The following is a 144,179-nucleotide window of genomic DNA, read 5'->3' as shown; positions in this document are numbered from 1 at the left end:
CAAGTCCTTATAAGCACTCAGACACCAGGGTGAAAAGCAGTGTCTGAATTTGGAGTATTCAATCTAGAGGAGCTTTTATACCTGTGCAAGGAAAAAAGATGCCAACAAACATAATACTATCTCAGAATATTTTTTTATGTAAAGTCCCATTTTTCTTTGACTCTTCTGGAAGAAAATGAAATCTGACTGATTTGTCTTCAGAATAAGACTACACATTTTACATTCCAAATGGATACCACTAAAGAGAGTTACAATTACAATCAAATAACTTAAATACACAGAAATTGCTCCCCTACATCAGACCCATCAGCTTCTGAAGTGAAACAAGAAAAACTTCAATAATGAGTTATGAAGTAACTTCACTGGATTTTTTTAATGCTAATTAACATTTGGCTCATGTCCCATCCAAATCACTCTCATGGCTTTCAAATGCTTTGTAAAACCCAAAAGGAGAAAGAAAATGTTTCTTTTTTCTTTTAAACTCATTAGAAGTGAAAGAGTAGCCTATGGCACAGGAAGCAAGCCTGTTAAATCTTACTTCAAGATACAAAACGTAATGTATTTAGCTCTGTGGTTCTGTTATTCAGTCCCCGTGGGTAATAGATGATGGTCATCAGATGAACACACATGGTAAAATGAATTCCACCAGGATACCAAAAAGCAATTGACCTAATTTTACAATGCAAGCCAACATTGACTTCAAAAAGGAAAAAAAATAAGAGCAACCATGCAGAAAAATAAAGTCCAAATTGTACTGTAGTTTCATAAGCTGTATTCTCACATAAATAAGCACACAGCTTTTCTGATACTAGTGAATAACCCACAGATCCGACTTTGCACCTCTTACAAGATAGTTTGGGTTTTATGTCACTTCATACAGTCTCTTTTTACTGTATCCTTGTAAATCATTGGCACTTTCTTGCCTTCAAAGACACAGCTGCTCTCATTCTCCTACCTAAAATCCCAGCCAGATCTGATATCTGGACACACACAGTGCTACGATACTGAACTTACCAGTCAGCCCTGAAATGCAATGAGAGTGGATACTCCAGACTGTTTTGATTTAGACCATTTTCATAGAAGTGGAGGAACCTTAAGCTATAGCTAGACACAATTTTATCAATCTTCTTTCAATAATACTTGCAATTACAAAAGCATCTAAGAATATTTACTGTGTGTTTGGGTTATTTGCAGTTAAAGAGAGACATGAGGCAGAGATATACTGAATTCAGCCTACCTACCTATTGAAATGCTTATCATTGTGCAGACATTGACTGATTTATCATTAATCAATAAACTGTGAGAATTCCCTCCTACATAACCCAGTATGATCAAATTTTGCCTGAAAACAACTACTGACCTATTGCAATCCTGCTTGGAAACCTCGGTCATACATCAGGTGCCCATCAGCTAGATGCCCTTCAAACACAGTGCAGAAGCCTGAAAACAGTTTACTGGAAAGTCTACACACTGATGTTGATAGTCTATGTAAAGAATATCCAGCTCCTATTGCTATGACAGATAACCCACCAAAACCAGCTGAAAGTCAATTGCAGGCCAAAACTACAAACAGACAGCTCAAACTGCATATCAGTTTAGTATAACAGCACCTGGTTCCTCACACTTTAACATGGCTATGGACTCAATGGGCATTGCTATTATAACACAGTCTTAATTATTTCATCAACAGTGAACACAGTAGAAGCATTAGGCTGAAGTGCCTGTTCTAACCAAGTGATTGATAGATGAATGCCGTGACAAGATGGCTAACAACCATGACTGCTGGGACACAATTGGAAACTGCAAAGCTCAATGCCACATGGGTTGCATTTGGTCCCAGCCAAAAGAGTGAAAGAGGAGCTCTTCTCTTACTGCTGTGGAAAGTTTCAGCAGCTGACTTACCAAACCTATAGCTTGTGATTTCCTGGCAAAAGCCTGAAACACTTTCCTACTGTTATCAAATCTGTACAGTTTTTCCAGTGCTAACTCAGTGGCACAAAACCCCTGCATATAACCCACTGAAATCACACTGCTAAATAGTAATGTAGCTCATTTTAGTACAATCACAGACTGCAACACTTATTGCAGGGGTAATAGAACCTCAACTGTCCAACTTCTTTAAGTGTTGCATTAAGTGTAGGATTTGCCTGTAAAGATTCCTAGAACAACAAAGATTTTTTTTTGTCTCAGCTATTGAGAATTATCAAACTAAAACATCTCTTTGAACTTATAAATCCAATATGTCACTAGAGACAGGACCACTCCAGTGCATTCAGGTATTGTTCTGTGAGGGTACTTTGAAACACTATGTTTATAGTTTGTTCCTATTCTTTTTTCCTAGGTATCAGATGTTGGTTAGTTAGATCTAGCTCTGACTCATTGCCTCTTTGTAGTACACCCTAAAAGCTGTGTGCCTACTCACAAATGGTTAATTTAATTCAGGGAATCAACTGTGAAGCTACTCTCTGAAAAAATGACACAGAAAATACATATAGAGAGTAGTAAGGGACCTTATGGAATGCACCCACAAGTGCTGAGGGAGCTAGCTAATGTTATTGCTAAGCTGCTCTCCATCATTTTCAATTGATCCTGGATGACTGGTGAGGTGTCCGAGGACTGGAGAAAGACCAATGTCACTCCAGTCTTCAAAAAGGACAAGGACAACCTGGGAAACTACAGGCTGGTCAGCCTCACCTCCATTCCTGGAATGGTGATGGAAAAACTCATCCTGGATATCATCTCTAAACACATTAAGGAAAATATGGTTATCAAGGGGAGTCAACACAGATTCACCAAGGAGAAAACCGACTTTACCAATCTCATAGCCTTCTGTGAGAGTATAACTGTCTGGCTAGATAAGGGGAGAGCACTAGATATCATCTACCTTGACTGCAGCAAGGCTTTTGACACTGTCTCCCATTACAACCTCATTAAAAAAAACCCTCAGACAGTGTGGGTTGGAGGAATCCAACCCCCTTGTTCAAACCAGGGTCAGCTATAGCATATTGCTCAGGACTGGTTTGGGATGTTTCTAAAGAGGAAAATTGTACAACCTCTATGTGCAACTGTTCCACTGCTTGACCACACTCACTATAAAGAAGGTTGTTTAGTTTAAATGAATACTTTGTATTTTCAGTTTGGGTCCATTGCCCTCTGACAGATAAGTAAATTCAGTAAGTCAAAGCTTGCATCTATTTTTTTCTTTCTGTGGGCCTCAGCACTCAAGAGGTAAGTGTCAGAAGAGCATTTGAAGCTATGCACAGCAACACTGCAGAAAACAGATTATCCCTTGAGAAATGTGAAACTTCTCTCCCAGAGCAGTGCTGCGGAATTGTCATGACCTGTACACAACAGCTAACTCCAGCCCCACCTCTGAAAAATCTCACATTTCTAAGTTAAAGCTTTCTACGTGTCAACAGATAAGCCAAGCTTTCCACAGCCCCTCTTTAGTTTAGTGGCTGTGTAGAAGTGCCTCCTTCTGAACAGGACAGATCCCTTCACTGAGTGACAGTAGGACTTTGATTTCCCAGATTCCTGGGATCTGGAGAATCTGCACATAAATAGGTATCAAAATTGTAAGCCAGACTGTGCGAAACATTAGTGCTACTTTCATTTTTCTTTAACTCTGAAAACTCTAAGTTACAGTAAAAACTTCCTTAGGTGAGGGTTCAGCAGCAGGGAGAGCTTCAACAGCATTTTATAACTAGATGAAAAACTGTTCTGCTGATGTTCATCAACAAAATCTCCTGCTTGCTGATGAAACTTCTACTAGATTTCCTTTGGCGATGCAGTTATTGTCTCTGAAGCATATTCCAACATTTTTGTCATCTGATCAGCCCTGCATAGTTTACTTGATAGCAGCTGTGTGCACTTTCTTCATACTTTTCCCCCTAGTGCATTAATACTTTATTTTTTTGAAAGCTTTCCAAGGACTGTGAAAAATGTCTTTTGTTTCTTCCTTCGCTTACACTCCTCCCACACTGTAACACCAGCTTATGCTTTTGCCTAATGGAAACCATCCAAGATGCAATGTTAAAAGACAAGAAACAATTCTGCAACTTTGTTAAAAATGTAGGGATAAAAGAAGGGTGTTTGCTTCTACTATGAGAGATCTGAGTTTAATTTATACTCTGGCACAAGCCTCCAATTTAACCCCAGCTAGACTCACCTAGCCTATTCTCATCCAGCTTTTCTGGGTAGGTACTGGGAGAATAAAATATCTCAAAAAAGGATATACTGGGTTATATCACAAGCATTTTCCTACTATAACTTAACACATTTTTGAGAATCAACTTCCAAGCTTTTTACAAAAAGGTAATAGAAGATGGCAATAAAACAGACTTCTCTCAATAAAGTAGATTTAGGCTTAAAATGGCAACTGACATTATGTAGATCTGTATTTTATTGATGCTCATACTGGGGACAAAAAAAAAAAAACAGGGAAGAACAGCAATGGAAATGAACACATCACCTGAGGAGTTATGTTCTGTAAGAATCTCTTTCTCACAGGGGTTACACAGCTGGTGACTGAGATAAAGCAGAAAGAATATAGCAAACAGCATGCGTCTTGCATGGAAGAGTCAGCAGACTGTAATATGGGCTATTCCTGCAATTGTTGTACATGATGAGTTCTCCAAATCACGCTACAGTTTATTAACCAGAGAGGAAGGAGAACAATGGAAAAATTGTTAATTTGTGACCCAAATTCCTTACACTTTTTAAACCCCTTTCCCCTTGAACAGAGTATCTGAAAGCAATATCCTGGCATGAATTTAATCAAATTTAAAGTAACACAGGCTAATCTTCTGAGGCCTGTTAAGTCTGTGAAAAGTTACTTCTTTCCTGAAACCCAGATTCCCTTCTCAAAAGCTGTCACGAAGTGAGTGTGCAGCGGTGTCTGAGGCAGTAAATACATCAATTGCCACCAATCCCATCCCTCATCCAATCTCTGCTTGCTTCCTCCCCAGAGAATACAACATCAAATTCTACTAATGAAACAGCCTTTCCAGTCCTCCGATATAAAAGGCAGTGAACAAGAGAATAGTTAATAGTGGTAGCAACCATCATAATGGACAGGCATTACAAGGTTTTGGCAGTCATTTTTGAAGGCTGGAACCAGAAGTTGAACTTTTAATATTATTTGAGGAGCCCAATTTGGAGCACCATTCTCCCTCCTGGTTTTTTAAGAAAGATTTTCCTTAGCATGTGGATCCAGTGCTGATACGCATCTGGATTTCTGATTGTTAACCAAAAACCCCTGGAAAGTCGTTGAAAACCCTCTTATGTTTTGGGGGGTTTTTTTAAGTCTCTTACCCACAGAGCAGGATCTGGTTTCTTTCTTTAAGCTCTTTTCTGTCTTTAAACAATCAGTATTACCAGCAGAACTTGTCTTTAGTTTCTTTGCTTTTCCTTCCAGGAAGGAAGGCTGAGTCTCATTAAGCCTCTTCAGTGCTGGAGCAATCAGGTGTCCTGTTGGACACCCACTGCTTTAACGTTAAATCTCTTCACGCTCCAAGTGAGTAAGACACAATAGCCAACTGCCAAATGCTGCTGGTTTGCAATTTTCAAACTTAATAACCAATTTGTATCCTACATCTAAGAATGCATCCCAGTACTACCAAGTTCTCCCCTTTGGTTTTAATGTGATTACTGAAAAATGATTACTGAAAAATGGACCTCAAAACATAAAAGCAGCCTAATTAAGAAGCACAGAGATGTATCTATGCACACTAAAGAAGACATGACTGTCTTCTACCATATGTTAGCTTAGAGGACTCTTCATGTTCCATATTAATCCAAGCATTAAAAAAGTAGCCAAGACTGTAATGAGTCTGCCACAACTCTGAGGGCAATTTAAAACACAAAGTCAAACAAACTTGCAACTGGGACCCATTGTGGCTCCAGGCTCAGAGCCATTATCGGTCCAGAGAGCTCTCTATTGCTTTCTATGAGAGATCCCTGCACAGAAGAGATTACAAAAATCGGTCCCCTGGAAAGCAAGGAAGGTTGTTTCCAGTTCCTTCTCTTAAGCTGCTATCAGTGCAATGGAATTTTCTGCAAGCATTGTTCCCCCCCCTCACCCCCATCCTGAAGTTTCCTTTATTCTTTGAGCTCCAATTTCTGGGCTTTCTGTCTTATTTTCCCCCTAGGCATGATACTATTCAAGCTTCTCTTTTCCTCTCTCATTCCCTTGCATCCTGCTGAGAACATTGCAGGAAGAATTATAGCCAATTCATTTGCCTGCCTGCCAATTAGAAGTATACCATGTCAGAGTCAAGTGAGTAAATACCAATAAACAATATGACAGCTATCCAACCCATTTGACCCTCTGGCAGTTTTCAGTGCTTTCCACTTTATTAAAATGAGGTATTAATAGCACAGATATGTTTCACAAGACACAACACTGTAGTCCTTTAAATCACAGAGCTGATTTTTATAGCCAGAAAAACAGATTCTTTAACACACTTCTTCATGCCAGACACTGTTAAATTACGAAGTTTTGAGGGCATTTATTCTAGCATTCCTGTAAGAAAATGATCACATCAGTCAGTGATCCTAACTTGCTTTTGTTTTTTAAAGTTTGATTTTGAATACTGGGGACAGGAATCAGCTCATATTATTTGCACAACGTCACAGGGTCCCAGGTTTAGATTTGGGTAGCTAGTCCTCTTGTAAAACATAATAGTTTAGCAGAAACTTTATGTCAACAGGTGCCTTAGACATAAATACAAGAAATAAGTCTCTTCTCCAAAGAGTTAGCAACTGAAGACCCCAGCTACAAATTGTACTTGGCCCCAGGGAAATTTTGCATATTCAAAAACACTGTTATTTGAAGAAGACTCAAAATGGACACAGAGGGCAACTGCACACTTCTGAGGAGCTGGTGCATAAACAGACTACAACTTGGAAGAGGCAAGCAATCATACTTTTGGTCTGATGAAAATGTATCTATCTCCTGACATGGGTATTTTTAACACAAGGCAACAATTTAGTATAATTCTTACTGAAGCAAGTTAAAACTATTCAGTATGCTCATATTTAATATATATATATATATTAGGAATTGTTATGTTTAGAAACAGTCCCCTTGAATGCTGTGATTTTCTTTTGCAGGGAAATAACCTTATGCTGCATTCATTTCTTCTTCATTGAAAAAAATATTTCAACAATTATTTCCAGCTTGCACACATTTAAACATCCACCCTTAAAATACGGATAGCTGGATTCCTGGAGAAAGGCCAGTCACAGCTCTAAGCTCTGCAACTGAGCGTGAAGTGAGAGAGATATCAGCACCCCAAAGCACAATCACTCAAGCCAGGGCTGTGTAACAGAAGAGTCTCTTTACAGCAGTAAAAGCAGGCAAGTTTTAATATGTGATGACATGAGTAAATAACAAGTGCAAAGCCTATAATGTGAACAAGGCACAGTACTAAAGTATGCTTTGCAAGTTTGCAGCAAATGACAGACCACTCTTCTGCCAAAATGAAACAACAGCAAGTAACCAAGCAGGGCACCTCGCCACTCCTCAGCCGCAGCTTCTACATAAAAGACAGTTTTCCCCTACCCCCTTTCTTCTGGAAAACACATGCAGCTACTCTCATTAATGTTTCTGTCCAAGTAGAATGCTATTACTGACTTACTACCAAAAGATCAAAGTTTATCTACAGAAACCTTGTGCCTGTCTCTTCAAGTCTTTCCTTTGAAGACTCTTGGCTTTTTTCCTAAGTAGCTTGTCTTGTGCTGTTGGATACAGAAAACCACACAGTATTTCTATGTCAGCTATTCTTCAGTGATTGCATCAAGAGTACGCATTGTTGGAGTTGTACCTTCAAACAGCTACTTCGAAGCAGCCTGTTCTATAGCCATACAACCCCCAGAAAGCAGAGCTTGTCACTGTCCAACAGCGAAGTGTTGCTTTATGCCCCAGCTCAGACATCCTTTCAAATGAAACTCTAGTGTAAGTAATAATTCCATAACAAGACACACATAATTAACATTGCCCCACAATTAATAGAGGAAAAACATGTGGTTACCAGATTTCCCTAATAAAGTGGACAAAAAGCTATATTCAGTACTACTGAATAGATTTAACTTACAGTTGTTAAAAACATTCCAAACGACAGCTCTCCCTGGAATAGTGATTAATATATGTTGAAAACTATCATTTCATCCCTGTCTACATGTTAAAGAGATTAAAATAAGTCACACACTAGGTAAACCATGACTGCCTCACTGTGGATTAAAGCAATGCTTGCTTCAAGTAGATTGCTATTACTATCAAAATACTAGTTTTCTCTTCACCTCTCAGGAAAATAATTAATGTTTTCTTCAGGTGAACAGTCCAAGGTATTTCTGAACATACTGTCCCAGTATTTAGACTGGTCAACAAACAGTTTGCAATAGGTGAATAATCAGTTGACCTTGACTGAAATTAGTCATGCATCTCAAGAAAATCTTGAAGTGTGCATTTCTGATACATGTGGATTTATTCTCAGATTTTTTTTTAAACTCTCAATAGGTTTACACAAAAATTTAGTTTAACACCCATTTAATACTGGGCGTTACGTAACCAGTTACTTTCAGACATGTTTAAAATCTACCTAACAACTTTATTCCTATAGCTAGGTTCACGTTTCCTTGCTTGAATTTTTTTTTAATGAACTTCTCTTCCTTGGAAACACAGGTTGGATGAACTCCTACCTGAAGCTCAGCCAACAGCCGGATCAGATGGACAACAAGAATACAGATTTTATTTACACGAGAGAATGACATTCTAGCTATCAGAGCATAACACTTGTGTATCTTGGGACCTAATACTTATTACCTAGAGGTCCTTTGAGATCGGTTCAATTAAAAAGAAGTTATACTGGATTGCTACTTTAGAGTCTTTTATTTCCAGATATTTCACTGCAGCATCCCAGGCTTCATACAGTAAAATAAATGTTTCTGCAAAGCAACGTCATCATCTTACACAGAGGACGCTGGGGCCTTGTGATGTAATGAGCACTATTTTATGACGAACCTTAGTACTGTAGTTGGGTGTTGTTTAACTACTTTAGTGACCTCATGCACTATTCCAAAAATAGTAATTGACAGAGTCATCTGAATTTTGCAGGCTATAGTATTGTTAAACATATCCTTGGCAATTCATGTACATGGTTTCTACATGGAGACAGAAACTGGTTACTGGGTACAATACATACACAGCTAGATCAGCTGTCAGAGTAATGTATGTGGCTGCTGACAGATTATGTGTCTTGATATTTAGGCAATGTTGCTCAGAAAATTTTCCTCATTTTTTCCATCATATCTGTATTAAAAATTCATAAGAAGGAGGTGTCTTATTTCTTCTGATGTTATCACATATTTTTAGCACTTGCTTCACATGTAAGCCCCACTGCATTAAGCAGATAGGATTTGTACTCTTTTTCGGGAAACTGTACTTATGAATGTACATTTTTGTTTATTTTGGAAATGTAAGAGTTCCCTATGAAAGGAAAAATCCAAACCAAGCAAAACTGCTGCAGAAACTATCCATAAAATTTTATTTTAAGCATTTCTGTTTGAAATTTAGCAGCTATATCTAAACCAGGAGCCTCAGAATAGGGCTTGGCTGCACTGTGGTCAGAAGCCACGGCACTCCCAGCATGAGGGCAGCCTTCCAGGCAGTTATCTCCAGCGACACCTAGGAACAGCCCCCTTCCCAGGGCATTACCTGCCATTCATCCACACATCTCCATTTTGACGAAACATCACTCCTCACACAAGCAAACAAAAGCTGTTTTATCGGTGAATTCCTACCCAGCCCTATTGTTGACACCAGTTTCCTTCCCCCAAGTCTGGCCCTCATAGACAACTATTTAGCTCAAGTTTTAAACCATTACTATATTTCAAGTTAAATTGCTGCATAACTTTCAAATGCTCAAGGTCTTGTCTCATCAAGAAAAAAAAAAAAGTATATTAATAACAGCCTTTTTCCAAAGGCTTTTCCACCCCAGAATGAGGCACTTGAAGGGCCTAGGAAAAAGTCACAGACAGAAGGTCCAGAGTGACACAGAAAACAGGGGAGAGCAGCACTGGGAATGTTCCACAAGTGCTTAAGCTGAAGTTGTTTGTCCAGAAACAGTTTCTCTCCCTCAAGCTCTTTCCTGGTTTCTATTGAATAATATTAATGCCACAGAAAGACTCAAAGAGTAGATTGCATTTGCTTCACATGGGACAAGTCTGAATTTTAACTTCATAGCAATGGGATAATTTCAAGAGCTGTAGTAGCCCCTGAAACTCATGGACAAGCTGACGATTAGCATTCTCCTCAACTGTATGAGACAATTACAGCTTTATTGTGAAAGACTAAGTGTCAAGGTGACATCTTTGTAGAGGGGAAAAAAAAAGGCATAACCTTGCCTTAGTAACACTCATGCAAGAAAAAAAAAAAGAACAACAACATATAGTGTCATGGAATCATACTGGTTGGAAAAGACCTTTAAAATCACCAATTCCAACCACTAATGTAACTTGAGTTTTAGCTCTGTAACCTTTGACTTTCCTTCTGTTTACTTTAATAAAATCTATACTTTTTTTGCCAACAGGTAGAACCACATGTTCTCTCTATTTATAATCTCCTTGACTTCAGAAGTGGAGGTAGAAAGAAGTGTTTCCCACACAGAACAAGTAATTTGTTCCCTGCACAACAGGACTAATACAGTTGCGGAGAGATTCCTGAAACTGTGCACCTACATCCTCCCATCACACCAGATGCTCCCTTTTAGGTGCTCCAGCATACCCTAAGGCATCTGGCCAGTATTCACAAGGTCAAAGGGAAGTCTGTTGCAAGTGTGCAGCAGCTGCATGTTGAGAAGACCTACTCCAGGTCTTCTCCCCAGTGAGAACATACATCAAATCTCATTTTCTTCCTCACATCTGAGACATCTGTCTTCCTGCTCACATGCAATGAGCTGAGCAATAGAGATTTATTGACAGACAGCCAGTAAAGCCCACCAGAGCTATTTCCTTAACAAATGAGAGTGAACATTTGGGAAAAGTTGTGCTGGATAGCTGGAACCTCAAAGCTGGATGAGGAGGAGAAGGAGGAAGGAATGTGCTTGAGGGATGTTTTTTGTTCTTTGATCTTGCTTCTAAATATGAATGTTTTTTGTATTAACCCCTTTACTTATTTTGAAAATTCACTTTTTCCAGGTTTTATACTCCCTCTTTCATATGAAAAAAACCAATAAATTCATAAGCAGCACTGCCAATGGAAAGCCAGTTGAAGTTTTTGAAGGCCAAGGTGCTCCATTCCTGAACAAATGTGTGCTTTTTGCACATGTGCAAAGCATCTGTGGCTGAAACTGTTCATGGAAGAAGCTCAGGGAGTAAAGTCAAACATTGTGAGTCAAAGGTGCCAGAGAAAAAAAACCCCAAAACACAGAGGACTAGAACAATATGTGCTCCCTCACTGTGAATGTAAGTAGATCCCTCTCCAGAGACATTTTGCTCTGATGTGTCTTTCTCTGGTCTGTCCCTTGGTCTTCCACTACTCCTAAAGGCAAAGCCTGCCCTGGGAATTTTGGTAAAAAATTATTGCTCAATAAACTGGTTTTTTTTGCAAAATCTTAGCTTGGTTTTCCAGGTTTAGCTGTCCATGAACAGTCCTCCCTGGAATAGAGGTTAAGGGCTCACCGTCCAGGGAGCAGCATATGGAGCCCGTGCAGACGAAAAGCATTGAGAGAATATTGGGGCAAAGCAGGGGTAAGAGAAAGTCATGGTAGCCATTACACTGAGAATGCAGCATCTTTTGTGAATTAAAACATGTCTTTAACAGCTTATGAAGAGCAAGACAATACACAGTTTCAAAGTTGTCGATCATAGACTTGATTTTGCTTTTCTCCCCACAGAGGATGAAAACAGCATCTCCTTGGGAAGATTACCACTAATGCAGCCTGAGCTGTCCAGGTTGCATCAGAATGAAGCTGTACTCACACCATGTGCCTCAGGTACTCTTAAGTAGTGTCATTTATTCACCTGTTTAAACATCAGGCTATTCTTACCTTAGGAGGGAAGAGATACTTCATGCAGGTGGATGTGAGGCTGGAACAGTCACATAGTGCTATGGACTATCTACTCAGCCCAGAGAATCACTAAGTGCCCCAAAACAGGTAAGTGCCAGTTTGACCTGCTGCTGGCATCTATCCAACCACCTAGACAACTATCAGCAGTTTACTCTCCAATCAGAAGGTCAACGTGACAGCATGCTGTCAAGAACTTGGTCCTAAGCCTGAGCTCACAGTACGTCTTGCACAGCACCAGTCTACCTTCCAGTCTCCATCCATTTATAAAACAGGACTAAGGGTTTAAGATTTGTCCCCAAGAAGCTTTGAGAGCTGGCAGCAGTCTAATACTCAGGGGGAGAAACAGTACAAGCATGACAGCCAAAGAACAAACTGTAGTGAAAGTTACAGCATCTGCTTTAGTTTTAATGGATATTTCGCAAAAGAAAGGAACAATATTGATACAGATTTGGGGAGTGCATTCATTATCTGACCAATAGATGCTGCTAGGACCATTTATTTCATAAAATTGCTCTTCTATCCTAAATCACAAAGCTGTATCTAGGAGAGTTTCTTCAGCTAAAACAGCTATCTCTTCTTTGAAGAGTTAAAAAAAAAGAAACAATAAAATTAATATTAGGTTACATAACCAGATTCTAGACTTCCCAAATGATTTGCACCTTTGCCAAAATGTTCTTTTGAAAAACCTAAACCAGTTTTGAGAAAACCAGCTTTTAATCTAACTAAACACAAAGCTATGCAAATTATTAGACAAACATTTTAATCAACATGTCTCATCTTACTTAGTTGATTAGTTATCTATACTATTATATAACTTTTTGCAACAAGTTAGGTTTCCTGATGTATTTTCCCCTACTAAAATAGAGATTTAAAACTGCATAAATACACAGCGAGTCACAGAACAGTAGGGGCTGGAAGGGACCTCTAGAGATCATCCAAGTCCACGTCTCCTGCTAAAACAGGTTCACCTCTATCAGGTCACACAGGAATGTGTCCAAGTGGGTTTGGAAAACCTCCAGGGAAGGAGATTCCACAATCTCTCTGGGCAGCCTGGGCCAGGGCTCCCTTACAGGAAAGCAGATTCTTCTCAGATTCAAGCGGAACTTCCTATGTTCCAGCTTGTACCCGTTACCTCTTGTCCTGTCACTGGGCAGAAAAAACCTCACTCCATACTCTTGTACTCTTTAGGTACTTATAAGTGTTGATGAGGTCCTCTTTGTCTTCTCCAGGCTAAACAGCCCCAGATTCCACAGTCTTCCTCATAAGAAAGATGCTCCAGTCCCCTGATCGTCTTGGTAGCCTGTTGGACTCTCTCCAGAAGTTCCTCATGTCTCTTGGACTAGAGAGTCCAGAACGGGACACAGTACTCCAGATGTGGACTTACAAGGGCAGAGAAGAGGAGAACGAGAACCTCCCTTGACCTGCTGGTCACATTCTTCTTCATACACCTCAAGATGACATTGTTGTTCTTGGCATCAATGCTGGTTTGTGTTTAATTTGCTATTCACCAGAATTCTGAGGTCACTCTCCTGAACAATGCAATGACAATGTCTTAAATGATCAAGTCTTGTATGAAGAGAGTATTTGCTAGCAGCAAACATCAGTTCCACTATTCCTGAATTGATCACAAACATCATTGACAGAGCTAGCAGGAAATCTCATACACTCAGCGTCAGGTATTGAGTTAGCAAACCACTACAACATGGAAATTGTAGCTGCAATTTCTGCCTCCTAGCTTTGTGTCTCAATATCCTCAGTAAGATTGTGCATTTGCCTTTTGCAAGAGGATTCCTATGTCTTGTAAGGCAATGAGAATGAGACAGGGTAGTGCTAAGAGCTGAGCAGGCTGAGGACCACTCACTTATCCATCACACTGTCCTCACTCAGTCTACAGGATTTTAAAATACTTTATTTTTAATTATCGGGGTTTTTTATTATTATTATTTTTAATTTCAAGATGTTTCTTTCCAAACCAGAGAAGCCTCTTACATAGCACTGAGGTGCCCCAGAGGGAACCACTTGCACCAGACTGTGGCCCTGACAGACCCAGCCTAAAGAAATGTTTCACAGTCTCTTGTCCCATAGGTTTTCGCAGTCCAGGCAAGCCAAGAGACAGAAAAAGAAATGAGGTATTTTAAGTGCACTCCATTTAAAGTAAATAACCTAAAGCAGGAAAGCCTTTATGATCCAGAAAGATGAGACTAAATCTGCAGTTAACTGGTGCAAGAGTTGCCATGTTTTGCTGTGTTTATGAAATCCTGTCCAGCAAAATGCTATCATTTGTCCTTGGTTCAGCTCATTTCTTCAAAGCTTAAATCAAAACAGATTTAAATGGCCAAGAAAAATAAACATAGATGCCATTAAAGCAAAGGTAGAAAGGACAAGACTTTTCTGTAGTGTCTCATAGACAGAGGAGCTGTACAAGTAACCAAGGAACATATTTATTGCTGTTTACCACATGTAAAGCAGCAAAGGTAGAAAACAGAATGACTATGACACAGGCAAGTCTGAATTTACTGCTCTTGTAGATTTCATAGATGATTTTTTAAACAGCTTAAGTTTTTTTCTCCTCCTGAAAATTTCCAGCAGCACTGTAGGAATCAGTAGTACTTCAGTTGCTAAAATGCAACATCTTAGTTACCAAGAAAAATAGTGACAGTCAAACATGAAAGATAGCTTCTAAAAATTTTAGTTCAGCTTTGACTGGTTTCTTCCACAGCAGTAGGTGTTCACTGGGCCAGTTCGAGGTCGGTTCACACAATGGAGTTACATCCCAGAGAACGCAAACCCACTGTGCTTTAATAATTAGTACATAAAAAATAATTGCTAGACAAGCGTGTTCTATCAGTTGCGAGCTGTGTCAAATAACACATACCACTGTAACCTGCGACATGCATCGGAAGGAAAGGGAAGGTTGTCCACAAGAGGGAGATAGCAGACCAGCAATGGCAAAGTCTGCTGTTAAACTAACCTTAAATTAGGTGCTCTGTTACAGGTGTACACTATCAGGCTGGTACAGCTCCAGACTCAGAGAGGTGCTCCTTCCACCTCTACACTGCAACCTAGAAAAAAGCCTCCAGGCGGGGAGGGGAAGAGCAGAAGGGGGCTAAGGAGAGAAATAAGCATTTTAGAATAGGCAAGTACCCTGTGGACTTGCTCGTTTCAAACTGAAACTGGGCAAAAAAGGAGCAGATAGAAAATCAGCTCAAAACACTTGGATATTTGTTGGATTTTTCTGGTATTCGGTGTAGCAAAGGCAATTTTTATTATGCTGAAAGAAGGCAAAAAGGAGGTGTTTGAACTATGGCTAGTGAAATTCATCTGTAGTAGTAGCCCAAAGAGGAGGCCTGATACTGCAGCAAGGCTGCTTATCAGTCAAGAGTGTTTGATATCAAATGAAAGATGCTAAAGAATGAGCATTTATTTATGAGTATTTCATTAATAAAGTGATCTCAATGCTTTGTAAGAGACTTGAGTACAGAAACTATACATACTCCACGAGTGAGACCAGGGGCACTTGCTTGCTATCTGACAGGAGGTGCTGTCACAACAGTTTATCTCTTTAGATAAATAATGGTGACATTTTGGTGGTTTCTTGAGGACATTGACACACCCTGGCAGCCAGCAAAACTCAGGTTCCAATACCTCAGGAGGCACCTGAGTCACATCTGCAGCACAGACTTGAGGACAGCCAGTGTCAGAGGCTGCATCCCTACCACCCACTCAGATATGACAGCTGCAGGGCTCATTCCCAAGGCCTAATCACACAGATGATCAGAAACCTCACTACATTTCCCACACAGGCTGGCAGGCCCACTAGCAAATGCTGGTTTGAGTTCTCCCACACCTGCACAGCACTCTTCAGAGGAACCCTGACTGCTCCTGCCCACTTTACCATTGCAGCCACACTTGTGCATCCAAGCCCAATATTTGCTTCTAGCAGTACCTGAAGATCTGTTGGCACATCTCATATGGGATTCTCTCCCCAGCCCTGGGACATGGACAGAATCTGTTCTTCCTCCTGGTGCAGGTCACATTCCCAAAGCAGGAGCCTCCAGCTGAGCCTCAGCTCACACATACTAGCATGTGCATGGAGACTATGGCACAGCAGGACAAGCACACACTCCGCCAGGAGAAAACAAAACAAACAAAGATAAAGTCCAGCCATGTGACTTTTCATTTGGAAGATGAAGTCCAGGTAGTGCTAGTACACAGAAGAGGTCATGTTCACCTCCAAAAAGTAAGGATACCTAAGGCTAGGCACAGCCCAGACTGAGTCTCATGCTACACACATCAGGAAGGTCTCCAACTCTCACAAAGGTATTCTGCAGCTGCCTGAAGCCCAACTGTCCAATACATGGGCATTACCAAAATTAGTGTTCCCAAGTGGAAAGATGGGATTTTAGGCTAGAGAATCCTCATCTAGGGCTAGTTATCCTCCAGCTTTTTTATCTCAGAATCAGCTTTTCAGATGATAGTACCACTTGCATAATAATTGCCTTAGTTTTTCCAACTCTAAGTGCTTGGTAATTGCCAGCAGTGACACCTTAAACCCTACAGAAAATTCTCCACAACAAAAAAGCAAAGTGTTTCCAGAAACATTTCAGACTGACAGTCTGTGAAATGAGGCCTCTGCATAAAGTCTGTTCTCCAAATCCTGATTTTAATTCAGGTGACTTCCTTGCAGCAATGCACCAGGAAGTAGCATGGATACTGTTGCAGGCAGGGAGAATGGGGCGAGTCTGGCAACACAAATCTGTACACTGAGGGGAACCACTTCATCAGCAACAATACAATGTAACCCATCACAGAGGAACAGAGCAAGAGCTAAGGCAGAGAAGAAAGCATCTGTGAGTGTATTTGTCTTAAAATCAAAAAAACCAAAACACAACAAATAACAAAATCATAATTGTGTGCACTTTTTTTCTGCACTAATTGAAGAAAATCAAAGTTGAGGGGGGGAATGCACATTTCAGGGACAAATTTCAAGAGCTGTAACAACCATTTGATATCAACTCTGTCAAAGCAAATTGGACTCTACTGGCAGCCTTTCTGAGCATGGATACTGCTCATGTCATCAGCTAAGCTTCCCTAGTGCAAATTCATACAAGGAATTGGAGATCTTATTAACATTTATAAATATCTAAAGGGTGGGTGTCAGGAGGTTGGGACATCTCTTTTTTCTATAGTAGCTAGTAACAGGACAAGGGGTAACGGGATGAAGCTGGAACACAAAAAGTTCCACTTAAATATAAGAAAAAACTATTTCACTGTTCAGGTGAGGGAGCCCTGGCACAGGCTGCCCAGAGGGGTTGTGGAGTCTCCTTCTTTGGAGGTCTTCAAGACCCACCTGGACATGTTCCTATGCGACCTGATCTAGGTGAACCTGCTTCTGCAGGAGGGGTTGGACTAGATGATCTCTGAAGTTCCCTTCCAACCCCTACTATTCTATGATTTCATGAATAAGAGAAGGGTGCACCTGACATCTTGGTTATCTGCTGAACCTAACTTCTGAAGCTCTCAGTGAACTGCTGATGAAGTCTGCCCTGTTTAGTGACCTAACAGAAGCGGAAAGAAAACTGCAAAAGAGGCATTCCTTAAACTGATGAATGAGCAGGCTGAGGGAATTCTGTCATCTATTCACTAGCAAAGAATAAATAAAAAAAAAAGAGGCATGTCAACATTGAAAGTTAGTTTTGTTTGTTGTCACTGGTCAATTTAAACCCCACAAATTTAGTCTTCTGGCAGGCAATTTTTCAAGGACTGTTTAATTGCTACTATTTTTTTAGCAGTCAGTGTACTTGCAGAATTCTCCAGCATTCCCTGACAACAGCTCTGCAGTTTTCAGAAGCAAGTGCTTTCGAGATGAGCACCATTCCTCACCTACATAGAAAAATGTGCTTGTAAGTAGAAAAAAAAAAACAAAACAACAAAAAAACCACCATTGAGGACAGACTGCTGCATGTCCAGCTGCCAAAATTAATCTCTTTTTATTCATCCTGGAATGGAAGGGGGCACTGGCCCTCTATTCAAATTAACATCCAGTGACTGGACATTTCTAGTGTGCTAAAAATTAACCCTTAGCTTAGGGTAGTCACATTTATTCTCACTTATTTTATGTTAATATCTGCTCCATGAAAACCCTATCAACATTGTCAATGTTCTTTATGCACTATAGAAGTTACTGCATTTACTACAAACAATCTACTCAGAGATTAAAAAAATTCTCTGTATAAATTATGTCCAAAAGTTACAGGATGCATTTTCTTAAGTTTCCTGAGTGCTCCCCTTCCACCTACATGTCTCACTGAAACTGGATTTCCCCGCTCCTCTGTGCATATCTCTGAGCTCCAATCCTGCAAGCATTCTGGCAACAGCTGCACAGCAGCTAAAACACTACCAAAAGGTGACAAATTCTCTGGCTGCCAAGAGCATAAAAAAAATGTGCATCCAGCCCATGACTATTTTGTGTGGGTTTTTTAGTTGGGTTTGGTTTTTTTTTTTTGAAAAGTTTGCCTGTGTCTGAACCAAAGGAACAAGCCAGAAGTTTCCACTAGCCCTGATGAGGAAAGTGGAAATTTCTGCCTTTTCCCTCCCACCCACCACAGTCAACAGATATCTGGGCAAAAGGTGGCAGATAATGGAAACTCATGTGAGCCATCCATATATTAGTAATAAAGGTACAACCAGAACACACAGCTATCCCAGGTTACAAATATTTTAGTTGCATCTCACACAGACAATATGCCTTTGAGCACAAATTCAGACAGAAAATGCAGCAAGGGACGCCACTTCTAATGTATTAAAACAGAATTTTTATGTGGGAAGTTCTCAGAATGATTGAAGTTTCACTATTACTAACATTGCATTGAAGTGGAGGATGGCAAAACACATCACAAATTAAGTTGCACATGTTCAGTTCAATGCCTAGAACCCAACTCAACATGCCTTTGCAAAACTGTGCCAATGATCATGCAGGGTAACCAATTTTAATATAAAATAAAACAAAATTCAGAGTCAAGTCAAAGCTAAGACAAGCTACCAGACAATCTCAGCTTCTCTCAGAGGAGAAAACACCTCTTCTGTGAGGCACAACAGAACCTTCTGATATCAAGACAAATTTGGGTTTCTGAAGACAGGCAAAGCTTCAAGGTCCTAACTACCATCCAGTTCCCCTTCACTGAGGATGCCTTTTCATCCCCAGCACTGGCAGGGCAAGCAACAACCACCCTCATCTCTACCTCTCTTTTATTGGGAAAGGCAGAAGGACAAGCATTTTCTGCATCCCAGAGGCTAGTGCCCTTCCAAAGCTTTCCAAGGCTTGACAAAGGCTAGTGCCTTTGTCAAGCTTCTTGACAGAAACAATCACTAGTTCAGGACAGTAGCAAGCACCAAAACCACACTACAACAAGCTGCCCCTCTGAAGGCTAAGCCAGATAGCAGACCCCAGGACCAAGCTGCAGGTTCTCCTGGCCATCTCACAGGAGTACAGCCCAGCAGCAACTCTAATCCAGTAGAACATAACAAAAAAAAAAAACCTCACCAACCCACAGCAGCTCATTCCTTCCCGCATCATCTGTCCCACAGCAAAGCCACAGCCCAGGAGTCTCTCAACACAAATCCTACCCGCAAGCTCCAGGCTGGCTACTCCTGAAATGAAGAACAGAATTGCCATGATCCTCCACATCTCAGCCAGATCTTCAGTTCCCTCTCTTCCCCACTAGCGCATCAGCCTCTTTCATGTCCAACTAGCTCCACCTGCTTCTGAAGCTTCACCTGTGAACACACAAAGTAGCTTCACCTGCCTGCTCTCTTCACTCCTCACAGAGGCAGGCCAGCCAGGAGGTGTTTCTTTCCCATTTGTGTGCCTAATGTAGACTAGATTCTGCAGAGCCAATAAGACCTTTCATAATGGACCATGAGTTATCCAGCTCACACAACAGTCCCTGCATAAATAGTAAGGGATCCTTGAACACAAATATGAACAAACAGGCAGATCTTTTTAATGAGATGATAACTGATCTGGTTTCTTTTCTGACTGCTCTGATGGCTTCTCCAGGATTTTCCTCATTCAGTGAGTGGGTTTTTTTCCACACTGCCTGTGTAAACCACATAAATCTCTCCATATCAACTTACACTGGGCCTTGAATGACACTTCAAGGAGAAGCCACCTCACAATATTCAGAGCTCAAGTGCTACAAACTGGACATACTCCATTTCACTTTAGCCTCCACCAAGGGTAAGGAACAGAGAAGGCCATAGTCCATGTGCATGGAGGGAAGCGAGAGAGAGAGAAGTACGGTTGCCATTTCATTAGTGTGTTAGAAATTAAGGCTAATACAGGGCTTCTTTTCGTAAGTGTTCATTAGCCTGCTTCTGTTATCACTGAGAAGGAGCAAATAGAATTCAGAGACAAAAGCAGAATAGCTAATGGGAGCTAAGGCTTGGGAATGTTCACATCTAAAATATAAACAAGACTTAAGCAGGTGTGTTTATGTCATGGTTTAACCCCAGTCAGCAACTAAGTACCATGCAGCCACTCACTCAATCCTCACTACCCCTATGATGGGATGGGAAGGAGAACTGAAAACAAGTAAAACTCATAGGTTGAGATAAGAGCAGTGTAATAATAATTTTTTAAAGTAATGAAAAAGAAGATAACAAGAAAATGAAATAAAACCCAAGATAGACAAGTAGCACACAATGCAAGTGCTCACCACCTGTTGACTAATGCTCAGCCAGTCCATCTCAGCCAGCACAGCAGTGATCTGCCTCTCTCAGCTACAGTTATATACTGGGCATAATGTCATATGGTATGCAATATTCCTCTGCTCAGTTTTAGCCAGCTGTCCTGGCTATGTCTCCTTCCAGCTTCTCAAGCATTTCTTGTTGACAGGGCACAAGAAGCTGAAAAATCCTTAATATAAAAACTAATTAGCAACAACTAAAAATGTGTATTATCAACATCATTCTCATACTAAATCAAAAGCACAACATAATGCCACCTACTAGGACAAAAACTAACTGTCCTGGGTAAAACCTGGGTAAGTCCAGGACAGTGTACTTGAGCTCAGGAAATAAACACATCACTTCTCTGCAGAATTTGAAGACCTGAAATCATGACCCAGCAGCAAATACTTATTCCTCAGGCCAGGCCTAGTGTAGCAAGCAACAGGTGTTGGAAATGTGTTTTACAAGGTGGAGGATAGAAGCTGCTTGGCCAAGGTCAAACTCACAGAGGTGCAATCACATGTGACAGACTTTGGAAGACTTGAGAGGTTCATCTTCCAGATGAACTTCACTACAAAGTTTAAAAGAAAGGATAACAAAGTATAGGCCTGTGGGTTTATTGTTATCTGGCTTCAATTGAAGAACTAAGCACATTGTGGCTTCTCTCCAACCCTCTGAACCTTCTGTGCCCCTGACAAGGCCAAGGACAATTTGTGGAGCTTTACAGAAGGGTCTTATAGAAATGTGCTTCTTCCCCCAGCACCGTTTATCCCTGCTAGCTCTGGCCTTTGCAGATGACTGCCAGTTAGGAGGCTGCTGTCCCATTCACAGAGGGTTGAGGTCATCCTCTAAAACAATAAATGGAGATGCTCAAGTGAATTGCAAGTCTATAAACAAGATAAGGACATAGCTATTGGGGAGGGGCCAGGTTAGAGAAAGGCTGCCAGTAAAGGACTTGGACCAGTCTTTGTTTAGCACTTTCATCAATGTCTTAGTCCAAAAATGAACACACCCCTAACAAAACCTGCTGGAGATGTAAGACTGAGAGATATTATATTAATAGAGAGCAAAATGGAGATATCTCACAGGACAAACTAGACAGTTGGGGAGCAATGGAAGTGGAATAAAGCTGATTGGGATAAGGGCAAAGTGATAGTCAAGAGACTAATAATACTTTCTGCCAAAACTCTACTGAGTTCACCAGCAAAAGTAGCTAAAAAACAACTCAGGTGACCATGAGCAGTGAATCACCAATGTAATTCTATATCATGAAAATGTGGTTTTCAAAGTTATCAAAATGGTTCATTTCAGTGCAGACAGGGAAGCAGCACACCGTTGCATAGGCTTTTCTGCAAGCCTATGCATTATGCCATGTGCACTCATGCTTCCCCTTTCATCAAGCCATACAGGCACAATAGGAGAGGGAAAGCTACCCAAGAAGAAGATAATAACCTATCAAAAAAGAGGCAGAGAAGTCACTGCCTAACAACACATATCAGCTTGAATGTTGCCAAGGGAGAACTGTTTGAGTTGGAAATAGGTTTTGGTTCCAGAATAGAATGTCATAAGACAATTATAAATAAATTTCATCTGGCAATTAAAAGATAGCTCCTAAGCACTGAGAAGCAAGGGGACTGCAACAGTGTCCCCACAAAAGAAGCAGCACCACTTACCATAGACACACAGGCATGCACAAGAACCTCCCCAAAATCTCACCAATTGGCTTTGAGACAAACCATGGTACCTTCCTAAAAAGAACTGGTGAAGGGATTTTCTATAATTAAGGAACTGGATTCAGGAGGCCTCTTCCGGCTCTTGTGATACATGTTTGGCAATTGCATATCACAGGGGAATTACAGGCATTGATGGACTGACTGAAGCAGTTAATTAGTTTACTAGCATCAACAAACAGTAACCTACTTTTGTTGTGCAGCAAGACTGGAAGAGAAGAGTGAAGGGCAAGAAAAAAGCTGCAAGAAGCTTACCCAGCAAGTACATACAGCCATCTATAGGAAGATATTCACTCCACTAGTCACATACCCGTGACACCACCCTAGATAGTGCCTTGGGAGACAGGGCTCAGAAACAGGTCAGGAGTGCAGCATCAAGTATATTTTAAGATTGTTAGAACTGTGCCATCCATAAAAAGAAGGGGGGAAAAGAGCCTTGGTTGGCTTGAAATTGGAACTGCAGTGAGCTATGTGATCATTTGGGGGATACACAATATACATAAGCCTAAATGCACTACTCTTAGCTCCCCACTGTCTCAAGGCTGCAGCCAGTCAATGTCCACCTCTGGAAAACTATCATGGAAATGCTCTTTGGCTCCCACCCTGCTCCAATCAGGAGTGTATACACACTTGAGACATGATAAACACGATAAACACTGCCAACATTTCAGCTATGACTGTCTGCAAATGAATGCTTTGCTGTGGTTCACAGGAATAAAACTAGCAGTGTCACCTTGGGAGACCAAGGGGTACAGATGAATACAAAGGATAGAAGGACGAATTTTGTCAGTGGAAAAGCACTGATGGCTCCAGGAGTGGATCCTGAGGAGCACTGTGGCTTCTCTGTCTACAAAAGCAACTGCTCTACCTAGTCATATAACCTTGGACTTTAAAGTCCGCAGCATCCAGGTCCTTGAGATCACCACTGTGTGCAGTGAGAGAACTGGGGTTTGGGTTTATTCTTATCTTCTCAAGGAATGTCAGAAGTAAAGGCATTTGTAAGATGCTACTAGACACTGAGAAATACTGGAACTCCACCATGCACCACTCAGACTGACTCCCTGATTTCCTTTATCTCAGTTTTCTACAGCACAAATTTCCAAGAGCATCTAAGCCAGACTTTCTGAAGAGGAAATTATTTTCTCCACAGATCTAAGCCCCTGAAATAGGTCTGTGTGTGACTTTAAAAACATGTATGTTTCTGATGATTATTTTCCTTATACTTACCTAAGAGTACATGTGGGTTTCATTTTTTTCTTTTACTTTTTAGTTTAGTTACTTTTAGTTTTAATTACTTCTCTTTTTTTAATTCTATTTACTTCTTGGATAGCTGACATCAGTGATGCAGTACCTTAATATGTATTATCCCAACTCACAAATCTAATTGATGTCTATAGAGAAGAGTTGGGCTAGAGACAAGTGTGGGAATACTCAGTCTAATGTTTGGCTCTTGGATGGGATTGAGTATTCACATGGGTTTTGCAGATAGGGAAAGATATCTCTGTGCAACAGAGCTGAGGGAAATAAAGAAAGGGGAAAGGCATTAGCATGCTGAGATGGTAAACAGTATCTGTTTCTTAAAAGTCCTGAGCATTTGCTGATGGCTTAGTCCCTGGGCTTTAGGACATCTCTCAGCCTCACAGTCATCCCTAGCCTTTGCGTTTTCCTGGTGTGTGACACACACACACACACACACACACACACGTAGGAAAACACACACACACGTAGGAAAACACACACACACACACACACTCGTAGGAACACACACACTCGTAGGAACACACACACTCTCATAGGAACACACACACACACACTCATAGGAACGAACACACACACACACACACACACACACACACACACACACTCTCATAGGAACACACACACACACACTCTCATAGGAACAGAAGAGAGCTGGTACAGTGGAACTGCAGTCTTGCTTGACAGAGGGCTGGCTGAAAAGATCTGTCTCACACAAGCCTCCCTCAGTGTTTGGAAATGTCAGATCTGTTTGTGCCTCTGCCTTGCCTCTGTCACCAGCCCAGCGGTGCACCAGCAGGCAGCCAGGGCAGGAGAGCAGCACAGCACTGCTTGCATGAGCCCAAGGGTGATAAAAGTCTCTCCAGATGAGTCACACAAAGTCCAAAGTGGTTTTCATGCTGGCTTGAGTATTCATAGAGTCATCTGGATCCAACTGCCCAGCTTCTCCAGCAACTACAACCCTGACAGTATTTGTACCTCTGAGGTGCCTTTGATGGCTGCTTGGCCACATGAATCCCGCAAAAGAATGCACAGTTCAGGAAGAAGATTGTGGCAGAGCAGGTGTGAAAAGATAGATGTTGAAATGCTCAGTCTGCTTTACAGTGGTGTGCAACTAGCATTGAATGGCATTAAAGGTTTTGGTTTCTTTAATTTGAAAGTATGAGATGGAAAAAAAACAGCCCACATCAAAAAGGCTGATTAGGTAAATTACACGTAATACCAGCATTGAGCTGCCTGGAGAGGCACAATGCTGCATCTAATGAAGGCCTCGTGTGTGTGCTTATTCTTCAGGCTCAAATATCTTTTCATAGTAATTAATTGATTTTAATGGTAATTTGCTTTTGACTCAAGACTTAAAAATCCCCTCTCTGAGGGGAGACTTGATCCCTCTCTACAACTGGTGGCTGGAACAGGCTGCCCAGGGTGGTTGTGGAGTCTCCTTCCTTGGAGGTCTTCAAGATCCACCTGAACATACTCCTATGCAACTCAATCTAGGTGAACCTGCTTCTGCAGGGGGGTTGGACTAGATGATCTATAAAGGTCCCTTCCAGCCCCTACCATTCTATGATTCTATGATCTGCCTGAAAGGAGGTTGTAGTGAGGTGGGGGTCAATCTCTTGTCCCAAGTAACAAGTGATAGCCAAGATGAAATGGACTCAGTTAGGCCAGGGGAGGTTTAGATTGGAGATTAGAAAGATCTTTTTCACCGAGAGGGTTGATAGACAGTGTCACAGGCTGCCCAGAGAGGTGATGGAGTCCTCCTCCCCAAAGATATTCAAAAGACATGTAGATGAGATGCCGAGGGACATGGTTTAGTGGTGGGTGTGGCAGTGTTGGGTTAGTGATTGGACTTGATCTTAAAGGTCTTTTCCAAGCAAAACAATTCTATGATTCTATGCACAGCCATTGTATTACTGAATTAACCTACAATGTAGACTCCTTTGGTAGGTGAGTATAACCAGGCAGCAGTTAGGCATTTATTACTGGGGAGGCAGGGGTATTCAGAAACACACCTGAAAATCTGGTTAAGAAGGTAGAACACAGCAGCTGCCAGGCTTGCACCCAGATCCAGCATTTATCCTATAAATTGGTCACCATGGAAAAAGAGCTATCACCCAACAGTAGCTGCAGCTACCACGTCTGACTATCAGTCAGTCAAGGATTTACCAAAAGGAGGAAGAAATGGAGGAGTGAAAAGGTGGGGAGAAACAGATGAGAATGTAGAATCTCAAGAAATGTCGTTAGGTTCTCCATGACTAGGTAATCATTAATTTGGTTATGAAGAACTCTCTGACCCATCACCCACGACCGGAAGCCACTGTGCAGCAGGAACCATTTGTGAAACTGCTCCATGGAAGGTCAACATACTGTAGGTTTAATATGTCTATGTGGTTCACCTTTCCCACCGCCCCCCACAAACTGAAAATTAAGCATGGAGTTTATTTAAGAATCTTTACTCTTTTTTTTTTCTCCTCAATTTAAATTATACTTCCAAAGTACAAGTAAAAAAAATCCTCACAATGAAGTATGTTGCTAATTTCTAAAAAACAATCTAAATAATAATGCACTTAGATCATTTACACAATTTACCTCCACAATAAAATAGGAGCACTTAGATCAATATTTACATATTAACAGAGAACACAGTGGGTGCAGCCATCTGCTTCTGGTGCTGTCTTCTGCTGGAGTACCTCTGGCAGACCACAGCCTGAACTTGCAAGCAAAGCTTTCTGCAGAGACAGAGCCCTGCCAAAGTCTTCCCAGGTGCAAGGATCTGCCCATAAGGTGCCAAAGGAGACCAAAATGGTGGCAAATATTTGCTTTTTCATCCTAAAGCTACCACTGTAGCACATGAGCACACATCGATGAGTTACTCAAGGAATTCCACAATACAGAATTTTGCTTCACTGTGTTAGGCACTTCATTATAAAAGTTACTTACTATGGCTTATGCAAAACAATTCACTTTCTTCAGGATATGTACTTGCCAGAGTTAGTGGGAGAAAGAGACATGTCTAAGGGCACAGTTTGAGCCAATGTTTTTGGTTTGCCCATAGGAGAAATGTAAATCATACTGACTTAATATCAGGCCTGAAGGAAGTATTTTATCAAGACATGATCCTTCCAGCAAGCCAAGTACTCAAGGTATTTTAAAGCTTAGTATAACTGCACTTCTCCCCCAAATTATTGGTAACTAGAGCTTTTCCTCTTAAATAAGTTAACTACTTACATCCACACTGTTCAATGTGCCATTGGTTGCCACATCCCATGTATGATTGTCTTAAAAGAATACACTGTACGTTGAGGGATTATTTACATATCTTAACACGTGAAAAATAAAGTTGTAACTTACCAAATAATAAATATCAAGCAACAGAGTACAACATTGAAATAAAATAAATTAGAAAGATTCTCCAGGTGTTGAATTCCCTCCAGTAAGGCCTGAGCCAGAGACTGTAAAAAAAACCAAAAAAAAACCAAACAACCAACCAGTGATGTTTTTTAAAGGGCTCAAAAAGGTTTTGGATAAGGCTCCTTATTGGGTATTGGCTGTTTGAAATTAGATATTTAGCTAGGCTGAAATAGGTATTCAAATCTATATGATCAAACAGCAAAGCTTACCTCTAAAAGGAGTCTTTTGGCTGAAACAATTTGGACTAAATATTAATACTGTGTTTATCAGGAAGAATATAGTTCTTGCAGATTGTCTTGACATTAATTCAGCAGCAAAGAAATTAACATACAGTTAAGAACACAACGTATTTGTGAGACAAACACGTGTTAGTGCACATGATTTTCCAAAAACTTCACCCCTCAGCTACATTTGTGCATATTTTGGAATGCTTCTAACTATACGGTTAATAAAAGTCTTCTCATGTCTATAACTAAGTTTGCCATTAAAAAAGTCAACTGAAAAACAGTTAGGAGTAACTTACTTGAGAGTGATGCCAAACTTCATGTCCAAATACATCAGAATATTGAGAAATTTGGAATCGAAGTAAAAAATCTTAAAACTTAGGTTTACCAAACTTAAAAGAAAAACAAAAGACTAAAAGCAGTGAATCTGCTCTCATAATTGCACGTTCACCAGGTTTGTAAACTCTTCACAAAGTCAATGATGCACTGTTCACTACAAGAGGTATAAAGTCGATGCTCTCCGCAAAGCAGTGCAGGTGCTTTGTCTGGAATTTACTTCATGTCTCCTTTTTCTCTCCCTTGAGGATTAAGCATTTAAACTTGGTAGCTAAAAAGTCTGTCTTGTAGGAAAAGGTCTGGGTTTACATGGAAGGGGGAGTGACAGGCGTCCACGTGGATGCCAGCCTGGCGTGCCCAGCGGCATCGTACTGGCCGTCAGGCAGGTCCGTCGGTGCCCCGGCATCGTAGAGCGGGGAGGCGGAGGCAGAGGCAGCGGTGACTGGGTGTGGAAGGGTGGTGTAGTGCGCTGGAGAGCTGCGTAAGAACTGGGGGCTCAGCCCATTGGACATCCCACTCGACTGAGAAACCGGTGTGATGGTGCTATTACTCATGGACCATAAGTTGGGATACTGACTGAAAGAGGGAAAGCAATAAATAAAGCAGGTTATTAGTGACTCTCATGACTTCTGACAGTTTCTCAGGTCACAACACAGGTCCCAAGGTGGGTCCATTTTGCTGGAGACAGTGAATGTCTTTAGGAAGCTCACAGCCACTGCAAGGTGGGAAGGTGAGACAGCATCTCAAATACCAAATTCAGTTTTGGGGCCCTCATTACATGAAAGACATGGAGGTGCTGGAGCATGTCCAGAGATGGGCAATGAAGCTGGTGAAGGGTTTGGAGAATAAGTGTTATGAGGAGCTGTTGAGGGAGCTGAGGATGCTTAGTCTGGAGAAGAGAAGGCTGAAGGGAGACCTGATCACTCTCTACAACCACTTGAAAGGAGGTTTTAGTGAGGTGGGGGTCAGCCTGTTCTCTGAAGTAACAAGGGATAGGATAAAAGGAAATGGCCTCAAGTTGTACAAGGGGAGAGCTAGACTGGATATTAGAAAGACTTTTTTCCCCTGAGAGGGTTGTTAGACACTGGAAACAGCTGCCCAGGGAGATGGTGGAGTCACTATTCCTGAAGATATTCAAAACACATGTAGATGAGGTGCTTAGAGACACAGTTTAGTGGTGGGCCTGGTAGTGTTAGGTTAGTGGTTGGACTCGATGATTTTAAAGGTCTTTTCCAAATCAAAATGATTCTATGGTTCTACTAACTCCCAGGCAGAAGAGTCTGGCAAATTCATGGCATCCCATCAATAAATCAAACCTTCCTGTTTTCCTAAAAGTAGACTCAGCACTTGGCACACTAGCAAATTTTAAGCCAAGATGAAAAATGAACACACTGGTTGAAAAATGCAGAGTTTTAAGAGCTGATTACTGAGCCATGCCATACCCCTTGCCTCAGGGGAAAGGCACAAAGTAGAGGTGGTGGGACACAGCAGCTGTTGGACCCAGGCATATTTGAAACCATTGCCACAAGTCTTTCAGAGCCCTAATCCCCCTTGGGTGCCTCTGTAGTCAGAGAGGGACAGATGCCTCCAGATAGCAATTCAACCTTCCTTGTTCATCATCTCATGTTAGAAGGGGAAGAGACAGATTGATTGCTGTAGATTGCACAGATAGTACAGAAAGGGTTGCTTGAAAGGGAAAAAAGAAAAAGCCTTGTCAGGACATTACAATCTCCACTGTAGTGGAGCCTTGCTCCTTTGAGTATGTACACAATGTAAAAACACCTATGAATTCAAAGAAACAAGGTGAATCAAGAAAAACACGGTGAAAAAAAGTTCAGTCCTGCTGTATAACACTACACAGTACTTTCTATCTGTTGATCCCAAGCAGTTTAACAAGAAACATAAATATTATTCTTACTTTACAGGTAGGGGTTTAGATAAAAGGGGCACCAGAATTACTTCCTTGAGGTCCCACAGTTCCAGTTCCACTGGTTTTATCTACTAGACAATTCAGTGCAGCAATTGAAACTCAGTGGACTTAGTAACTTTCTAAATATCTATCCTGGGGGTCAGATATAGAAAGAAATTCCAGGATACTTGATTAACATAAGTTCAGGACTAAAACTTATGTTCAGTAATACAGTTCTCTTATACTGGGTAGTAATATTATGATTAACAGCTGACAATATATGCATGGTTTAAATAAAAATGTTTTCCACAAACCAAATGGTACATCTGAATTGCTGAGAAAGATGCCCAAACCTCAGCCCTTTGTGACTAATTGCAAAGACTTCATCCCTTATCTATATCTATGAATTTTCAAGTTTATTTCCTTTAACAAAGACAGGAAATACAAAGAAAAGTTTTCACCTTTGTCTATAATGCCATGTAATTCTAGTTTACATCGTGATGCTCAAGTAAAGAATCAGTGCCCTGACTGCTTGCTCCTCCTCCATGCTATAGTTCACTGTCCCTTTGTAGCAGAACAAGGGTTTGTGGAGATGGCTGGGAAAACAATGACTGGCTAAGATGATGCAGATCAAAATTAAAAGTTTAACTTCATTTGTTTACAAGAGATGAAACTTACAAGAGCATAGACAAACACCTATTGAATTTGAGTATGTGCTTCGCAATATATGTGATATTGATATCACAAGTATCTACATTTCCAAAACCAAAATATTTTGTATAAATCATCTGTTTCTCCAATCTGTTTTTTTCTTGTGAATAGTACTTTTCAGTGCTCCCCACCTAACAGACAGCTCACGATTCAAACGTGGCCATAAGGATTTCCACTTTGTTGGTGATTTCTTTTTCAGCCTTCTCTTCCTAGAAAGTATCAACAGACTGATTTGAGGGCTGCTGAGGGATGGATTCCTACCTGGAGCTGGTAGCTGTGCCAGTGCTGTGACTCATAGGCAGCATTGGTGTGTGTGGGGGAACTCCTAGAGAAGGCCAGTTGTCATGGGACTGTAGCATGGAAAGGCAGGCAGAGGAGTTATCGGCATAGGCTGCTGAGAAAACAAGCAAATACTCAAACACAATAGAATCAGACCAAATAACAACCTTGCTTTCAAGTGCAATGTATAAAGCACCCTCCCCCATTACCACCTTGCAAACAAAATAACAAAGTTGCACACACAGATTAAAATAAAGTCAGCAACCAGTTGTGTCAAACAATGCTTCTGCTGGCATCGCCGCTGCTCATATGTCATTTTTCTCAACTTATAACTGCGAAGTTTTATCTCTATGAAATAAGGATCTATGCCCAAAAAGCTGTTTCCAAACCACTTGCTAATTCAACCTATGCTTCCTTATTCAGTGGGAAGAGGTGAGCCCTTTGTTTACACTATCCGAATCACTCTTCCAGGGCACTTTACCTCCAACCCCTACATTGGCAGTAACAGTCTGGCAGCTCAGGATAAGAAGCGTGTCACTAGATCCTACATCCCAGTTTTGTGCTGAGTATGCCACTATGGGCTCTGAAGTCTGCCTTAGGCATTGTCAGAAGTCAGTGGACTGTGGCTTAAACTACTCAGTTTGTAGCCAAAACTGGCTGGCCAACATGGCAGAGGCACTAGGAAGCTATAAAGGGAATCCTACAGCCATCAGTTGTGAGAAAGATGTTGCTACAGGAGCTAGCTAAGGAAAGGAGAAAAGGTTTCTTACTCAGGACCAGAGAGTAATAAGGAACATCACAGGTGTTTTGTTCTTTTACTCTGTTTCAAGTCAGAAAACTGGCATCCTGGGATGCATCAAGAAGAATGTGGCCAGCAGGTCAAGGGAGGTTCTGCTCCCCCTCTACTCTGCCATGGTGAGGATTCATCTGGAGTATTGTGTCCAGTTCCGGGCTCCTCAGCTCAAGAGGGACAGGGAATTGCTGGAGAGAGTCCAGTGCAGGGCCACCAAGATGATCAGGGGAATGGAACATCTTTCATATGGGGAAAGGCTGCAGGAACTGGGGCTGTTTAGTCTGGAGAAGAGGAAACTGAGGGGAGATCTTATTAACACGTACAAATACCTAAAGGGTGGGTGTCAGGAGGTTGGGACATCCCTTTTTTCTATTGTGTTAGCAACAGGACAGGGGGTAATGGGATGAAGCTGGAACACAAAAAGTTCCACTTAAACATAAGAAAAAACTATTTAATTGGGAGGGTGAGAGAGCCCTGGCACAGGCTGCCCAGAGGGATTGTGGAGTCTCCTTCCTTGGAGGTCTTCAAGACCCGCCTGAACATATTCCTATGCAACTTGATCTAGGTGAACCTGCTTCTGCGGGGGGGTGGACTAGATGATCTCTAAAGGTCCCTTCCAACCCTACCATTCTATGATTCTATGATAAAATTTCCAAGTCCACAGAAAGCTAATTTTCCACTTTGAAATTAACTACAAAGCTACACAGAACATTGGTCAGGCTGCATCTTCAATACCCACACAGGTTGAAGAGAAAAAAGAAATGAACAGGCCAGAAGAAAGAAAATTTTTTTAAGAGTCACTGTTAAAATGCTGCTCTCTTGTCTCCCTGAAGTACCTATGGCATAAGAATTTAAGCCTTAAGCTATTTGGCTATTTCTGAGCACAGCTTTTATATAGCTCTGCAGTTTACTCAGGTCCATGTTATTTCTGTGGATCCAGTTGTGATCCACTCATTGGGAACAACCTTAACGCACTGATGAAAACTACAGCAACAGGCAAGTAAACTGTCACAATCAAGCCCTCTATTATGGTTAATAACAACTGCCACTAACAGAAGCAGACCTATATATCTTCCTTTCATTGTATTACCTATAACTAATGGTTAAAATCTTCACTTTCACAAAAAACAAAGTCAAAGGAAGTTTAAGCTCATGGATTACAAGAATTCAAGAGCAAAGCCAGTCAAAGCCAGTACAATATAATGTAATCATTTAGCAGGATAGAGCTCTACACATGCTCAGTTTTTCTATCATAAAGAGACTGGGGGCACACTTTCTTTGTCCCTATTTCTTGCCCCAAGCCCCCTGTGCAAACTGAGTTAGGCAGCCACCTCCATTTCTGTGGCATCCCGCAGGACACTTGCTGCTCAAAGCTTCTGTCCCTCTGCTCATTTCCCATCTTTTAACAGAGCTGTGATGTCAGACTTACTTGGCGAGTTGTTTCTATGGGTGTAGGGGTTGGGGTAGGGGGCAGGACGGTGGTTCCTCAGCGATGAGTACCTTTCACAGCTGTGAGCAGGGGAGAGCGACAGAGGGGCTCCAAACTGAGGGTGAGGATTGGCAGGTGGGCACAGAGTCCCAGTCCCGGGAATAAGCCAGCTGCCTACTGTGGGACAGGAAGAAAGAGGTTTGTAAAATGAGTATATAACGCAGACAGGCAGAGAAATAATCACAGCAGCAAGATAAATAATCAATTAGCAGGGAAATTCATGCTCAGGAAAGGAAAGAGAATTTCAAGGTGGCTGAAGAATATGAATCTTTACAATTTTCTTGAATGACTGCATGAAGGAAAGTTAGAGCACTGCTTAGAAAAAGCCCCATGTCAAGATAACACTATTTTATAAACTGTCACTCAATTGCAATCACAGTAAGGAAACACCAAAATGGCTACACTCTCCCTTAGGGAGGCGGTGTGTATGCAGTTGTAAGTTGTTTTTTGGGGATCTCAGTCTATAGCATTATGTTCCGAGGATTATCAGGTTGCTAAGAAGAACTCTTCAAGAGCACGTATTTTCACGGAAACAAACCAATTCCTACTGGACTCAATTTCCACCCTTTTTAGGCTGCAGACATTTTTTGGCAATAATCTATTAGAACAAAAATACCAAAAGCATTAATTTTTGTAAATCTGCAAAAAAAATTAAGAAAACGCCTCCAATTTTCTTAAAGAATGCAATAGATCAGTACCATTTCAATATTTTTCTACTGTGTTTTGAAATAAACTTTTGTCTCCATATCCATATGAATATTCATGCCTGAGTATACAAAAGCATCCATCCTTTTGGACACGAAGGTAATCGCAAGATTCTCTTCAAGGTTTCTGAGTGTAATTCAGCAGCCTTGGCCACACACACAAAGATCATAACGTTTATACAATCGTAAATCTGCATTAATCACAATCAAAACACTGTAATATTATTCTCCCTATGAACTAACAAGCCAGTCAACAAACAGTGTTCTCAAAGTTTTGCTCAACAGATGACATGGAAGAAAGAAGTTATGTTCATGATGCAGAATGAAAGGAAACGTACACTGTGAATACCCAGACTGCTGGTTGTCTCCCACTTCCTCCATCATGTCTTTGTGATCACTTCTATAAAAGAATCCGTGTTGTATTAGTAAAGAGTGTGGTTTTATAGATCTATGTAAAAAAATCCATACTTATAATTAAGAGCTCTCACCTTTCTTTTGCATCAAGAAATGCCTTTGCAAATGGATTGTATTTAATTTTTAAAGCTGTGATCTAAAAACAACAACAAATATATTTATTTGCAAGTATCACCATTCATTATCATGCAGATATTCGGATGCAAATTAGGACTGCCCATTGAAGTTAGTCATATCCCAAATTTTTTAAGAAAGATTAGGCCCATTATACCAACCTATAGCCATCAATTAAACAGTCCATAGCATTAGCAGAGGGCTAGGAGGTAGTCCCTCTGCCATTGAATTGCCTGAGTTTATGGAAACAGACAAGAAAGGTAGTACTCTAAAGAGTTATAAAAACCTTTGCATTTCAAGCCAGAGCAGAATGGATATTAAAAAAACTCAAACTAACCAAACACTCAAAAATATGGGTAACTTATAGATTCATTAAAACAGACACGTATTTTGGCTAACAGAGAAAGGTCACCTTTGAAAATGGCACATCCAGTTATTCACTGTGTAGCTGAAAATGACAACTGTATTTTTTACTACACTTGTTTGTCTCACAGACTCTCTTAAGAATTATTCTTCTGCAATGAATTTGCTGTAGGTATTGAGACCCACAGCAATCAGAACTTTGCGCTATTATACATTCATAGGGCTATAACACAGATTGATTTCAGTTTTTATATTTAGCTTTGAACAAAGCACAGAAATAACTGAAAAATGTGAAACAAGATCCATTTTTTTGCCCTGTAACATGCACTTTGCCACTCGAAACCTCCTGATACTACTCAAGTCCTTTCTTCCCTGCTGTGCCTACCTCCTCGTTCTGGTAGGCCGTCACGGCTATAAACTGGGTCTCTGGGAAGGAATGGCTGGTGATCATCCGCTGTGGGCCACCCACTCGCACTATGTGAATCCTCGGCTCATACTTGTGCAGAGAGTTCAACATGATCTGTGAGCAAAGGGATAGACTAGGTAAGCAGTGACAGAGCAGTGGTAGGTGCTGGCAGGCACAGACAGTGCTCAGGGTTCAAAGCATCTAATGACCCATCTTTGCAGCAGAGATGGGACGACAGGTACAAACAAACCCTAAAACCGAATCTGTTAAGAAACAGAAAGGAATAGTGTGGTCAGAAAGCCCAATTTTTTGCCTAGGTATCATGTGTGTTACATGACAGGGCAGCTTACATGGCTGCAAACATGCTGGTGACAAACAGTCAGAAAGATGCAGAAAAACATTTAAGGAAAGGAAGAACATGAAGGCACCTCTCGGCAGCAGGGCCCGCTCTGCTGAAAGAACGCAGTTCAGAGCCGGAGGGAAGAAGCGAGGAGTGTGACCCACCCCAGCACGATTGATAACAGCAGCATTTTTATGAGCATTAAAGAGGATGTGAGCGGCTGCTCGGCAGGACCTCGCCGACTCCCGGGGACGGGACGGGTCGGGTCAGTCCATTCCCGCTGAGCGCGGCGAGGGCAGCGCGAGGGAGGCGCGATGCCAGTGTCTGTCGGTGCCGCTGCCGGTGCCGTCGCTTACCTGCCCGCCGCCGTTGAGCTTGTTGGTGAGTTTGACTTTGCTGAAGGAGACAGGCGCCTTCATCCAGTGCGCGCCGAAGTTGGGCGAGTCGGGGTGGATGTACACACAGCTGGGAGCCTGCGGCTCGGGCTTCCCGCCCGGCACCCACTCCCCGTTCACGTACTTCCAGCGGTGACCGTCGGCCGCCACGAAGTCCAGCAGGAAGGAGTACATGGCGTTGGGGTCCAGCCCCGACACGCTCACCTTCAGCACTGGGAACATCCTCCTGCGGGGCGACACGGAGGCGCGAGGCAGAGCGGGAGGCAGCCCCCCACACACATTCCCCGGGCTCAGCCAGGCGGCAGCCCTCCCTTCACCGGCACCCCCTCACCCCCCGCCCCCGCGGGAGGGGTGCGTGAGCCGGGGCTAGAGGCGGCGGTCGGGCGCGGGGGCCCGCGGCACCCCTACCTGCCGTTCTTGGTGACGATCATCTCATTGGTGAGCTCCTTGAAGCGCAGCCACAGGTCGTTGTCTTCCAGCGCGACCCGCAGCTCCCGCTCCGTGGGATCCCCCTTCTCGCTGCCCGCCTGCAGCTCGCTCTCCACGGCGCTCAGCAGGTGATCCACCCGGTACTGGGGGGGCTTGCCCGCGCTTTCCGCGCCGGGGGAGCTCATCCTGGCCCCGGGGGAGCTCATCCTGGCCCCGGGCGAGCTCATCCTGGCCCAGGGCCCGCCCGGCGGGGCAGGCGGCCCTGGAAGAGCCCCGGCGCCGGCAGAGACAGCAGCAGAGGGAGGCGACGGGGCTGGCGCTGACTCCACTTGACCTCCGCGGCCCCAGCGAGCGGGAGTGGGGAAGGGGCTGCTGTTATACCCCCCCATAAACACCCCCCCCGGTGACATCACAATGCCGGCGGGGGGGGGGCCGCTGATTGGCGGAGGGCCACTTTGATCTGGCCGGTTGGCCTTTCGGATTGGCTGCCCGCGGCCATATCACAACGGTGCCTGGGGAAGCCTGTGATGTTAATTGCAGCCCGCGGGATTAAACGCGGGCTATTTTATGTAAATCTGCCCCCAAATGTTTGCACCTCTATCAAAGCCGCCGGGGCCGGGGCTCCGGCAGCCGCAGAGGAAATGGCCCATCTCGGCAACAGGCTCATAACCCGCGGACGGCACCTCCCGCCGCCCCACGGTGAACCCCTTGGTCTGGTTTTCGGCAGCCAGTCCTGGACGGGAGACACCCCTGCCGCGGATTCGTATTTAGGAGGCGAAAACAAAAACAAAAACAAACCTGCAGCCCTTCTGTCCTTGTCCTCGGGCCGCCGCAGGCAGCCCTCAGTCTCCGCGCCCGCCCCGCCGCTTCCCACGCTCCCTTGTCACGGCTCGTATCTCTGCTGCCAAAGTGAAGATTGCAGCGAGCAACGGCAAACCCTTGCTGGAAAATTTACCCGAAAAGCTGAAATTGCCCCGTACAGTAGCAGACCAGAAACTTGGCTCAGTAAGGGCATGCATCTCCCGCCCCCGTCTCCTCAACTTTTAGCAAGCACAAGAGCCCACCAGTGAGGAAAGGGCGCGAGGTTTGCCTCCTACCTCCACTGCGTGACAGCATTTTAGCAGCCGGGATGCTCGGCCGCGGTGGCTTGGAGCCACCCCACCTAAATAAAACATACTTCTGAAAACCATACCGACAGTTAAAGGCTTCTTTTAGTGTAACAAGGAGAAACATTCCCCCCACCTCCAACCCCCCGTGAGTTTTTGAGGGCAAGAATAAAGCCTGAGCCTCACGGGTGAAACTTTGCCACAAGACGAACTTTTTTAAGTTGTTTGGCGCAAAAGATGTGGTGAGGGAGAGGAAGGCTCTTTGGAAACACCCACGGCCCGCCGATGTTTTAATAGTTTGCATTCTCCGGGGCTGTGGCGATCTGTGGTGTGAGGGAAACAGTTTATTACCTTTCCGTGAGAATCCCTGGATAGAGGGCGAGGGGGAGAGAGGTGACAATGAGCAGGAAATAGTTCAATGAGGTCTCCTTAAACAATAACAAGTTCCTTAAACGGGAGTAAAGGAAAAGAGGGCCGGTGTAAAAACAAGGCTTTTTCTTAAGTATCTCCCCTCTTTCCAAACAGCGCGCATCGTCGCTGCAGGGATTTTTAAGATTTTTGGGGTACACGGGCTGCCTGGGAGCAGCAAGAGCTGGAATTCATGGCTACCCGGGGAGGCACGCTGAAAGGCTCTGTTTTGCGGAATGCAGATGGCGGGTTCAGCCCGGGCACCAGCTATTTCTGTGGGTAGGCACCCCTGCCTGCATCTCCCTGCCTTCACCCCCGCCTGCTGTCTGCACCCCTGCCTGCACCCCATCCGCAGCTCTGCCCGCATCACTCCTGCACCCCTGCCCGCACCTTGCCTACACCCCTGCCTGCATCCCTTTCCACACTCTGCACACAGCGGAGCACACAGCAGCACGTCGTCCAACTTCAAATAAACCCAAGTGGTTCCGCTAATATTTTCGGTTTCTTTTTTTGATTAGGAGCTAGGACTGGCGGCTGTGTTGTCATTACGCAGCACTATCGGTCTCATATATAATGAACTTACCTATCTTCTCAGAGCCTTTTTTCCCCTTCAACCCGACCTGTTCAACGCCACACCCAGATCCCTCCAACCACTGCCCAGAAACACGCGAAAAACAGTTATCCCTTCAGATCAGTTCCTGTGCCAAAGTCTCTTTCTGCCTGGGCAGCTGCCGCTTTTGGCAGTCTTGGGAAGAGGAAAGCAGCATTTGCATATAAGTGATGGGTTAAGTTTACTAAATTGATATGTAGTCGCTGCAATAGATAGTTTGAAATGGTCTTTTCCCTATCAGATATTTATTTCAATTCAAAACCACTCAAAACCAGCAAACACATCCTAGCAAAATTCAAGAGCATTCAAATCGCGAAAGTGCAGGGCTCAGTCTGGCGGCACCATCGTCCTTTGGGTTTGCACTTTGAAGGCGACATTTCAAGCATCTTAACCCAGAAACTGCCGAGCGACGGGAGAAGTTCACCCCTGAGCACGAGCACCCATCCGCTCCCTGGGTGGAGGGGAGAGAAGGGGCTTTTTTCCCCCCTTGCAAATGTCTCGTCCCTTTTTGGGTACGGCCCATGGGGAAGGGGGCTGAAGTGTGTTTGCAGGGGGTGGGAGAGTAGGGGGTGATGGGTCCCGTGTATGATGAATTCCAGCCTCGGTTCTTCTCAACTCTCCCCCGCCTGACACGTTTAAGAGCCGAAAGCGGAGGGTCGGGCCGGAACAGAAAGCGACGGGGCTCCTTAGGTGGAAAATGAATGGTTTCGAAAATGAATAAATAGAGCCCATTTACATATGTTTTTAGGCGATACGACATTTTAAAACGCTACTCTGATTCTTATGAATGGATGCTTCAAGGAAGGACTAATTCTTTATACACACACAAGGAATGGGAAGCAACCTCAGCCCCTTCGGCAGTAGATCTATACGACCACTACTTTTTCCATGGATCACTCTCTTCAGGCAAAGGGAGGAGAACTGAATTTAGTTTTATCTGTTTCACGTTTTACTTAATACTTAGCAAATGACGGCGCCGCTTATCCCAGACAAATAAGTTAGGCACTTAAACTTAGTTGGTCTTTCAAAAAAGAAAGCTGTCCAGCCTTAAAGTTTTAAATGACCATTAAAAGAAATTTTTAAAAAGTTTCCAGAAGCTATACGGAATCTTTGGAAAGGGGAAAAAACAACAAAACACCACAAACAAGACAAAACAAAAAACCCTAAACCAAAACCCACAAAAATCCAGACCGCGAAGTTTTAACTTGACTTGGATTCCTGCCGTCTTTATTTTATTTCCTTCTCCCTCTTTCTGATCTTAATTGCACTCCTCGGGCGAGAGAACTCCCCACTCTCGTTGCCTTTTCACTGGGCGCTGCAGCGCGTGACAGTTTACAGCCAAAAAACTTCCTCCGGTCGAACAGCTACAAGATTCCCCATGTATAGCAATAGTCTCCTTGCACGAGGCGAGCAGCAGCCTCCAGCTGTTACCTCGGCTTCATAAGACCCGTCCATCATCCCCCACAGTATTCCCCGGGACAGCGCAAACCTTCGGACACCTTCCCAAGGGGCACCGGTCCGCATCCGCTCCCGCAGCCTTCGGGGCCCGTGCTGGCCCCTGGGCAGCTTTAGTCGCCGTGTGAAGGGATTGGAGATATTTGTGTAATTATCTTTCAACTTGCAGTTCGGGGAGAGGGGGACACATGCAATTAGCACGGCCCTTGGTGCTGGATTGGTGTCCCTGCAGCACCCTCCCGCCCCGCAGCGCCAAGCTGGGCCGGCACTCACTGCACACGGGGATCAAACCCACCTCTCAAAGGCCAAAACGTCCCAGTCCTGAAGAATAAACACTCAACTGTCTTCCCTCCCCTCCTCCTTTTTTTTTTTCCCTTTAGAAAAATGAATACATTGACTACAATACATGTGTAACATGTATTTCTCCACCCCTACTTGTCTTCTGCTTTTTACCACTGTTGAGGCATTGATTGAGGATGTAAACATGGTTTTCATAAGAAGTTTCTGAATTTCATTTTATATATATATATAAGCATATGCCTTATATATAAGGCTTAAACAAGAAAACAAAAAGAGTAAAGATCGCTCTGGGAGAGCTCTTTTGGGGTTATTTTGTAACTCCAAAGTACTGACAGACAAAAAAAAAAATAAAGATTTGAAAAGATTTGGTGGCTTTATCCATTTTAAGTTCATATATGGTGAGTGTTATGTCTCTGGGAAAAAAAATATGTTCAGGTTCTGCTCTTCCAGTATTTAGAAATAAGACTGGGTTTCTCCAAAGGTTTTGATACAGATATATTTTTGAAAAACATTCCCAAGTAGTCTGAATGGAAAACAACATGCTGATTTTGATTTGTTTTGCTTTTAGCATTTGGGAAGGCAAGGCAAAGGCAGAGTGCCATCCTGCATTTTTGAAGGTGGCAAAACTCCCGTTGACTTAGTCAGATCTTTGCTTGAGTACTGCTAAGTACCCTTTCCATCTCAAATGCACAGATCCTGAGGTTTCCCTCATGAAAGTCAATGATCAAGCTTCCAATGTCTTCAGCTCCTGCTGCACTAGACAGCATCAACTGGGGAAAAACAACAAAATAAACTGAAGCTCCCATGAAAGCCCTTAAGGGAAAGTCTGGCTCAAAGATGGGTGAAATCAGCAAACTTCAGGGCAGAGTACTTTGCATCCAAACCCAAAGTTTTGAGCTAGAATATGGTTTGCAATACTTTAATGATATCTCTCAGAAGACTAGAGCTGTTTAAACCCAAGTGAGGTAGTGGGAACAAATAGATGACACAAACAAGAGCCATCCACCCCTCTTGACAGGACATTTCTTTAAAATCTGCAGAGGGACAGGCACAATGGAGCACTGGGGCTGCAAAGAGAAGTTACAACAGACACCGTTTACTGCTTTATCCTGGACTAAAGGATAATGTTAAAAAAACAACCAAACATGAAACAAAACAGTGACAAAACACCTCCCACTTCCATACACCCCAAAGACTTATTCTGCTTCAAACAGGGACCATAGGAGCCTGATGACAGAAAGTACTTGCCTGATCATAAACATCCTAGCAGGAGATCCTACCATAAATAGCATCTTTTCTTATACTTCAACTCAAACACTTCCCAAATGACACTAACATAAATGTGACTTTTCTTGATGAGATATGTCAGAGCAAGCTTAAAAGTTAATGTTGATGTCTCAAATACAGAAGTTCTCAGATTTTCTGACATTATCATTAACAACCAAAATGATGTACTTTTGCTGGGAATATTCATCTTTGCCCTGAGCATTACCTCTTTATAAAAGTTTGCAGTGCTAAGAATCAAACTGCCACTTTTGCAGTTCTTTTAATATCAGTAAAAGATTTAAGGCTGTCAGGAATCCATCATTTCTTCTCCTTCTCTCCTTTGAACATTTCATGGAGATTACTATAAGGCTTAAGACAAATGGGGTGCTTCACAGCTATATAATATTAACACCTCTGGTAAAAAAAGGGATATAAATACTAATTTGTAATTTCAGAATATTTTAAAAAAATCAGCTTATTTTCCATTTTTTTTTTTCCCAGCCTTTATTGTTTTAAAACTTTTCCTCTGCCTTCTCACTGCTCCACAGGAAGTGTAATTACATAGTGTTACTCAGTACTATGCTATATTTTCTAAGTAACACTTTTAGTATGCCCTAGGAAATTTATCTAGATTGTCTCATATTTCAGAATTAGTAATTGCCTTGAATGCAATGTCTCACAGTTTACCACCTCTTCTGATTTCTTTATTGCCAAGATTATTTCCTGATTTCTTGATCTAGTTAATTCCCTTATCCATATGAAATAAAGCACTTGAATAGTTTAACAATAAGGGGGTACTGAAAACAAATTCTCTGCCTCTCATCAGCAAGGAAACTATCTGATAGAAAGCTGTTTTCTTTTTTACTTCATTTGAGTTAATATCTACTGACTGGCAGGAACAGTTTTGCAAAACTGATACTGGTGTCCGTCCTCCTGATGCAACTGTCTCATAAGAAAGAAATGACACTTCACTCAATCTAGGTATTATTTGAACTCATAGGAAGTGTACCTTTACATCAACTGAGCTACCTTTTAGCTCTCTCCACCGTCTCCTCTCTCACACTTCTTTGAACTCAACGGTTCTTTCTTTCAAGCTGTATGTGATCTACCTCTACTCTATATACCCACTCCTTCACCTTATCGATGCTTCAGCAACAAGAACTTCCTGGTATCTGATATATATATTTTATATTGCTAGTTTTAAGAAAGTGAAAAAAACTCTTGAACTGATCAAGTCACCACTGTATTTTCCTGTAAAACTTTTTTTTTTCCTTTATGTACAGAAAATTTGTGCTGTGTGCACATCTGGACACATCTGCTCAGAGGACAATAGGTAGTAGAAGGACCACTCAGACCAGAAGAACTGGACTATGTTGTCAACAACTTTAAAACTAGACAAGAACTAAATAATCAGGGCAACATTTGGAAAGCAGCAATTGCAGAGAAAAGAGAAACTATTGACACAACTGTTCCTTAAAGAAGCTTCTATTGGTCTTCTCAGGGAGACATTGGGCAAACTAATGCCAGCTTCTTCCTATCACAAAGGGCTCAGAGAGCAGCTCTGGAACATACAGACATGGTTTTGGTCCTCTGCTTCATGACCAGGAGTGTAAAATGTTTTGCAAACTTCAGCCTTTCTGTGTTAAATGAACCCACCAAGTCCTGACAAACAGAAATGTTTCCTACAGTTTCCTATTTTGAATTCAGCAAAGGTTAATTGGATTTTGGATGCTGTCTCCTGTTCTATGCCACCTAATGAGTTTAACCATGGGAAGATGGTTGACATAACATACAGATCAAAAGACTGGAAACCAGGAGGGCTGCTTCTGAGCACTGACTCACTGCCTGACTTTGGACAAGTCTTCAGGATGTCCACTTTTGTGAGCTGCTCTATTTCATAGTGAAAATATTACACAGAAATTTTCATTGGTAATATCCCATCCTTATTTTCTCTGGAATCATTTGTAATTAAATTAAGTATCCAATAAGCTACTAAAGCATGATGAAAAGTAATTACATATCAAAACAAAAATCGTCAATCTTTGTTCTCCAGTACTGCAAGTCTTGTCTGACCCTCTAACAAGGGTACATTTTTCCTGCTGAATGCTTTTTGAAGACTTAGATTTTTCCAAAATGCTCATTTTAGTCTGGCTTAATTGCAGACATTGCAGATTTTGCACTTCCAATTTGCTTTTTTTTTTTTCTTTAAAAAAAGGGTCCAAATAATAAAAAGGGAATATTTAAGGCTTATCTCTTTGTCTAGCAATCTGTGCTGTCAGTCCTACATAAAGATACAGCAGAGACGATGAATGAGCAGCAAATGCTGAATGTGTGGGGACCACATAACATAATAACCATCAGTGCATGTGACACAGATGGCAGTACCAGGAATGCCTAAAAAGACACTGCAGATGTCCAAGCTTCTCTTTGAATTCTCTGCACATTAGATGCTTTCCTAGGACTAGAAAATATTTTTTGTGCTTCCTAAGAAAATGTCAGCTGTGACTTGGGACTAGTGGGCCATGTGGTCTGACGTCCCATCTAATAGTGGTTACTTGTTACACAGGAAGATGTGATCATTCACCCTTGATTGTGCAGATTATTTGGTAATGTTTCCAGTCAGAGAGGCATTGCCTTTTTGGTTCTAATGACTCATTCATTCCTCAAAGCATGAAGACTTAAAGCTGTGTTTTTTATAAGCTGATTTAACTTTAAATGCTTTTCTTATCTACCTTGTGGCTGACCTTCTTGCTAATTAAATTTCTCACTCCTATGAAACTACTTTTTATGTCTAGCTCACATCAGTAGATGTTCACTACATTCCTGAGTTATCGTAAATATTGTAGGTTGCTAGAAAAATCTATAGTTCCCTTACCTAGAAAATCTGGACTGTCTTTTCATGTGAAATGCCAGTAGGCTTAATTAGTGACTAGTTCAAAACACTATAGAGGAACAATTTTGATAATGCTGTACTCTGAGTTTCTTTAATGCTGATTCCAATAGCCTAACACCAAAATCTCAGATGAGACCAACTAAACAGCAGTAGATATAACTGGACAGCTATTTCTTTTCACTTCCTTGAACCTGAGAAATCTTTCCCAAGCCTCCTCTCATCATCTCCTAAGAGCTCTTACATTCCCCTACATATGAGATAACTGAAGAAGGTGAATATTTTCTTTTAAAAGTTCACAATAGAATCATAGGCTAATTCACACTGATCTCTAAAAGACAGAATAAGAACTCAGTTACTACTGTTAGCAATTTAGTTGTATTAAATCCCTCAACGATAACATCTTTGTCCCTTCCTCAGTAAGTAAAAACTTACAATCTGTGATAGCTAGCTAGTCAGTGTTGTGCTATGCACACCCCAAGATAACTCTGTAGCATGCTCATGTCAATATTCTTGCTGTACACAGTGCTGAACCTTTAAGTCTTGTCCTGACCTTTTCTTTACAAATTTGCATGTCTAATGCCCGTGTGGGAATAGAAAAAGACAGGGTTCCTGATCATATCTACTTGCATTAGCACTTTTGATAGCTCCTAATTCAAGAGGTATTTGGTCATTTGTCCTTAATGTTGTTCCACTCTATCCTATGCGAATTTTCTCCTAGTGAGGGCTGGAAAATTTTGACCTGATTGCAGTGGTATTCCAGAGTATCACATTGAGTATTCCAGATATATGAGGGAAAAAACAATAACCATCATACGAGAGCTACCAAGCATTTTAAATCTGAATTACACTTCTATTCTTTCAGAGTACTGAGAACTTCTCAAACCTCAAATCTGCTGATGATGCCAATTGTCCTCATTCAGGCTGGTAGGTTACTTTCAATTGTGGACTTTCCACTTGCATCCTTGTTAATATAACACATTAATAATCTTGCAGGGACATTGCATACATTTAATTGCCTTCTTCCACTTTTTTAAACAAGTTAATAATTCTTCAGTCAAATTAAAACAAATCTCAACCATGTTATATTTGTTTCTGTTTTATATTATTAAAAAACCCATAAATTATCATTATCATTGAAACCTTCTCCAATTCTGTCCTTTAGACAGTTTATTGTTTTGCCAAAATTTTCCTTAAGAAACCAGAGGGAACTTTTCAGTAATGTCCAAATTTGTACTTTAAAGTACATTTCACTTTCAGAATCTCATGAAAAATGCCACGTATACCCAGGGATCCACTCCTGATTCTGCCTGTTCATATATCAAGCGGACAGTCAATCTGAGAAGTAGAAAAATAACTGCTTTACCGTCAGGACAGCTTCCTTTAAGAAAAAAACCTTCAAGTTCCAATGCACTGACATCTTTGATGAAGACAGACGAATTCAAGATTTCGTCTATATCAGATGCCTTGTCTCATAAGTTAAGTTGTGTACAATTAAATATATTTCTGCTCAAATGGTAACTGCTGCGATGCACTTAACATAACCTTCAAGATGAACTGAGATTTGCCCTCTGAAAAGTTTTCTCCTTATTTTGTGTCTAAAAATACAAGATTACAGTGTGCAAAACTGAAACAATATTCCATTAATGAGTAAAGTATACATTTCTGATCAAGAAATTGGAAAATCCACAAGCTTATTTTATTAATGAACTCTTATGCTAAGAAAGTTCTTCAACATCAGATGGATTCTGTAGATTTTACCTGGGAAAAAATTCTTTTGAAAGTATGGGAAGTTTTTCATTGAGTAATCCATATAAGAACAAAACCAAATGGAGTATGAATGCCTCCATAATTCATGTAACTTTCATTCTCAGAGCAACAACAGGAAGCTGAAAATTCTTGTTTATACAAAATTGAGTACTGACTTGTGCCTGTTTTCTTTTCATTTATATTTTGACTTTTTTTTGGACTTACCCCACTGAATAACAATGAAGAAGAGGTGTAACATCACAGAGTGTACATATTACAAGTCTTCCTTCCAAAAAGGAAAGGACTAGAATTAACCAATGCTTTCTTTTGGTTCTGACTTTTCTTTCAAAACCCTTGTGTTGCTGCAAGGAGGTTTTGGCAAAGAATTTCTTTTGGCAAGGGGGAGGAAAACGAAAAGCAAGGGGAACTAACCTAAAAATCTCCACCTTTTGGCTGTCTCAAGTATTTGTCTGCCTGCAAGCTCAATATGATGCAATTAATGAGCAGCAATCCTGCACCTTCAGTGCTTCCTTCCCAGACAGATGTGCTGGCAGCATGGCACCTTCTTTGACGGAATGCTGTTTTACGGAAGCTGATCTCTCAGCAAGGCACGAGTGGCTACAAGCTTTTGCCTGCTCTATGTATTTTGAAGTCAAATCACCGTGTTTCATGCCAAAAATCCAGAGACAATATTAGAGACGAAAATAATTTCTTTGCAGGGTCCAGAAAATGCCTCCCTTTGTCCATACACCTTTCAAATGTCCATGCATGCTAAAATTTCCTTTACTTGTGTTGGAAAACAGTCCTACAGACAAGTGTACCTCACTTGCCTTTTTTTTCCTTCATATGCTGCACACATTGAACTGCTTAGCTTTCATTCTATTTCTCCTAGACATGTCTTCATATACAACCTTGAACCAGCAGTCTCTCTCTATGCTTTTACTCCTTACAAGATATACCACGCCACCCTCTACTCACTTATATCTGAACTCAAGAAATAAACCAACTCTAACCTGTACCTATCTAGATGTCTAAAGTTAAACCCCTAAACAAGTTACCTGGTAATCAATAGTGTTCAATATCTACAATTCCAAACAATGTCAAGAACTTTTGACAGCTAGGATAATTCAGCCCCCACAACCTTCATTTCCCACCTGCCCTCAGACACAGAAAGGCATGCTTATTCTCAGCTATAATCATCAAATTAATTGCAGAATAAAACAATTGCAGAAATAAAGTTATTGAACTGGATTCACACACCTAAATATAGCCATAGTTTGATGCATTTTTTGTCTTAAAAAAGGAAAACGAGAAGAGAGAAGATAACATCTAGATAGATACATAGAATCCCAGTCTTCCAAGAGGAAGATACTAACCAACTGTCATGAGAGGTAGAGGTATGGCATAACTGACTTCTCCAGACTTCATGCTTCACAGTGCCTTGCAAAACTCATCTGAAGGACGTAAACAGAAAAGAAGAGAAAAAAATAAAAGAAATCCCTTTAGTCTTTCCCAAAGACTTTAGCAAAATCTTACTTTTCTAATACTGCCAATGTACTGACTTAGAGAAAGATCAGAGGAAAACGATCCCCAGCCTATTTGAAGCATTTGTGGGGATAACTTTTTGTCCTTGGAAAAATTTGGATTAAGCATAATCACAATTAAAAACAAGATCCACATTTAAAAATGTTTCAAAGAAAGACAAAAAAATTCTATAAATTGCCCCAGATTTGGCAAAGTAATATGAACTGCTACACAAAACAAATTCTTTATAAAAAATACATGTTGTCTTACATTAGTATTGAACTACGAAACATGAAGTTTCAACAGCTTTCAACCTACAAATACATTATTTGAACAGAAATACTGAACAGTAACAGTATGGGATAGAAGGATGTTTTCAATGGATATATTTGAGATGACTCAAATGAAAAGCTTTGTCATTAAATGCCAAGTGTTTCTCATTATTACTATGTCAATATTTTGTTACTAGATTTCCAAGTAGAAATCCTGAAGTGGATGCAACGGCATTATATTCCCTTCCACTTGGAGCTAAAGGGGTTTACGCATAGCCCCAGAGGAACTCCTGTTGTTGAAAGTGCTGATGAGAATCTCCTTCAAGAGGACAAGTCCATGGAAATCTCAGGAAGGGAAAGGCAGTTGCCCATATAATCTTATTTTTTAAAAATTATACATTCGACATGAATTAACACCTCCAGAAGAGTTTGTAAAAGGAGGTTCATTTTACAGATTGCTGGAAGCTGAACTTTTCACAGAGAACTGGCTAAATGTCTCTCATAAAAAGGCAGGCAGCAGAAATATCCTGTTCTAGAAAGAGATGCTGACTTAGCAATACACTTTAAAATATACTAATAATCCTTAACATTTCATCTGCCTTTTCCCAGCAACTAATTATAGAATGCTTTCCCTCTAAAGGAATATGAAAGTAGATGGTTTAAGGAGCCTTGCCTCAAAACCAGCTGGTGTCATTTAAAAGTATATCTCCTGTTGGAAGAGAATAATAAAACCAAAATGGGTTTTTTTTTTCTTTTTTTCCTGAGCTGTCTTTATCTAAGACTAAACTCCAGGTTTATACCACCATCATTTGCAGTGGACTTCCAGCTAAAACTTGGAGACTGAATCAACTCCCATCACCATTCACCACTAGCCAGTCAACCAGATGACTGCAGTACAGTAGAACACAACTAGTTCTCCTCAGGCTTCCTTTGCCTGGCTTTGCACATACACTGTTAGTCTAAGGAAAGAGGCACATGAATGTTAAGATCTGTTCCTCTGCTTAGGCTTCATTTTCACTGAAGAAAGATGTCCCATTCTGAGCCTCAAGTGATTTTCAGATTTAAATTACAGACTCCTCTTAATTTTCCACTTGACTGCAGATTCATGAATAAACTATGTGTTAGCTTTTAGGTAAATCTTTCTCCTCCTTGAAAATTCACTGTGCATGGTTACTATGGTGCTTACCACTTCTAAATCATTTCCATTGGAGCATAACAGTGATGTGTGTGACAAACCTAGATACATCAGTGTCTCTGTTTGCAATATGGCATTATGTTTTTACGTTCCATCTTTGACTTCTAATCATTGGCTTGTAGTTGGCACATATTTTCATACATTTCAGAATAGTGAAATAATCTGTGACAGAGTTTTACATTTTGTACCTTATTTTTTTACCTGTTGGTTCTTGTAAGTCATGTTTTTATTTTCAGTAACATTTTGGACAAAGTCGAAATTGGAGCAGCAAGGTTTTCTGCCTGGAAGGGTTTCTTGAGGACAAGGATGATGATACATAGAAGCTGAATATATGCTTGCATGAGTTCAGAAATTAGTCTTATTTGTGAGGAGAGTAGGGTTTTTGATTCAATAACATTATTAATGAAGTACAACAATTGCTTTCCTAACAGCAGCTGGTAACCTGGTTTAGAAATCCTTCTGCACAAAATCAAATCATATATATCTGCCAGGTAAATATTTTATGTGTACACGTTAAAAAAACATATCTGGGATGATATCTCACATACAGTGAACTACAACTCCTTACCTAATACAGTGGCTCTGGTTTACATTAATTGCAGCACAGAAAATCTACTCGTCCTTTTCCGAGTAGACTGATATCAACTATTTACTCAGATTTTCCCAGTCTTTAAGCATGCAAGCACACAGCATCATCTTACAAACTATGTTCTCAATCAACATATTCAACACCTTAGGAGTGTAACACATTATGATGATTAGGTGACACAACAAATCCTCTCACAGAAAGATTCTCAACCTGTGGTCACAAATTTAAGTAAGTGGACTGTTATACTTGCCTCTTTAGGAAAGATCCATCAAGAAAGGAGAATAAGGAGGGTATTCCCCAGAAGTTTAGCTAATAGAGTTTACTGTTGTCCTTGGTTTCTTAATTATACTTTTTAAAAATTTCAGCAGCAGGCATTAGTGAAATCTGTCAAGTAGTCCTCTCCAAAAGCTCTCTATGAAACTGTTGCATCTAGTAGTGAACTAAATTGAGTGTATATACACTTTTATGTTCAGAAGTGGTGGGACAATAAGTGAACTGCTTGCTCAATGACTGCAGAAAGGATTTTTCTAGTCATAAGCACTGTTAGATAATTAGTGTACAAAAAAAAAGTCTCACAGAATTTCCAGTTATTTAAGCATGTCTGAAGAAGAATGTGAAGGTTTAAATATTCAGTGTTTGAAGACTGCAGTGATAATGACAAGACACACATTGCTTTGAGAGATATGTACAAGTAGGTATAGTTTGTTTTCTTTGTGGTACTTAACAGAGTTGGCAACTCTGTTTTGGAAAATGATTTGAAACAAAAATTTGAGTTTGGCAATTACTGATATACTAGCAAATAATAAGTTGTCAAAAACATCACAATCTCTCAGAAAACGAGATTGATCCTTGAGGTATTTATTTTCTTGGTCTTTACACTACCTGCCTTCTCCTTACATTTTAAATTACCTTTCGTTACATGCAGATAATGAAAATATGCCTTTGTTAGACTCTCTTTAACCTACTATTGACAGTCCAACATATTTTTACATTTGAGCAACTGCTTAACAAGAAATGAGCCCTACAATGACTCAAAAGAAAAAAAACTCTAACCTTTTCTTCAGATTTTCTTTGCCATGGGAAGTTCACTCCAAAGTCCCTCAGTGCTCTCCCAAGCTCCTAATCACGTATTTCTTTTTTTATAGACTAAAACAATTGCTAGGTTTGAGACTGAGGAGTTCTGAGGAAGGTGGTTCCCCTATCTCCCAGGGAAAAGTTGCCTAGCAATTTAATTTCTGACTTAAATGTGAGAAGGAAGTCCCTTTTGGGTTACAGTCCAAACCTCAGTTCAAGCAGGGTGAGTAATTTTACATTGTCCCTATCATAAAATCTCTTAAGCTCCTATTGCAGCCTAATGGGGCCGCTGGTGTGCATTCACACAGTCCTACTGAAATGCCTTCCTCATTAAACAGACTATTCAGAAACCAAAGTCTTCACTGACTTTGGTTTCTGAATAACTTTAGCATCAATGTCAGGGTCGAAATCTAGCTCCCGAATAGCTTCAGGACAGCAGAGTAACTGGTGATCACTAGCATTTGTGTAATATTGCAAGGGCACAGGATCAGAAGATGAAGATCTAGTAATCTAGGCAGGTTTCTTCACAATGCAGGGTCTCCTCCTGTTACACTGCTGTACTGTAAATTGCTAGGGAATTGCTGGCAAGGATGATGGTGTTTTGTCACAGTTGTGATTAAGAGATTGAATCCTTAGGGCCCCTTTATACTGCCTCTCCTGTTGTCCTAATTCACCTAGAATTTCATTGTTTTCAGTGCGTGGGAGGAGGATTCAGGTGGAAATACTAGCAAATTTCTCCTCTGTCCCAGAGAGGTAAGCAAACAAACAGCAGAAGTGAACTTCTAGAGAAATTATTTTACTGCCTATTAGTGTCTGTCCGTTTTCATGGGTTCATCAGGATGCATGAGAATTCCCCTATAAAGCAATTCATGTGCTGTGCTGCAGAGCAAGACTTGGCTCTTTTGATCTTTGATATTAGAGATAATGAATTTGTAGGTACTTTCAGCTTCCTCAGTATTGCCATGCAACCTGAGCTGATTATTGGACTGGTCTGACTGCTGCTTGTTCCATTTACATGGTAGTAAGGAACACATTACCATTACCTCAAGCATAAAGTGCAAGCAGGTAGGATTTTAAAAAGTTAGAGCAACCTGATTAGAAAGCAAAGGTGCTTCATTTGCCATCATACCAGGTCACCTTGTAAACATTTTTTCTTGGTTGCTTAAACTTCTTTCAGTGACTATGCCATCATAATATGGTGGTGATGAGAGCTAGTTTTTACGTTTTTAATGAGAAATTTGGGAAGCACCCTTCCAAGCTGAGGAAATGATAGCTGTGCTTTCTCTCTCTTTAAAGAGACTGAATTTCTGTTACCCAGGTCACCAGCACACTATGATGGCATATGATGGTTCCTTCTTTGATCATAGAACACACCTGAGGCCTTTCTGTATGCTACTATAGAAACTTAGTTCCTTGCTGAACAACCCTACACGGATTTGAAGATATACTTATTAGTTCTATGCATAAAAGCTTCCTGAAAACCTTATGAAGCAACTTGAGCTCAGACTGACTGTTTAGCTTAATTTCTCCCCAGTTTCCTTTACAGATATAATTGTGCTTCCAAAAATCTTGTTAAATGCGTTATGAAGAAAAGTCCTTAATTCTGTACAAATTACTTAAGCAGCAGTCTGTCATAGTTGAATGCAAGTTGCATGCAGTGTTTCTTGGTACTTGTATGTCTCCTTCTGGTGGAAAACATGGCTGTTCTATGATTTTCTTGAGGCATATGATGTTTTCCTCTTCTCTCTCCCACCTTCTCTGCTATCAACAGAACTTCTGATGTTCCAGGTTTCTTCCTGAGAAAAAGAAAAGCAAAGAGACAGATCTAAGCTCCTGCTGCACATTTCCAGAGAGCTGTGGGGAAAAAAAAGAGACAGAAGTGCTGGGAGGGAGGACGCAAAACCAATCAGAAGGGGCAGGAAACAGGCAAGGTGGTGGGGGAAGGGGCCATGGGATGGTGAGGGGAATGGGAGCAGAAAGTAGACGGATCTAGCAGCCGAGGAGAATCTCAGTAGGAGAAACTTATTTGCTTGGAAGAGAGAACAAAGGGTAGGGAAAGATGAAGGAAGAAGTACAGCTTTTGGGTTAGAAGAAATTTGTCACTTCTATCCACCCTCAGTCTGTCCTGAAGAGAAAAACCTAACTACACAGAGGAAATTGATTAGCATGTGCAAAGAAACATGCTTCTTTTGCTCTCCTTGTGACAATTAACCATTTTTTTTTTCCTCTGCTGCCTTTTGGCACTTAATTCACTTTGGACAAGAACAATTAGATATGAAAATGTAAAGCTGAAAGTCTAATATGCAAGGCTATGGGTATTGACTTCATTGATCTTGACACGCTGATCTAAATGCATATATTTTTAGCAGCTCAGAAGTACAGGTTTCTCTCAGAAAAGGGCTGATTGCTGCTAAGAAAATGACCCATGGTGATTTCAGTTTCCTCTAAAAGCAAAAAAAAAAAAAGTGGTGTATCCTGATCCACTTCTTCTGGGCTACAATAAATTTAGCAAGAAGGAGTTGACCTTAGTGTTAGTGCTTTTCTACCAGTTATATATGTAACTGCTTTGGTTTAGATTAAAAACTCCTGGTGGGAAACCATTTATTTGTACAAAGCAAAAATGCCACATGGTCATGGGAAATTAATACATCTCTTCAGTTATCAAGCAGATCATCTGAAATGTCAAAACTAGAGCAATACTTACCTTTTCTAAGTTAACTAATACCAGTTCTTTACTGTAGGACTGAATGGTTTCCTCCTAGCAATACTACAGCAGAGTAGTAAGCATTTCAATGCAATCTGCACTACAATGCCCTATGTTAATGTAGACAGATACTTCAAAACCAGAACAACATGTTAATGGTCCCTTCCCATATAACTCTTGGGCCTAACAATTAGTAGCCACTTTTATTAGTAGTTAAGTGCAGAAATATACCATTTAAAAATCTTACAACCTTTGTTCTGTATTTTAGGTGACTTCAGCAAAATGTGTCTTTACTAATCCCTTTTGTCAGCTTGCATGTCTGTTGTAAATAGCATTTTATCTCCTAACTTGCTGCCTGCAGTGTAAGGTAAAGAAACAGGACAACTTGTTTTGCTGAAACTGTAGATTCCTTTTCAAAATTTATTTTAAGATATGAATAAAGGCTGGTAAACTTTCTTTATGGATCATGGATGATCTTTTTTTTCTCCCCAGTTCTTTATCTGCTGTACTTGTAACTCTGAAAGTGGTATTTGGAAGTGAAGCTGTTTATTTTTGTGTAAACGGGGTTAAACTCAGTTAAAAAATTTGGATTAAATATAAATTTATCGATCAGACCTTAAAAAAGGCTCAAAAGAGCACTGACTGTGAACTTCAGGAAGACTCCATGAACACAAATTGCTTATCAGAACGTACATGCTCTTGCAAAGCAGGCTGGCCAGTTCTGTTTTAGTTGTTTTGTAAATTTGTCATCTCTGGCTTCACCTTTCACACATTTCTCATTTCATTTGCTTGTGTTTTAAGACATGTTGGTTACATTCTAGGCAAAATATACAAAACCAGCAGCCATTTCTGGAACAAACGAACTTATTCTCTAGATTCCCTTTTCTGTAATTCAGTTACATTGCCTTTACATCCCTGGCCCTGCTAGTAACTAGAGTACCCAAGCCTTGAAACCAGTCTCTTCTGCATGGTTGTAATATGACCGATATCCTTAAAAGACTTGCTTACTTAGCAGTGACCACTAAGACATGATCTTGCCATACCTGCTGTAGGGCTTTTCTTCCAACAATAGACAGGGTTGCTGGTGGACTTCTTCCATGTTTACATGAATTGAGAGTCAGTTCTCAGGGACCAGGAGGGCAGTGTACCTGGCTAAGTTTGCCTTTTCATGTTCTAAAGAGGGAGGGAAAAGATTTTTACATATATAAAAATGTGCATGTTTTATCTACATACAATTTTCTGCTGTTTACATATTTCCTTCTCTGTCATAAATGACTTTTTTGTTTTGTTGAAACTCCTATCTCTCAGCAAATATTTCTAGTTTAAAATAGCAATCCATCTTTGAGAGGTTTTTCTTCTCCACTGACCTTTTTTGAGCCTTTGAAGTGTTCCCATCTCTCCAGTTTTGTGTTCTCTCATACAGCTATCTTGTCTCTGCTACATGAATCTATGGTCTGTTTACTTTTACAAGCAATTGCTGAGAGAGTATAAAACAGCTCACTCATATGTGAAGTACAAAGTCTTTCATAAAATCAAACTGAAAACCTTTTTCTTTCACATACCAAAAATACAAAGGGGTTTCTGAATATGCTTATTCTATTTCCTGGGAACCTCAATTCATATTTAGTTTTGTTGTTGGTACATACTGGTACATGGAAGGTCTTTCACTGGAAAACATCTTCTTCCAACTTACTTGTAGAATTTTTTGTTTTAATTGCTGGTTTTGTGATTTTAATACTATAGGTGTATTAGATCAAATGGAGAAATTCATGTTTTATGATACCAGTTTAAGCTTTCAGTTGCAGTAATACCAACCATTCTGAAAAAATACTTTGCATATTTGTTACAGAAGAGGAAGATAAAACAGAGGTAAATATTCTTTTCTTCATGCTGGGTCAGGATGATCTTTAATACCAAGACTTCCAGATATTTATATGTAATCTGTACTTGATGTAGCTTTTTGAGAAATTATTAAAAGGCAATTTCTAGCTTCTACATTTTAGTCATTCTTTTCCAGTGTAGGAAATTTCTTCTTTATCTGTGTAATTAGTATAACAAGTCTTGATTCAGCTTAATAAAGTTAAAAAATAAACAAAAGTTCACCATTGTAATGAAGAATTAAACTCTGTATAATAACAGTATCAGTCCTGAACAAGAGATTTATTGTTATTGTAGTTTTATTTGCTTCTTTAAAAATGCTTTAGCATTTTGTTATTTACTTAAGGAGGGAGAAAAACACAGTATTTGCAAAAGTAATAATTTTCACTGAACCTGTATGATTTGAACTGGAAAAATCGATGAAAAAAGATAATCTGGTTTTAAGTCAAACCTGAGCCCTAGTACTACTGGTTGTTAAACCAGTGTAAATGTTTAGAGTCAAGTACAACATCTGGCTACCTTTGAGACAAATTCCACATAAAGATGGTGTCTTTTTTCCACTGGGGCAAACTTGGCTTGCCTGATTATCCTAGATTTATGCATGGTGCAAGGAGATCTCCTCTCTAGTAACACACTGGAGGTTTCATGAGTGAGTGTAGCAAAGTAGATTTGTTTGATGTGGGAATCTGGTAGAAGTAGTCTTTGCTGCTCTTTTCATGTGAGTTGCAGTCCTTGTGAGTCAGAAGGACACAGTAAGAATACAGGTCAACACCTAGTTGATCTAGAACAATTGGTATCTTTGCAACAAACCAAAATAACCCAATCAGAGCCAAGGATATCAGTGTTTTAATTGAGAGAGTTGTTTGGGTTTTCAAGTCAAAACATAGCTTTCCTATTGCCAGACTGAGCCTTGAGGTTTCTTCTTTGTGGGGGACCAACATATTTTAGGTTTTTTTTGTCTCAGGAAGGAGAAAATGTTTCAAAATTCATGCATTCTTATTTTTCATCAGATCTAATTCTAACCACATCTTTAAAACTATAGTGTAACCACATCTCTAGAATCTGTATCTTTTAGGGAAAATAGTATTTTTTAGGGAAAATAGATTAATACCACTATGGGACACCTATACACAGACAGTAGAGCTGGAGTCTCTGTGTGTTGCTGTGTTTGGACTTGAGTGCAAAGTCAAACCCAAATTTCTCTCCAATTGATCAGAAATGAAACAAAGCCTCCAAAGTTGGAACAACAGACTTTTGAAACTGAATTTGATTATGTAGAATAAATGATTACCAAGATACCAGCAGTGGGTGCTTTAGAGACACCTTTTGAAGAGTCAGAGGCACAGCGTTTGTTTCTTGTGGGGTTAAAGTGCTGGCACTGGATTTCTGATCCTCTGGAATGCAATAAACATCAAAAACTCCCCTTAAAAGGCTTATTATACACAATCTCTTAGATGTAATTTAAATGTCTAAAGCATAGTGCTCTGTTTGCAAAATACTTATAAAAGTTTCTAATACAATACATTCATTTGTCTCTCATTTATTTAGAACATCTCTTCTTCAATAGTACAATATCAAACCTTCTCTGCCTCAACTGAAAATAAATGATGAGTAAAATGTTACTCCAGAACACCTAAGCAAATTTATCTAAAAATGAGCTGTTAAAACTGTATTTAAGTGTATTTTTGCATTCAAGGAAAATCCAAATCAGTTTCTTCTAAGGATATTGAAATCAGCACAAATGGCACAAAGTCCTGGAAGGTAAATATGTGCCTTGCTCTGTTTGAAGAAATCTGGCTTCAAAATAACAGTTATAGACTTTTGAAAACATGCATCCTGGTTTGCACAGCAGGTTTTTCTTAACATCAGAAGCAAACACCAGGATGTGATGTTCTGAATATTCACTTTCAGTATATTTGAAAGCTCACACCTACTTGTATTTGAATGTGTGATTACTTTAAGAACTGCATTGTTCTAAATCACAGTTACAAAAGGAAAAAGGATTTGAAGACCTTATTGTTTATTATAAATCAGGTTTCTGCCTTTAGTCAAGGAATTAGATAACAGGTATTTTACTCACAGGAACCACTATTATTCTTGTAGACATAAGCTTTAGACAGGGCTTCAGGCAAGAACAGCTGTGATCTAGGAAATATACTGATTCAAAATCATTATGTGGAGAAAATATACTCACATTTCTGTGACCTCACTGTCTTAATTCCTCAATTCATCAAAGATCTCTTGCAGGAAAGTCCTTGTTGCTTCTTTCTCGCCAAAACTGGAAAGGTGTTTTCCTCCACCGCTTTCTCAGTGGCACCTGGTGATTCATGTTCTTTCATAAAAAAATAATTCACCTTGGGATAGGAAAAATACAAACTGGTTTGGATAATGAAAGTAACTCTGCACCTTCACAGCAGAATACTGCACACAGCTATAAGGCATCAAATACAGTAACAATAGCTTTTACGGAACTGGATGCACCTTCACCTCAAGCTTTGGATAATATTTACTAGTTACTAGAACTATTCACTGCCTTCAAACCCCGACAATGGTTTTAGACTGAATTTTTGAATGAATAAGAAGATATATTTCTCACAATTAGCATGGTGGGTAAGATTCATGACTAACTCAATTCTGATTCATTATGAAGGACAGAGGGTCCATGGGTGAGAGACAGAAAGTTAGATGTTTAAAGTAGGTGCTTAAAAATAGGTAAGATAAATGCTGGCAAAATTAACTACTCTTTCACATGGGTTTGCTTTGCCAGAGTAACACTTACTGTAATACCCTACACACTCTGCTTGTTAAGCAGACAGTACAAAAAAATAATTGGAAGAATTGTGCAAGAGGAGCCTGTGAAAGAACAGTGTTTAAAAGTTTTCTTTCCTAAGAAGAGCTATTCATCACTGAATTCAGTAAGAATGTCCCACAATACAAGACTACCGTAGCTCATTTATAGCTTTCAGTAAAATATTAGTTAGATGAGGGAAATATTTCTTCATTTATTATTTGCAATAAAGTTTTTTATTTTAATCAAACGTCTGCTTGTATATTAAAAATATCAGAAACTAAATACAAACAAAAATGGGTCTTTACTCTCAGTTTTTCCCTTAGCCTTTCATATATCTTATTGGCAATAAACATCCAGCTCTCTCTTATGGTATACTGTAAAAATAAGAGCTTACTCCTGGTCTTACTACAGTTCTGGACTGATACTTGTAGATTAATGTTCTGTTAGGAGTCTAAACTATTTAGGTCATTTTCTTCCAAAGGCACACAGCACTGAGAGCTCATTTTCTGCTACCTAGGATCCTGTTATAATTTGCTCAAAAGCCTTATCTGTAGATATTTGATATAAGTAGATATTAAAATCCAGTTTTAAAGCCTTGAAAATCTCAAAAAACTCAAATAGTCGGATTTCTTTTTTTCTGGTTAAAACTTGAAAATACAACATTTCTAACCAATAAGGTAAGAAAACCATGAAATCTACAATGAAGAACTATTTAAAATGTATTACTTTATGCTTGCAGGCAATTTCTTTTAATTTCTTTTAATTAAAATTTATGCAGAATAGCGATAGGTTGAAAGCAGTAGAGGTGAACTCCTGCCCCTCTAGTCTTCTGGCTAGATTTAACATACCAGAAGGGCATTTAAAAAAAACCCACAAAAACAATAACAACAAAAAAAAAATCCCCAACTTTAATATAATAATTTTGGTTAGTTTTAGCACTTGTGTGATCAAGAAGTTACAAGTGCTAGAAGGTATTCAGCCTACAGTCCTTGTCAGCTCACAAGTTAGCATTTGGTATTCCCAGATTTCAGTTCTGAACTCAACCTTATGCCGGTTTTACCAAATCTCACAGTGGTTTCAAAGGTTTCCACATGCAAACTCCTTGCCTCTAGTTCCTCCCACTCATTTCCCTGTGACATGTTTTCACTATGAAGCAACTAATTTTAGTTTAGACTCACAAACACTCCTCTTAGCAGTATTCTAGAAAAGTGCTTTAGTTACAGAATCTGAATCACAGTATCTTAAGTGTTGGAAGGGATCCAGAGCAGGACCACCTAGAGCAGTTCACATAGGAACTCATCCAGGTGGGTTTTGAATGTCTCCAGAGAAGGAGACTCCATAATCCATCTGGGCAGTCCATTCTAGTGCTCCATCACCCTCACAATGACGTAGTTTTTCCTTGTGTTTCTTTGGAATCTCTTATGTTTCAGCTTGTACCCATTGCCCCCTGTCATGTCATTGGCCATCATTGAGAACAGCCTGGCTCCATCCTCCTGACACTCGCCCTTTACATATTTGTAAACATTAATGAGATCACCGTTGCTTAAGGAATACAGCACGCCTGGGATCTAACTATGGAGTTACCCTGAAAAACTGCACCTCTGCACACCTCGTCTGTAATGGCTCTCCCTCAATATTACAAACCATCTGCTGATTTTCTGGAGGACTGAGTGTCTTTGGTTATAAAACCAAGTGCTTCATCAGATCACAAGTATGGAAACAGGCTCTCTTGCACAGAGAAGAATACATGGATCAGGTGTGAATTTTAAGTAACTTATCTAAGATGGAGCATCACTGCTACTTTGCCCTTAAGAAAAACATTAACATCCATGAGGGACCATCAAAACACTACGGCTGCTCATCATCTTAAGGAGAAAATATTACAGTCAGGAAAGCCATTTCTATTCTTAAGTGTTTCTGAGAAGCTTGAGCAAGATACTTGCAAGGAGATCCATCAGTTTACTTAACAAGATTGGGGTTCCACAAAGAGAGGACTTTTTAAACAAAATAAATGCACATTGTCACTATGATCCTCTGGTTCACATTCCTAGATCAAGACACATTGCATTTCTTTTTCATTACTCTGGTACTTGAAAAGGACTTTAAAATGAGAATACAGTAGAATGAGAATGCAACTGTATTAATGCAACTGTGATTAAGTTTTGATCTGGTTCTCTATCTCAAAGCCCTTTTGGTCCAATTTAAATATATTAATTAATGTAACACCAAGCAAGAAATACAGTAAGTTTTATAACTTTGTCTTGCCAAAATTTGGTGTTATATGGGGAAATAAATCTGAAGTTTAATCAGCTTCTTTTTTTGAGGACATCGTTAACATTAAAACAGCAAAGTCTTCTTATTTTAGTGATTTTTAACATCTATGACCTCTTTTTGCTACATAATTTTGGTACTCTTTGATTAACAATTGTGAATCAAATCTTGCCATCATTTTTACAAATGGGAAACAAAAAGAAATGCTTGTGAAGCAAATGTTAGTATGATAGCTTCTTCTGAACTTCAACAGAACTGTTAAACAGTGGAGCTATTTGCTAATGAATAAAATTCAGAAGACCTGAAAATGTCTTCATACAAGATAAAACGAAATATCTTTATAAGTAATGACAGTAACTGACCTCCTGGATGGTCCCCTTCTACTGTGCCCTGGTGAGGCTTCATCTGAAGTCCTGTGTCCAGTTCTGGGCTCCCCAGCTCTAGAAAGAGTCCAGCAAAGGGCACCAACATTATCAGGGGACTGGAACATCTGTCCTATGAGCAAAGGCTGTGGGACCTGGGGGTGTTCAGCCTAAAGAAGAGAAGACTAAGGGGGGATCTCATTAACACTGACAAGTATTTAAAAGGTGTATGTCAAGAGGATTGGGTAACACTTTTTTTCTGTTGTCTCCAGTGACAGGACAAGGGACGATGGACAAAAGCTGGAACACTTGAACTTAAGGAAAAACTTCTTTCCTGTGAGGGTGAGGGAGCCCTGGCACAGGCTGCCCAGGGAGAGTGTGGAGTCTCCCTCTCTGGCTGTTTTCAAACCTGCCTAGATATGTTCCTGTATGACCTGATTCAGATGAACCTTCTTTAGCAGAAGAGTTGGACTAGATGATCTCTAAAGGTCCCTTCTAACTCCCACCATTTTATGATTCTAATGCTGGATCCACTTATAATTCTTAGTGCAGGATTCACTTTTAACACATAAATTACTGATGTGGGTGACTCATTACACACCACCTTCAGGATTCTGTCTTCTACTAGTGTGAGGTTAACACAATTGTACAGAAACAAGAGCAGAGCCATATGTTTGGTGGGCTGCTGAGCTACTCACTGAAAGCAACTGATTACAGTACTGTGTGGGCTGGCTTTTCTGTCCCATATGTAACACTGGGTAAGAAGTTATATGGAATAATACTATTGAAATAGCACATGAAATTAGATACAGTATTGTAGCCTGATGTCATCTTTGGAAAAAAAATCTGTGAAATCAATTGGCTGGTATATTGAAAATAATGTTTAAGACCAGATGTGGCAACCTAAGGTCCTCATCCTCTGGTATGTGGAGTCTTTGGGACTTCAGTGACTTGTTTGTGCAGAACTCCTTGCAGAGCCTGGTAAAAGTAAATCCCTGCTATGAAGAACAAATGAGAGGCAAAGTGCAGCTTAACTTTCACCTGAAACTTCTGTCCTTGACATATAAAGTTGCTTTGGTAAGTGACACGTCATAACTGCTTGTAGCATCTACAGATTTAAATACATACAGCACTAGTTCTGTGACTAGTTGTGAGACTGCTCATATGCACTGTGTCTTTAGATGACTGGGATTTAAAGAGCAAATGATCTCATCTCTGCTTCCAGAAATATTTGTCCCTTAACCTTTGAATTCAATTTTTTTTAACAGAATCACCAAAATCCTCCCATGCTTAGTTGAACTATTTCGCTTTCTGCAGTAACAGAGTATGGCCAGTGTTACTACTCTGCTTTTTCTTAATTTTGTCCTTCAAATATCTGAAAAAACACTAAGGTGGGAAGGATCAGGGCTCCTGGGAAATGTGGAGTTAACTTAACCCAGGCTTCTTGCCATGAATAGGAAATAGCTTAGCCCTGCAGTCAATTTGCCTAATTGATTAGAAGCCTGATTGAATCCCTGAAGGGCTAGATGCCCTGAGGGGATATGCATGCACAAAGGCAGAGAGCTTATATGGCTGCCTCCTTGAGTCTCCTGTGCTGAGAAATCGTTTTTCACTGATTGCTTCTGGATCAGAATTCAGTCCCTTCTCCAACATGCTCCCAGGCACAAAACCAGCTCTAGACTTGGAGAGAGGGGGCCAGCAAGAGAAATCTGAGTGCTACCTCTGATATGTCCCTGACAGTCTCAGCTGGCACAGAAGCCAGTCAGTATGTGAGGACACTCAGCCTCCCGCTGAGCAGCACTTCAGCTGAAGAAATGTTGTTTTGCCCACACAAAACCGCTTCCCACCCATAAACAGTAAGTGCTTTGCTTCTTCAGTCTTTCCTGCTCTTTCACTTCTTAGCAATGAGAACCAGAAATGCCCAAATGATAGAAGTGCCACAGCTTGGCAAGCTTTCCCAATGGTCAGGGTGGCTCGGTGGTTCCCTAATCAACTCAGGAAAGTTTCCTTGTGAAGCCCAGTGGCAGGAAGCAGTTTATAGTACAGTAACTCAGCCCGTTGTCTGGGCTTTTTCAGCTTGGCTTCATTACTATTACCATGATAAAGACCAGCATTTTTTTTCTACTTCCCTTTTACCCCTTGAAGTCTCTACTGGCTCTTGACTTTTCTGAATTTCACTTTGATACTTTGACACTTTGGTTGTTCTCCCAGACAGATATAATTACGAGAGTTCAAATAAACCTTGTTTTTGTTGGGGTAGGGGGGGAAGGAGTGAAGAGAAAGCATGGGTAACAGAGAGATGCTGTGAAGATGTGCTGGGATAAGTCACCTCACTCCCAAGGTTCTTTAGGTTTTCTCTGCAATTCAAAGGGACTAGAAAGCTGTGACTGTGGAAAGTACCCCAAACAGGATAGACAGGAAATGCAGACAACCAACTGTGTTTCGGTGTGTGATACTTCACCTTCCTCTAATAAGACCTCACTATCGTACCTTGAGAAAGAAATTGCTGACTGTTCAAATGTTTAAAATAATAAAAACCTGTGTGCAGACTCATTCAAAGCATCATACTGTGAAACAGCATGGTGGTTTACAGTCTGCTGCAGTGCCTATGTGAAGGAAAATGCATTTTACACCCCATCCTCCCCCATGTCCACACTCACTGGAATTTCCACAAAACTCTATGCAGCCTTCTCTCCTTAACATGTGGGACTTAGTGACTCCCATGTTGCTAGGGCTGCAAGATACTTAAAGGACAAGTAATGCATTTCTGTTGCCCTTTATGAAAAGTAATGTCTCTGATACGTGTATCACAGAACTCAGTTATGCTTTTGTGAGAGTAGAAAATAAATCATAACTTCAACTATGGTTCACTTGAAGTGGCTTACAGAGATTGTCCTCTATGTTCGGTGCAAAAAAAGGAGGCAGGCAGTCAGCTGGTGAGGGCAACAGTGCCATTGCCCAATATTTAATGTAGTGTAAAAACAACTATGGCAGGGGTTAGACTTTTACTCTGGAGGTGTTTATAAACCACCTGGAACATAGACATATGGGAAAAGTCTGCCTAGCCTCAACAGAAGAATTATTTCTGTATCTTCAGCATTAGTTCTGTCACTAGGCATACTGCTACATTATTAGGAGGTGGGGCTGTGTTTCTAGTAGGAAGATAGATGTTGCTTTCTATCCTGTTATTTCCCAACTCCTTTTTTCCTAGGCCATAAGTCCTTGTATAACCATACACTTCACTGTTATGGCTCCTGATTTAGTATTCTGAGGTTCACTATTAGAATCACTAGACACAGCCTTAATCTTCCTGACAAAGTATGTTTCTACTATATTGATCTGAGAGTCCGTAATACATCATTCAGTGATCTGGATAACAGAGTAGTGAAGATACCAAGTAGGAAGAGACTACCAGGAAGTTGGGCTTAGAATACAATGTAACTTTGACAACTCCAAGTGTGGTATAAAGAAGCAGCAGGCTATCCAGCACTGACAAATGCAAGACAGTGCACACAGGCAGGAAAAAGCCATCACACGTAGACAGACTGCAAACTAGCTGGTTTGAGAGTGAGCTCTACAGAGATGATAGCCAAGGGGCTACTGAGAATTGCAAGCTTAGGAAATCCAAACACTGTAAGAGGAACTATAAGTCCAGCCTGGAAATCATGATATATAGTAATTCAATTATATGCTGCGTGACAGCATCAAGGAGAGTCCTGAATCCAGTTGCATGGTGCTTCAGGAGGGACACAGAACAGTTGAAGAGAACAATGAAGACAAGTAGAAGTTCTAGAAAATGTAATTAATGAAAAGACTGTTAGCTTAAAAACAAAGACTAAAGGCAAACCTGGAGAAAGGAGGTTATTTTTTTTTCTAGTTATTTAGTTATTCCACAGGGAAGAATGCATAAAAGAATGGGCTCATGTTGCAGAAAGAAGTTTAATGTCAGGATGAGAAACTCTGGTGGTTTAGTCCTGGCTGAGTGTCAGATGCCCACCAAGTTGTAAAGTCACTCCCCCTCCTAAACTGGACAAGGGAGAGAGAAATATAACAAGAAGTTCACGAGTTGAGTTAAGGACAGGGAGATCCCCTCAGCAACTAGTATCACAGGGAAAACAAACTCAACATGGGGAGAAAAGGTTTGATTTATTAATGAACAATCAAACAGACATGTTTTTGGCTCAGACAAAACTATTACAGAAATACATTTTAATGGTAAGGAGAGTGGGGTTCTGGACTAAGTTTGACAGGGAGAACAGGTCCCTGAGAAAAAGTTAGATATCTATCTGTCAATTATGAGTGGGTATTATCTGAGCCTGTGCTAGGCAGGGGTTGGATTAGATTATCTTTTCTTCTGAAGAAAAGAACTTTCCAGTTCTACAGTTCCAACAGCCTAATAAACTATTAAAAAAATGCAGTTAATATAGTTTTCCAAGATCCTCCTCCCTTCAGAAAATGCACAGGTTTTGACAAGGGTTTCATGAAAATAAAACAAAAACCTTAAGAGATAAAGCTATTAATTCACCTGTTTTGTACCACCTCTAGAAAAAGCTGTTATGTCTTCATAACATTTGATTGTAATATATTGGGAAACAGTTTTTGTCTTATGCTTCACCTAGAGAGAGCCATCTATCTGCATACTCTTTTGTATGCTTTTCTGTTAATGCTTATGTCCAGAGACAGAAAGACAAACATCAAGGAAAGACAGACAGATTTATTATACTATAGTATATACTAGAGTATTAAAAATAGATTGCAAAAAAATAAAACCATAGCTTGAACTAATCTACATAAATGTAGTGAATTACGTATTTCAACTACAGTTTAAAAACATTTATGAAAAGCATCATAAGAACAATTCCAAAGTATTTCTAAAATGATAGCAACCAGCTGTATATAACACAATACATGGTTTGGTGCCCTCTTTTGAAGCTTTTAAAATACACTGGCACACTGAACCAGATTCATCTCCTGTACACAGCTGAAACATTTCTACCCGGAATCAATGGATTTATACTACTATCCAAAGTTACTTTTTCTTTCAAGCAGAGAACAGACTGAGGTCTAATGCAGTAACAAATCACAATGAAGTTGCATGTCATTGATATTGCACCCTTGGACTTTACAGTGAGCTCACTCTGCACTTTACAGAGAGACAGCAGATCATTTTGTTGACTTTTTTCCCCACTTAGGTCTGAACGGCTTCTTGAAACACTAATAAATTCTCAAATGAATTTTCCCAGGCTTGAGTAATACTCTCTGAATGTATTCAGGGTTTGATGGTGTTATTCCTTTGTAATCTCATAGAAATTCTCAGCCTGGTACATAGCTCAATCAGTTCTGAATTATTAGAGTGTTATATTTATTATCAAAATTATGTTAGGCCATATTTTGCATCTGCTTTCTTAGAGGATCTGTAGCATTTAAAAACATATTTGGTTTCCTTTTTTTTCTTTCCAGTTGCAGCCTTCTGTGTGGAAAATGCTTCTGACAAATTTGCAGCAGGAGAAATGGAAAAAATGTTTTGAGTTTTTAGGTCTCTTAACACCCACTGAGAAGTACCACTATCATTGCATAGGCAAGAACATGCAAATTATTTGAATCTCCCATATAAGAAATATTTGTTTTAATGTCATCAATTACACACTCCTTTTCGGGCATAAATAAATTCTCTTATACTTAAAGCACGATAAAGCATGAGCCTTTTCAGTCACAAAAGTACATCTTAGAAAAAATGCTCCCATGTATAAGGATCTGACCCTAACGTAGACTATTAACATCAATGTACTTACTCTTGATTTAGAGTCTTGTAAGTGAAATGCGTGTAGTTCCTACATGAATGACAACTACAGTTTGTATTTGGTCCCTGAACACAATTTCATGTGGATAGAGAACACAAGGAGTATGCTAGTCCAAGCGAACTTTTGGCCTCTTGGCACAAGAAAGTTTGGTGCCTGTAGCAACTGCAATTCCACTACAGAATCTCTACAATTTGAACTTCAGCTAAAATAAATCAAAAGGAATCTCCTGATGCTAGTGTGGACATTGACCAAAAGTGAACATGATGATATATATACATGTATAAAAAATTCTACTCGTGTACCCTGGTTGCTACTGGAATGGTAACCATGAACTTCCTGGCTAGAGTGTGATCAAAATCCTAACTTTCAACACTGCATAAAGATTGCTTTTCACACTTGCAAGACACAGATTTTAGCTGTAGCTCAGTTTTTCCCAAATGGAAAATCCTCTTTCCCCTGGCATGGTGCTAGGATGTATAACTTAACAAAAACAAGCAAACAAAACACTAAAAAACAAAGCAAAAGCAAAGTTTAAAAAAAATTAGTCACATACAGATGTACCTCTTACAGTATTACCTTCAGCATTTCCAAGAAATCCCTACCAGTTTCCAAACTGGTGACTCAACGTACCTGAGACAGCTAATTAAAAAAGGAAGTGGTCAAAGTCATGCTTTTTTTTTGTAAACTTCAAAGGTTATGCCTCTCCTTCCTCCTCTTTACATTTTACTGTCTGGCTTTCTCCCCATCCTGCAGCTGTTAGCTGAGCCTGTGTTTCATGGCGTCAAACCTGCCTCCTCACGGTCCATAAAGTTACAGCAGGGATCGTGATACGCAGGTGTGGAAAAGCCAGAAGTGCAAGATGGGCTCGTTAATGATTTTTCTGGCACCCCATGCTGAGCTGCTGAAAAAAGAGAGCAACTTGCAGAAGGCAAGGGGCTCTTTGTTTGCAAAGGTATTTGAGATTGTATTACTTCTCCCACAGCAAAGGTGTTGGGTTTTCACTTTAAGGGCTGTTTACAGAAATTATTCACCTTTTATACAGCTTTTAAAAAATGCTTTGAGGCTTTAATTGGACACAAGATTTGCATCACACCAGTATGAAAACTCTTACTTTTCATTTAACTCCCATTAAATCATTCAACGATCTTACTCGATGATAAGAAACCGGCTCCCATTATGTGGCCTTGAGAGGAAAAACGAAAATCAAATCATTAGGGGTTCACTTGTGTCATAAGCTTTAATCCGGAATTTCTGCACCCATTTACATTCGGTCAATGAAGGCAGAGAGGACAAATTGCTGAAAAAAAACAAAACCAAAACAATAAACCAGGAAAAAGCACAACAATTTGCTGTTCCTGAAATAACTGAATGATGCAATAACTAATATTGAAAACTTGTAGCTTACAAAAAACACTCAAAATTCTGCTTATTTTATACATTGCCCAAGCCATGGGCTGAACTGTGGCCAAACAACAACTTTGAACTACTCCAGCTCAAGATTTTTAAACTGGGTGCCTGAAACTAATGGCCTATGGGAGCAATTTTCCACAACACACAAGTGACTCATGATATCCTCCACCACACATGATCAGGAAGACTTACATTTGCACATCATCCAAACACTGGGGCATGGACTCAATTTTGCAAAATATTTAGTGCCCAATTTCAACTAGTGTCCCTATCTCCACCAGGAGATAGAGGCTGAACAGTTGTGTTTAGGCTTTAAACTCCACCTTCAAGACACTGTTTAGCTGTGGGACATTAACACTTCTGCAGTCTCTAGGTCCTTGATCCCCTAGCACCTCAATCTTTAGGCATCTATATTTTAACCGTGGCCCTTTTAAACCTTGGCGGTATTTTAATGCTAGCAACAGGTGAGCAGATAAAGACAGAGAGAAGCAGCTATTAAGGAACAAATTGTGAATGAGAGGTTTAAGAGGAGTTTGAGGCAGAAAAGTGCCATTTGCAGTCATCTCTGTGGTTCATCCATACATCATCTACTTATATCAAAAGTTTAGCAAAATAGGTATTTACACATAATTCTCTAAGAGAGTTAAAATTTCTTTTGCTACAGCTCCTACAGATACAATGCTGCTGGGCACTGCCCAAAGCTCAAAGACACAAGTTCAGTTCTGGAACTGCATATCCATCTAGACCTTTGTGACAGATATGCCCCCTCTAGTAAGCAGCAGTAAATTAATTTCAGGCTTCTCACCTGCTCACTTTTTTTTTTAATTATTATTTCCCTGAACAATCATTTCTGATGCGGCAGTTCCTAGAAACTCAAATCAGGCCTGGGAGCAACTGCAAACCTGAAGAAAACCAGTGCCAACTAGGAACCAGGGGTAGTATGCTTCAGCTGCTGCTTCAGCATTTGGGAGTGTTTCTGAGCAGCACCTGAAGTTGTAAGACAAAAGGACATATCTCTTTAAGAAAGGCCAGCAGGAAAATGAATGGACATTATTGACTGCAATAGTGAAGAATGTAGTGTGGTTTTCTCCATGTCTGCAGTTACAACTTGCCTAGAACTGGCATAACATGGCTTTCCTGACAAACAAATAGATCAAGTGCCCTTTCTAAGGACATTAGGGAATTGTATGTGTTTCATGGTGCTTCTAAGTCCAGTTCTGACAAAAGAATTTCAAGGGAACTTGGTATACAGAAAGTGTTGTGTCTTTCCCCTCTTCCACCAAGTGCTGTAGAAACTGTGCCAGTGTCTTCAGCATAGAACTAGAACACAAACTGCTCATCCCAGGACTTCACAAAGATAGTCTGTATCTGAAAAAAATCAACCAAAGCTCAAAAACCCAACTCAGGAACAGAACTGCCAGGGTATCTACATACAGCGGGGAAATAGAGAGAGAGGTATGGTAAGGGTAACAGGTCCCTCTATTTTTGCAGGAAACTTATTTCACAGCTGTCAGAAGGAAGACTAAGGTGAGCTCATGAATAATTGCTTCTGCTTGACCACCAGACTAATCCTTAGCTATCCATCCTGTAGCAGTCTGCAATAACCTCCCCACCTGTGTCAGCAAAGTGCAAGAAACAAAATCTTCTTTTAAACTCAAGAAACCCCAATAGCCTTTGTGCTGCACCCACAATCCCCCTAAATTACATAAACTGTCCTGTCTCACTATGCCCAAAAATCTGTTCCCAACTGTATGTTTTATAGCCCATGAAAAACTACTCTGCCACCAGCTTTAGGAAAACATTTTTTTCAATACGTGTATTAGAAACTGAAAAGCTGAGTGAGACTGAGCATGAGAGGGGGGAGCTGTGCTGCAGAACACTACAATAAACTCTTGGCTCTGCCACAGGACTTTTCAGTGACCACATGCACACTATACAGTCATTTTGCACCACAACTCCTTTCTCCAATGGTGAAGGCAGCATAACTCTCATTCAACAACAACGAGGTGTAGCAATGAAGTAAGCAAAATGAGCAATCTTAAGACTTGTGAAGTACTCAAGTATCAAAATAACTGAGACAATAGACTTATCTCAGACTGTTTATGTTCTACCTTTCTGCAGGATTCTTTCTTCTGAGATTCTCTTTTTATGGATACTGCCAGCAACAGTGAGTGCCACAAGTATCACCCTCATTTTTGCTGCATTATGTCCCTTTTGAGATGCCTGAAATGCAATTTGGCAAGGCCAGCTATAAGCCTCAAGGAGGAAGCATCTCCCCTCCAGGCATAGTCACCCATTCCCATGGACAACTAAGGACTCTGTCTGTGTTCAGTTGTGTCTCATCCTCCAGAGACAGCACTGTAGGGTTTTCTCTGACAGTCTTAGCTCAGCTGCAGCTCCCAGCCACACGCTACACTGAGATGACTTGTATGTGTCAAGTGACACGTACCACTCTTGCCATCTCTGCTCTTTATCAGTGTACTTGTGAGATGTATTTAAACAAGCACTTTTGTAATAACAAATTCTAATTTCTACCATCTAATTTGTCCACCATTTAGTCAGTTATGTTACTACGACGTTGTCCTCCTTAGTTTGAAGTCAAATGCTTTAATTCTAAGGCTGAATGAGGCACAGAACAATGCAGTTAAATTTCCTATTTGGCCCTGGGTTGAATACCAGGCTAGCAGATCTATCCTGCTTCTTATAACCCTGGTAGCTTACTCATACAATAAGAATTTTCTAGTACACTTTGGTTTTTCCCTAACTTGTTTGCACATTTTAAAAATTAAAAATATTTGAAGTTTGCAATTTTTTCTTGAATTATCATTGAACAGTTCATAACAACTGAAAGAAGTATAAGCTATAGCCAAGTCTATGTGGTTTTATTTTTAAATTGAGACATTGTTTTCAAACTGTAACAATTTCAAAACTACCAAAATGCTGAAAGTGTGTGAAGCTTAAACCCATTAAAACACATTGTGAAAACCAACAGAGCTCAACAATATAAAAATTTCCCATTTCTTCATTTCTCTCTAAAGAGCAGCAATACTTCATAAATCCATGATAATACAACAAGGGCTAAACCTTGCCTGATCTGGCAAGCAATGGAAAGGTGGGAGGAATTCTGAGGGAAGAGACAGGTGAGAAGCGAAACTGCAAGACCATGAGATGGTGATCAAAGAGAGCAAGGACTCCCAGGCACAGTGAGAAAAAGCATTATCATCTTGGAGAGATGAATGAAGAAAATCTGTAAAAAACAGGATCCTCTTTGCTGTAATTACTCCAATGCTGTTCAGAAGAGTTGTTTTTTATCTGTTTCTTTAGCTTGATTTGGATAATTTCATTAGTTTCCTTAAATTCACCCTGTTATCTCAAATAACATCCCAAGCTCTAGAGTGCATTTCACTATGAACTGGTGTAAAAACAACACCATATGACCACGTTTCAGGGACTACTCACCCAACTGAATGTCCAAAAGCTTAACAAGCTGATGATTGAAAAACATGTCATCAAAAAATCTTGAAAGTCGAATAATACAGCACCACACTAGTAACAAAATCAGCTGAGTTTTTATTTTTATTGCTGTTGTCAACAACACCAGCCTCCATACATCAAGCAAACAACTTTCAGACTCAGAAGTTCATTGGATTTTAAAGCAATGATTAATGCTGCTCATTTTTCTCATAGATTAGAAAAAGAAAAAAGAACTCTATTGCAATGGTAAAGATTTTTTTTTGAGCAATTTTCTACTATAAGTTGGAGCACAACATTTCTTCAGGTATGGCACAGACAGATATCAAAGTGAAAGGAAAGAAACCATGTAAATTACCAACCAACCAACCAACAGACATCAAAAATCAACAATGCCAAAATCCCCCAAATAGCAGAACAGTCAGTCTGATCCTTAACTCTGATACTGACCCTATTTTCCAAACTAGCACACCTCAATGCTGCCCCATAGCTCTCATTCATATGATTTATTTTCTGGTGCTGAATTGAGTACAGATAAAATTTCTGAGCACATAGAGCATTTTAGGTGATAGAACAGGATCACAGTGGGAAAGGGAGGAAGCAGTGTTTTTAGTAAGAGTCAGAAGGCATTTTGGAAGACTTCATCACTTCCAGCTAGAGATGAAATTTAAAATATTGTCTTAAGATTCTATTTGTTTTTTCTGCTTCTGACTAAAGTCAGGACTTCTCTGCTCCTGACTAAAGTTTCTGCTCCTGACTAAAGTTAGCCACCTGTTTCTATGAGTATCATCTGTGGTTTATGTATAGTGGTTTCTACATAGCAGTAATTGATTTTAATGTTCAAGAAGTAGCTGTAACTTTCAAGTTGGTCAAGAGACAAAGAAAATAATCTGTGAAGGGAAAGAACTTATACAGCACTTTGAGACCTGCTCCAATCAGGGCAGTGGAGTGGGCTATTAGGATGATTGTGGTCTGGGCACTCTGGATGAGCTCAGAGAACTTGTGCAATGCTTAGGCAGCAACATGTGGGCAACAGTGGATAAGAAGAAAATAGCTCAGGATATTAAGAAAGGAAGGCAATATGAGGTACTGCAATGGAGAAGAAAAGTTTTAAGGAGCTTTGAAGATAAGGAAAGATGGGGATTCAGTGGAAGATCTTTCCATGGGAGCAGCACAACTTAAGCAATAGGCCAAGAAATTATTTCAACTCTTATGCTGTGAAGAATGGAAGTATCTATCCTAGAGGAGAGGTAGGGATAAATATCATTGTATTATCAAGGTGGGACTAAATGTAGGCCCAAACAATTGACCAGTGTAACAAAGAGATGACATTCAAAGTTCTCCCAGTGTCTACTAACCGGAGGGAAAAAAACCCAGTTTAAGAAGATATTGTTTCAGCCTCAGTAGCAAGGAAGAAGGAGGACAGTCATGCTTGTTTCAAACCAGTACATGCATCACATTCAGAACTAGTGATATATATTCTTCATTGAGAGCATTAGATTTCATTGGGGAGCCTGGAGGAGCAGGAACAGTATAGTCATTTATTGAAATCACTCCCTGTGTGTAAAGCACAGGCAAGATCTTTAAAACTGAAGTGGCACATTGTGGCCTCACATTGTGCAAGGCTGGACTGCTCCTTGTGTACCTTAGGGACACAAAGTATAAATCAAGCAAAAAAAAAGCACCTTGAATGTTTTGGAAAGATTATTTTTAAAAGACACATCAGAAGGTACTAAAATTTTAAAAAGGATAGTTGTAACTGCCTCTTTCACAGGTGAGGATTGCTGAGTTACAAATATTTTCCTTTTTAGTTTAAAAATTTTTTTTACAGCAATGAACTCAGCTCTCGGGTGCATAATCAAACCACCCACTGACTTATGAGTAACTGTAGAAATGGCTACCAAGTGCAACTCTGGTAAGGCCACTGGAAAAATCTGCCGACAAACGTGGCCTTGATTTCCAACACTCAGTAACTGTAGAATAAAATTTGGCTGAAAGGACCAAGCAAGGGCTGGGATTTTCACACTTACCTTAGGAAATATTTGCTCAGTTTTTTCTGGGGGCTTTGAGTGTTACTGGCAATGATGCAGACGTCAGCAGCACACTGATCCCCACACTCTGGGTGCTGTGGGCAGAAGAAAGAAAACAAAGTCGAAAGGATATGTTTTCTAAACAGGATATTCAGCTCATGATGGTGTATTGGCCCCTTGATGTGCCATCCTAAAGTGCATCTTCACCTGGATAAAAGTAACTAACACAGCAAAAGCAGGACTGTTTCTGAAGTTATATTTTCCTTATTCAAGCCAATCTCCATTTCTTGGGAAGAAAAAAATCCAAACAAACAGGATCACATTGTATTTTCCTCACACTTCAGTCTTTTTATAGTACATATTTTATTTCCATTGAGCTATATTCTGCTCTTATTTGCCTTCAGTAGAACTAGAGAGTAAATGCTCTAATGTAGCAAAATAGGTCCAGTTTTATGTGAGCATAGCTGAAGTAGTCCTTCCAAACTAATTCTCAGCCAAAACAAGTGGAAGTTATTGGCTAAAGGGGTTTCTCTCCCCTCCTTCTTGTAATTGTGCAGCTAACGCGGTAAGCCACATCAGGAAACCAGCTCAAAGCAAACTTGAAGAAAAATTAGGGAGTGGAATGAGGACATGATTTTCCTCCAAATCAGCAGCAAGATCGGCCTCCCAACACGAGTGGTGTGAGTTCCAGTGGGAACACAAGCAGGGAAGAGCTGAGGGGTGACACCTTTGCTTTACACAGCACACACATCAGTCCAAAATTGCTGTGAAACTACTGTGTTGGTCTAGTTCACAATTAAGGGAGGTAAATCAGTAGAAAGAACAAAGAAAAAGTCAAAGAGAGAAAAAAATAATGTATTTTTTTTTTGAGCTCTGTGAACCAGCTCACTTTGGTGTCAGACAAGCACTAGCAAGAGACCAAGGACAGGAAGGGGAGGGGAGCAAGACTTGGCAGCAATAACAATTATGTCAGCTTCGCTATAGCACCAACTCATCATGTAGAGCATCTGCGGTGAGCTGATTGTTAACAACAGCAAAACCTCAGAACTCTTGAAATGATTTCTTTTTTTTCTCTACTGGCTAGGAAATGACAGTGGTTTTTTTTGAAATCTTTCATAAAAGTTAGGCATACGTGAAAATACAAGATCTGTCTCAGAGACCAAGAACTGAAACACTAGAGCTTGGAAACATTCAAAGCTTTGCTCAGGCCACCTTACCTTTCTTTCAACAGAAAGAGGGCAGGACAGAGAGGACCCTATTAATCTTTGCGCAAAGGCTGTTCTGATGAAACCTTAAACATAGTGATTTTACTCCAGGTGGTTATTTCACTTCCATGAGATCTATAGCAGTGCAATTGCATTGGCTCTTTATTTGCTCCCACAGCTTCCTCTATCTGCCTCTAATCACTGTTGATCAAGCGGCTGTTATCTGCAGCTCTCAAGAGCAGCCTGTGGGCAGCACTGCGCTAGCGTTTCAGAAATGCCTGGATTTGGCTCTGCTGGAAGCAATGTAAGGTATTTGCACATTTTCATTTCCAGGCATAAGCCAGAGGTGCAGAGGCACACAACTAAGGCAGCAACAGAAACCTCCGCCATGAGGTAGGTTGGTGGCACGTTTCATGCAAAAGTTCATGTCAATGCCTCTAAGAATTCACACTCTTAGATGAAAGAGTTTATTACAATGATTTATTGAATAAAAACATATTGAATGTAGTCAGCAACTTTTTATTACTTGACAAGTTAGGTTGGCAATGATAACTGCAATAGACTTTGATTTTGTAATGGAACCTGATTTAAAATTTGCCCATGGAATTCTGCACTTGGCAGCAGCCAGGTTTAGAATATATATATCTAGACAGACCAAGTTCCACTAGAAAAGATCCCAAGCAACATGATCTAGACTTGAAGTTGGAGCAGAAGTTGGATGAGAAACCTCCAGAGGTCCTTTGCAACCACCACATTTCCAATGCTTTTAAATGCACATAGCCATAGATTTGATCCAGTCACTTTAACAGAGGCACCCTGCTTCACCTAAAGTGGACCTGCTTCTGCAGAGGGGTTGGACTAGATGATCTCTAAAGGTCCTTTCCAACCCCTAACTTTCTATGATTCTACAATTACCAAGAACTCTTACAAACAGTAACAGCTGAGGTCATTATCAAAACCAAAAGCATCTCTGGACTACCTGCTTTGGCCAAACAGCAGTCCCTGCCCTGTCTACGTGACAGCTGGGTGCACTAGAGTGGACCCTTGAACAGGAGACAGGGTCAATAATCAGTTAGGCCCTCCTGGCCTTAAGATGTAATGAATAAAGACAGGATTAGCTGAAGAGATGTCAGGGAGAAAAACACCTTTGAAGTTTAGTCAGCATTCCTCAAACTGCAAGATTGTTAGCCTTTGCATGGAGAAGAGTTTGTGTGCTTCAGAGACCATCTCCTTTTTCCAGTTGGTCTAATTAAAGAAACCTACAAACAATTTCGCCTGTGTCTTTCTGACAATATAGTACAACATGAGCTGCTACTGAGAGAGAAAGTAACTACAAACATCCCAGTGACAGTAGGCAGATTAGGCAGGAGACCAGCTGAGCAAAGAGAGAAGGCAGCGCACCAGCCTGACCGACCCGGTGCCAGAGGTTAGCTATATATTGTACTTTGTAAACAACAAAGTCCTTGTAGTTCTCTTCCTGCAGAAACCCCACACAGCCTGCAAACAAGAGTTAAAGCAAGGAAGGGGAGTTACTTCTAGCCACCTCCACAAGCACGTGCGTCCCTTAGCTCTTTGTTAGACACACACTGAGCCTTAACTCCAAGGTAGTCATTGCTTTAATTGGATGCGTTCATTTTGACAAAACAAGAGTTAAGGAAGGGTCAGTTTCAGAGCAAAGACAGTTGTTATAATTCCCCTAGTCTTTGTTAATATATTAAATGTAGGAGCTCTGCTTTCAATTCAGTCAGATGGGGGGAAAAAAAAAAAAAAAGGAAAATCTTGCCACAGTGCTCTAAAAAAGAGAAATTGTCAAGTGTAAGATGAGTAGCACTTGCATTTCCTGCATGCAGGAAACAAGGGGGAAAAGGAGACACCCAAAGAAGGAAGGGATGAGGTATTCTATATAGCCTCCTGACAAAGAGGAGTATGAGTGAGAATTTATTTTTATGCTGCTTGCTGCATGGCCCTGCAAGTCAATGCAGATCCCCACTTCTTGCTTCAGATCTGTTTCAGGGGAAATTTTGCACCCAGCAGGCAAAGTGTGCCAGCACTGGAATGAGCAGTGTTATCGGGTGTCAGCTGCAGCACTCTGATACATCCTTGAGAACTAGCACATCATTAGGGATACTTTCACAACGGCATGTGTGGGTCTTAGGTCCATATGTCAGACAAAACCCATCATGCTTTTAAGGAAGAATTTAAGAAAAACTTAAGTAACTTTTAATAACTGTACTGCTACTGAGATTCTCAAAAACAAATTTTGATAAAGCGACTCTGTATGCTCTTCTATTTAAAAAAACAACCCAAACCAACAAACTAATAAACTCCAAACAACCAAAAAACCCCTGCCACAAGATGTAGCTATTTGTTTGAAAAGTGCTCTGGAAGAGAAATTAACAGGGAACATACCTTGCAGTGCAATACCTGGTATTACAGATATAAAGTCTAATTCTCTTGTCTCTACACTTTGGGCAGTCATTGCCACCTCCCTGAATTAGCAGCAGTTTACACCTACTTGCACATTGATATAAATGACAACACAAGAGCAAGGTGATAGAAAACAGATCTGCAATATATAGCCTCAGTCAAACACACCTGCAACTCTTTTACAGAGCAAACTATATATTGCTACCTGTCTAACTTTCTGTATATTACAGTTAATACTTATAAGCTATTATGGAACTACCTACAACATTAGCAATACATTTCACACACTGGCCTTAAGGGATTTGTTAAAGATCAACATATACACAAACAGTAAAACACCCTTGTTCACATGTTACATTCTAAGCACATTTTGGAATAAACTAGGATTTGTTCCTCGTCATAGCTGAAGCATGACTTGCTCCCCTAGAAGCCATCTTGATGAAGAAAAGAGTGAGAATTCACACTGATCAAGGACTTGGCAGCACAAAGCGTCACAGTTCCTGGAGAGCGCTTCCGATTCTCACAGGCAAGTACTTGTCCCAGTGACACAGCTTCAAGAGCACACCACAGATGACTACAAGGTTAAGTATGAAACTCCCTGGCCACATGGCATGTGACCTCAGATGTTAATATTTATGAACTACATGGCTGAATAATCCCAGATTTTCTAAGACGTGATACTGTCACCTGCTTTTTCACTGTGAGGCATGAAGACTCATGGTGCTCTCCAGCCTTCTTTACCTATATTGCTAAAAGTGATCTGATACAGGTCTCTCCTTCTCCACATTGGTTACTCCTGATGAGACATCAAAACATCACCAATATCATATCCAAGACTCCTTCACTGATGCAAATCTTTCTCCTGATTATCAAGTTTCACTCCAGAGAAAATAGGAAATATTTAATTTGAAGTAACTTCCTAAGGGCCTGTCTTACAGAATAGCTATTCAGATTATCTCTCTGTATTAGCCCTATGTAAAGAAGCTTACTCTTTAACATTGCAAAAGTGTGTAAAAAGCAGCCCACTGTGAGAAGATTCACCTGTCTGTTCACAATGTATCAGGTACCTTGCTGAGATTTCCTCATGGAGTGTTTTCCATCAATAATATAATTTCTTTGTAACCAGCAAGCTAATACAGTGGGATGTCCCCTGAGTAGCTTTACCAAGAGCACATTAAGCTCTTAGTGAAGAATAAAAATTAACTCCAAATCCAATCCATGCCCTGTTTCTAAAAAAACCCAAACCAGTACGCTGAAACACCATTCTGCTTCAGGATGAACCCCCTTAAACGCTCTAAATCAACAATGATTTTTCATTCTCAGCTCCCAAGCTTCATTTTTATGGATCTATCCTAAACACATGCTTCTGTTTCCCAAGAATTATGCAGAATACCTGTTTTCTATCCAGATTCTCTAGCATCTGCTGCATCATATCTAACTCCATTTGCTGCAAAGGTTAACCATAGTTTCAGAGCAAAGTATCAATACATATCACTTCAGATAACAGAATTTCATGTTAATCTCAGCTGCTGTGCCTAGAGTTAAAACAAGCACTGCTGGTGTTCAGGAGACTCTGGTCTGGGAGTTATGGGTGCAAGTGGAAGGTGGACTGGAAAGGAAAGGAAGTTTGTTTATATAACTTGTGACAATTTCTTGTCTACCAGCAACTGCCTTTCTGAAGTTTCTATTCCCAAAAAAAAAAGAAAAAAAAAAAAAAAAGAGTATCTGGGGAGGGCAAGGCTGGTCCTCAGAAAATGAAGTTCCTCAAAAGTTATCCCACACCAAGAGGGGCAGACTGTCCTCCTGCCTCTGCATTGAGGGGATAGATCCCACTGTCCACAGACTGCCTCTTCTTCCTGAGGCTAGTGCATTTCAGTCATGTCCAAGAGCAGGAGAAGCCAGGGGCTTTTTCAGGACAAGAGGCATTGAGCACACATAAAGTGATACATCTCCAGGAAAGAAAAGCTACCCGAAGCATGAAGTAGAGAATTTGCAGGGATTTGTTTTGCTGTGATTAGAAACAGGTGTGGGAAAGAATTAAAAGGAGCTATAACTTTCACCTACAAACGTTCAAGTACACTATAGCAGTCACAAAACAGACACACAAAGTGCCAGGTTCCAGGCCTTTCTTGATATTTAAACTTCTGCCTCATCCCTCTGAAGCCTCATACTCCTACTCAAAATCAATACCTCTTCCTTGACCCATCCTGGTGTCAACTCTGTGGATCAACTCTGCTGAGAACCACATGCATCTCAGTTTAGTCCCATCCTCAGCCATGTAACAGCCTGCATTATATTTCTTCTTCCTGGCTCCCACCCTTCCTCACCATCCTTTTTCTCCTTTAAAACTCATCTGGGCTTTGGCCCCTAGTTTTGAAGCTATGTCTCTACTATAAAGTAGAGATATGAAATTTATTTTGTAACAGGCAAGCTCAAACACCCCTAAGTCTGATGTAGGCTGTAAGGAGCAAGCCATGGGTACTTCTGATGCCCCTCAGTTGCAGCAAAACGCTCTCCACATTACAACACAGCCCAGCACATCTATGGATTTCTCATCACCCTCTAATGGCTCCTCAGTCTCCTCTGTCTCTTGTTTCCTTTCTTCAAGAGCTCTTCAAAGCTCTATCCGGTGTCTCATCTTCTGTATCTTATCCTCAGGGAGCCTCCTCTCTTCACACTGATGTAACTATTACCTTTAGCTAAATGGCTCACAAATCTACATCTCAATAGTAAATTATATCCCTTGGTTTAGCCCTACACATTTAATAACACTTCTGATCTGCTGCCCTGGAAGGATGACTATTTGTCTAATAAGAAACTTTGCAGTTAGTACTGAAGAGCTTGTATTTTATCTTTTGTGTTATTTCCTTTTCTCCGTTACTGTTAATAGCAACATCTTTCCCATTTCTAAAACTTCAATTTTTAATATGTCTACCTACCAAAGCTGGAATATTTCCTGCCTTTCTGGTCCTCCTTCACATTAAAACAATTAAATCCAGTCACCATGCTTGTCCACATTGTGGTCTACTATAAATATTTCCCTCTTCAGTTCCTCAGTGCTCCCGTCTTTATCATCCTGTGATGAACTAAATTAAATATACACTTCACACTCTCAGGACCTGGTGCACTTAGATATAGTAAGGTAATGAGTCCACAGCAACTTTAATTACATTAAACACAAAATGCAGCAGCAATAACAAAAACAGCTTTGCCATATCCTCTGTGACTTCCCTTGTTAAATTTCCATTTCCTGCCCATAATCCTTAACTCTATGCCAAGGGCTGGGTAAAAGATTTCACTTGCTGCCTCCTTGCAGTGCCCATGCTGCACACACCCTCAAAGGGACATCAAAAAAGGCAACTCGAGCTTACATATAAGTCTCTCCTTCAGATTTGTGCCTGACTCATAATCCTGTTCCCAGACATCAGTTTTCACAAACCTTTTCAGAATCCTGAGATGAAACTGGCCAGTGTGTTGAAAACTAGGGGCAGAAAGAAGGACACACAGATAGCAGAATTACAAACAAATCTCATTTCCTTAGAGTAAAAGTGGGAGTGAAATTTAGTGAAACAGTTACACAATTTACTTATGAATTTAGTTGCCCGTTGATTTTCAGTTCAAGTAATTCCAGTGAAGGAGGTAAGAATTATTACAATTTAGCTGTCATCTTTATATTTCAGACGTAATTGCCTTGCAAAAGGCATGAAACAATGGCAGGAATTAAATGAATGCTACTGATTCAGGCTGTCCCACCATTTCAGAAAGCCAAGGCACACCTGTTTGTTCTCAGCATTTTCACTGCTTACTTCACACACCGGACTACAAATCGTTTCTTATGGGCTGCTGATGCTCTGCCAACACTGGTAAATCAAGCATGCCAAAGGAAACCTTCTAGTAGAGAGTTCAGCAGCATGAAACAGCTGGTGCTTATGTCAGGAAACTCTCTTAGCCTTCAAGCCGGTATGGATGCTCACACGCTGTTGATGGGCAGCCCTTCCTGGAGCACCTCTAGCTCTACACAGTAGAACTGCCCAGCACATTCCAGTGTCCAAGGATGTATAGCTTAATGTAGGTATCTACCTAAACAAAGATTATAGACTGCAGATCTATGTCCAAGATGGATTTTGTTAAACCTCCAGCTTTGAACAGTTAAATATAAGCAGTTCTGCTTGGACATAAAAAGAGTTCCAAGTATAAGTAACATCTGAAAATGGGGTCTATTTTCTTGTTATCCAGCTAAATGCCATTCACTTCCAGAGTTTATCATGTATAGTGATGTCATCCAAGAAAAAAAAAAAACAAACAGCATCTCCATGCCTATATTTTAATTGTTTTAGTAGCAATTTGGGACAATTTTGCAAGAATTACAGGTTTTCTTAAAAAATATTGTGTACTGACTTTTTTTCACACCGATATGCAGTTAGACTAGATGATCACTGTAGGTCCCCTTCAATTGAACTATTCTATTCTCTTTTTTCTTCTCTTTTAACACTGTGAAGATGTATTCAAATGTTAAAACTAAATTTTGAAAAGAAATTACATGATGCATTAAAGGTTCTGGATGTGGTCCTCCTCTATTTTAGGGTTTCTCCCTGAAGCAAGCCAATAAAAATGCTAACTTCTCAGAGTAACAAGAAGTTTGTCTTACTGTAAATTAAAGTCAGAGCTGGAGAACAAGAACTGCAGAGGAAAACTAAAATGTTTATTTTAACTTCATGAGGCTGAGGATCTTTATTTAATCTATAGCTGAAGTGCACAGTTGAATGAAATGAAAATTGAAAGAAGATTTGCCTATCAATATATGATGGAAGCAGGGAATTTAAGGAAAGTGCAATGGCACTAATACTTGTAAAGGTTTGTGCTGTGATTGTAAGTACCTAAGTATACAAACAAATCTTAACACAGGCGTTGAATATATATCTGTAACAGGAATTCAAAACCAGGAAATGCTCTAGGCAATGTCTATGTAAAACCCACATCAGTTGCCTGTATCAGTTAAAAAAATGGAGATACATTTAAATTACTACCCATTTGTGAGGAGACACAGCCTTTGATGCCATTTGCATTTCATGGAGAAAAACGAAAGCTTTCTGGGCCTGATTCTCTACAGATTTGCACCCAGGTGAATACTTGCACAGTTATACTGTAATCATTATAGAACTGATCAGTATTATAACTACTTGCAACTCCTAGTGTAAATAGAAATAGATTCCTAAAATTCAAAATGCTGGTGGGAAAGAAAGCAAGCATAAAGAAGCCAATCTACACATGTGCCATTTTCCCCTCTTGCTTTCTTTTCCTCACCTCACCCCTGTGAACATTGTTAAACTGCCTCGAGCTGGACACACCAAAACTTGCCAACTCGTCTCATTCAGCCCTTCTAAACTCCTAGCTTGAACTTCATATTTTCCATAGAGTATAATTCTGCTAAAAATCCCTTGATTGCACTTAACTTTCTCTTTTTACCATTCTGCCAGTATAATAGCCTGAAAAACATGGGGCTTTTCAAGTGGCATTTTCCTCTTTTCATGCCTAAAATGCTGCCCCTTCATTTCTTCACTTTTTCTCTCACCTATTTGTGAACCATCACTTCTGCTTCAGTCAAGCATATAGAAGCAAGCACTGAGCCAAGACATATTTGCCTTGGGTCAGGCAAACAGGGCCCATGTGGCCCACCCTTAGCCTGGGGCAGGATGAAAGGCCAACCAGGTCTCCTCACTGTTTGGTGACATCTGAGCTAATCCTCCCTTCGTTTGGGAACAATTACAGAAAGTCACCTGAAAGCATCTACAAATAAACCTCTTTCCAAAAGAGATAGTGCTTTTTCACCTCCAGCACTTACTCTTTTCTGCTGTCACTTACACTGGTGGGAGCCCAGGGTGCTTTCACAAAGGACTTTCTCCAGGTGCATGACTTGGCTTCCTTGCAGCTCATCTAGACTAGATATGTGGGGTTTTTTTTTTCTTTAAAGAATGAGACAAATGATAATTGTGTGTTTTCCCTTTTACTCTGTTTATAGGAGTAAAACTCACATTTCTTTCATGGTGCTTTTCGCCAGATCTGCATGCTGCTTAACAGTTAATTTATAAGTCCTCCTAAAGGTCTCAACTGATGGCAAAATCTCATGGAAAAGTAATTTCAAGAATAGACAAAACTGCAGTTTATAGAGGCAACATCTACTCAGACAGTAAAGATGGCCTCGAAGCTACATTTAATAGCAACGGAATACTTTTATTTTAGTCATATATGGTGGCTCAATTAAGCTTTCCAGTCAGTTTACACAAAAGCAGGAAGCCTGCCCTAGCCCCATTGTTCTTCATAGGCTGTCCATTCATCAGAGTAGTTCACTGCTAACTACTCCTAGGCTCAGCTTGAAGATTGTAGCTGCCAGATGTAGAAAGTAGACTGAAATTTGCTTATTCAAACTATTTTCCAGCCTACAGCCAAAAGATACTCTTTGGTATAATTCCAGCTTACAGCACGCCAAAGGCAAGAAGTCCATGCTTGAGTCAAAGCAAAATTTTCACAAGCCCTGAGTTCCAATGCTAAATCCTACACAGATTTCAAGTAACTCTTCATTTACTGATTAAAGTTAATTTATATAAAGTTCATTTATTATTATCTAGGGCATGTTTTTGCCCTTACGGGGCAAAGCTTGACATAACCACCTATTTTCCCATCTTACAGTGGGAAAATACAGTGACTTACAGTGCTACCTAGAACAGGCAGAGATGATACTAGGGGACAGGATGGATGAGAGGTAACTGGGTAACTGCACTTTTGCTCATCTGCAGACAGCTGCTTTCCAACAATTGAGGCAGTACTTCACTCTGATGTGCCCCGTTACTGCTGTGGTGGTGGCCATGCAGGCATACAGGGTGGCAATGGGATGGCGGGAGGATCCTGCATGCCAGATAATGCCATAGAGGAGGTCCTGCCACAAGAGACTCCAGTTGGTAGTGAGTTTAAGTAGTACCTTCAGTTTAACAGAGGAGACTTGCACAACTCTAGGTTTATCAAGGCTTCACTTGCAGAGTCCACACAGTACATTTTTTCTGGGAGGAGAGAGGCTGGGTTTTAAGATGGACAAGAGATTAAATTTCTCTTTGATTGAAAGAATAGCATTCATTATGTCAAATGAGTCAACTCTTCCTGTCACATTAGAGGCCACCTTCAAGGCCTTAGCCTCATACTTTAAATCTCAACTAAAATCTAGCTTGTCACCTGCATCCTTGTCACAGGAGTAAATTGCTGGCTTGACAACAGCAGCTGCAAGAGACTCAGCTGAAGTTGTGCAAGAAAGCAGCTGAGCATTTGGCAGGCCTATTCTTCACCACTGGAGATGAGGACATTGACCAGTGTTCATGGCACTGCAGCTCTGTCACCACTCTCTTCAGTCAAAATAGAAAGCAACCAACACTGTATATATGAGCGGTAGGGAGAAGAAAAGTCCTCTATATAGACACTATTACAATTGCTGATATTGTAACCATCACCTAGATAAGAGTGATGAATACACTAGAAGTCTGGAGGTGGGAAAAAGTTATTCTGATGATCAGTTACTAAAGGGTTTGTTTCAGGTGTTTTGAGAAAAAAAAAAAAGAAAAAAAGCTGTATTCCATCAGAACATCAAATGAAGTATTGCTTAAAAACATCTGCCTCATGTTAAGATGATTAAGAAAAAGCATATTAAAATTAAACCAGAAGATGGTTAAAGTTCCATCTCAAAACATTCCCTTGCCTTTTTTTTTTTCCTTTCAAGCCAAATAAACTTATTTGGGAAAAAAATCCACTTCTGTTTACCATTCTGTCACTGGAATCAGAAAAAAAAAGGGGATATAAAAGGGGAGAAATAAAATCAAATTTCATCTACTCTTACATGCTACCCCTCAGTTTCCTCATTTACATTTTACTTCTTTAACTTGTATTAATGTTGCCAGAATTAACCAATAGTGACTCCTTCCAGGTTGTTCAAAGATTACAAGTCATGTAATACAATTTTTGTATTTACAAATAAAACTTTAGGCCATATCATCAAATATACAGGACAAGGTCCTAACTTTCTCTTCTCTAATTACCAAATCAAAATAACACAAGTTCTCTTGTCTTTCAAACTGTTTCATTGTCTAGGTGTATCACTGTCTAGGTTACCTAAATTTGTAAAACACATTACATTAAAACATCCAGTGTGAGCTATGTACCAAATTTATATACCAAGCGTAACAATTTCTACATTAAATTATATGCTCTAAACTGGTAAATTCAGGCACAAAATGACCACAGGTGTATCTATTTGCAATAAAAAAAAAGTGGATCTAAGATTAGAATATTTAGTTTGGCAGGAACAGACTGAGGCTCACCACATTTCTTCATTCCTACAGAAATGTTATTTTTGTCACTTGCAATATAAATTAGCTTTGTGTGCCCAACATGTGAAATACCTTTTGGACAGAACTGACTTTATTAAATTAAAAGATAGATGGATGGAACCACTGAGTTCATAATCAAATGACTGCTTTTGAATTTTCTCCAAAGCATGCAGTACTTAGGAAAAGCATGCAAACTGCAAATTAAACTCTCAGTTATCCTCAGCAACCTGACAGCCTGGCCCAAGAAATACTGCTAAGTCTGGCAGATTGAGAGAGTGATGTGTTCATTGCACAGAGGTGTGAGGAACGCAGCCCACCCTGGCTCATCTCACAGGGCACAGCTGGTGAACTGTACACAAAGAGAGGAAACAAGCAGGTTTGAGGAGAGGAGGTGAGAAGGGGCCTGAAGTAAAAGTGGGAGATAGTTTTGCTTTCCTTCATATCCTGCTGCTGTTTCAGCCAAGAAGCTTTCACTGTCAGCTTGTCTGAAAAAGTGTTTTCTACCCAAACAGTTTTTGGACAGCAGAATCAATATTATTGATTAATGTATTTGGAACTAGGAGTGCTATTGAGTTTCTTCAAGTGCTCTTCACCAGCCTTCAAACATGGCCTTTTCACATTTTCAGTCTACAGCACCTTCACACAAGACACCTGGCAGTACTGAGCTGGAAGAGAACGTGTTCTACTGAGACAGAGGCAAACATCAATAAAACGTCTTCCAAGCATTTGCACCCTCCTTATCTGTGTCTCTCTTCTTCCACTTACATACTCTGAGATACTCTCCCTGCCTCCATGCCACTTAGTTTTTGTGGAGCATCAAAAACCCGTATGTCTTCATCAAGGCTCTTCTCTTCAGCTATCTTGTTTCCTCCTAACATAGGCAATAGGTCTCTGAATCTAACACAGAACTTCCCTAGTCCAAAAACACTGAGTAATTAATATTTCTCTCCTCTAACTTCCAACAGTCCCTTCCCACCACGTAGCACAGTGTTGGTCATGTGGCATGCAAGTAGGCATGAATTCACTCTCAAACTTAGAGTAAAATGGAAGGATTATGCCAAGACCTCCAAGAAAAACTCATTCTTCACAACTGGGAGATTACAGAGAACTGAGAAGCCCAATAAGCATGTTCCTAAAGCTAGGTCTACTTTTTAAATCTTTCCAGGCATGGATTTTGACTTAAGAATACTGTAGGTAAGGTAAAGAGCAATTCCACCATAATGGGACACACTAGTCTATCAAAATGACAGTGACCACAGAGCTTGACAGGCAAAAAATGCTGGTCTACTGGAAGAATGTGTTCTTTTCAGGGAACATCTATCAGCAAAAGAACTATTTTACCTGTATAAGTATATGAAACATGAAGACAGGTCCTTGACAAGGACTGAGGCAGTGGATCTCCTGCTAGAGCAGACCAGTTCACAGTAGCTACCTTTTCTATTCTCCTGTACAAAGCACAGCTTAGACACAATGAGAAATGACTTTGGATGACATAATTCCAGTCTGAGTAGCACTGTTTGACAAGTGTTTTGTTCAATCATAACATAAATTGCTTACTTTTTTCAGCTGCCCGCATCTTCAGCTTCAGGAAACCATGTCTGGCTGCTCCATACTTGTTCTTAAGAGGCACTAGAAAGCAAACTTTTGGAAGTAATCCCTGTGAAGTCAAAACAAAGCCATAATCAAAATTTACTGCTGGCTTGTGAAAGGAATAAAAACAGTTCAATTTTAACATCTTTCCAACACTCAGGTATTCAGTTTCTAGATTAGCATTTATCTCTACTTATTTTATATCGTAGTACTCAGATTTGTGTGAGACAATATACTTTATACTATGAGAAGAGTATAAGTGCAGAGTAAACTGCTCCAGATCTAGTGACGGAGATTGAGACATCTCTATAGCATCTCAAGGGGTCAGTTTTAATCAACTAGTACTTTTATCCCTAATTCATAGATCTCTCAGCCTTGATTCAACAAGCAAGTTTAAATTACTGGGACAGCTACATTGAACCAAGCACATGTTTGCAAGATTGTGGTAAAAACAAAGGTACAAACAAAACATAACAATGTAAAATAAATAGGAAGATAAGCAAGGTAATGAAGAGCAAGAAAAACAAAATCCATATTTCAATGACTTTTGAGAAGATCAAAATGAGCAAGTGATACATAAATTATCATAAACAGAAATCAAGGTATTTCTCATCGTAACTCAAAGATCAGTACACTTGAAAAAAAATCAATTTAATGCTGTAGTACAGTCAGTCATTAAAAACACTTGCTCAAAACACATCAGGCAAACTACATACTCTGCAATACAGGCTTCTTTTTTACTACAGTAATTGAAATATTACTTTGGATTCCAAAGTTTCTTACCTGCATTTGAAACATAATTCAGTTTTTGTTTTTCTAGAGACAAGGATTTATTTTTTTTTAACAAAGGAAAAATAATATGACAAACAGAAGAATTACCCTAAAGGGATAACACCTTACTGCTGGGCTTGATTCTCAAGTGGCACAAATGAGCACAGCTGAGTTGCTTTTAATGAGTTGCTCCCACAACACTTAAAGGTTTGGCTTCTTGCTGCCTTGTTGCTGCCATTTTTTGCAGTTAGTTTTGGTTTTGTCCTTTTTTTTTCAACTAACTTCTTAAATATACAGATGTGACCAAGTGTATAAGAAACCCAACTGTTTTCTATTATATCCTCAGATTTTTTTTTTGAGCTGTGAACTATGACAGCCCTATGGAATCAGCATCCAAAAGTTTTCAGAGTCCCGTTTGTTCTCTAAGTCTCCATGTTTATTTAGTTTATTCTGTGTTCTTCTAAACCAAGAGAGAAAAAGAATACAAAAATACTAGATTATTTAATAAGAAGAACAATAAAACAAATAAAAATATAGCAAATTTATTTGCTAAATGCCAGAAGATGTGTTTAAGACATATTTAGGAATAAGAATACCTTAAAATACACTAAGCTTCCCCTTGAAGATGGAGTAAACGTTTACACCTCCCTCCCCTGTCTTTTGATCAACATCTTCCCACTCCAGGGAAGCAACTTAAATGACTATTTTCTTACAGATCATGATCCTTCAAGAATTACAGAAAAGGTCTTCTACATTAATTAAATGCACTTTTCATGAGATCTGTCTGCAAAGTGGAAATTTGCCTGGTTGCCTGTCAAGAATAATTTTAGACCAGTACCTAGGTAAGCACAGATTAACTTTTTGGAAATCAGTATCTAAATCTGTCTTTTACACTGGGTGAAGTTTTCCTTCTAAACTCAGTGACTGATAAAGGAGAGCTTCTGGATGCTTTTATCTGGAGTGAGAAAATAGCATAGTACTCTGCAACCAATGCATCTGCAAGGTTTACAAGCCAAATGCATGCTAAGAGATACATATGTGAAACAGAGCTGAAATGACAGTCAATGGTAATCAAAGAAATAGATTTATATCTGCAGACAAAATGTTCTCTAATTCATTAAAACTTTCTCCCACGTTGTCTGGTTTGCTTCTGAGGGAATCTAACTTACTACTGCTATAGAAGTGGCTCTGCACTAGTGCCTTAGCACTAACAAACCAATTCAGTTCTTTACAATTATGTGTCCATATATCAAGCTGTATACCCCTGTGACCAAAGGGAAAATATCTAAAAGTTCTTCTTCAAACAGAAATAGGCAGAGTAGCAATTAGTTGCTAAATTGAGACACAGATATTTTTTCCTCAAAGTCTGTGTTGCTTTCTAGGATTATTGAAACTAAATCTCCCTTGATGATACTCAAAAAAAAAAAAAACCTAGCCTCACAACCCAGTGCAGGTGAAGCAGATGATTATAGGATTAAGATGTTTTTATTAGTTCTAATTCTTTCTTGATCTGTAATGTATGTACACTGTCATTCACCACAAACTATTCAGTGGCCTAGTTAAAAATAGCGGTTTCACTCCTTTTTCCCAGCAGGGAGGTGTTCACACTGTAGCTGGTACTAACAGGCTTGTTAGGGAAACCAAGGACAGAGCAAGAAAAAGGTCTGAAACTTTGACTTGTATAGGGTTTGGAGGGGTTTTTTGAGTCCCTTTGTATTAGATCAGGAAAGCAAATACCACTAAACCAGACAGTGACTGGGTCACATGCAGAAGCCTTTTTGTATGCAAGTTCTAAGTGTGCTAGGTTTCGTGTGTCCTTGTCTTTCATAGAACACACACAGGTATCCCACAGAAATGGAGATTTGCAAGAGAAACAGACAAGATTAAATGTCTAATCATGCAAAGCCTTGCAGTAGACAAAGACCCAGACATTTATACTGCGTCATTTTCTTGGTTGTATGATTAATATATAATAAATCAGACAATTTTCCAAATGTAAAAACAATATCCAATGCATGTATAACTTTTGAAGCATGCTAGATAATTACAGGACTGAGGAATAGACTTGAGGTACTTAGTGCTGTGAGACAATTTGTAGCATAGCACTTGATGTCCAGGGATGTCCACTTAAAAGCAAAATAAAGTTTTGGTCAGTATTTTTTTTTCCTTCCAGTAGCTGGGAAACAAAGCACAAAACAAATGACAAGTAAACACTCAGCCACAGGAAGCCATTAACAACAGTGGGCACCAATTAGGGCCCAGCAGGTATCCTTTACACCGCCTGGTGCTCTAGCTCCTCCTCAAATACTTTGGCATAACACTCTCAAACTCAGGTTTAGGAAACAACAGGCTGTTTCATTTACTCAGCAATTTGTAGCCACATATTCCTGCTGATAGGCCCATAAACCTGTTTGTAGTCTTCTTCTGTTTCCCTTCAAGTTTGTGTCATTAGAAACTACAATTACTGTCTGTCCAAAGAGAATACTTTTCAGGAAAGAAAATAAAATCGAGATACTGTGATCCCTTTCCTCTTTGTCTCTCTCTCTCCTTTTCAACCTCTCTTTTGGAGGAGAATGCACAACACAATGACTGATGTGAGGAAAATCAGCTCACAGAGAAAATATTTGTAACTTGTCAGATGTTGCAGATTTTTTCCCCTAAAGTGCAGCCTTTTTGGTTGAACAGACTCGAAAAGCTATTCTCAAAATTAAGCCAAGACCTTAATTAATTAAGAACCACATAAAAAGGTATTCTACTTCAGCCAAAACTGTTCCACAAAATATATGCAATATTAGCTACAAGTATTTTGTATATGCTACTCAAAGGACATCAATAAATTATCCAAGCCTCTCCAAGTCAATCACAGATTGTGTTTTGCATTATTAGGGTAAAAAAAACCCCAAAAAGCAAAACTCCCTACAATTTTGCTAAAATATGACACAAACAAGATTCTTATTTTTGCTTTGTGGGATTGTATTTTTTTTAAAGCAAGTTGGAATCTCTCAGAACAAGATTTTGTCACTTTGCCACTGTTTCATCAAAATAGCATTATTATAATGGCGGCATTATATCACTGCGGCATTATACCACTGCAAAAATCAGAGGCAAGCCAGAACCCAGCCTAGAAAATCAAGGTATCTTTTTGTGTCACAATATAACGTTGATATGGGTGGAACAACCAACTCAGCTCAACTGATTTAGTCTTGCCTTTTCAACCACTAAGAGACAAGGTCCTCTCATGTGTTACTTCTGCTTCCATCATTGCTGCTAGGTAAAAGTTAATCATAACATTACCAGTTAATGGTTGAGCCTCTCTTGATGTTTTTGACACTACAAGAAAATAAGTAAAACAAACCTTGACTGGCCTAATTCAGAGCTTTTCATATCAGGCCTTCAAGACATAATTCTCTCTAGTTTTTCTTAATTTTTAGTAATTTCATATTCTACCCCCATCTCTGTCACTTCAAAAAGATAATCAGCAGATGAAGCAACGAGTTTCCAATAGCACTTTCTGTTAAAATCCCCACTGGCTGCTGGCAAAGATGTCCTCAGCTGGCTATCCTCTAGTTCCCTGCATCACCTCTGCCAACAGTTCTTACCAAAGCTCCCATATCCAGCTCCTCCAACAGCTCACCAGGAGCAGCTCACAAGCAGTCTCTGCATGTAGCAAACCCCACAATCTGCACTGGAAAACACCAACAGCAGCAAGATAAATCCTGTAACAGAGATTCCCAGACTGTCTGTTTGATGAGTTTTAAAGAGTAACCAGCTATATGCCTTAAGCCTCATGACATGCATCTGGGTACTCTCTCACAGGTGTGTGATATTGAGGTGCCCTTATGGTTCTGTTGTGTTGACAGCCTAGAAACTTCACAGTGTGTGTGTATATCCTCAGCTCACCTGGCCAGTGCTCATGTTATGGGCTAGCAAACACTAACTATTGCGACAACACTACAGCCAAGTTTTTCACCACTGTTGCTTTGTAGCTTAGCACTTCAAGGAGACTGTGTAGCCATCAAATTGAGTACCTGGTCTGTTACTCTGGGCTCAGTGGGGAACCAAGTGGTTGAAGGGTCTGCATCACTATTGCCTGCATGCTAGAAGTCAGGAGTGCTGCACAACTGATGTTCCTCAGTAACACAGGAAAACACTACACACAGGCAATCCCAGGTACAGCAAGCTTGCCCATTGCTGCAGATTTAGAGCTGTCACCAAACCAAATGCATGCAGATCCATGAGTGCATGCAGGCCCAACCATCCTCCATCATAGCTAAAAGGATCCAGGTACGGTGGACATTGACTGAATCTTCTTAACAAGGGTTATTTATTCCATTTCAGATTAGCTTTGTGTTACCACTTCTCAAAAAGAAATTTGGGACACAAAATTATATATTTAAGCTTAGTGCACAAATCCCCACACAAACCACCGACTAATAAGAAATTGTAGAACTGTATGTGTGTATATATATGTGTATAAGCAATCCTTTCAGCACTTAGAAAACATTTTTGAAAACTCCAGCTTAAACACTGAGATCAAAAGAGGAGGTCTCCCTGGTCTACAGTCACCTACAAATCAGGTGGCTCATCAAAGCCAGTCATCTAGGCTCCTTCTGTAGTCAAGCAAGAGAGATAAGTGCCTCTAGATTGCCATTTATCCCATTCTAGGATAGGTGAGTAAAACAGGTGGGATGAATCACCTTGGCATTGCTATCGGCCATGTAGGGGAGGGGGCATCTTAGATGACTACCTTAGAAGGGATACTTAGCTTTTAACAGCTAATGTTAAGAGGAATCCCATGCTACAAGATTAGAAAGGATTATAAAGACACACACTTGCGAAAAGTTCATGTTGTATTTAGGCTTGCAAAGAAAGTAAAACTTTACATACCCTGGGGAAAAAAAAATCATTATTCAGTCTCTATCATTCAAGCTGTAGATCACTGGATCTATAGTGATAGACTATAGTCAGACTATAATAGTCTGACTATGTAGACTATAATAGTCAGAGGGTTTGGGGTTTTTTTCATGTTTTCCTAAAGAAATATGATTCACACTGTTCTGCTTTCCCAAGCAAATGAGGTTCACATTCTGAATGTTAAGAAATTATTTGTTGCCAACCTATTAGCTGATTTCAGCTAAATATGACAGGGATATATAAAAAAACCTAAAAGATGTTGTGGGAGCACATTACCAAGTAAAGGACAGACATATGAGTGCTGACCAAAGAGCAAGGTAGGAACACAGCATCCACCAGAGACCAGAGGTGAAGCCAAAAGAGCTGTTTTAAGGTACAACTCAGAGGAGAAACTTGTTTAGCTCACTGTTTCCATTCATCCCACACCACAGTGTCAATTAGAGACAACAGCTTTTCACATCTGTTGTTCTTCATCAGTGCAAGGTTTCTGCTTCAATTTAGCAGATCAAAAATTAATGCAAACCCAGCTTTTGTTAGTAATAACTCTCAATGGTACCTCTTGCACTATTAAACCACATAGCACTGCTTTGATTTCTCCATGCTAAATAAGTACTTGCAAGCAGGTATAAATGTAGGTAAGTCCACACAAACAAAAAACTGAGACCAAACTTTGAATAGAGAATGGTATTTAATACTTTGATGAGATCCACACCTGGCATTCTTGCAATGCTAGCTGTCAAAGGAATTGGAAAATTCAGGTTTGTGCCAGTAACATACACGATCTTCAGTCGCCAGTTGTCCAGCTTCTCCCTGCACGGGAAAGACAAACTGTTACTTCACAAGTCCTAAATAAACCAAACTCAAAAAGAGGTTGAGAAAGAAGCAGATAATGCATTTACTGTTTTTCTCTGTTCGTTTCTTACTGTCTTTCCTTTTTATATTTTAGCCTTCTCATATTAATTATTTGCAAAATGAAAAAAGCATAAAAATGCAAAACCACAAAAATGTGATTAAGCAAGCAGCTGATTGAAAGTGGCTACAAATTCTAGAAGTCAGAGCCTGGTCTCACGAAACAAGTAAGATGTAGTCATGAGATTTGTAAGATGTAGTCACGAGATTTGTCTTTCACTGCATTGCTGGAGTTGGCCAAAAATATTCACAGATACTTGCCAGCACTATACTGATCTTCAGGCATTAACAAATAACTGTCACGATCACAACTGATACACTGGCCTACATACAGTATTTCACAGTTTGTGTTCCTTTAAAAACAGCCATAACCCTGATATGCTAATAACCTTACTGAAATTCAAAATGGTTAAGAAGAGGAGCAAGAGCTTTAATTACCTTGTTAGTTTACAACCATTTCACCTGTCTTATTCCCATGTCTGGTGTTGCATTCCAGTAATTTTAGCACTGGAAGGCTGGTGAGATGTGAAAGGACCATAAAACAGAGACATTAGGAGACACCACTGAGATCAACACATCACACACTATAGTTTTACAGCTCCATTTTCCAACGATGCTAGCCAAAGAAAGTCAAAGCCTGGGCAGGCAATGAGTAGAGCAAAGAATCATCTGTGTTTCATACATCCACTTGCTTCAACCCTTCATAACCTATTGGATATATACATTCCTACACAGAACAACTGCAAGTTGGGTTCAGAAGAGCAGTGAACTCAAAGGATTAAAGCACTTATTTGCATGCCTTGCTTCACTGCAGACATTCTTTGTGTGAGTTTTCTTGTAATACCCGCTACATCCAACAGTGAAAGAGATATTGTCAGGTCCTCTGCTAGAGCAGAACCCTGCTTTCAGGTCCCCTGCACTCAGTTTTTCCACATTTCTCCTCAATATTCCTTTTTCTTCTGAAAAAAACAAAAAAAAAGGACCTGGAGAAAAGTTCCAGAATTACCATCTTTTGCTCCTACAAAACCTCTATTTTTTACTACAGACTGGCCCAACCAGGCCTGAAGTCTGTAGGATATTTGCTCAAAACAAAACAGCTGTCCAGATTAAAAATGAGTGACTGTTCACATATATGCATTACATACCCAAGCTAAAGACTTTAAGTCCTAATACAGTTTTACAAGCTCCATCAGTACAAATGACTCAGTAGGATCAAGAGTTTCACACCTTCTAAGGTGCACTGCAGACACTTTAAAAGCAATGAAATGAACAGGTTCTGGGTGCATGCTTCTGACCATGTCTACTTTAGCAACCGGCACAGTACAGTGGAAGCTGAACCTGTGGAACAAAATTCAATGCTAAGGATCTAACATCTACTTTGGGATTTTTACTTTGGGCTACCTCTAATCTGGATCTGTGGACCGAAGCACCCACTAGTAGCTGGCATGCATAAGGTGAAGCACTTCCTCCACCCCTCTGACCTCAGCCCTGCTCCAGGATGTGAGATGCCAAGTGCCAAGATGGGGCAACTGGAGATTCACTTCAAAGTACATTGCAGGTCTAAACTGCTTAGCTCTAAAGACTCTCTCTACCTAAATATAAGCGGTTTAATGTATCTCAAGTATTTCCAGTTAAAACTGGTAGGATAAAGATGATTAAAAGCTTGACAGGAGTCACAGTCACTTATTTTAATATGCTTGATTTCATCACCATTGCTTTTTTCCTGCTCTGTACCCAAAACACTCTGGGGCTCCCCATATCTGTGCAGACAGGCGTGCCAATGAACGAGTGTAAGTAAACATGTACAGCCTTTACAACAAAAGAGGTGATTCCATTTGGTTCTACAAGTGTGGTTTACTGCATAGATAGATCTTGGCAGGAAAAATATTGTGGTGGGGTTTAAAAATATCATTTCCATATCAAGCTGATTGGCATTATATTAATGCATACAACTCCCTGTGGAAAATACTCTCTTTAAACAAGCTTAAGGTAATGAAAGAGGAGAAAATGAGCAGGTGTTTCATTTTAGACTTCAAGGTCCCAATGATGCAGTTGATAAGACTACAGAAAAGTTCACCTATTTTGTAGGTGCAGGCCCAGGCAAAGGAAGCCTGTATTTTCTGGTCAATGATGTAATTATTTGACATTAACATACAGTGGGAAACAGGGACATGGAAGCCCTGAGCAATAATGTGTGATCGACTCCTTTAAAAAGAAGCATTAGCATACTTTTACAAATCAAAATGACAATGTAGTAATTGGATACAGTGACTTTTCCACATGGGCTTCCAGACCCATTGGCACACGAGTGTGGGAAGAGTTTGCCTGGAGGCCGCTCATGCTGGTTCTGCAGCACAGCTACCACCAGGCATCAGGCTGCAGACAATTCAGAGAACACTTTCACTGGCAGCTGCAAGTCAGAAAAATGAATGGGAGAAATGTTTCTTAAAAAAAATCTTGAAGAACAACATACAAAAATAGATTGGCAGTGGCTTGAACAACATAAAGCAATTGAAAGCTTTCTTAAATGTTAAACAAGCTTCATTTAAAGGACGTAAATAGCCGATCTGATTTTTAAAAGCTTCCTTTCCACTTCAGCCTCCATCACCAAATTATGTTTTTATCAACCCTTAAGCTTTAACAGAATTCCCAATTTTTTAAAAACAATTCCTACTATGAAGCAGTCTTGAAACTTTGCTGGGCACCAGATAAAACAGTGAATGCAGGAATCTATCCTATCTCCTCCCCACCTGCAACTCTTGGTTTGCTTTATACAAATGTCAGCATGGATAAGACTCCCATTCTGGCAACAGTTACGCCTTGTGATCTGCATCCTTCCCCTGTGCAGAGAGTGCCATGACTCCTGACAATTCATTCAAATGATTCTGGAGCCCAGGCCAGGCTCTCAGGTGAACCAGCTTGGCCTAAGAACAATTAGGAAACGCACTTTTCCACAGCTAGTTGCCACTGGACTCCCATAACATCGCAGCTTAAAAATCAGTAACAGTCAAGGGGTAGTCTGACTTCTAGTAAAGGGAAAAGTATGGAGAGATGTATATAAAGTGACACAAACTTGCTTGCCACATTTCCAAAATGCTGTAGAAATATAAAAGATCCCGTGCTGTACTTGGGCAGCATTTTTTTCTTTTCTGTCTGACAAAATTAACAGGATGTTTCTCCGTCTGCCTGGGAAAAGGACAGTGCTTAACTAGCATCAGACTGAAGCCGATGTGACTTTACAATTAGAGCAGCCTCTGTCTGAGCACCAAGATGCATTGCTTTAGAAAACCCTTAAATTAAACACTGAATTTTAAATTCATACAAACTTCCCATTTTGGCTTAATAGTGACTTATATTAATTCAGCCTAAAACAACTGCTTAGCAGCATAAACTAAACATAGGTAATTTTAAATTGAGTGTTAAACACAAGGTTTTTCCACTGCATTATCTAAGTCAGTATTAAACCAACCTGAATTTTAGGGCTAATTTTGCAGTGTATATAAACCAGTAAAGTACTCAGAAACAAGTATGCTACAAGTATGCATCACTGTTCATATAAATAAACCAAAACTTTTAACACAGCGCAGCCTTTTCAATCCTTTCTTTATAAACATTTGGTAAAATACAAGTGAACACACTGTTCACTCAACATTTCCCCAATCTTTACCCATAAAAAAAAAAAGGCCCAGATGGTTCAGTACTTTTTAAGGGGACTAATATTTTACAGAAGTCAAAATTGAGATTCATATGTCATGATTAAAAAAATTCTCTCTCAACAGTGACTGTGTTGCTCCTAAAATAATTCAATGCAGTATTGCCCTGTTAAGTACAGAGAAAAGTGTTTCCTTTAGAAGAGGAAATTCTCTTAAGGAAGTTGTTTTAAGATAAATAAAAGTTCAGGATGAAGCCAGCAAAAGGTGTGAAGGATTTCTCTTTGATTTCACAGCTTGTGTATTTGGGTTCAGACACAGACTACATTTTATGCACATATTAATAGGATGCTAATAAGCCTACAACTCTACTTTAACAGGGACCTGTAGAGACAACCTGATATGTGGCACCAGATACTAGCTGTCTTAAGCAGGAGATTTATTTCCCTCCTCATGCAGGGAAAGAATCAGACTACGTATTTTGAATTACATGTTCAGACAAAAACTCTTGCCAAGTTAAACTATTAATTTTGTCAGAGTGTTTCTCAGTGAAAGTAACCTTCAAAAGATCAAGATAGAAACCAAGCCTTTTAGGGTAACTAGGAACAGGTTTTACTCTTCACTGGTAATCTTATATGCAAAATAAGGTCACTCAGTTGCAAACCTACTTAAATTAGTAGGTCATGAAAACAACCTGGCTATCAAAATCATAGAGTAAAGAAATTGGCAGCATGTATCTAAATAGCTTGCTTCATCTCATAGAAAACTTTCAGAGATCCTATTTAGTTGTAAACTTCAAAGATATTTTGAAGTTAAATCTTTTAGGTTTCTTAAATTGCACCTGCAAAATTTATAAAAAGAGATGGAAAAAACCAAAAAGTAGTAGGCAAGACTACTCTCAGCTGTGTATATATCCTAGTTGACAGCTAATCTTAAGAAAAAAATCTAGAAATTATGTCTAGTAGTATCTTAAGAATTAATTTAACCACATTTTCAATCAAGTCTTCTATACATCTTCTCCCCAAAACCAACCTTGTTTTTCACCATTTCAACTTTTTCATCAGTTTAGAACAGCTTTGCTTTCATCATCACCACTAAAAAAGGACTTTTAATTATAAACCACTGCAAAATAGAAAAGAGGGAAAAAAACCCAAAAACAAAGCAAACCCACCAGGTGATTTCCATTTGAATTTAAAATAAAAATCCTGGAAAATGAGAACAACCTTAACCTCTTGACACAGAAACTCATCTCTTGTATTAATTGTTGTTTAATGCAATTAAATTAAAAAGATACATTTTTATTGTTGTTTCAAAAATATATATGAGTTCAGCATTTTACACATTTTTTTCAATATATATTCATATTTCCAGCTGTGTCAATTGGCTAGAATGTATATGGCCAGATACCAGTAAAATTGTGTCAAATACCTTTTCCTATCCTGGTAAGGTTCTCAGCTTTAAATGTATCTCTATCAGCTCAAGGCTGTACTGGCAATATTTGGTCCATTTAAATTCAGCTGCCAACAAAAAAAGGGGCAATTGTCAGTTATCAGTTATTCCTATTTGTCAGCTTGAAGAAAGTCTGACAGCCTTTCTAGTTCTAATACAAAAGCCAAAAAATTAGTATAGTTATGAAATCCCCAAGCAGTTTACTAATTTGAACGTTATGGGATTATAATATGGGATTACCTTCCCCTTCCCTGTCATTTCTACACAGTAAGTCTCTTCTGTTTACTTAAACCTGCCATCTCGAGAGTATGAAAAGAACAAAAGCAAAGTGTCATCCAAAGATATCTCCTGACTGCATTGTAAATGATTTGAAGCACCCTTGCATCCATGTAATTGACTACAAGTGACTCTCATAAAACTGATAGAGCATATGCTGAAATGAAGCACTCTGCACCACTCCAAAGGTGCTGTTCCTCATCAGTGTGACTGCATCCATCACGTCACAACAGCTTACACAAAGTCAGGCTTTTTTAAATCTCACCTGCTCGCATGACCACACTGCCAGCACCCTCCTCTCACTGGAAGTCCAGCTTTGAGAAGATATGTATGAAAGTCTAGAGCTTCTGGTATCAGATTCTCTTGCAGAGGGAGGAGGACAGCTCTAGGGGGTTGTCACAGCATCTTGAGTGTTGTGCTACAATGCTTGTGTGATTGATTACAGTCACGCTGAAAGAACAGCAACAATTAACTGCTGATAAGTTCTGCAAATTGATTTTGACTTCCTAGCTGTATGACCTAAAAAGCCAGGGTGCAGGCTCAAATCTTCAGAAAAAGGGCAAGCCCATGTCTATCAGCATCCTTAACCTCAGGAAGCCTCACATGCAAAATCAAGCCGGGTTTCTCCCAATGGCTTACCAACTATTCCTGTCAACCTTGATGGACTCAGTTCAAATTCTGAAATGTGGCAGATGTTGAAGAGTACACGGGAAGAACTGAATTCACTTAAGCAATGGTTGAATGCTTTGTGGGGAAGGGTCCTAGATGTTTGAACTATTAGGAAGTGCACATTATCTGTAGGTAACCAATCTGATTGTCAACTTTGCAATCAAAGTTGAAATCAGCCTTTCTGGGTAAACACAAGCTAATTTTTCTCTCTCCTGTCAGAGACCCCAATATCAGAGTGGCTGCAGCAATTGCGCCATTAGGGAAATTTGTGAAACTCCTCTGGGCTGCAGCATGTGTCTTACCATCACTAGCCCCAACTTTAGTCCTGCCTGCTGCCTCTGACCAGGCCTGACAACCAAGCCAGAAGATGACCACATTCCTCCATCAGCCTGCTTGGGGCTTGCTTATAGTGCAGGAGATCTTTCTCAGCATAAACAACACACATAGCCCACCTCAAGGTAGAAACAAAGCATTACCTTTGGGAAGATGAGACACTGATTTACCCTGAAGCCATGATGAAGCCAGCAAGGAAATCAACTTTGGCAAAATCACCTCAGGGACAACTCAAGTTTGATAACTGCCTTGATGCAAACCCATGCTTTTTTCACCAGCGAAGACAAACTTTAGCATCCCACAAGAAGAACTTTAAAGGGTCTGGGAGGAGTAGTAGCAACTGTATTGTTCTTCACAGGAGAAAAGTAAATAAACAAAGAATAGAAGAAGAAAACGGCCTCCCCACATTACAACAGCTTAGCTTGTTTGATCTGGGGCTATTTAGGTTCACAATAATAAGCTTGCTTTCTCTTGCATCATGAAAAGCACATTTTTCTCCCATCATACCAGTGGATAAGTGAAAACCACAAGTGCCTTTTTTTCCTGTGAAAACAGTCTATATTTTAGAAGCTGGATATCATCAAATATGAAAAGGATTTTATGGAATGTATAGATGTGGAGAACAGAGGAGGAAGCACTCTTCATTATTTCCAAATTTCTCTTTGGAAACCTTTGCTTTCTCTGATTTTTCTTCAATTATATTTTTCAAAGAAGTTTCAATCTAACATTCAGCAGAAAAACAATGCCTAACTTTTTAATCTATTCATTTATCTTACAGTATCCCATAGATGTTAACCATGCTTTACTGATCACTGTAATGTTTGCCTATGAGAGCTGATGCACTTCAGCTATGCAGCCCTATATTAATGGTCATTCCTTTGATTTTTCAATTTCTCCTCTGTCAAGACTAGGCTTATCTAAAGGATAGAACAGAAACAGACATCCTGTGAATGGCAGGGAAAGCAAAAACATAAGAAAGATGAGAGAGGCTGCTGGCCTTCAAGGTCTTGAGATGAAAGACATGAAAGTATTGAAGAGGGAAATCAAAAATGGACATTCACAGCTTCAATACAAATAAACTCAGCTTCTAGGTTTATATTTATGATCTTGCGTATTTTATACATATAAAATACACCTCATCATTAACAGTGTGACAAGAGCAAAAACAACAGGAAAAGTAATTAGCAGAGTCTGAATTAGGAATGCGCCACATAAAGAGGTCTATTTTATGCAGCATTTGAAATGTATGTTGAACTTGAGGTTTCTAGGTACCAAAGACTGCCTAGAGCAGGAATATTGCCCCTTCCTGAACTGAGGCCAGAATGACTGCTCAATTGTAGAACAGATGCACAGACAAACACTTGTGGCAGCAAACTCTCTGATGACCTCTACATTAGAGTAAGCATATCTGATTTGATTTACTTATTTTTTTTTCCTTCAGAGTCTTTGTGTGGCGGTTAAACCCTGTCTGGATGCCAGCTGCCAATCAAAGCCACTCTATCACTCCTCCTCCTCAGCTGGACAGGGAAGAGAAAATACAGCAATTACTGTCACAAGCAAAACAGACTTAACTTGGGGAAATTAGTTTATTACCAGTCAAATCAGAGTAGAATAATAAGAAATAAAACTAAATCTTTAAAACACCTTCACCTCACCTCTTTCATCTTCCTGGACTTAACATTGCTCTCAATTTTCTCTGCCTCCTGTGCCCCAACAGCACTGGGGGACAAGGGACAGCGGTTGTGGTCAGTTCATCACAGATTGTCTCTGCTACTCCTTCCTCCTCTGGGGGAGGACTCCTCACTCTCTTTCCCTGTTTCAGTGTGCGGTTCCTTGCATGGGAGACAGTCCTCCACAAACCTCTCTCTTCATGAGTTCCCAGGTCCTGCCAGGAGCTTGTTCCAGTGCAGGCTTCCCACAGCATCACAGCCATCCTTGGGCACCCACTCGCTCCAGCATGGGGTCCTCCCTGGGCTGCAGGTGGATCTCTGCTCTCCCAGGACCTCAATGGACTGCAGGGGCAGGGCCTGCCTCACCGTGGGCTGCAGAGGAACCTCTGCTCTGGTATATGGAGCATCTCCTGCCTCTCCTTCCTCACTGACCTTTCTGTCTGCAGAGTTGCTGCTCTCACGGGTTCTCATTCCTCTTTCCCGGCTGCAATTGCTCAGTTGGTTTTTTTTCTCCCCAGCTTCTTAAACACAATCTCACTGAGCTGCTACCACTGTTGCTGACTGTCTTCGCCTTGTCCAATGATGTGTCCATCTTGGAGCTATCTGGCATTGGATCTGTCAGACATGGCAGAAGCTTCTTGCAGCTTCTCACAGAAACCAACCCTGTAGCCCCTCCACTCCCAAAACCTTGCCAGGCAAGCCCAATACAGGTTGACTAGTTATATTTGATGTTACAATAATTCACTTAAAAATTTTAAAAGACATACTTACTTTTGAAAAATGCATATATGACATGTAGGCTTAAAGCTCAGTTGATATCTATGAGAAGATGATAAAGGATTGGAAGAATCTATACTTCAAATTAATGTAACCTACCAATTTTTTTTCCCCTATTTTATTTACTGTAATAATCAAGATAGATATTTTGAAAAGTGTTATTTTCCTAATAAACTAATCTGAGAATACTATGGAGTTAGGAATTTATATCTAAAAATGTTGGAATTTTAAATGTTTGTATTTACTTCCTTCCAGAAGGCATCTTAAACTATGTTCTACCATTTGTAATTATTACACTGACAAAAACAAAGGAGAGCAGGGAAAAAGGAAAAAAAAAACCCAAACACCTCAAACCAGAATATTACTCGTGATCTTTTGGGAACCATGTAATCACACGTTTAAAACACTTTTAATCAATGAAACATAGCATGAAAGAAACATTCAAGGTTCATACATTTTGTACCATGCTACATGTTGCACACAAAGCTGCAAAGTACTGTAAGAACATCATGGGGAAAACAAGAAAAAGAAAAAAACAATCTAAAAGAATCCTGAAGTTCCACCAAAGCTGCCTTAAGAATGAGCATGAAATGGCCTATAACACTGAGAGAAATACTCATGCTCTGCTTTCATTTTGGAAAAAAGCTTTCACATTCTTTGATGTGGGGTTTGCCTAGACTGGTAGTGCCAGAAAAATATTTCAGGCACCATGGGTGGTCTTTGCTGGAGCAAGAATGGTGAGACAGAATGGCTTTGCTTAAGTGTTAATCAAAGGAAAGGCCATGGAAGCTGTGAGTAATGGGTGAGCCACCTGCACAAAGCCATATTAGTAAGGGTAGAAGGACAGTAAATGACAAAGTCCTGTAAAGTAAGTGGCAGGTGAAAAAGGAACAAGGAAAATATTTATTGCACACTGGTGATCTGGCATCTGTAGTAGTAAAGGGTTATAGAAATGGAGTCCAAGACATACATGCTTTCTTATACAATAATATTTTGACTAAGATATAAAAGCAGAATCAAAAACCATGTAGGTTTTATATTGGAGAAATAATACCTTGAGATGTGCCAGCACCCTGTCACAGGTATATGGCTATGTCTGCCAGGTCACAAGTAAGTGAAAACTGTGTTTTACTGAGGCTGATTTATCAGGAATTGCTCATTTTTTCATCTATGTTTCACTGTATTGCTCACATAGTTTGTATACTGGGAAAACTGTATTAGTTTTCTAAGAAAAAAAAGAGCCTCCAACACAAGTAACAGCATGCAGTGTGATTAACTCACCTTTCATCTATGGAGACTAAGGAGTTGAACAGAATGTTCAATTTAAGACAAACACGAAGAAGCAAGAATCAGAACATAATAATATATTGAAAACTTTTTACATGCTCTACTCTGTAAAGAAACATGTTTTGGCATGTGTTTACAGCAATTGCTTAAAAAAAAAATCACATCCCATAACCAAGTAAAGGTAAGTTTTGGAAAGGGAAGAAGTAAAATAGTCCTAATGAAGTGTGAGAAATACTAAACAAAGAAGTGTAACACAAAAGAAATCCAAACCCTGACATTTGGATTAGGTTTTCTTGCTGTTTTTTTTTTTTCCCAATAATAAAGTTGAATACAAACAAAACCTCAAAATCCCTCCCCTGAAATCCAACAACAATAATAAATGCAATAAAACTCAATCTCAAACACTTGACTTGGCAGAGCAGTACTGAGTTTGGATGTTACAATATCGATTGGCTTTGTCTGAAGCTGTTCAGGGAAGCTGCTGCTGACACTGTGTAAACTTTTTTGTTGCAGGTTTCCTTAAAGATTGTGACCAAGTAATTTTAGAGGTTTTTTTATTTTGTTTTAAATGAATGTAATGGCTTTGGACACCTAGTTAGGCAGCCTGTTTCCCAAAACTGCTGATGACCCAAGTGCTCCTATTCACTTCAAAGCGCAGGATTTCGGGATGTTTGTTGCTCTAAGATTTATGGTCTCTCTACATCCTAACTAAGAGATTCAAGAAATTACAACTAGTAGCTCATCTCCATTAAAATTAGAAAGAAGTGCTAGACTGATTTGTGGCATCTACTCCAGAGGCCAACACGTTCATGTCTTCACAGACCCTGTCGGAGGAATAACTAATGTGAAGAAACGAGGATACCCCAGGGGAAGCTTTACTAAGGGGCAACAGGGCACCTCACTGCAAGATCCACAGGCTGACAGAAGCAACAGTACATAAAAGAGGGGACAAGAGCTGCTTCTGCCTGCAGGCTAGTACTAAATGAACAAAATATTATTCAGTTCACTGCTCTGGCTATATTCCTGTCACCAAGACAGCTTAACAAGATTTTGTAAAAACAGAATAACAAACTGGGCAATAACAGTCTCAGACAGCACGTGGAAATTCATAGCTGAACAAAATAATATAGTCAGAAGCAAAAAAAATTTGATGCATACAGGAGCTGACAGACCAAAACCTACAAAATCTATACAAAACACTTAACATTTAGATGTATCATTCCAAAATAGATGTATTATTCCACTCAAGACAAGGTTGTTGCCCAGTGCTTCCTGAAAATATGGCACGCCTTACCTGTGAAAATTTTTGAGAGCTTTCTCCTCTTCTGAGGGGAACAAAAAAAAGTAGCAACTGTAAAGAAGTAAGAGTCCATAAAAGAACGGCAGCATTAGCAACCTGAGTGACAGACAGGAAGGAGATTTCCACAATTGGCATTTGGTGAATTGCAAGCTATAAAAACTGTTTGGAGATTGCTGGGTTGTCTGCGATTTCTAAGCCTAGTGAGTTTAATTCTGTCTGTTACTAAAAGATCTTAGTTTATTTAAAAGATTCATTTCAGAATCTCTTTGTATACCAAACTAAAGCAAGAAAAGGGAATATATCACACTCCTTACTCTTAGCAAGTTACATTTGCAGTGACTGCATAACTAGAAAAGTGGGTTTAATATTTCAGGTATCTTCGCCTTCCTTCCAGTTTGCCTGATTTATTTTGCTCTTATTGTGCTTACCGTACTGCCATTTTTTATGCTTTTAAATCTGCCTTGTCTTTGTTGTTATGCATAAATTGCTGAAACATCTCTGCATCTATGCTGAAGACACACCTTAATAAGCCATGCCTTCAGTGACAATCTGGCTATTTTAGCTGAACTGGAGACTGAAAGTCCTTTGCTGGACCAAAAAAACTTTCAAAGGAAAACATAAGTAGAGCCTTTCTGAAAATAAACCTTTTCTTGTAATTCAAAGGATTTCATACACCTACCGGAGCAGAGGTAGGGGAGAGGTTTGCCCTTTCTTTTCATTTAGCACAAAGTCACTTTGTGAGAACAGACAGAAATCTTCAGAAATTCTGCTTTCTTTTTTGTCCTTTACGCAGCTGTTGATACAGCTGTACCACCACCCTGCTCGGCAATCATTCCACAAGGCAATGCCCCAACATACGAGTCAGATGAAGACTGTCATAAGTAGAACTGTCACTGCTCCCTTCTGTTGAAGTAAGCACCCTGTTCAACCACATCAGCTCTGCTTAACTAATAATGACTCTACAAAGGCAGGTTTTGACATCTGCTTTCAAACTGTTGCTCTTAAAGGGATTTCTCAGTCTTTTATTTGCTATTTTGCTTCTTGTAACAAACTGGCTTTCCAACAGAGTTCCCTAACGATAAAAAAAATCCAACTATTCTTTTCCAGTAATAGAACACATCAGACTTATTAAAAGCAGTAAATATTGGCTACATCCTTCCTGCTGTTATGTCCTCTGTCTGACATCCTCATGACCCTCAGCTTCACACTTTTTTTTCCTTTTTTTGCTGTGCAAGATTTTGTTTCAACCTAAAATCTGACATTGAGACCTGTAGTCTCTGCTTTTGAAATTCGCTTTTCATAGAGTGCTAGTAGCGTGTGTATATAGCATTTTTCTGCCCGTAGAGATTCTTGTACATTTCAAGAAATTAGAATTGGAAATAGAATGGAGTTCCACAGGGATCGGTTCTAGGGCCAGTCGTGTTCAACATCTTCATCAACGATCTGGATGAGGGGACAGAGTGTACCCTCAGCAAGTTCCCTGATGACACCAAACTGGGAGGACTGGTTGATTCCCCAGAAGGCTGTGCTGCCATTCAGCGGGATCTCAATCGGCTTGAGAGTTGGGCAGAGAAGAACCACATGAGGTTCAACAAGGACAAGTGCAGAGTCCTGCATCTGGAAAGGAACAACCCCATGCACCAGTACAGGTTGGGGGTCGAAGTGCTGAAGAGCAGCTCTGCAGAGAGAGATATGGGAGTCCTAGTTGACAATAAACTAAACATGAGCCAGCAATGTGCCCTCGTGGCCAAGAAGGCCAATGGCATCCTGGGATGCATCAAGAAGAGTGTGGGCAGCAGGTCAAGAGAGGTTCTTGTCCCCCTCTACTCTGTCGTGGTGAGGCCTCATCTGGAGTCCTGTGTCCCGTTAAGGGTTCCTCAGCTCGAGGACAGAGAACTTCTGGAGAGCGTCCAGTGCAAGGCCACCAAGATGATCAGGGGAATGGAACACCTTTCATACAAAGAAAAGCTGCAGGACCTGGGGCTGTTTAGTCTAGAGAAGAGGGCACTGAGGGGGGATCTCATTAATATTTATAAGCATATAAATAGTAGGTGTCAGGAGGTTGGGACATCCCTTTTTTCTATTGTATCTAGCAACAGGACAAGGGGTAATGGGATGAAGCTGGAACACAAAAAGTTTCATCTAAACTTAAGAAAAAACTCTTTCACTGTGAGGGTGAGGGAGCCCTGGCACAGGCTGCCCAGGGAGGGTGTGGAGTCTCCTTCCTTGGAGGTCTTCAAGGCCCTCCTGAATGTGTTCCTGTGTGACCTGATCTAGGTGGTCCTGCTTTAGCAGGTGGTTTGGACTAGATAATCTCTAAAAGTCCCTTTCAACCCCTACCATTCTATGATTCTATGAATTGTAGAATCATTTTGATTGGAAAAGACCTTTAAGAGTGTCAAGCACAACCACTAACCACTGCCAAGCCAATCACTGAACCATGTCCCTCAGCACCTCATCTACACATCTTTTAATTATACACAGAGATGGTGACTCCACCAACTCCCTGGGTAGCCTGTGCCAGTGTCTAAAAAGCCTCATAGTAAAAAGTTCTTCAAAACATTCAGTGTAAACCTCCCTTGGCACAACTTAAGGCCATTTCCTCTTGTCCTGTCACTCATTACAATGGTCACTCAATGGCCACATTTGCCATCCTCTAGTCTGTTGGGACCTCCCTGGCAATCCAGGACTGCTGGTAGATGATGGAGAGTGGCTCAGTGAGCACTTCTGCCAGGTACCTCAGCACCCTCAGGTGGATCCCATCAGGTTGCATACACTTGTGTTTGTTGAGGTGCAGCAGCAGGTTTCCCCTTGGACTAAGGGGGACTTCATGCTATCCCTGTCTTCTAGCTCAGGAGCTGGATACCCAGAGAACAATTGGTTTTACTATTGAAGACTGAGGTGAAGAAAGCATTCAGCACCTGTTCTTTTCCTTATTCTTGGGCACTGTGCTTCACCCTGTGTCCATTAAAGGATGAAGATTCTCACAGTGGTAGTAGACTTTTTTCCCTGGAGAAAGAGGAAGGCACTGGCTGGTTTAATAGATGAAATATTTTCCTTCCCCAATTTCTGGAAGCCTCCTTTCTCTAAACTCAACTAGAAGGAACCCGTGAAGGAGGTTTCTCTTTTTTAGTTGCTAACTTGTACACACTATTATCTGCACACTTTTCCAACTCCAGACTACGAATATCAGAACTTCCCGGCTACTTTCCCGCTGTTGCAAATCCCCACAATCCCCAGTAGATGGCAACGTTGGTCCGACTGTCATTTAGTAACAACGGCTGCTCACTCGCCCTCTTTGAGCTTCAGGTACCTGCATGCCTTGCAGCCCACTTGTGCAGAATATCTGGGTCTTTTAACTGACTTTTACGTCTTGTTTCTATATGATGCCTGACTTTCTGTGAGCTGGGATTGTGAACTGCCTTAACATCCAGAGAAGTGATTTCAGCTACCTAATATGCTTGAATACCAATGTGTACTCAGAGATGCAGCAACAGGAGGGAAAAGAAAAGCCATAGGACAGCGTTCTCAAAGAAAAGTATATTCAAACTTTCAACAGAATAAAAAGGTGTCTTTGTAACAGTGTAAAGATGCAGGGAAATCAGCTTCTGACCTCCTCCTGTGCTCTACTGGAGGTGAGCATTAACCATTAGAAAATGATGAGAGTATCTCACAACACTGACTACAAAAGGGTTTAAAAAAAGCTGACATATTTACATATGCCATATGCCATTAATACTGATGAATACTGTCCCTCTAACATCTAGATTAACTGAAGTCAGCAATCATTTGGTGCACAGGTGAATACTCTATCCTAAAAATGACCAAATAACTCTTTACCTCTGCAAACTCTCATCTGCTAGCTGTTGAAAACAAGCAGCACTGCAGCACAGTAGCAGCAATACATCACACCTAAAAATCTAATTTCTCTTAGCGTGTAGGTACAATAAGAGGTTTTTTTGAAGATTGTGTTCAGCATCAGGCTATATAGTAAAATTTTTCTCTTGCCTGCACAGACATAAACAAAGAACAAAAATAAACAAATTAAAAATGTATGTAGGATAAACACAACTGATATCAGAATCCATTCTCTTATCAGCTAAATCGAGAATTACCTAGGCACTCCACCACTACAGAAACTCTTTGCACCTGGATACTAGACAGGGAGTTCTAGCCCCTCAGTAACTGAGCCATTTCATTGCTAATTGATCAGAAATCCTGAAATCCATCAGTGTTATTTGTCAGATAACCTGCTAAAACAGCATTACCTGATCCATCAGGGATTGTTTCATCATACCTTCCTTACCTTTGTTGCTAAATTCTGTTTTGCTCTTTCTCCTCCTCTCTTTGCCATCTTTGATATTCTGCTTCTGATTTTACTTTTTCCATAAAAAGATGTTAAAAAAGAGGGGCTGTGGAATTGTAACAAAAGATACTTGTTGGGATGCTTGTCCCTGCTAATATATAATTCAGACTCTGATAAAATATGTGTAATTCATGCATCTACTGTTCATTTTGCTAATATCAAGCAATAACATGGGCTAACAAACTATTTCACAGTATAAAGAACAAGTGTGAGCACCATGTTTCTAAGGTTTTTAGTAACTCACTCAACATGAGAGCCTGGGTTGCTGCCCCTAGATGAGAAGCTCAGGGATAACTTCAGTAGATAAGCACAACGCAACTGGAATGTAGCTGCCCTTAACATATTTTTGTGCTACACATACTTCAAAACCCAAGAGCCCACTTCTGGTTCTCAGACACCTCCAGTAAAATGGAGTTGAAGAAGTTGTGTACACTTACAAGTTAACACATCAGCAGATATACTCTTCTGCTGTACAGAACAAAATTGAACAGTCAAAATTCACCAGGCTTCACCAGAAAACCACGAAGGTGGGCTCCTATACAACCTACAAATCCTGCTGAAATGCCAGGCAGCTTGTGCCATGTGTCATACAATTAGTATGTCAGGAACATCCCTACCAGGTAGGCAGGTATGGCTCAGAACCTGCAGGACATACATAGGCAACAGCCTGAGGCTTGGTGGGATAGCCTGTGACAGTATAATAGCTCTGGTGGCTCACAGGCAGACAAGGCTTGCCCACAGTTTTGATACAAACCAGTAGTAAACTATGTTAGTGGGTTGAGTGTCTTTTGCACATTTTGAAAAACATAATTTTATTGGGATATCAAGGAAACTAAGCCTTGCTTAGACTACAGACCAATAAAAAAAGCATATGAGCTTTTAAAAACATTTCATTACTACCTCACTAAAACTAGACTGCTCTAGAAGAGCTGCACTACCTGACTGAACAAGGTATGTGTCAGACCTTCTCTAAGCTTTAGAAAATGGCAAGCATTTCAAGCAAGCACAACTTACAGGTTCAGGATGAGCTCCTGACATGCTCTCATTTTTGAGGTCTGGGTAGCAACGAGTTGTTTAATGGCATGAGCTCAAAACAGGTCAGCTCTTTGTCCTGCACTGACCTGTGATCACAGCTCTGGATTAAGGAACTGAAGTACTCGTGTACCAGATACAGGGAGATCTGATGCAATTTAGTGAATTCTACCTGTGACATTGTTTGTTCTTGGTTTATTTTACACTGTCAACTGTTCAGCATCCAGCTTTGGCTTAGTCTGATACTTTCCAGAGCTCAGCAAATTCTTAAGTATGATTGCAAGAAACAGACCCTTCAGAAAGCAATCCTTTCATCCCAAGCCATAGCATTCGTGGTAATGCTTCTGAGGTGGTACAAGCTCCCACACCAGTGGTCAAGAGGCAACACAACTCAGTTAAGAACAGATACATTCATTTGCCTCAGGAGAGTGCTACTTGAGACAAAGTCTGAACACACCTTTCTTATTTACAGGAGACTGACACCTGCAAAGAAAATTGTTACCATCTCACAGAAATACCTTTAATTACTGAAAATATTTCTGTGCAAATTTGCTTATCTCTCTCACTGGCACAATTTGTTTCTATGAAGCCTCAAGAATGCTGGTGACTGATTTTGAAAGTCGGTGAATCTAATGTTTATCTATTTAAGCAGCAAAATGAGGCAGATGTGAAAACAAGTAAAAAGCAAAATAAAAATGCCAAACATATAAAAAGAAACTTTGTTTTGTTTTTAAAAAAAGAAACCCATACACACACAAGCAAAACACACCACTACTTCCTCCTCCCACCTGCTTGCAAAAACTGTCCCTGGCTAAACACCAAAGCACTGCTCAATAGGCACACTGCTCACAGTGGGAAGAATCCTGCTTGCATTGTAAGTAATCCTTTGCTACCAAGGACATGAGCAAACATGCAAAATCCTGGCAGTTCCCACCCTTCAGAATGGCCTGCAGGGACCCACTGTGCTGAGAAAAGTGTGGTATGCTGAGAAAAGCCTTGGTAACTACCTCATAGCCTTCACCCTGAAGTTATCTACCTCATAGCCTTCACCCTGAAGTATGAGGTAGTAAGAGTGCCTGGAGTGAAGAAGTGACCAATGTCACCTTATGGTAATGGTGTTCTGTGAGAGCGCTAAAGAGAGAGACAAAATCAGCTGGAATAATTGCACACATGTCCATTCTTACCTTGATTTTAAATTCCACATTTGAAAGATCTTAAGCAGTGAGGCAAAGCAAACTTTTATGGTCCTGTCAAAAGCTGCAAAGGGAATAAGAGCCAATTACACTATGTATATGGATGAATGTAATCTCACACTGAGTTAACACAGGGATCTTGTCTCAGAGAGGACAAGGTTGACAGATGGCGCAGGTGCTCATGTTCTCCTGAGGCAAGATGATATTGAGAACCCTGTGGACATCACAGGATTTCTGAGATAAGGAACCATGCCACAGACTGGGGTATTTTATTGTTGTGCCACATCCCTAAGCTCCTGCCCACTCTTCTTCACATCAACCCTATTTTCCTATTTCCCCCACCTCCACCTTGCAGCAGCTCCCTGATGAAATCTCATTTGCCTCTTCCTACACATTGGTTGTCAGCAGCACTATTCTGACACAATTCAGCAAGCTCCCATCTTCAGTGTACACTGAACACTGATATACAGATTACCTTAGATGAAGAGCGATTGGAGTAAGTCTGTGGCTATTCACCTATTCCCTACCAACACAGTTCTGAAGCATATTTCTGGTCCAACATCAAAAGGGCAGAAAGCTAAATAAAGCAGCAATCAAACCACCAGGAGAAAACTTTCTGGAGTAAGGTAGCCTAAGATTCCTTTTAAGCTCATGCAACTCTCCACCTGCAACGCTTAAGATTTTGTATGTAGTATATATTTTACTGTAAGTTTCCATATCCCCCACAGCACTGGCCGAGGGTAAACTCAGCCTTGAGACAGGTGAGCAACAAGTGGTTGTTGGAAGAAAAAGTAACAACACAAGCAATACAAGGCTGGCATCACACAAAGACAAGTTATACTGTGCAGTATCCTGGCATGTAAACCAGGAAAAACAGAAAAAGCATTCATCAGATGAATAATCAAATACATACGTTAGGGTACCTGTCCTTCCTTTACGTGATCCAGATTTGGCTCCAAGTAAACATGACTGCTGAGAAGTCACTGTAAATGTTCTGTTAAATCTAAGTACAAATCTGCCCACGTTTGTGCCAAAACATTCTTACCTGGTTAGTCATGGGTTGGATTATTTGCCTGCTGTACACAAGATTCTGTGTTGAACCCACCTGATCTAACATTGCCTCGTGCCAACATTGCTTCATTCTCCTCTGTTAGGCAATACATTGTCTACCTTTTCTAAAGAGTTTAAACAAAATTCCATAGAAAATACACACTACAGATCTAACCTCAGCACTTTATCATTTTCCAACATGCAAACATATTTTTATTGTGCAAAACCACATATCAATGAAGATAATGGCCCAAATCTACAGCAGTCAAAGGACGCATACACTTACAGTGAGGCAACACTTGGCATCAACTCATCAGGTTTTCAGGCATTAGGCTAGTGAACTGTCATTCAAGTCCCAAGTGAGACACCAAACCCCGTATCAGCAGTGTCTGACAAAGCCTGGAGCTTCAGTGCTGAAGATTTGCCCTGCTCATAAGTGCACTGACATTTTTACTATCCTGGCTGCAGAGGTGGGGAGAAAAAATATTAAAGTTCCAAAAGTAACAAAGAAGTAACTGAGAAGAATGTTTCTCAAATCTACACTCAGATGTTTCACTGAAAGTTATTGTAGTGAATTAACTATTGATTTAGCTGTCTATAGGAGCTTGGACTCCCTTATAAGCAGAAGCATTTCACTGTCGTCTGTCTAATGGTAAAACTGTCCTATGAAGTGATAAACTTTAAGCAACAGGCTAGTAGCAGTCACTGCACTCACTTCTGCATGAGTGAGTTCAAGCCCACATCCCCAATCTCTTCAACACTGCAATGTAACAACCAGGCTGTTGATGACACTGAGGATATTTACTTCACTTCTGAGCCTGCTAGATGAGGAAAAGAGAAGGTGCACAAGGCTATACCTCTCCCCAAAGGGCACAAATCAGGTAGAGAGGAATCCTGCTCTTCATTTGTCTCTCAAACTGTGTGCTTTCTGTTTTAATTAACAGCAATCTTACAAGAAAGAGTAATCCACACATTTTCCTTCTTCCAAACCCCAGCCTCCTGCCTCCACAGGAACATGCAGTTTCCCATACAAAGGTGCCCCTAAAGACCTAAGAGCTGTGTTTGAAACAGGAGCTCCACAAGTCAGATCAGCCAGTCCCACTGGGGGAAAGAAAAAAAAAAGTATTTATTACTCACAGACAAGCAATGAAAATATCCTTTAGGCAACTGTTCAAACCATGAAAAGAGACAGAGTCACACAATCTTTATTTGTTCCCTACCCACACACAGATTCTGGGGCACATGAAACACAAGAAAGCCCTCATTAATATGCTCAGGAGGCAAAAGCTCAGGTTTGCCAGCCTTTTACCAGGCAACTTCGTCAACCAGAACATATTGATGTGCAGTCCAACAGGCTGCATAATCAGGCAGGTTCTGGCATCGTTGTCACCAGTGCAGGGAGCTGTTGTAAAACCCATCACAGCAAGGCATAATGAATCCCTAGAAATACAACTGGGCTGGGTGAGGAACAGTAAATCCTAAGCTGTAAGTGATGCTGAGGTGACTTAGAAAAAGTCTATGTATGTAAATAAGTGAGGATGCATGAATTACCCCACACTTCACTTTTGCATGCCTGACTCCACAACCATGGTGTGTGTGGCTGTGTGATTTCCTAGGGCACACTTTGCAAAGAGGAAGATGTGACTGCCAGCCTTTCTCCTACCTTCTCACAGAAATGGCACCATGTGCATTGTCTCAGTCTCCACTTCTGCAGGCTCCAACAGTGACAGTCCCCAGCGATCATTCCTCCCAGTTCAGTCTTTCCACCCCTTCAGCCTGGCTCTGACCTGAATCTATATCATTTTCCCACCCACCTGAGGACGAAGGACTTTCACCAGATCTGTTGCCTCCAGCTCTTGTCCTTGTGTTTCAACCCCAAACACACGCATGATGCTGCTTTTTCAGCTGCTTCTTACCTTCCTGGCCCAGGAGGCAGCTGTGTCTGCTAGCAAAGTTCTGCTCCATGCTTCAAGCCCTCCTTTTAAATACACTTCAGGCTGAAAAAAAAACATTCAGGAAAAAATATAAGCCAACAACCCTCAAACTAACAAGGCCTTTGGGACTGTGTGCAGAGTTATAAAATTCCTTTTTAATTCATCCTTTGATCAAACACAGAAAACTTTAAAAAAAAAAAAAAATGTTATTGGAAACTCAAATGCCACAAGTCAAATACTTGCTGCAAAGCACAGAGAAGTTACAGTAGCAACACTAAATTACACTAGTACCAATCCACTGAAATGGATTCTCTCATCCTTCTCAAATGTTACTCTTGAGAATAATCAAACTATTTCTTTTTTCACTGAAATTGCAAGGTGCACACGTCTGCAACAGAATTTCATCCCCTCCAGAGGTGGTTTAGTGGTTAAAAAATAGCACCAGGATGTAGGAGGCATCATGCAATCCTAAGTATACAAAACATTTTACTCATTTATACTTTAATCTGGATTAAAACACAGTCAATGATGCAGTACAAATATTTAGCAATAGCCACAGCCAACTGCCATGCCAGTGATGTATTAGGCAGAAAAAAGAGCTGATCGTCTCATGTAAATTTCATGTCAGAATATATTACCTGTGATTGCACTTCACAGCTCAGCATGGCTTTGTGTGGCCAATAAAACACTCTGATTTACAGCATTATAAATGTTTGCTAAATGCCTTAATTGCCCTCTCTTCTTTCAAAGTGGCAACTTTATTATTAGCTGACAGTGTGCTATATAAGGCAGGTGATTTTTTCCTAATTCCTTATTGACTCCTTAAAAAAAAAATCAGTATTTTACTAATATTCCTTTGAAAAAGAAGAGTGTCTGCTTTACCTCGGCATTCAGTGATGAACAGCCGCATTCTGCTCCTTGTTACTATGGCAATATTACGTAGGAGGTACAGAAACAGATGGGTGCTTTTATCTTCTCCCTTTGTACTCAGAATACACTCTCTTCCTCCTCCCTTTATTTTTGAACAAAACAGCCACAAAGGAGGACGGTGAATCATTCAGTGCATCAAAACAAAGGTTATTTTATTAACTTTGTTGTTACATAAACTGGGAATATATTGCTCGGCTATGAATGAGATATAAACAACAAGGACCTTAAGATATGATCCCACAAAGTATTTTCTTTCTTCTCATAAAAAAAAGAAGAGTTAGTGACCCATTCTGCTTGTTTCTGAAACAAAGCAGAGCCCCTTTGCTGTTTATCAGAAGCCAGGTAATGGTGAGAGCGAGGATCATTCACATAACTTGCTGTTTCCCCTGGAAACGACTAAAACGGTCAGTGTAGGCACATTTGTGAGTGCAGAAGGAATGAAATCCCATTTTTTATGTGACCCCATCCAAGAGGCAATGGAAATAGGCTGCTGCATGACTACTAACACCATCTCCTTGCTCTGTATTTATTTGCTTCTAATCAGCAATGATTTAAGTCCCAAAGCCTCCTTCCCCCAAAAAAATCCAAGTGGGATGTAAACTCTTGAGGTGGTCAGCACAATACAAATAGAGTATTCAGTCCTGCTGGGTGCAATCAAGGTTTAGAGCAAAACACCTCATTTGTATCCATTGACTCACCCACTTGCAGAAGCTCTCCCTGGTCTATCAGTCAAAGCAAACCGGAGGAGCAAAGGTCCCCAGCCCAGGCCAGCCAAGATCACTGGATGCAATAGCTCAGGGAGCAGGCCTGGGAAGCAGCTCAGGCAGATGAACCAGAGGGAGAGTTTTGCCACAGCTGGGGATCAGCTAGTAGTGGTACAGCTGCCTGCAGTCCGGTTTGTATGCTCCCGTGGCTCTCAGCATTTCTTAAGTAACCTGACAGTGGAGGTAAAGAGGCCATTGCTTTATTCTTTCAGAAATTCCATTCAACTCTTAGAAATAACTTGCAGACTGCAAGTAACCCACAAACTGCAGTGTTTTTAACTTCTGCTGGTACACAAACCAGAGTTTGCTTTGCCATATTGCTGTAAATAAATGCACAGTGCGGGAGGAAAAAACCCACAAACAACAAAAAACAACAAAAATAATCGAGAAACTGATTAATCATAATTTTACAGTGAGGCATTTCTCATGGGCAGCAGAGAGAAGTATTGTAGAGACGCATCATAAGAACTACAGAAAAAGAAAACAAAACAGACACCCCTCAACAGTACACTGTCAGCATGACCCACAACATTAGTAATAGGGGTGTGAATGCCAGATGTTGCCCAATAAGCTTTTTCAAACATGTCAGGAATAAAAAAAAAGTCCAAAAGGCATTGTAAGCATCAACATTAATGCAGTATCTGCTGTTTCACAGTAATTCCTCCTGCAATATAGCTGGTTTTGAATTAAAGAGATCATGGTGAGCACTACCAGTACTATCAGACTATTTCCTGCTTTGACAGAATCTTATTGCAAGCTTAGTAGGAAAAATTAAGAAGTCATGAGATCGAAAGTGGTGGATTAATATTTTCCTTCTCTTTGTAATTTAAATGAATCACTTGCTAATAGCATCTCATGCATTATCCTTCAGACACATCTGCCAAGCCAAATTATTTCTATCCTATATGACCTGCAAAAAGTCTATGCACAACCCTTTCCTCAAAGATAAAAGCAGCTGGATGACTATGTAGCGATTGAACAGAATTAATCCTCCATAGAACAAACGGTTCAATGCAGTGACCAGTTGAGCCAGGGCACCACCGTGTTTCTTCCTAGTGATGGTTGTACAGAACATCTGTGCCTGTCCCAGAAAGAGGTTTCAGTCATTGCACACTGTTGTGGAGAAGCCACATTCACGTGCAAGACAGCCCATTTAGATCAAGTCACTGAATTCACTCTCAAGATCTGTTCAGTGCTTCACACGATGATAGAAAATCAAAACCTGATGACACATGGTCTCACACAACAGCTTCTCAGACACATTTCTTCAACTATTTACTCCTTTTCTCTTTGTTTTGAAACTTTGTACTGCAGGGGTTTTGGAGGGAAAGGGGAGATGGGTTGCCTGCCCCACCACAGCTGCCCCCAGTGATGTCCCCGCTTGCAGCCACCTCCTCTGCCCCGGTCTCCCATTCAGATGCTCCACAGTGCCCCCAGCAGCTTTTGCCCTTTTGCAATCAGGTGCCTCAAGTGCCTTGTGCACTTTTTTTTTTTTTTGTTGAGAGAGAGTTCAGCTTCTATCTGCTCCTCCTTCTCTTCTGGTTGCAAATTTCCTCTGTTATCTTTCAATTTAACTCACTGAGAATTTGGTTGCTGAGTGCCGTTCCCACGGGTTTTGCCGTTCAGAAAATGTCCTGTCAAAGAAAATACTGTAAATTGTTTCCCATCCCCTCACTGTGACTTACTCCATCAGTGGTGGGCACTCTACCAATGGGGTGAAACTTGGGCAGCCAAGTGAATGTTAAAAAAAATCCCAAAACAAAGAGAATATCACAAATTACTCCATTTACTCTCATTTGTTCTAATTGCTAAGAAGCTAAGAGCTTCTGTGCTAGTTTTTTTTTAACTTCTAATTCAAAGCTCAGCTTTTACCAGCACTCAGAACATGATGATGACAGGAAAGAGGATGAAACTATCACATTCCTTTAGCCAGCATGCTGAAAGCCAAACACACTGAAGGTGAGTTGACCCTCGCTCAACAGTTCATTTATCCACAATGTGAAGCAAATTTGAAGGGCAGAAATTATTCTTAAAGATTTTATTACACCTAGCACTTCCACCCAAGATGTGAGCTCTCACAGTAAGAATGACCTAAGGTCATTACCTCAAGACACTTTAGTGTATAATACAGACTGGATGTTTTTCATATCTTCCTTTTTATATTAAAAAAAACCCAAAACAAACCCCACAAACCTTAAGCTGTTACAAAGCCCTCAAGCCTTCACCATCCGTTGCAAAGAAGGGAAGAAAGTAACTTAAAATAACATTCTAGTGAAAAACCTTCAGCAACTCTTTCATTAAAATTAAAAGGAGATAAAAGCTCTTATTTTGTTGTCTATGCACTCACGTCATTGTTTTCACTGGGAGACAGCTTCTTCCTCTGGAGGAAGCTCCTCATCCACACATCATCCATTGGCTGGCTTGCTCCCGAAGCCTGGGTGGAGATCTCAACTGCAGCCCAACAACCCAGCAGCCCTGCTACTGTCAGTGTCACAAGATTTTCCCTGTATTCTCAGAAGCAGCAAGAGCATCTATGAATTACAAAGTATCAGCACTATTTTGAGAGACTTGCTTCAGATTTTCCTTACTGGGAAGGAAAAAGAAACATTCACGTCTTCCTCAGAGGCCTTCCCTCCAGCAGTCTGTGCGATCCCTTGGCTGGCCAGGCTGGGAAGGGCTGGAGGGGATGCTCAACGACAGCTGGTAGGCCGCGCTGCTTGTCTGGGCTTTGCAAGCCTTGTTGTGAAGGAGAGCACAAAAAGAATATAAAAGCTAGGCAACAACATGCTCTCCCCTCAAATTGAATTAAAAAAAAACAACCCACAACCCCAAAAAGTGGTACTAATTGTGTCAGTAGGGTGGGAAAGTTGAGGTTTGGTCTGGAACCATAGAGCAGAGAGCAAACTCAGCAAAGCACAAGGCTGGGGCTGGACTGCTATAGGAATATGGGCTTCACCTGTGCTTGTCTTCTCCAGGTTTGCTCAGAAACAGCAGTAAGGTCAATACCATTTATTATTTACCTTTTAAAAAAGAAACCGACGCAGAATATGTGGTGTCTTTTTTTTCTCCCCCTTTTCCATCATAAATCATACTGATGTGTCTGAAGGAGGAAGGGAAGCTATCTACCCTGAGACAAGTATCGATTATTTTCAGCATCCATGGCGCCAGATGCTCATAACTCTCCCTCAGCAGCTAAAAGGGTTATGAGTGGGAGGCTTAGGCTGAGGTGCTTTAAAGACAACTAATATACTGCAAAAAAGCAAATGTAGTGACTTCCAGGCTCCTTGTTGGTTCTTGTGGCAAAAGCAGATTTATGCAAACTCGAAACTATTCCTGAACACATCTAATCTATTCACCAGTATATTACTTACCTTAATTCACACACTGGGCCATACTGGCAGCTCCACAGGCTGAGAATAAGAGGAGATAGTGGCAGCCCTGTCCTCACTGGGGAGGCTCTCCTCACCTTCACCCAATCCAGGTGCAGCAGTGACATTGTTTCACCCCAGTGGGCTACTATCCTACTTCTCTTCCATGGGGGGATGAATGATGTAAGGAGGCATGATATCTCCAGAATCAAGAAGGATTTTAAACCTTAGGGGAGCAAGTGAAGGGTAGGGAGGTATAGGTTATTTTCTCTTCCATCCTGTCCACCAGAGGAAAAGAGGAAGTCACTAATGAAAAGACTGCACAAGTTAACTCTTGACTAAGGTTGGTGCCAGTGGGAAGGTTTCAGTTTTTATGACAATGGAACCTTCAAATTTATTGTATCTCCTGACACACTTCAGCCTCTGAACAAAGCAGCTTTCAGCTCTACAAGTAAGCTTTCCCATACTTCAACCTTTAATGAGTGATTTCGTTGCAATTGGAGACACTGATTATAACTGAAAGCACAGAGCAGCTTTAAGGAACAACATTTGTAAGAGTCCAGGATACTCCTTTACAAACTCGCATTCCCAAGACACATGAGGAAAACTCAGCTACAGCTCAACTACTGCTGTTTTCCTCATAAGAGGGACAAACCACAACCAAAAAAGTGGTTCTGACATCAACCTAGCATAAATCAAATTTGGCAGAAAATTTGCAATTGTTGAAGTAGATTTGCCTGAAGATGTAACTGAAAATTGATGAATAACAGAACTACATGCAAACTCAGTTCAAATGATATGAAGATACCTGCATTTTATAGTTAGAACCACAAATTACTCTATACATTTGCTAAAATTAAATAGAATTGCTGTCCATACATTCTCACACACCATGCTTTTCTCTCTGGCCTTTGAGCATAGCTATTTCACATCTGTGTTATTTTGGTTCATTGTTTTTTTTCAAAGGCTGTATCAATGTATTGAATAAATAATTTCTCAAGGTGTCTCTCCTGTCACCCCTGAAACTGCAGAGGGAACATAAAATAACTGTTTGAACAAACCTGGAGCAAGAATGGAACACTGCATAAAATGTAGCACGTGACTACGTTATGCAACTCATCCATAAAGAGATTTATCTCCCATGATTATTAAATCATAGTCAACAAAGATGTCATTTGGTGTAAACAAATGGCACCAATGTAAAATGTATTAATTCCCAATTTGTGGCACTAAACTGTTTTACTCCACTAAATAAATTCAACTTAACATGATCCCACATGCCAAAACATTCATTTGCAAAATGCTTACCATTTGGGATAATAAGTATCTAGGTCTCACTTTTGTTCTAAGAAGCTGGATGTGGCAGTTAAGTGGACTAGACAAATGTAAGACTCTTCAGATTTACCTTTCCCTACCCGTTTCCACCAATAATTTTGATACATTTCTCCTCTCCCGCTCCCTCCTCGTTTCCCAGAACACGGAACTCAGATAAGCATCTGGTAAGGGCCGCAGCCTGGAGCGGGAGGATGCCGGGGAGGCTGCGGCGGGTCTCAGAGGGGGAGGCCAGGGACTCGCCGACAAAGGATGCTGCCGCGGCACTCCCTCCCCGCTCCACTTCATACATTAACAGCAGCTGGAAAGGTAGGATGTGACTGAATTACTACCCGGGAGGAGGGTGAAATCACGCAGTCTACAGACCCAACTCTCTTCTCTCGTTCACCAGCGTAAACGCGGCCCCGAGAGCGGGGAGGGGAGCAGGAGCAGCTTCATCCCGCCCCTGCTCCCGTCCTCCTATTGTCCAGGGCTTCGGGAGAGAGGGGAGCTGCTCGCCGCCGCGATGCCCCCCGGCAGGGCCGGGCTCGCCCTTGCCCCCTCCTTACCCAGCCTCCGTAGCGGGCCGCTCGCCTCGCCGAATCCCCGTCGCCGCGCCTGCTCGTAGTGCTTTGTTTGGAGCCGAGCTGCTGATGCCTCTATCAGCAGCCGCCCTAAACAAACAAGCAAATATCTGAACTGCACACGCTCTCCGCACGCCTGTCAGCTCTCCATCCTCATCCCGAGGACACCTCGCCAGGAAACGCCCGCGCTGTGGCGGCCGCTGCCGGACGAGGACCAGCCCAACCAGAAGCTACTGAGGCTGCTGCAACGCAAAAGTCGAGCTGTTTATTCAAATAAATAAAAACGAACTTTTATGTACAAATATACAAAACCATGACGTACATCTTAAAAAGTAGTCAGAAGTCTTAAAAAAAAAAGCGGTGGAGGACGGCCGAGGCGGGACGTCCACAGCCCGCTCCTCTCAGCCCCGGCACCGGGACAACGGGCGGGTGCAGGCCGGCGCCGTTCCTTTGTGCCTGGCTCCGGGCCGCGGACCCCGCCGCGCAGCCCCGACCCTCTCCCGCCGGGTCTTCCCCGGCGCGGACGACAGCACAAAGGACATGAATGCTCGGCGGAGCGCCGGGGGGCACCGCCTTCCCCCAGGCCCCGCTCCCCACTCCGTGGCGGGGCTCAGAGGGTGCCGAGGTGCGGCAGCGCCTCCAGCCCGTCCGAGCGGTCGCGGCCGGCCGCGCTCTCCACGCCGCGCAGCCACTCGGTGCATTTCCGCACCAGCCCCTCGTCCACCGCGGTGCCCGCCGCCGTCGCCTCCTCCTCCTCGTACTCTTCGTCGTCGTAGCGGTGCCTGTCGTTGAGCAGCGAAATCTTCAGCAGGGCGCGCAGGTCACCGCCGCCCGCCCGGGCTCCGCGCCGCGCCGCGGCCGGGGCCAGCCTGCCTCCCGGGGAGAGGGCGGGCTGCCCCCGCTGCCGCTCCAGGCTGCGCCGCTGCAGCACCCGGACGGCCTCGGGTGGCAGGCTCAGCGAGAACCGCCCCGCCGGCTCCGCTGCCACCCCGCCGAGGCTCTCGCAGGAGCGGCTGCCCGGCCCCGGCGCCCCGGGACGGCCCCGCGGCTGCGATGGCGGCGGCTGCGCGGCGGGCTGGGGCCGCGCCCCGCGCTCGGCCGGCGGCCTCCGCGGCGGTTGCCGTTGCAGGGAGGAGCAGGGCCAGGAGCTGGAGAGGGGACCCGCCCGCTCCGGGGGCGCTCCCCGCACTTTCCTCGCTGCCTTCTCCTCCCCTGGCCGAGGCGCTGCCTTCTTAGAGGCCGGCGCCGCCGGTTTCTTGGGCTGCGCCCGGGCGGCGACGGGGGAAGCGGCAGGTGCCGGCAGGATAGGTGGCAGGGAGGCGGTGCGCCCGGGAGCTCCCTCCGGCTCCTCGCTGCGGGCCCAGGTAGCAGCGGTGCGCGCTGCGGGCAGCGCGGTGCATCGCCCCGCGGGCGGGCATGGTCCTGCTGCGCGCCGGGGCTGCAGCCCCATAGCTAGAGACGGCAGCAGCGTGGGGTGCTGGCTCCGTTTGCGCCGACAGCCACCGCTTATTTTCTCCGCTCTATAACACGCCTCTCTTCCCGCCCTTTGCCCGCCCCAGGAACACCCTTTCCCGGCGCGGGGTGGGCGTGCGGGCGGGGATGAGGGTCTTCCCCGGTCAAGCCGCCCTAGCTGAGCCTGCTGCCTTTCCCGCCCGGCCCACGGCTGCCCCCAAGGGAAAGTACGGCGGGATTCGCGCCTCGGAGGGCAGCAATTACTCACGAAAATTACTCACGAAATCCTCAAGTGTCCAAGGGTCACCGGGCAAGCCTTTAAAAATACGTTATACGCCCCACCCTCAGCCGTGTTCGAACCGTATTTTGGGATTCTTGACTACTCGAATTGCCGCGAAGCGAGGCAGGTGGACAAAATTAGTAGCAGCCACACCTCGACCTAGAGCAGCACCTACCCAGAACCCCCAACTGCCCAAGTCCCTTGGATGACAGGTGCAGCCTGGCTTGACAATGAAGTCTGGAGACACTTTTCCCTCCTTTGTATGAGTGAAGCAGAACATATTGATCAACACTTTTGTTTGTGGGGGTTTTTTTTGTTTGTTTTGCTTGGGTTGTTTGTTTTGAAGGAGGAAAGCAGGCAGTCATTTCCTACCCTTTAAAGTACCCTACACAGGGCAAAGGTGTGGTGAGGTTTCATGGACTAGTAATGTATTTCCTGTGAATCCAAAATGACCATCACTCCAAAATTTTGTCTAAGAAGTCATGTTATGTAATTTCTATAGATTTTACTTCCCCGTGCTACTTTAGGGTACCAGAATTTTATCAGAGAGGTAGGATGTATGCAATCCACAGGGACAGAGATCTTCAATAGGAATGGTTTCGCGCTGTGATAAAGGGTATCATACAGGGAGGATGCATCAACTGTGAAGTTTTGGAATACTCATACCCAGGAAACAAGTATCTGATGTGAAGGAACAGAAGACATCAATGAAAGAACATGGTGTGGGCTTTGTGTGCAGATGAGACAAGTGAATCCTTAAAGGTGTAGGTGAGAAAAAACAACTACAAAAGCACATGATGTAACAGACCTAAGCACGTATAAAAACCTACCAATATATGGAACTGAGTCCATTCTGTTCTGGTTAACCAAATGTTAACTCAAACATTTACTTTGTTATTTACCACAGCACACAAAAAAAAGCCCAACCTGAATGACCGATACCACTCTAGTTAAAGACTACAGTGATTATGTACCAGAAGTAGCGGTTGATAGCCAAAACAATCTCTGGTGTGAACAAGTAGCTGCTCCTGAGGTACCTGCCTAGGTTGCGGGGGATCTCCCCAATGTCAGTTATGGTCAGTGTCCCAGGAGGAAACAGCAGCTGGGCAAATGGTTCTCTCTGCCTCTGACACCCATTGCTACCTACACACATACTAGTTTATATTAAGTGCAAACTGAAAACTAAAAGGAACTAAAACATTGACTCAGGGGCCCACCAGCACCCAAAGGCTGTGATGGGCAAGCTGGAGAGGCTGTCACTGCAGCAGGCCTGGGGACACCTGGTCCCCTATCACCAGCAGGAAGGATGCTTTGCTGGCACTTCATTATTACTAGTCACTAGAAGGTGAAGAGTGGTTGGTAGTTCATGTGCAAAATCATGCAGTCATCCTTTACATAGCTTCCCCAAATGATGTTGCTATTTTGTGAAGCACACACTGAGATTTAACAGGGATGTGTTGCCATTTGTCTCTTTAGTCTGAACCCTGAATACTAAAAGACAGGGTTTCTTCCCCCTTCCTAACACAGCAGCTCACATCCTTCTTCTATTTGTGGATTAGTAGGGAAAAAAAAACCAAAACCAACAAAACTTGTATAAAAACAAAAGCAATCAAGCACATCCACCCTTTGCTAAAAAGAACCTCGTGTTTTATAGTATCAATCCTCAAACATTAAGGATTTAACTTTGCTCCTGAATGGCTTTTAGCTGCAGAATACTAGAATTGAGGACATCTTACTGGAGCTAGGTAAAGTATTAGAGTTATTTCACTGCCATCTGTTACCAGTTTAAGTCAGAATGATCAGTTCATCTAAATACTAACACAGGGAAGCTTTAAAGCTGCTTCTGCACATCTAATAATGAAATTTGCACAGAATCATATACATATCCCACTTTTTGTATTTTCATATTTATTCAAGCAGAATGCTGAAATTTTCAACCTCTACAGCTGATTCCTAAATAAAAAAAATAGTTTAGGTGCCTTTAAAGTTACTTTATTTCACATCTCATTTATATATTAGCCATGAGTTCTTCTAATATGAAGTATTTAAGTATGAAAGTAAAAAAAAGTCATTTAAAATAGAGCTTTTTAATAAAATTCAACAAGCTTTAAACAGACCTTTCACATATTCTCATTAAGCTCTTTTCCATAAGGCACATGTATAGACATTTCCAAGGAGCAGTTAATTATAACTTACCAAATCTTTACAACATTTATAAAACTCTGTCTTTGGAAAAAGCATACAGTGAATAATATACAAACATAAATGGCACACTGCAAATTTTAGACAGGACTGTAAATGAAATCTTGATGCACACTACCCAGATCTTAGTGGTTTTCCTCCACTGGGGAGTAAACTGCTACCAGATGCAAGGTAGTTTTAAGACTACTCTGCATAAAGGATTTAAATACTTTTTTGTTAAAAAAAGAAAAGTCAAAAAGGTATAGGGTAAACACAAACAGTTCACCCAATTTATTTTTAAAACTGTTTCTAGTAAAAATTATTTAAGCCCTCAAATGCAAAAGACAAGGAAATTACCAAACTGGGTACTTCTACTGAGTAGTTCATGAGTGGAAAAGTGTAGTTTTCCCAGCAAAATTCCACAGCAGAATAAAAGTTGACTTTTCAAGAATATAGTGGTTTCTGCTTTTAATTTATGCCAGACAGGATGAGAAGCATTTGATCACAGCATCCCTTTAAAAAGAAAAAAAAGAGTCAGTTAAGACACTTGTTATTTTCATTACATACATTTCAACCATTGCATATTTTAAAGAAAAAATATTACATAAAATAAAGAAAAAAAAAAAGAATGGTTTATTTATCAAATGCAGGATCTTAACAGCCATCATTAAGGTTGAGTACATTTAAGCACCACCTAAAGCAAAAGCTCCAGCCTGCTCTGAAGCTCCAGCCCGATGAGTCTTCCACAGCGTTTACATTTAAGCCCATGCTAAAATGCACACCCAGTGTTAAACATTGTTCTGCAGCACATGAAGGCCAAAGCCTCATTTTTCCAAGGTTGGCCAGCATGGGCAGGGCTGAGAAGCCTGCCCAATCCAAACAGCCCCACAAGGCACAGGTGCTTTGAGGCTGAGCCACACTGGAGTTAAGACCAGCACACTGCAAAGTGTGTGTACTAACAACGCAGGATGGAGAACTGGCTTGGCCTTAATGTTTCAAAGATCTGAAGGGGTTTAGTTCTTTAGCCCACAATGCAGAAACTGTTTTCTGACTATTCTACTTAAATCACTCAGAGTCTCCTTTATTTTTCATTTCTCAAAAATGGAACAACTTAAGGAGTGGAATTTGTATTCTGCTGTTAGTCAAATTTGAAAAAACACAGACAAATACCATCGTGACTCATTAAAGTTGTTGTATGTATGGTTTTTGCTGCTATTGTTGGGAATTTTGGGTGGTGGTGGTGGTTTGGGTTTTTGTTGTAACCATTGTTTAGGTTGGAGAGGTTTTTTTTTTGTCATGCTAACCACCATTGATCGGAAAAAATAGCCACAAACATGTAAATTACTATTAAGAGTAAACCATAACAGGGTTAAAATAAGTAATGAGAAGTTTGTTGAAATCAAGCTGAAGGCACATTTTAAACAAATTACTTAATACTGTTCTCTGGCACTTAACACTGTTTAGATCCCTACTGCTGCAGGAAAGGCAGCCTATACAAGAAATTTAAGATAGCATTCCACAGAAACAAGTAACTCAAGAATCCCTGACAAAAAACACTGAGTTACTGAAAGCAGCCTGTGTAAAACCCAGTTGTTCGGCTCATAAAATCTAATAGACAAATGAAAACAAAGAAATTCAGTGATGCACATAACCCAATGTTTTTCTGACCAGAACATAAAGTCCTGTTGGTAGGCAAGAACAGATCAGTGACTAGGTCAACTTGTTTTCTGTGCAGAGCAGCACATTAAATAATAGGAAGAAAAAAAAGAAGAAATGACCCTACTGAGACTATCCCATGGCCACAGGAACTGTGGGAATTCAGAACACTACTTGTGACTGGGTTAGCTCGAGATGTCAGAACAGTGAGATGACAATTTGAAGCCTGACTTCAGTTTTTAATCTATTGTAATTATTGATTAAAAAAAATATTTACATATATGGTTTAATCCTTCCTAGGTCAAATCTGAAGCCCTAAAAAAAACCAAACCCAAAACACCCAAACAAAGCACAGTACAGATTTTTCAGCAAAGTTACAGAAACACTACAGAAGGTATCGGAAGAAAGTGATAGGCAAGGCTTTGTATTCATTTTTTCCCCGCTTTCACTACAGAAAACTCAAGTAATATAGAGACACAGAAGCATTCCTTTTAAAAAAACCAAAACAACACTGCTGAAAGATCAAACTGCATTTTACGTGAACAAGAACAAATAGATTCTTCTGTTTGTTTAGCTGTGTGTGGTGTCTCACTCTAGCTTTCGCTCCTGTTTAGTACACACACAAAGAGAGAGGCTTGCCAAAAATGAAAATTAACATGAAGCATTGCCTTTGCCTCTCCTAAAAATGATGGAGGGATTAGGAAGTTGATTTAGCAGCTGAAGCAACACTTGTTTTGTTTGCTTTTAACTAAGACCTCAGATCCACAAGTTATCTTTAATGTAAGTACTGGAGAAGTCATTATTGCATCAATGCATTTTTAAATCACTGGAGAAAGTAAACAAAGAATTTATTTTCAGGGAGGAAAACTAAAACGACATTTAACAAAGAAAGTTTCTATGCACTTTACTTGTATTTAGAACTTATATTCAGGGTTACTTTGAGTTCAGGTATGGTGTTTTCTAAAAATTAAAATGAAAGGGTTATGTTTTTTCACATATCAACTTTAGGGACTTTTCCCCCCTCCTTAGCCTAAAGATAACTGACTTTTATTAACATGTGATTACACAGACTCACCTTGCAAAAGGAATATACGAGAGGCTATACCTGAAAAAACAGGGAAGAAGTATATTTGACAGTGTTTATGTCTCTTTTAGAACCAGACTACTTCACTTTAGTGCAGCATTAATAAAAGCAACCTGTTGTAATGGAACTTTAAACAAAATCAACTCAATTTCATGCTTACCTGAGAAAAGAAGACACCTTTGGGCAAGAACTAAACCTACTGCCAAGGATTCCCTGGTTTATTTTTCCTTTTTTTAAAAAACATGGTTCATAACTTCTATATACACATAAACTTTAAAAAGCAGGTTTTTACCAGTTTCAAAAGGAATGGCCATTTCTGGGAAATCTCTATTTTTCAAGATGATACAGACAACTTTTTCCAGTTTAAAAGACAGTATCCATTGCTATAAAAATGTACATCATATTATTTTCTGTAACTCTAAGTAAGCTGTACTATGCATAATACATCACAGTTGTGACAATCAAACAGTTGATAAATCTGTCATCCTCTGAAATCTGCTTCTTACCAGCCTCCAGGCTACATTTTGTTCTCATGCCCAGCCTGATCAAGGACTAGACACTTATCAAATGTGAAGCTGTCTGCTGTAAACATGTAGAACATAGTTTGAGTTAGCAATGTTCCCTCTATCTAGTATCAAGCATTAACCTGGACCCAGCATCATGCCCAACAGTCCCATCCTGAACAAAATAACAACTATTTGCATGTTCAGTAGAGACACTGCATGCTCAGGGCAAGTTCTAACAAGAACTGTGGTCACCTTGGATCAGCTAAGAGTATCAAGTAATTCATTTGGACCAAGGAGACCAAGTATGTTCAGCTGTATCTCCATGGAGAAGGCAGTAACTTCCAAAACTCCTGCCAGGCTGGCAAGGAATTCACTTAACTGTGCTCATACATTCACAAGCCTAGCCCTTGAGTGCATCTGGCTAGTCCTCACAGCACCTGCTGCACTGAATTTACCCCCTCACCCACTTTTAGCCAGTGCTCCTGAGTATTCTTGGGGCAGGACACACTGTATGAAAAAGTTATTTAGTTTTCTTATGCTTCAAAAGGGAAAATTCAGCTAGAACTCAAAAAAAAAGGGGGGGAGATAATCAAAAGCAGAGCATATGAATATGCTGTTAATTTCACAACAGAGAAAAGGCATGAGAATTTTTTTTGCATATATCTCCCTTTCATAATGTCTCAAGTAAATTCACATGTTGCAGAATATACTTAAAAATAACCATTTTTGCAAGACGACTGCATATTGATTTTGCTGAAGTTACACAACCTAGCTTAGAAAAACAGATTGAGGCTAGCATTTGGGCACACTTATGTTATGCAAAACACATAGGGATAAATATATATAGGTTTATAATCATGCTGGTGTAGGGGCAGAGAGAAGAAGTTAAAATTAATTTTAAGAACCTTACCACGTCATTGCCAAGGACTGCAATATGCAGAATAACACTGCCAAACCTTTTTTGTTCCACTAAGTAAAAAATAAAGCAAATACTGCATGTTAGTTCATTTTGCACCAGTCTAAACTGAACAGGCTGTTGTAATTGTTTAGAGCCAAAAATTTAGTTAATTGATGATGCCTGAATTTCCTTGTCTTAACTTAAATTACTACTCCTTTCCACTCTAATGACTTTCCATTTGTTTCATTCATCACTCCATTTTCATCGTGCTATGAAAAACCCATAAAAACTTTCTCTAGCTTTGAAAACATTTAACAGAATCAATGCTAACACTTGTCACTTCTGTTTCTGATGCCGCACTTCTGCAAATATGGAAGTTCACTTCAGCTACGTATTTACTTCTATGGAACATAGAACTACAGCTAGTTTTTAATCAAGATCCATGAAGGCACTTATTCTGTCTCTGTGCTAAATATCTCTGGTTTCTAAAGATCATGATATATTCTGATATTCTCTGACATAAACACACATCACTGAGACTTTTAACTTGCTTGTCCAGAGGTCTGCAGACTGAACCTGACTCTCTAGATTTCGTATTCTCATCTACATCACATGCAGGTAGAAGAGTGCATTTGGCTTTGTAGCCAGCAAGGCTCATTGCTCCACCTAAATTCAACTGCAAATGAAAACACCCATGCAACATGCAGAGGCTCATTTTTACTGTATGCTAAAACTGTAGTATAAGTCTTAAACTAACCAAGCTAGATTGCTCTTTAGAGGAACAACATATTCTAACTTACCCAGAATACAGCACACAGAGTCAATACTAGGAAAAGCTGGGAAGAGATGAAAGGGGAGACAGAAAAAGTATGAATACACAACTACACAACACAGCAAATACACACTGAAAACATGAAAAGTTACTGTACTTTGCATTTTTGGAATTGACTCTTGAGACAAGCATGGCCAAAGGCTGTCAAACTGTGACAATACACTGAATTGTGTATGTAATGCAGTGTCCCCCAAAGCACACTATGATCTGTTCTGTCACCAGAAGGGCTGGGACATTCTAGAAGTAAGAGGAGGCAGGAAATGACTTCAAGACCATTAGGAGTCTAACTAGGTTTGTGTAAGCCTTATGTCTTAGGTCTACTGAGAGGTGGGCTTAGATGATAATGCTTGCTTGAAAGCAACCAAGTAATCTGGGAACTGTTATTTCAACATAGTTTTGGATCTAGTATTCCTAGCACCAACATCTGACATCACTAAAAACAAGCCATTATTAAGAACACCCATTTACAATTAACACAGGCTCTACTGCTTCTGCTAGCAATGAGCAGCTGCTTCACACACAGCGAAAAAGCTCACTAGTCTTCCTTCAAGCTACTCACACACCTTTGATGGAACATTACAATGATACGGTTTACCATGCCAAATGAATGACACCATTTGTGCAAGCATCACTTTGAACCTGTCCACTAAATCTCACCCATCTTCCTCCATTTGTCAATACAAATAGTAGAAAACAGAACAAAACTCCAAATAAATTTTCACAGAAAAAAAAATGGGTTTATTGAAAGAAAAAGACTCTTCTAAAATTTCCCAAACACATTTGTAACTCCTGAGCTATCTAGAAGTCTAGTTTTGTGTTAGAATGGGAAAGAAAACAGACAAATATATCTAAACTTTAGGAGTTTACCAGTTCTTTTCTATATTACTGGATTTTTCCATTTTAGCAGTCTTAGCTCTCATCCAATGTTCCCATATGCTACCAGATGAAGCCTTCATTCTGTCTTTTCCTAACCTTCTTGGTAGCTTCTCTGCACAGGTAGGTAAGTCTATGACATGTTTTCTACCCTCTGTTTTCCTTTCATTTCCCTGACATGTCATGTTTCAGCTTTCAAAGCAAGTTTTGGGGTTTTTTTTGTCACTATGTATAAGCACAGTGGATGACTGGGTAACAGCAAATAATGTTCTAGTGTCTGGCTTAGGCCTTCAGTTGGACGTTAGAGAATTTGTTCTCAAGAGAGACAGCAGAGAATCAGAGATATTCTTGGACATTTTTACTGCAGACCTAGGGAATTTCCCTAGGACCTGTAACTTGGTATGATTCAGAAGACATGGCAAAAAAAAAAAAAAAAAGTCACCTCTAAGTTGGAGTCCAAGCAAGGATCAAGTCACTTCTCCAAAAGATGTGAGCAAACATGACCTTCTCAAATGAGATTTTTTTTTCATGTGGGTGTGTGAGAGAAAGAAGATACAACCCATATGACCAGCCATTCAGAAAGAAATCATGAAGGGTTTTCTTTTATCCACATCAGCAGTAACTAACTAGAAAAGAAAGCTATATGATAGTGAGACTAGGAGAGCCAACTACATTTCAAAAATACAAATCAAAACAAATCAAGAGGAAAAAGAAATAAAATAAGAACAAAACAGAATCAGCAAGAGTAGAAACTCATTTTAAACTACCTAATACAGAGTTTTGGGAGAGGAATTATGAGACTGGGGATGGAGCTGTTTCTTCCATCCTTCTGGAAGAAGAAATGATGATCATGGAAGTAAAGAAGTGAAGGACCTCACAAGTGAGAATTGAGGCTGAACGTGTGGTTTCTTAGACTTTGGGGAGATAAATTTATTTCCTCCATTGCTTTGAAAGTGCTGAACCACTACGCTATACAAAGAGAACTGCAGACAACAAACAACTGTCAGGCCAGACTTGGTGACTAGTGACCTTCCACAGTAGCTGAAAAGTGTGTTGCTATCCTGGTTGTTGAAGAAACTTGTTAAGAAAATAAATTAAAAATGATCAACCTAATATTAGCATTTAGTAAAAAATGTTTAGTAAAGAACATTTTACTCCATTTTTTTTTTAAATAAGAGATAATCCTTATGATAACACAGACCTAATCAGCTTTACTATTATCACTCTGTACAAAGAACACACAGACAGATAATTAATTTCCTTTTAGTAAAACCTGAGATTTAGGTTTGAGTCTGAAGGAAAACTTTTAAGTAAATGGAAGTAAAGATAGTATATTTACCAACATCACAATTGTAGCTATCAATCTTTTTGGCTCAAACATTGCTTTCAATTGTTTCACTGGCCCCATCAGGAAACAGGTACTAGTAGGAGGGAAAAAACAAAACAAAGGCAAATTACTTTCAAATATTTATTTGAAAAAGACAATAAGTAATTAACCAGTTTTTCAACAGTTGGATGAGTACAAAGGCTTTAAAAAAAGGTATCTCAGTGTTTAGCAAAAGACCTGCCAGAATTAAATGTGAAATACTGCATTAATTTTTCCCTGGAAACAGCTTATGTATCAAGTCATCTTTGGTCACAAAATTCTTTCCAAAACATTATCACTTACAGCAGAAGGTTGTCAAGTTGAAGTCTAGTGAATTTTATGTTGAGGCTGTTTTAAGAACTGATTTGCCAAAAGAATGCAAATATCAAAAATTTTATGGAAAATTTCTGTTTAGCAATAAACTTCTTATCCAGGCAGTGTGCAAGGAGCTACAATCAATATTACAGGGAAGTGCTAACACTTTGCCTAAACTTAGCAAGCCAAGAAAAGAAGAAAAAAACTTAAGTATTTAGTGTTAAGTCATTCTGGTTGCCTCTACTCTGTAGTTAACATGAAAGGATAATGAAAACCATCAGCAACACTACACTGTATTTATTTTTGCAAAGAACTGTGATACAAACCAAGAATTCACAATCATATGAATCACAGATTCGTTTCATCTGGAAGAGATCTTTCAGATCATTGAGTCCAGCCTTTGTCCCAGCCCTACCAACCACTAGACCATTTCCCTAAGTGCAACATCCATCCATCTCTTAAACATCTCCAGGGACAGTGACTCCACCATCTCTTGGGACAGCCCGTTCCAATGCCTGACAACCCTTTCAGTAAAGAAATTCCTCCTCATATCCAGCCTGAACCTCCCCTGGCACAACTTGAGGCCATTTCCTCTTGTTCTATTGCTTGTCACTAGGGAGAATGGATCAATCCCCACCTTGCTGCAACATCCTTCCAGGTAGTTGTAGAATGCGATAAGGTGTCCCCTGAGCCTCTTTTTTTCCAAGCTAAACAGTCCCAGATCCCTCAGCCATTGCTCATATGAGACAGGCACCAAATCCTTTATTAGCTTGGTAGCCTGCCTCTGTATCCTCTCCAGCACCTCAATGTCCTTCTTGTAGAGAGGGGTCCAAAATTATCTGGCTTCAAGTATTCTGAAATGAGTCCCCTCCCTGTCACTGAAGACATTCTGCTTTGGAGTAAATATTTGTTGAGAGTGAGGATGCCTGTAACCTTGTGGTGGTCTGAATCCCTCCTACTCCGTAGGAGTAGGACACCTGGTTTTAACTCATTTTATAGTTTATTTATATGAAGTGAAACAGTAAGTAGCAAGGAAGAATTTGGTAGAGCTCCCTCCTGAAATCAGTCATAAGCCTGGTAAGGATTTATCTTTTAAGACAGAAGAAATATAGGAATTCATGTCCCATGGTAAACTGAACCCATGATCTCCCACATCTAGATGTTCTTCTACCAGCAACTTTACATATCTATCCCCTTCACTTTGTTTTTATTCTTTAAGTTGTGTAGACAGGCCTCAAAAGTCCATATTAAACGGAAAAAAAGTTTCTCCATTCAAAAGAAAAAAAAAAGTTTTAAATTCATAGCAATCCAAAATAACTTTTTCTCAGTAGTTTTAGATCTTGGTTGCTGGGCCATAAAAAGAAATCAAGGCAAAAAAAAAAAGGGACTTGAATAAACAGAATAAAAAAATAGTTAGCTAGTGAAAGAAGGAGGATGATGAAAATATGGTGGTAAAAATGAGGGAGGTTCATCCCACATAAAACAGTCAGAAAAAATACAGAAAGCAAAATGCACTGATGCTAGCCTGATTAGCACTGAAGTACAGACATGAGAGCTTCTCTAGAGATGTGACAGAAGCCATATTGAGCACAAAGGCTGAAAAAAAAAATCTATACTTCCTCCACTTACACAGGATATTTCTTATACACCGCACATTCTGTGGAAGATAACCCATCATGCCACAGGAGAATCAAATAAGTATCATTGTTTTCACATTTGTGGCTCAAAAATCATAGTAAAACCAGGCTAGACAGGACGATTTAGTAAGACTGGTAACTGCATTTGTTTTAAATACAGACTTGGAAACAAGCCTGAATAAGTTGAAATTTCCTTGTCAATTTCAGACTTCAGTGTCACTTCTTACTGTTCTTAGAATACAGCTGCCTGTCATATCAAAAAGGACTACTGAAAGGGAAAGGGGCCTCTTTTTACTTCTAATTTTAGTCAGAGTCCATTTTTTTCAATCATTCTCCTCAAAGAAATACCAGTTTTACTGTAAAAGCTTTCCTCTTAGTTCACAGACAATGAGACTTAATTAGTTCCAAGTTTCTAAAATGCTGCCTTAATTTGAAGCAATGAGAGCACACTCACAAAATACTAGGTAAAAAAAAAAAAAAAAGATTGAAAAATGAAACAAGAAGAAAACACTGAAAAAACAACAATAAAGAACAAGGAAGACAAAGGGAAATACTCAGTTTTGCATCCTTCCACTATTAACTTTTTGTCTTGTTTTAGTATAAGATGGTATAGTTGCACAAATGAGTTTCAATTCCAGTAAAAACATTTTAGTCCCCTAACAAAAATGTTGAGAAAAAGCAGTACACCACATTTTTTCAAATGATGTCACATTGCCTGAATTTTAACAGATTAATAATGATTTGACGCAAAAGTTATGTGACTTGACTGAAGTCACAGAGTCAAATAAGGTCATAACCAGACTCTGTGGGTTTCAGGTCTTATGACCATGCTTCAACTATGCCAAGACAGAAAGAGATGGCATACAGACAATGAAAATATTTTTTTTACACTTTTCTTACACGACTTTCAAGCAGTGAGAGGAGACTTTTAGATCCTCAGAGATCCCTTCTGCAAATCTTTTAAGACTAACAGCTATGGGGAATGCTGCAAAGAACCAAGAGAAAAGTTTAAAAACACACTGCAAACACGTTTTAGATTCTGTCTGGCCTTACAGTTGAAATGAGGAATTTGTGAGTCTCTCCTTCTTCAAAGGGTTTTCCTAGAAACAGGATGACCTCTCTCAAAAGCAAAAAGCTCCTTCCAATAACAAAGCATCCAGACTACCAGTTTGCCCCTGAAACTGAGGCACCTCTGTACCCAGCAGAAGGACTAAGCTGTAAAAAGTACAAAACATGCAGCCAGCAATTTGTTACCCACACTTCAGAGAGCAGTTGTGGTAACTCCACCATGCAGTAACATCAGACATCACAACAGGGCGGCAACAAGTCAATAACCAATACTACTTATAATAACCTTAAAACCGTAAGACAAGGTTTTATGTCATCAGCACTTTAATACAGAAACAATGTTGTTTATACACAACACAGACAACATTTTAGAGTAAAAGCAAACGGAAATGTAGATGAAAAGGAGGGTACTTTTCCAACAACAATTAAGAAATCGTACCTGGCTAACGCAGCAATATTTCCCAGGGTGTAAAAAACTGCAAAAAGTTTGATCCCTTTTGGGAGCCATAGCAATGCTGTTCCCTACAAAAGATAGGTTATTTGTATGTTTGTCATTAATTAATTCAATTTAGTTAGACTTTATAAATACATTTTCAGACTACGAAGAGTGTCATTCTAACACAGACCAGCAGAGTGTACTGTTCCCAGAGGTCTAGTAGTCAATACTCGGTATGATTCTGTTGCCATCTATTGGCAAAACAATGTATCCAGTTTACTATATTTTGTAATACTTTTCAAAATATTTATCCAACGAGGCAGTGTTTATTTACAGTGTTTCTAACAGTCATTTGAATTGCTTATATTCTGACACTTTCAGTTTTGTTGCAATGCCCCACTACATATTATATCCCTTTGCACACAGAGGATAAAACGTGATAAAGCTGCACTAACATCCACCATCTCCTTGCTTTTCCAATCAATCATCTTGACATGAAGTCGAGATATGCACTGGGGCTGCACAGAAACATTTTGGAACTCTCACTTCCAGACATCTCTTCTTTCCACTAACTATAAAAAAAAAAATCCAAAGCCTCCCGATGATCACAGTCTCTCTTATGATTGGGGGGGGGGGGGGGCGGGGGGGGGAGAAGAGCCTGAATTAGAGGCAAAATATAGAGTTAAAAATACAAACACGCTGAAACCCCATTAAAAAAAAAAATTAAAGCTGTGAACATTGTGTCCTAAAAAAAAAGGAAAAAAAGCAACTTTATTCTACCCAACTGCAATTTGAGTGGGAGTCTGTGGTGTCAATTTGCACACACCACAGTACAGGCAACCATGAAAAGCTGTAAGAGTGCAATTGTGTTTTGCAAGGAAAGTCCAAGGACACTTTGCAAAAATAGAAATTTAAAAAAGAAAAAGAGATGGAAAGAAAACCCAAAAGAGAAACAACCCCCCAAATTGACAGTCTTGTTAATTCCTTGTAATTATTTCACCTGCATCTGGGCCTTCCCATGAAGATGAAGAACGGCTTTGCACCACAGCTCTCACTTGTGTCAGACTTTGACAGACCAAATCAATGAATATCTCAACTTTTAAGTGCAGGCTTGAGCCTCCTGCCAACACCTCAAGTTCAAGAATGAACAAATGATTTGCTGTTCGCAAGATCAATAGGACTGCAGCAGGTTTTTCAAATGTCAACATGCCACCAGTCATCACCTATTGATTTGTGAGCTGGCAGGTTACACTTGCGGTTCCTTTAAGCCTTTAAAAACCTTTCAAGCTTCCTCTTCTTTCCCCCATTTTACTAAAAAATATTCTAAAAATAATATGACCAGTTAAATTTGTGATACAAAATTTAGGATACAGGATAAAGAAAGCAGAAAATCATATTTAAAGTGTGAATATGAACAAGGTTCTGCTATAGAATAGTGGTAAAGTACAGGAGGGGGAGGGGAAACCACAACAAACTTTTACTTACAAGCACAGAACACGCAATGCCAGCAATAAAACATATGGCAAACCATCTGATACGAGTACCAAAGCTGAGTGTTGAGGCATCAAGGACCTTAGTGAGAGGAGAGGAAAAAAAGAAAAAAAGGATATTACAGAACCAGTTTTGAACAATCTAAAGGACATTTTTTTCTTTACTATGGAAGTCCTTAATTTCAAACAAAATACTGTTTTAGCCAGAAAACAATGACTTAAGTTGCTTGCATATTAATTCTTTTAGTTTAAGAAATTATACTGGCAACCTGGAAACATATTTCCAAACCAACCAAACAAGACAAAACCTGTGAAGGTATATCCTGGCATTCAAATAATACCACTCTGCTTTCAGAGGCTTTCTTTTCATCATACAATTGAACCGAAAATTATCACAATCATACCAAAGCAGAAGAATGAACGAACCTTCTCACAATTTGCAGACAAATGCATCTATTTGTGCAGCACTGCATGTTCCTGTAGACCAGGAATACCAGCTTTCCCTGTTAGTAGTCAGAATCCATAGTACTTATGATTGCAGTTCAATTACCATTCCTTTCAGGGTGAAGGTGGAGTCAAATTAACACAGTTTGTCTCATCAGACAGCTGACCTGTTGAAAGGTAGGTCGCTTCTTGCTTCTCCAATGGGACTCCAGAACCTGTAAGAGTCCCTACCGAGCTGTGCTAGCTGACAACTGACAAAGTGGGAAGCAAACCAGTGTTCCTTGTATTCTGATGACTTAGTCCTGTGCAAGACTCATGACCCAAACCAGCTCTGCAAGATGTCAGAAAAGCAGTGAGAATGACAGAAGAGGCAGGGCCACATAGCTAACAGAAGAACAACCCCTTTCCACAGAAGTGACTTGTTAGATATGCTCACCTCACCTTCTCCACCCATGCTGCAAGAACAATGTATTGCAGCTTACTCCAGGTCACCAAAATTAAATAGACTTTCCATTCCAAACTGGACATTTAAGTAAAATGTTGTTTCAGCTTATGTAAGAGGACTACTAAAAACTAATTTTCCTCTTTGATCAGATGCCACAAGCAAACCTATCCTCTTGTTATCTCGTCTATAGATATTTTCAGTCAAGTAGTACTAACCAAATAAACAAGTTAAGGTTTCCCCAACCAGTGAGCTTGATGTTTCTCCTCTCTTTTGAGAAACTTCTCTTGCAGTTAGTGGTAAGCGAATTAATGAAATTTGGGCACTACTTAGAATGATTTCACATCTGTACAAATGAAGAATCCATATCCAGTTTGAAAAGAAAGTGCTATGTACAAGCTCACATTCATGTGTTGTAATAAATCAGTATCTGAACATATGTCACTGAAGAAAGGCATGGGCTACTTTCTACTTCTTAAAAAAAATACTAAACTTATTTAATCAAATTAAATACTTTGAATATTTACTTAAGAAGGGAGGCCAGAAGACCAAAAATAATCTTTTACAGTATACTGTCTGAGCAAAGACCTGGGATACCATACTGTTGAGATTTTTTTTTCCTCTTCTCTGCATTCAGCAGTTAAGAAAGAACTTCCCAAAGGTCAGGAGATGCAGCTTACCTTGTTAGGTCCAACTCCTTATCCTTATGTACGCATTAAGGAAACAGACAAAAACAGTAACTGAATGATGGTTTAGTATCTGCAGTCATGTTTGATGGTCATACTTCTGAATGGCTCTACAGGCAAAAAGAGCTCTTAGGACAGAACTGGAGATTTCCATTTGAATCACGCTTTCACTTAACACCTATTCATGCAACTAATCATGCACTCCCATCCTCCTCCCCAAAAAAGAGGAAAAAAAAAAAAGAAAAATGAGTAAAAAGCCATTCCCTGCCTGCTCAGAAATTAAGTGTGGATGGGCCAATGCTATCAGCATACCCAACACACATTTCAGATTGCCTAGAAAACAGGAAAAGGATGAAGTTAAATGTTTCTTCAGGTGTATCAGGTACATTGCTGCCACTTACTGCTATTCTTCTAGACTTCATAACTGAGAGTGTTCCTGAAACAACTACCAAGAAACTTCATTTTTCATGTAAGTTTAGAAACAGCTTTATCTTCATTTAAATCCCTAACAGTTATTAAAACTAAAATGAAGGCTGATCCTCTAACCTCTAAAAACTATTTCACTGTGAGGGTGATGGAGCAGTGGCACAGGCTGCCCAGAGGGGTTGTGGAGTCTCCTTCCTTGGAGGTCTTCAAGACCCACCTGGAGATGTTCGTATGTGACCTTATCTAGGTGACCCTGCTTCTGCAGAGGGGTTGGACTAGATGATCTCTAAAGGTCCCTTCCAATCCCTACCATTCTATGATTCTATGATTCTATGATTCTAACCATTCTTGATGCCATCACCATTTATGCTATTGAGCTGAACCCAGGCAATGCAACGTCTGAAATCCTGAAACTAGAGATCTGGTAATGCATTTTTTAAGTCCCCGAGACTTAACAATTTTTTAGGTTTCATGGAAGCAATGAAAATGAAACCGGTTATAAGATGCCTGTTTCACCCCTGTAGTGAAGCACCTCACTGCACCAAGTTGAGTAACCAGTAGAATAGTTCAACTACTTAAACCAGATTTCAGCTTGTGCTAAAATGCTAGGCTACAATCTGTGAAAGCTGAGGACTTGATACAGCATCTCACTGTGTTACTCATTACTCATGGATCTTCTGCAGGAACAGTAATTTCTGCAAGAGGGGCTGCGAAGCACCCTGAAGTAACAGCTTAGATCCTCACACCTACAGCCACAGACTATGAACCAGAAGCTTAAGAAAAAGCTGAAGCTGCCTAAGCATCAAAAGCAGGAAAAAAACGTAATGGTGATTAGGACTTTTTTTTTTTTAATTGTGTAACAGAAGCCATGGAGCTAATCTTAGATTTCAGATTAGCAGAAGCTTTTTCTCAGGAGACTGAAAAAATTGTCATGCAAATTTGACATGTGGAGCAAGCTTAATATGGAGAACTGTCCCATGGCAGTGGCAAGGAAGTTCCTGTAAAACACACCCTTCTTGCTACACCACTTATCAGCGTGTTTGTAAACAGTAAGAAAGAAAATGAAAGCAACAAATCGAAATCCTTACTTTTCTACAGCTAAGCTTTAATGCCAAACTCTTGGGCAAGAAGCAAAGATTTTTTTGTTCACAGGATATTCAAAGAAAAAGTTACATCAAAGAAATGACCAAGATAGTGAGATTGAAATCATAAGTAAAAAGTAAAATCTGGAAGGTACGCTTCCTGAAACAAAAGGAATGGTCTTCCAGGAGACTAATACACAAACTGTGAGGAACAAATAAGTGTCTTTACTGAATAGTTTGCTATACACACCCAATAAAGATCTAAATGATAATCTGCATGTCTGACTTTGATCGGAAACATTTCTTGTGATTCTGATAATCTACCTAGGCTCTCACACACACACATTGACCATCTTGTAAAAGTTTTCCATGTGGGTAAAACCAAAAAACAGAAACATTTTCTTTTACATATTTTAAGAAAGACTCTGGAAGTTAACTATTTCATCTTTTCTTGACAGTAAATTTGAGAATATGCAAGAAATAGATAAAACTATTTCAAAGAAATGTACAATTATACAATGGTACATCTGTAGATGTGAGTTCCTAAACAATATTTAAAATATATCTAGAGTGATATGTTTCCATCTTTCCCTAACTGGCTTCCTTATTTGTTTTTCTGTCAACACTTTAGAGTAAAGCATAAGAAGCTTAAATATCTGGTCTATCTCTCCTTGCTAAAATCTTGTTGAGCGCTTTAGACAGTTGTCAGTTGACAACTACCATGAAACTACATCCAGAAAACAAGCCAATGTATCAAACAGACCAATTTTATCTTAGAATGTCAATGTTGATAGAACAGCACCATGCTGCCCTGACAACATCATTACACTGGTATACTAACAATTTATTATTGATCTAAAAAATGAATTCCTTTAGTTATTTTTTTTAAATAAAATTAGAATAACTGATCTATTTGCAGCAAGATGCTAAAGAGTTTAGGAAGTGCCCAGGAAGACTTTGTTGATTCCCTACACAGTTGTCTCATTATATACTTTCATCCTTCTTCACTTAACAGGAATTACTACTGACTTCATAGTAATGATTCTGCAAAAATCAAGGAGCAGAATAAAGAGAGAACATGAACCATATGATGGCTATTACACAACCACCAGCTATTTCGAAGAGAGGGCCATTGTTTTTGACCAAACACGTGACTCAGTTCCAGAGAGGTCATCTAAAACAGCTGAAGTTTCTGTACGCACAACGCATAACCTTACATCTTCTTTCACAACCTTACCTCTTAAAAAGTGTCCTTCTCTGCATGGCTGCAAGTATTTTTTTGCTCTATTGCACACACTTTAAAAATAGTCAACATCATTCAGCTGCAAAACTATAGCTTTAGTGAATGTCACACATTACCTTCCTCACCAAAGAAAGGCACAATTTCCAAAATACATTGCTACTTTTGAGAGAAATCTACAGCAGAGACATTGTCTGACCTAAGCACCTGATTTTTTCTTCAGAGGGTATTTTAAAAAGATCATTCCGATTCATCTTTTCAGTATGAAGCTTCTTTGTGCTACACCAAAGACTTACATCATGTATCAGGCAGGTTTAAATATGGGCAGATTTTTCCCATCTAGAGTCTTCTCCAGCTTTAGCATCATTACATGCAATAGCCAAATCACACAAAGCGTAGTTATTGACTTTCAACAAATAACACATTCCTAGCTCAGCTCTCTCCTCCTAGGGATATGCATCTCAAACACCAAAGTATCAAATGCTAACACATTTATCTATTGAGTGCTGCCTTGTAACAAGTATCACAGTGTCAAGTAAAGGAGAAATCTATGTCACCATCATGGTCTCCCAAGTGAAACGTGCCTGGAGATGGCAGATTAATTAATTCTCTTGGAGTTTAAGATTAACAGAAATGTAAGCATGTCTTTGATAATCTTGAGATAAGATCAGAAGCTGACATATCCCTCCCAAATGCTGGCAACCAGTTCTGCTGTGGAAGGGCCGAGATGCTGCACTGCTTCCAGAATCAAGTCAGATGTGGATACAATTTAAGCTAAGCTGCTTTACTGTGGCAAAGAGGTCATAAACTTTCAAAACAAGCACCAACTCAGTGGAAAGACAACTGAAGCATGTCAGCAGCAAGCTGCTGGAACTAATATTAAGCCATACACACCAACTATGCTGAGACTGTACTGGTTCACCAAAGTTTATTAGCTGCAGCTCAGATCCAGGCTGCTCTCTGTTCCAACTTCCTCCACCACGCTCCAACATCCTGTAGCAGACAGCATTAAGATATTCTGTGATGTGGGGCACTTTGACCTGCAGTCACACCAATTACAAGGGATCTGATGGTATAAACTGTTCTTTGTAAGTATGTTCAGCTTTGCTTCAACCTAGAAGTGAAGTCTCAGAAATGTATGGTGTTCAAACCCATTAAAAAAGAAACAAACAACGACAAACCAAACATGCCGACAATAAGAGATAATGGGGAGGAAAAACTAAATCGAACTTGAGGAGTATGGGGCAAAAAACTCAGCACAATACACACAGAACTCTGTCTAAAGAAAGTCGTAGCCTTTGTAAATTCAGAGGCATAACAGAGAAGCAATTTAGAGAGGAAATGTACTGTTTACCTGACCAAGAAGCAAGGCCGTGTAAGAGGAAGAGTAAGCACTAGACAAGGAAGCCCCGTTATCCCGAGGCAAACGGGGAAAACAAGTCCAAAAGACCCTAAATCACCAACACGACAGAGCTCCTCCGCACACCGAAAATCCGCTAAACCGCTTACTCCCGTGCCGGGCCGTGCCCGGTGCCCATGAATCTCGTCCTTCGGTGCAAGTACGAAACTTTCGTTTCTGTTTTGGGGCCGCTTCCCTCCCGCTGACCGATCCGGGGGGGCTCGGCGGGGCACACGGGACGGGGCTCGGTGGCCACACGCAGACCGTGTAGGGGGAAGCGCAGGGGACGCGGGAGCGCCCGAGGCCGCACACACCGGTTCGGACTCGGCGCTCGGAGGCTTCGGCGCCGCCTCGTCACAGCTCCTTACGACCCCACGGGGAAAGGGGACCGGGGCGCTGAGAGAAACGCAAGGGGAACGGGTCCTCGCTGGGCGGTACGGTACCTGCGCCGTCAGTCCCTGCTCCTCGTCGTCCTGCCCGGTCAGCACCCGCCGCAGCTTCTCCATGCCGCCGCTCAGCCAGAACCGCGCCAGGCGGGGCGGGACGGGAAGCGGCCTGACCACCCTCCCCTGCCGGGCCGACGGCCCGACCGGAACTGACGCGGCCCATGGCAGCGGCCGGAGCGGCGGTTGGCTGTGAGGCGGCGGCGCTGCCCGCGCCTGCGCGCCCGGGTCGGGGGAGCGGTGGCTGCGGCTGGGACGAGAAAAACCTCTTAGACGTCCCTGCTGCCCCCCGGGGAGGCCTTTGTAGGGCGCAGGTGGGGACGAGGCGGGCGGCTGTGCTGGAGGTGCTGGGGAGGAGGAAGGGCATTCTTGGTGCGTCCCGGCGTCCTGTCTCGCCGCGGAGTTGGCTTATTTCCCTACGCACCGAGACGCGATTTGCATGGGCTCGCCAACGCGAGCGGGGAGTTAAATAAAGCTGCTTATGTCGGTACTGATCGGTAACAAGTGTGGCCGGGTCATGGCGGTGCCGGGAGGAGTCCCCGCAGTACCCCGTG

At 40.5% G+C, this 144,179-nt stretch overlaps 3 protein-coding genes and 1 long non-coding RNA gene across 8 annotated transcripts; all 4 read right to left on the bottom strand.

The window, feature by feature from the left end:
• Window positions 1-28,064: 28,064 nt before the first annotated feature.
• On the bottom strand, window positions 28,065-36,290 carry TBXT (T-box transcription factor T). 4 transcript variants are annotated; one of them, XM_061990218.1, is made up of 8 exons: window positions 36,085-36,290; window positions 35,638-35,902; window positions 34,921-35,055; window positions 34,133-34,194; window positions 33,983-34,044; window positions 32,881-33,057; window positions 30,641-30,773; window positions 28,065-28,335 (listed from the first exon to the last, which is right to left on the bottom strand). In XM_061990218.1, exons 1-8 carry the CDS (start codon window positions 36,288-36,290, stop codon window positions 28,065-28,067), a joined length of 1,311 nt encoding a protein of 436 aa, XP_061846202.1. The 4 variants fall into 4 exon arrangements, with proteins under 4 accessions (XP_061846202.1, XP_061846203.1, XP_061846204.1 ...); XM_061990219.1 differs by having other exon boundaries at window positions 30,641-30,770; XM_061990220.1 differs by having other exon boundaries at window positions 30,641-30,770; window positions 32,881-33,054.
• A 21,035-nt stretch (window positions 36,291-57,325) lies between these two features.
• Window positions 57,326-93,342, bottom strand: LOC133625019 (uncharacterized). The gene is made up of 4 exons (XR_009818313.1): window positions 93,250-93,342; window positions 86,820-86,919; window positions 73,262-73,356; window positions 57,326-57,479 (listed from the first exon to the last, which is right to left on the bottom strand). It is a non-coding gene; the product is annotated as an uncharacterized LOC133625019 (long non-coding RNA).
• Window positions 93,343-121,640: 28,298 nt separating this feature from the next.
• PRR18 (proline rich 18) lies at window positions 121,641-123,401 on the bottom strand. The gene is given in 3 exon segments (XM_061989645.1): window positions 121,641-122,911; window positions 122,913-122,996; window positions 123,297-123,401. Coding segments are annotated over 3 exon segments (1,101 nt in total). The 3' UTR covers window positions 121,641-121,999.
• A 1,696-nt stretch (window positions 123,402-125,097) lies between these two features.
• Window positions 125,098-143,778, bottom strand: SFT2D1 (SFT2 domain containing 1). Of its 2 annotated transcripts, XM_061991604.1 has the most exons (8): window positions 143,626-143,778; window positions 137,459-137,545; window positions 135,977-136,059; window positions 132,491-132,572; window positions 130,247-130,282; window positions 129,459-129,517; window positions 128,034-128,063; window positions 125,098-125,815 (listed from the first exon to the last, which is right to left on the bottom strand). In XM_061991604.1, exons 1-8 carry the CDS (start codon window positions 143,686-143,688, stop codon window positions 125,776-125,778), a joined length of 480 nt encoding a protein of 159 aa, XP_061847588.1. In that variant the 5' UTR covers window positions 143,689-143,778; the 3' UTR covers window positions 125,098-125,775. The 2 variants fall into 2 exon arrangements, with proteins under 2 accessions (XP_061847588.1, XP_061847589.1); XM_061991605.1 differs by lacking the exon at window positions 130,247-130,282.
• Between the last annotated feature and the right edge of the window lie 401 nt (window positions 143,779-144,179).

Source organism: Colius striatus, chromosome 2, assembly GCF_028858725.1.
Source record: "Colius striatus isolate bColStr4 chromosome 2, bColStr4.1.hap1, whole genome shotgun sequence".
Lineage (NCBI taxonomy): Eukaryota > Metazoa > Chordata > Aves > Coliiformes > Coliidae > Colius > Colius striatus.
This window is presented reverse-complemented; position numbering and strand designations above follow the sequence as displayed.

Excerpts from the sequence above, each read along its gene's own strand:
- TBXT (XM_061990218.1), bottom strand. The coding sequence starts at position 36,290 with ATGAGCTCCCCCGGCGCGGAAAGCGCGGGCAAGCCCCCCCAGTACCGG. Across the intron at positions 34,045-34,132 it reads TTTCTTGATGCAAAAGAAAG|AAGTGATCACAAAGACATGA; the intron begins GTGAGAGCTCTT and ends ATTCTTTTATAG. Across the intron at positions 28,336-30,640 it reads GGCACAGCTACCAGCTCCAG|TCAGTATCCCAACTTATGGT; the intron begins GTAGGAATCCAT and ends TCCCTCTTTCAG.
- SFT2D1 (XM_061991604.1), bottom strand. The coding sequence starts at position 143,688 with ATGGAGAAGCTGCGGCGGGTGCTGACCGGGCAGGACGACGAGGAGCAG. Across the intron at positions 129,518-130,246 it reads CTCTGTGTGCTGTATTCTGG|TGGAACAAAAAAGGTTTGGC; the intron begins GTAAGTTAGAAT and ends TTTTTTACTTAG. Across the intron at positions 128,064-129,458 it reads CAGTCCTTGGCAATGACGTG|GTATAGCCTCTCGTATATTC; the intron begins GTAAGGTTCTTA and ends CTGTTTTTTCAG.